The following is a 144,179-nucleotide window of genomic DNA, read 5'->3' as shown; positions in this document are numbered from 1 at the left end:
ATTCCCAAACCACAATTAAAATTCTTGAAAACAGCACAAGATAAAACTAAAGTATTATATGGTGCTAGCACATGCAGATATTTTAAACGTGTATGAGCAAAAGAAGGTGAAAGCAATGATTGTTCAGTATAAAAACTGATGCTTAGAATGGAGGAGCAAATATGCTAATCCAAAGAGGTCTACAACATATTTCACTTCCCATCTATCATATTCCTCTAAATTCAGAGTTATGAGGAAGATAGCCTCTACTCTAAAGCACTGCTTTCTGAGAACACTGGTCCAGGTAGCTTTTCTTTCTGCACTTTATCCTCTACCAGCACATCTCTGCATCTATTTGCAGTCTGCAGTGACCACAGAATATGGATAAGGAATTAGCAAATGGAGATATTGGTTTAGGTGGTAGATTTTGGAAGTTGTACACTTAATATTAAGACCAGGGTTGGGATAGGAATAGTCCTGGTAATGTTTCATAAAGGGGACCACAGTTACTCATATATTACATTACGTTAAATGATTAAATAAGCAGATGATGAAAGCATAACATATTTCTTAAACCTAGAAAGCTAAACTGAATGAATATTTGTAGGCAAATGTGTGAGAGTGATGTACTTTAGCCTGTACTTCAGTATTTTCTCTGAATGGAAACCTAGTATCACCCAAAGGACACCAAGTAGGGACAAATGTTATATTTTAAAATAAATAGCCAGTCTGAGGAATTTTGTTTTGATTGAGAATTATTTAAGTTAAAAAATCAAAAACAACAGTATAGGAACTATGAAAATAAATTCAAACATTATGGAAATGGATTATGGATCATCCCTATGATTAAGAGGAAAAGCATATCATTGACCTTCATTTTGAAAAGAAAAGCAGCCTTCATAATTACCACATTTTTACTTTACATACTTGAAAATGTGAAGTTTCAACTAAAAAATACTCTCAATCCTTTACTTCCCTGAAGAAATGTGGCAGATTCAACTATATATCCCAGATATTTAAAGTCGAACATCTTTCAAATATATATTACCAGTACTAATTTCAAAGAGCCGTTTTAAGGTTTGCTAACATGACCACAGGCTCACCTCTCCTGCTAAGTATGGGAAGATGTTATCTTTCCTATGGGAGAATCATGAGGTCATCCTTGCCTACTTTGGTGTCAATCAAAGAAATTCTTGGAATGGATGTAGGCTATACCAGTTTACAGAATAAATCTTGCCATTTTTATGAGTTAAGCTGGAATTTAATAAAGTAGGGATGGAATAAATTACAAGTCTAAGACTTGTTTGAATGCCTACAAAGTAGAAATAATTCTACAGAAACAAGAAGCATAGGTATGGAGAACATAATCTCCATAATATAAACGAAAAGACAATGAAATAAGGGATGTGACAAAAAAGATGGTGGATGTAGAGGACAGAAGATCTAAAGTTAAATGTCACAATTTGGTTTCTAGAAATGACAGATTAGTTTATATCAAACTAACCTTCCTACAGATAGTAATTTTTAAATATGGACAAATATTTTTCAAAGCAATTATCTGAAAGCACTGGAGAAACAAAGAGTATCAGGCCAAAACTAGAGAAGAGTCAACTCTTGAAAGAAGACATCTGTGCTGGGTGAAGTTGATGTTTCTGTAACTTTTCATTAGAATCACTCTCAATCCATTAGGTATAAAGTGGCTATAGCTCAAATAGGAACCCAAGCTCTACAGACTTGGGAAATCAGAGGATGAAGTGTAGCACTGCAGTATCTGAAATGCGGTGGTGGGGAGGGGACATCCGAAAAAGAAGGAGATACCAAAGAGGGAGTGCATAAAATCTCCATTTTTAACTGCCCAAATGCTTGGCTGGCCCCAGAAAAGGATGTATGCCAAGAACATGGCAAAATCAAAAGCAGGAGCTGAAAGAACCACAGGAGATACACGTTTGGAGTTTGAGTCCAGCTAAATTAACCATCTGTTTGAAGAGAAATTGATACTCTTCAGGAAGATAAATAAATCTAAATTCTCTACAACACATCAAATGTAATATCAAGCGTACAAGAACAGCATGGTAAAATTGCAGAAAATGAAAAAGAGTGAAAAACTTGGAAGTAGATAGAAAAAAATCAAAAGCATATTAAATGTGAGATCAACCATACACATGATGCTTGATTTCTGATCAGAACCAATAAAGGAGACAATAAGGAAATTACACCTTTAAAATGCCTAAATGCATTAAAACAAAAAAAGAAAACTCTATCAACCAAGATTTTGATATCTAAAAAAACAAAACAAAGCAAAACAAAACAAGATCCAAGGGCCAAGTAACAATTTCAGGTGAAGAAAAGTTGAAACAATTATTTTCAACAGGCTCTGCACTTTAAGAAATGTTAAAAATGATCTTTACACTTAGGGAAATGTCAACATGTGGAAACTACGATCCACAGGAAGAAAAGAAGAACATTAGGCATTATAAACATGTGGATAAACGTATGACTATATACCTTTTTATATAAGGCAAATGCAATATATATGACTATAGTAGAACTTAAGGCAGGAGGAAATAGAAATATAAAATTAAGCTCCTTGCATTGTACATGAGGTAGTATGTTAATAATTCCAAGTAGACCAATAAATTAAGGATGCATACTGTAATCCTCAGAGAAAAAAATGACAAATGTTTCAATGAAGTATAGTAAAATCCTATTACAAATTAGAATAGAATATTAATAAGAAATTGATAAACCCAAAAAGGAAGGAGTAAAAAATGCATAAAACTCATAGCATAGGAAAATTAGAGTTTCTATAATAATATCAGACAAAATTGACTTCCAAGACAATGAATATTTCCAAAGAATGGCAAATTCATTGAGGACATAACAATCAATAGAGAATAGAGAGTCTTTTTCAGAATTGGTGTTAGAACAACTGTATCCTGATATGAAAAAGAAAATCATCTTTATTTCCTACTTCATAGAATACACAAAATGAATTGATCCATCGTAGATTTATAATATGAAAGGTAAAATAATAAAACATATTAAAAATAGGAGAATATTGTCACACATTGGTGGTAGCCAAAATATCTCGATACAGAAAGCAGTAACAACAACAACAACAAACCCAAAAAGCAAATCCTAATAAATTAGACAACAAAAACATCTGCTTGACAGAAGACATCATTAAGAAAACAAAAAAGAAAGCCATAGACTGGAAAAATATTTGCAAAATTTTTTGAGAATTGTGTCCATAATACATGAAGATTCCTACAATTAATTATTTTTAAAATAAAAAAGCACAACAAAAATTGGACACAATTCTCAAATAAGCGTGTTGCAAAAGAAGGTATATGAATGGAAAGTGTATTTCAGAGCACTTTCCTTCTCTGGTCTTATTCAAAGCTAGAGCATTTTACATCACTTGATGTATGGGCAAAAGCAGTATCCCTTTTGCTGGAATATACTGTTTCCAGAAACAGAAGAGGATTATCAGGCAGTGTATTTCCTACGTCGTGGTAGGATGCACAAGATGCAGTAATTTCTGTTTTACTTTTGAGGGGATGTCTTAACTTTTCCCTGAGGCCTTAGATCCTAAAAATTGTACAAATATGATAACTCTCTGTATCTTATTGAGTATGACTCCCACCCTTTTGTAGGGTATAGTCTTACCAAGGTTTCTTTTTATCTGTTTCATTAAAATAACAGATCTTTGTGATGTTTTGTGGAATAATAGAGGACAAGAGAATTAACAGCCCTGGGACAAACTATAATATATATTCTTGTCTATTCTATCTGAATACGAATGATTATGATGCTTTTTTTGTTTTTGTTTTTCTGATGGGGATAGTTAGGAGTGAAGTCTCTGAATTAATAGCTGTGTATCATGTATATTATATATACTAATCTGCTTTTATATCTGGCATGGCACTGCAATTGAAGCTACTACTTGATTGAACTTGTGGTCATCTATAAGTAATCTGCCAGGAGCCATTCAGTTTCTGTAAGGGCATGACAAGCCAATTAAATGGAGCTATAGAAATGAGTACCACCTTATTCCTTCCAGTACTTCAGAGTGGCATTCATTCCCCTTCTGGCTGCCCACCATCATATTATTTTGAATTTCCTCTCATGGAGAGAAAAGAGTGCAATTTTAGAGACTTCACATGGCCTTTCCTAGTATTGTAATTCTTCACACACATACACACCAAGTTCCTAACATGGGGATTGATCCAATTGCTAAATATGCCAATCCCAATTAAACAGTAAGGTAATGGGGAAATAACCACCAGGTAGTTGACTGAATGTAGGAGACACACTATAAGCTGGACATTGTTCAGTACTTGAATTATTACCCACTTTACCCACTTTAGCAGGGGGGCTATGATGACTCTTCTCTTCCTTAGATAGCAATATCAGTGCTATGTCCAAAAAAGTCCTAAAATCATCTAGATGTTCCACTTTCTCCTGTACACAGATAACCAAGACATTAGGAAAATCTTTTTTATATATGACACCATATGCCATGGCATTGCAAGGTTCTTCCTTGTAGGAAACTGGCCACCTTTCCCATCAATAGGTTGTGGTTTGCAAACTGCCTCAGATCCAACAACTGGGTTCATCACTTGACTTCATCTTCATACGCATTCTTGCTTTTCTCTGCTCATACAATATGAGTAGTATCCTTATTGGCTGCCCATCCATTTTTTTCCCAAGAGGCACCATTGTCTATCAACTACCTGCAGTTTTCTGCAGTGGGGCATCTTTGGTTGTGACTTCAGTCTTGATGGTTACTTGCAGTGTTTGTGAACCCCTGACTTCTGATGATTAAACCCTTGAAACCCTATGGTTTCAAAATAAACTTTTCCATAAGAGAGCGAAGTTCTATAATAGCCTGATTGGACAGCCTTGGCATTAAGAAGAGACTCATTACTGCACATTTTAGTGACACTGGTGACACTTCCATCTGCACACTTCTATGGTCTTAGTAAATAATGCATGCTCTGAGTATTATGTGGAACATAATCACCCAGTAGGTGTTTCAGCCATACATCTTATCTCCACTTCACCAACATCTAATGTGGGAAATTCAACTATGAGCTGGCACTGTCTTGAGGTCCTTTATCTCATGAAAATATTCGTAAGTCAATAAACTCTCCTTATCCAGGTTAGGTTCCATACCCCTTGAATAGGCACCCTCAGAATCTCATACTGCCAGTTTCTTCCAGTAATGTTGCATAGGTCAAAACTTGGAGTATAGCCTCTTTCTTCCCTTAGAAATTCCAGCATATCTCCAGCAGGGTGATGCTGCAAATGAGTCCGAGTTTAGGATTAGCAGACAGAGGAGGAGATTGGACAGGTTTTAGGAGGGAGGATCACATATTGTTTTACAAAAGACAGGCCTTTGTTCTGTCTTCTAGCAAGGGTCAAAAGTGATGGCTCTTCATGAGTCAGTGCAGTGTCAGAAGTTTCAGAGGAGTCTAAGGAGTCAAAATCTTCATTCTGTCCACGCAGATGTCCTTGTCCCATGTGTCATGGAAATCGGGTCCCTCACTTGGCATTACAGCCTTGCCTGAGTTGGACAAGTTGGTCTTTGCTTTCCACCCACCAGCTGGAGAGTTTCTTTGTATGTAACTAAAGAGACTCTTTGAGTTTCACACTTGGCTTTTAATTGTCTATAATTTATTCTGAACTGTTCATTGTATTTCTACTGAGCATCAATGCTACTAAACAATAGCTTTATCCACATAGCTATTTTCTCCATACATCTCAGTCTGATACAATGAACCTGCTAATTCATTCCCTTGCAAGCTAATACTTTTCCATGTACCCTCCCAACTCTCCACCAGTGAATATTTTAACCTGCACCAGTGCCTTGTGCTACAGGTGGTTTGTGCTTCACCTATCATTAGTGACTGTGTATTAATAGCCAGGTTATGAATGATCTTGTTACCTGTTTTTTGGACCACTTCCAGGACCACCTGTAGTAGGTTAAGTTCCTTAGAAGCATATGTCAAAATACGCTTTAGAATATAAATTGTTTTTAGAAATCAAGATATGTGGAGGGAAGGGAAAGAAAACAGAATTGAGGAGAAGAAGCATTAGAACTCTGATGTATACCAAACAAAGTCTTAGTGAACATAGGGAGGACACTGCAGCAAGCACTGAACGTTAGAGTGTCCCTTACCAGGTTGAAAGACCTGGTCTTCTTTATTTTTTTTTCTTAAGATTTTTATTTATTTATTTGAGAAAGCAGGGGCAGAGGGAGAGGGAGAAAGAATTTTAAGCAGCCTCTGTGCTCAGGATTTCATGATCCTGAGATCACAACCTGAGTCATAACCAAGAGTCAGATGCTTTTAACTGGTTGCACCACCCAGACTCCCTTGAAAAGACCTGGTCTTTATATTCCTGCCTTATTCAGTTAGTGAAGGTGAGCTGCTCTGTTAAGGGAATTAATCAGGGTTCTCCAGAGAAATAGAGTGTGTGTAAGTTTGTGTACGTGGTGGGGGGGAAGGGAAAGAGGCTTATTATAAAAAGTTGGCTTATGATTCACTTATGATTCTAACTGGTCAGTTAAGGAATTTTGACAAGGATAAGTGGAACAAAGAGCAAAAGATCCCTGTGAGTTTCAAGTATGGGTGGTGGGACAATGAGTGAGGGCATTAAAAGTTAAGAGTTTATGATTACTATATGGGTAATTAAAAATATGGGTAATTAAAAGTGTAATTTTGTGGTGGAACACTCGAGATGGGTCAGGGGTATGTCAATGATAATGGGTATCTAAAGTAGAAGCTGAGAAAACAAGAAGCTTTTCTGTGGTTGTTTGAATAATCTCTAGGCCTTTTGAAGATATCTAAGATGATAGGAGGATTCGGAGTAGAAAGAACTATCATGAAAAAGATGACAAATCTTCAAAGCAGGAGGGATCGTAACCAGGTGGGCAGTAAGCTATCATGATAAAATGGGGTAGAAACTTGCATAAGCTTCAAAATAGGAAGCTTTACTTGTGAGGGCAAATATGGAAAGCTTTGAATGTAGCAGTGGTCACAAGGGAAAACATTAATCTTAGAAACCGAAGTATGGAGAAATGAGTAGAATCCATCTTTGAGGGCTTCTGAGGAAACAGAAGTATTAATCGCAGAGGAGAGTTTTGTTTTGTTTTTGTTTTGTTTTTTTTTTAGGCCAGAGAATGGGGGTTATAGAGGGTATAGTAGGAAGGATAAGAAGGGAAGAGAAAACTGGATTTTAGTATCAGAATGAGGATAGTAGGAAACATTGCTCAAAGAGCCACTCTTTCTGGGGCTGTATCTTGAGCGGTGGTGACCAAAGATAATAGGGCTATGAACTGTGGTTGATGCAGTTATGTTCAAGGGTCCATCACATGAACCCTATTGACTGGAGGGTTGCTGTTAAGGCGTGAAGGGTCAATGGCTTAGAATAGTGGTCCCTGCCAATGATGGTCTGGGCGCTGTGATATTGGAGCAGAGCCTTCTTTGCCTGTATAGTGGAGAGAATTTAGAAGAAACAAAGACGAAAGTTTGTGATAATGTCAGAGGATTTTGGAAGACTTCTCTGTGGACTTCACTGTTAGTTTAGGCACAGCAGACCCATAGATTTACCAGATCAACTCCAAAATACACGGGGACAATGTTATTATGATAGTAATGTGTCGCAATCTATTTTTTTTAGATCTAGAGAATATTTATTGTATCTAATACTTCCAATTTGTATTTTATATCTCTAGATAGAAACTATCTGTCATTCACAGTAAGCTTGTGACTCAGATTTTAGAATCTTCTCTATAAACAGAATTTAAAAGATTAAAAATAGATGGCATTTCTTTACACTTTTCTGACTTATTATTATTAATTCTTTAGTACATCTCAAGTGTAGGCTATTTGCTGTATGGATATCACAAAGTTGACCTACAAGTTCATTGTTAGTGGTTATTATTTTTCTTGGATCAGTGTCTCCATCAATTCATCTCTCATGCTCTTCCACACATCTCTTCATGCTGCTCCCCTCCCTTCTTTTCTCTTCCATCCCTTCCCCTCTTTTCCTTGCTTGTTTCTTCTTCATTTTTCCTTTTTTGTTTGTCCTATGATTTATTTTCCTCTGTTTTTCTTCATCATCTTTCTTTTTATCTGATTCTTTTTAATATGTTTAATACCTGTCTTTGGGCTGATGTGTTAAGTAGCTGATGTTTTGGGGTTTGTATGTCCTTTATGAGATAATTCAGAAACTTGTAAATAAGGTGAAAAAATAATTGTTCACTAAACTGGTGATAACAGTACAGAAAAGTAAAGTCAGAGCTAAAAAGCCAGAAAAGGAGAGAAAGACTGATAGAGAAGTTATCAACAAAAAAATCATTAAGAATAGAACATTTGCACTTAATTTACATGAAGATATATTGAGTGCTTTGTAAGAAACAGAAATTTGCTGCATGGAGTGAGGAGAAAATAATGGTGACTAAAATAGGAAGTTTGCCATAGAGCAATGCACAGTACAACCCAAAGCATTAGTATATTTAGTCATATCCCACTGCCCCTTCCGCATATGGTTTTATGAGTATTAATTCTTATCTAATTACCTGATTAACCATAGTTTATATCTCGATCTGTCCTATATACTCAAACCTTCTAAAGGTTTACTCTGTTTGGCAGAGACACAATAGCCTACCAGGGGAAAAATTATTCTTTCAGTGAAGTAGCAGTGACTGGAGAAAATATTCCCCATGGGACAAGAGAAATAAAGTTAAAGGCCAGTGGAGAATAAGCTTACTATACACAGTATACCAAAAGGAAAATTGTTTTGAAGCTGCCAATGCTGGAAATGATTGGTGGTCAGTTTATTGAAAGTTTAACCGTAGATAGATAGATAGGTAGGTAGGTAGATAGATAGATAGATAGATAGATAGATAGATAGATAGATAGATAGGAGAGGAATATCTGTATCTGATAAGGTAAACAGCTAATAGCTATCATGATTTTGAAAATTTTTGAAAATTGTTTTCTGTATATTAAATTTTAAATATATTTACACATTCATTTGAGAGTAGAGTTTGTTTGAAAAATATGTTTTTGTGTATCCCTATAATATTCAATATATAACATTATTTGCATTATCATATAATTATACAAACACAAATACCTTGATATTCAAAGGGGATAAACTGAGTAAGAATGATTTGTCCACAATTTCCTAGAAATTCCAATTAATAATTTCTAAATAGCATTTAATTAAATTATAATTTTTATTTAGAGATTTAATTGAAAATACAAAATATTTTATTGAAAGAATTTAAATATCTCTTTAATGTTCCACTTCCATAAACTGAATCCTCTGCCTACATTTTCTATTCTCAGATAAAGTCAATATGAAATTTCTAGTCCTAAAGCTAAAATGTTTAGAATCTTCTATGACTCCTTTCATTGATTAACCTCTCCTTTCAACAAGTTATTCAGTCTACCTCCTAAATATCTTTTAAATTCATCTCAGTTGAAAATCCAAGGACAATTTCTAGTGGCTTATATAATCAAGTCCATATCCTTAGTGATACTCTCATACTCTATTCTATTCTAACCTGTCACATCTACTTTAACCCCCACAGTGGACAAGTAATATCCCTATGCTCTATCCACTAGAAATATTTGTCATTTAATGAATGTGCACTTTCAAAATTTGGTGTCAGTGTTCATGCTTGTGCCTTTCCCTGTAATATCCATTTCCCACGGTTTTAACTGTCAAAATCTTAGGGCTTCCCCCCCCCCACTTTCTTTTTTTTTTTTTTAAGATTTTATTTATTTATTTGACAGAGATAGAGACAGCCAGCGAAAGAGGGAACACAAGCAGGGGGAGTGGGAGAGGAAGAAGCAGGCTCATAACAGAAGAGCCTGATGTGGGGCTCGATCCCGTAACGCCGGAATCATGCCCTGAGCCGAAGGCAGACGCTTAACCGCTGTGCCACCCAGGCGCCCCTTCCCCCCACTTTCAAATCTCATTTATAAAGCTTTTCAGGATGACAACCAATTCCTACATACACCACCACATCCTGTGATTAGGACATGTGCCTTATAGCAATATGGGATGTACAGGATGAATTAAAGCCGGTAAGGATAGGATAGGGAGTTTGTGACTTTGGGGGAAGGTAGAGAAATAAAGAGAAAATATGTAGAAGAAATATTGGGTTCTGGATGAAGCACAGCTCCCTGAAAGCAAAGAGTTTTGTCTATATCTTGAAATATTATATTGCATTCTTGAGAAAAAGCTCAAGGTCTAAATTATTTTTTAAATTAAAATTTTTTGTTGAGATCCTTGAAGATCCCCATGCAGTTGTAAAAAATATACAGAGATCCAGTTTACTCAGTTTCACTCAATAACAACTTACAAAACCTTAATACAATTTCAGGACAGGATATTGACATTGATACAAAGTACTGATTTTATTCACATTTCCCCAGTTTAATTTGTACTCATTTGTGTGTGTGTGTGTGTGTGTGTGTGTTTGTTTGTGTGTGTGTGTGTGTGTGTGTGTGTTCGTACTTAGTTCTATACAATTTTATCGCATGGGTAGGTTTCTGTATCTTCTACTACAGTTCAGATACAAAACAGTTCCATAACCCGAGATCCCTCAGGCAGCCCTTTATAACCACATCAACCTTCCACATAACCCATCCCCATTCCTAACCCTTACCAACCAGTAATTTGTTCTCCATTTTTTATATATTGTAATTTCTACATGTTACATAGAATCATAAAACATGAAATGTTTTGGAATTGGAGTACTCAGCATCATTCCTTAGCATTATTCCCTGGCTATTCATGTATCAATAACTTGTTTCTTTTTTTTGCTGTATGGTATTCTTTGGTATGTTTTTTTTTTCTTTTTTGTTGTCTTGTTTTTATTCCATGGTATGTTTTGACCATAGTTTAACCATTCACCTATGAAGAATATTTGTTACTGTTTTTTAAATTATTATTAAAATAAAGCTACTGTGAACAGTCATGTACATGTTTTTATGTCAACATATTTTCATTTCTCTGAAATAAATACCCAAGAGTGCTGAGTCTGAAGGTATGTGCATTTTAGTTACATAATAAACTACAAAATTGTTTCTGTAGGGGCTGTAACATTTTCCTTTCCCACTAGTAATGTATGAATCATCAGTATCCTCACCCCATTTGGTATTGTCACTATTACTTTTTTAATTATAACAGTCTAATAAATATGTAATGATTTCTAATTGTGATTTTAATTTGTATTTCCCTAATGGCTAATGATGTTGAATCTATGTTCTTGTGTTTATTTGCCATCCTCTTCAGTGAAATGTTTATTGTTGTCTTTTGCCCATTTCCATTTGGATAATTTTGGGTTTGTTCCTCCCTCCCTCCCGTCCTTCTTCCTTTTTTTCTTTTCTTTCACTCTTTTTGAAGTTCGAGAGTTCTTTTTATCTTTTTATATTGCTGTCTTTTGCCCATTTTCCAAATGGATTATTTGGGGTTTATTTCCCTCCCTCCTTTCCTCCCTCCCTCCCTCCCTCCCTCCCTTCCTTCCTTCCTTCCTTCCTTCCTTCCTTCTTTCCTTTCTTTTTCCTTTTTTTCTTTTCTTTCACTCTTTTCGAGGTTTGAAAGTTCTTTTTATATTCTAGATACCTGTCCTTTGTCAGATATGAGGCTTGCAAATATTTTCTTCCAGTCTGTGGTTTGTTCCTTCATCCACTTAGTAAGATTTAATAAGATCCGTCACAGAGAAAATGTTTTTGAATTTGGACAAACTTTAAATTTATTGATTTTCTTTGTTTGTTATACTTTAAGATCAACAACTATCTAGCTCTATATCTCAAATATTTTCTCTAATGTTTATTTCTAATAGTTTTGTGTTTTTACATTTCACATTTAAATCTTTGTTCTATTTTTAATTAATTTTTATATAAAGGTGTAAAGTTTATGTTGAGCTTTTTTTTTTTTTTTTTTTTTTTACTCATGGGTGTCCAATTGCTCCAACAGCATTTGTGAAATGTTGAATTGAAGTAAATTAAATCACTCTAACTGAATTATTTTTACATCGTCAATAATCACTTGAGATTATTTGTGTGGGGTCTAAATTCTAGGTTTTTGTATTCGGTTCCATTAATCTGTGCATTCTTCCTCTAATACCACACTGTATTAACTACGATAGCCATATAGTAAAACTTAATACCAAGTAGTCATTCCTTTCACTTAATGCTTCTCTGCCAAAATTATTTTATCTGCTAAGGGCTTTGCCTTTCCATATCATTTTTAGAACACACTTTTTTATATAAAAAACTCTTGCTATTGGGGCGCCTGGGTGGCACAGCGGTTAAGCGTCTGCCTTCGGCTCAGGGAGTGATCCTGGCGTTATGGGATCAAGCCCCACATCAGGCTCCTCCGCTATGAGCCTGCTTCTTCCCCTCCCACTCCCCCTGCTTGTGTTCCCTCTCTCGCTGGCTGTCTCTCTCTGTGTCGAATAAATAAATAAAATCTTTAAAAAAAAAAAAACTCTTGCTGTGACTTGACAGGAATTACATTAAACCCATAGATTGATTCAGGAAGAACTAATAGTTTTGCTATGATAATTGTTTATATCTGAACACAGTATATCTTTTAGTTAGTTCAGATAATCTTAGATTTAATCTGTGCTTTATACTTTTTAGCATATAGACACAGTATGTATTTTTTTAAGTGTATATCTGAGGATTTCCTTTTTAGGGGAGTCATTATAACTCGTATTTTGTTTTAAATTTCAGTTTCTGCATGTTAATTATTAGCATACAGAAGTATAAATGATTTTTGTGTGTTGATCTTATATCTTGAGACTTTATTAAACCCAGTTTTAGTTTTATGAGAGTTTATTCTTTTTTGGTGGCATTCTTGGAATCTTCCATGTAGTTATCATGTCATCTGCAAATAGGAACGTTTTTTCTTTTCTAGTTCGCATCTCTCTCTCTCTCCTTCTCCCACCCTCCCTCCTTACTTCCCTCCCTCCCTCCTTCCCTCCCTCTCTCTTTCTCTCTCTGTCTCTCTCTCTTTTTCCTTATTGCAGTGGCAAAATTTCCAGTACTGTAGTTGAATAAGGATGGACAAAGCAGACATCCTTGTCTTTTAAAATATTAGTCTTTCTCCGTTGTGTAAAATGTTAGCTATAGGTTTTTGTAGTTGTTCTTCATCAAGTAAGGAAAATTCCCCTCTGCCCCGAACTTGCAGAAGGGTAATTTTTTGTTTTGTTTTTTGTTTGTTTGTTTGTTTTCTGACTGTGTTTTGGATGTTGCCAAATGCTTTTTCTGCATCAATTGAAATGATGCTGTGATTTTTTTCCTTTTTAGCCCATTGATAACTGTGGGTTTACTGATTGATTTTTGAATGGTGAATCAGATATGCTTATCTAGAGAAAATCTCAATTGGCCATGGTGTGTAATTATTTTTTAAATTACTGGATTTGGTTTGCTTTTATTTTCTAAGTTCATGAGAGATACTGGGCTGTAGTTTCTTTTTCTCAGTACAATATTTTTCTGATTTTGGTATTAGTGTAATACTAATCTCATAAAGTTGAGATACGTTCTCTCTTCTACTTTCTAGAAAGGACTGCACAGAATTTTGTTAGTTTTGTTTTGTTTTTAATGTTTGGTAGAGTTCTGCAGTGAAATGATCTGAGCCCAGAGAAATTTTCTCTGGAGATTTTAATTATAAATTTAAATTTTTTAATGATTATAAAGCTATTTATTTTCTATTTCATCTTGATTGATTTTCAGTAGATTTTGGTTTTTGAATAATTAGTCCATGTCAAGGACATTGCCAAATTTATCATTGTAAAATTGCTTATAGTATTCTTTTAAGAGCCTCTTAATGACTGTAAGATCTGTAGTGGTATCCTATTTCATTCCCAATACCGCTGACATATTTCTTCTCTTTTTAAAGTTTTGTCAATTTTGCTGAATGTTTATCAATTGTATTGAGTGTTTTGAAGACGTAGATTTTTATTTTGACTTTCTGGTTTTTTTTTCTATTTTAATTCCATTTATTTCTGATCTTATCTTTATGTTTCTATTTGCTTTGGATTTATTTTTCTTCTCTTTATAGTTTCTTGAGGTACAGACAGTTTACTTATTTGAGATCTTACCTCATTTCGATTGTAATTTGAGGGTATAAATTTCCCTCTCATCACAATTTTATTTGATTTTTATTTAAAATTTTATTAATTTTTTATTTTAAAAAATTGTTCTCTGACTTTCCTTTGGACTCATGGATTATTTAGAGGTGTATTATTGAAGTTTCATGTGTTTAGAGATTTTCCTGTTGTCTTTCTGTTATTGATCTCTAATTTGTTTCTGCTGTCATCAGACATTGCACTCTGGTCTTTCTTGATAAATGTTCAATGAGAACTTGAATTTATATGCATTTTGCTGTTGTCAGGTGAAGTGTTCTATATATATGAATTAGATCCTATTGATTGATCTGGTTGTTCAGATCTTCTATCATTTTGCTGATTCTCCACTTAGTAATTTTATCTGTTGCTGAGAAAGGTGTGTGGAAATCGCCACATCCATTGTGGATTTTTTTCTCCTTTCACTTTTATCATTTTTTGCTTCGTATATTTTACGGTTCTTTTGTATGATGGCAACACACAAAAGATTATTTTGGGGGGGGCTCCTGGGTGGCTCAGTCATTAAGCATTTACCTTCGGCTCAGGTCATATTCCCAGGGTCCTGGGATCCAGCCCTGCATTGGGCTCCCCACTCAGTGAGGAGCCTGCTTCTCCTTCTCTCCCTGCCTGCCGCTCCCCCTACTTGTGCTCGCTTTCTCTGTCAAATAAATAAATAAATAAATAAATAAATAAATAAATAAAACTTTTAAAAAATGTTCATTTTGTCTTCCTGGGGGCTTGATTTTTTTATCATTATCCACTGTTGTTTGTATTTAGTAATTTTTTTTCTGCTGTGAAATCTAACATCAGATATTACTATACCTCTTCCTGCGTTTTTTCAGATTAATGTCTATGTCTTATATATTTTTTCTATGCTTTTACTTTCAGACTACTCATCAGTGAATTTGAAGTGAATTTGTTCTAAGCAGCATATAGTTTGGTAATTTAAAAAAAATCCACTGTCAATGTCTCATTTTGGATTAGAAAATTTAGACTATTTACATTTAAGTTAATTATGGACACGTTAGAGTTCAAGTCTGCCATTTTACTACTGTATTTTCTGTTTGTTTTCTCTGGTCCTCATTATGTCGTTTCTTCTCTCTTGTCTTTTGGTAGACTACTTGCACCTCTTGTAAGAATGCTATCTGATTTATTTAATGCTTGTGAGCATATCTTTTTGTGTAGTTTTTGTAGTATTTGTTCTGAGTATTTTGGTACACATAAATAGCTTATTGCCACCTATTAGTATCAATATTTTACCATTTTGAGTGAAATTTGGAAACTTTCCTCCATTTTGATCCTTTTTCTTTACTTGATTTAAATATCAATGTATTGTGTATCAGATAGCATGGTTTGCTTTTTTTTTTTTTTTTGTCTCAACCATCAAATATTTTTTGTGAATCTCATGAGGATAGGAATCATCTATGCTATGTACCAATATATCTTTTTTTTTTCTGTTGTTCTTTCTTCCTTCTGGGTACTCCAAGAATCTTTCCTTTTATCATTTCCTTTCTGCTTGAAGAACTTCTTTTTTGGAAATCTTTAAGGGTATGTCTGCTAGCAAAAAATTCTTTTAGTTTTACCTTATTTGAGAATGGCTTTATTTCTGTTCATTCCTGAAGGATAATTTTAATGAAAATGGAACTGGTGATTGACACTTATTCCCCACCCCAACACCTGAAAAATGTTATGCCACTTCCTCTGGCCTTTATGGTTTCAGATAAGAAATATAAATTAGTGTTTCTCTATGGGGACATTTTCTGATATTTCTTCTACAATTGTTTTAGATCTGCTTTCTTTTTCCTCTCCTGGAACTGAGCTTATGCATGTTGACTTTTTATTATTGTACCATAGTTCCCTGAGACTCTTACTTAATTTTTTTAAAGTATTTTTTCTCTGTTGTTTACATGGGGTCAATACTATATTCTGTCCTTAATTTTGCTGATTTTATCATCACCACTATAATCTCTATCCTCTGTCATCTCCACTTGACAATTGAGTCCATCCAGCAGGCTTTAATTTATCATTGTATCTTTTAATTCTGTAATTTTCATTTGGCTTGTTTAAAATGTCTGTTCTTTGTTGATTTTTTTCCTTTTTTCTTTTTCTTTTTCTTAAGATTTTATTTGTTTATTAGTGTGAGAGAGACAGAAAGAGAGAGAGAGAGTACACAACCAGGGGTAGTAGCAGGCTCTCTGCCGAGCAAGGAGCCCGATGTGGGACTCAATCTCAGGACTCTGGGATCATTACCTGAGCCTAAACAGATGCTTAACAGGCTGAGCCACCCAGGCGTTCCGTTTTTGCTTTTTGTTTTTTCTTCTTTCATGTATTTAAAAGGACTTTGTAATTGATGGTTGAAACATACTTAGGAAGGTTAATCATCTTTTCTCACTCAAATTGTGATTCTCCTGATTCCTGATGTTCCAGGTGGGTGTTTTTTTTTTTTTTTTTTTTTTTTTTTTTTGTATTCTGGATATTTTTCTCTATGTTGGGAGTCTCTGAGTCCTAGTTAATCTTTGACTTTAGTCGGTAGTCGTCCTGTTTAGGTTCAGCATATAGGCTCTAACTACCTTGGTGGGCTGTGCGTCTAAATGCAGCTTGTTTTCAGAGCCTTTGTGGTGTTATTTTGGTCAGCTTGGTTTATCTGGTCTCTGTGGGGCTCCATTAGTTCCTGCCATTGCTGCTTCCCATGTGGTCACTTCAATAAGCAGACTTTATGCTTTCGTGGCAGGAGCTTTGTTGTTGGGCTAGGGGTTTATTGTGGCAGAATGGCTCCTTTCAGTCCCTTTCACCACCTGGTTGGGGGCATCTGGATGGAGGCACCGAAGGAGAACCAAATGGCGTTCTTAGGCCCACAGGGACAAAGAGACTTTCAGGGCCAGGCTACTTATTATAGTGTGGTTCCTCTTGCTGGTACCACCTGGCTACTCTGGTATCTCTCAGTGCAAGAGGGGACTTTAGGCCCTCAGAAGATAAAGAACACTATTCCTGGCCACTTATTTTTAGAAGGATTTTTGTTAACAACCACAACGTTTTCATAGTTCTAGGTTTATCTGAGGTTGACATTCAATCCAGGAAGGAATGAGCCTACCTGGGCTTCCTTCTGTTGCTGGGTTTGGGTTTTAGAAACACCAGATTTGAATCACCTTCTTCTGTTGAAAAGGAGATGCAGGGCACTCTGATGCTGTGTTTTTTCTAGTCCTAGGGTTCTGAACCAATTTATCTTCCTCTGACCACCTTTCAGAGATCTTCTTTGATTGCCTTTTGCATTATCTTTAATGTTTTTAGTTGTATCTACCTGGGAGCTGCACAGGGAAATAAGTCTACACGATTGTGTCTAGGTCCCCATGTTATTTTAATTCTAGCTAAATATCTGCACTTCACTGAAATTTAATATATGTCAGTGGATCACAAGAAATTTATAGGAATTCAACATCAAAATACCAGTTTCTTATTTAGACTTAATAATGTACATGGCCTATTATATCAGCATGGAAAAAGAAATAACAGTCCGAGGATTTTATTATTTTATAATCACCCCTATTAACATTAGTAACTTGATCCAATAAACTAATGAGCAGACTACTGCTTCTGTGGATGTCTACATGGATTTTAGTTTTGAAGTTTAGGAAATCAAGAAAATGCACGATGATGCTTAAAGATTATTTGTAGCAGGGAGCTATAACAAGGGGAGGTATAATTTTGAAAGCACAGATGAAAGAAATATACAAGATTAAATTAATTTTTTCAATGTCATGAATAGTGAAATGACCATTTTGATTCAGTTTATCCTAAAAAATTATATTGATTTATTTTTTTAAAAATTTCGTGGTGGATAAAATTACCTCTGTGTTCATTTATTTAGGAAGACAAGTCCTTTAGCAATAATATAGAGAAAATTGAGGATGTAATTAAGATTTGAAAAATTAGTGTTTTCCTGATAGATGCCAATGTGGGGTATATAATTCAGAAAATTAAGATTGCTTTACTGCTAGATACAACATTTGAGAATTGAAATCATCCACACAGATCACTGTCTACATTATCATGGCTTTACTATTACACTGTTTTATCAATGTTATTATTGTCCCAGGAAGGTAAAAGTTGTGAATAAAGTTATTGTACATTTTAGGCACTTCCTGAAACACCCACGCTCTCTTCACTAGAAAGTATCAAATTACAGTTATTACCCAAAGACTCTGAAACCCTTACCTCAAAATTCACATCTTCACTGTGTCTATCAATCTTTAAATTATTATACCATGATTCCTTTTCAATCCTAACCAAGCACCATTCATTGAATGACCTGCCTTGAACTGCCCTTAGAAATCTTAATATATATCCTAGTTTTGTCCTTCTGTCTTTGGTTGCTACTAAGAATCTATTGCCATGGTGTTCTTCCTTTATGCAGTAGACGGTAAACCCAGCTTCATCTTTTCAACAAGTGTTATTGGTGATATTTGAGGGAGCAAGCACTTGATAATATTTAAGAATGGCTATAAACAGCCATTCAAAAGAATTAGTAACCGTATTTCCCTTTTGAAAGTGCTTCTTGAGCATGAGCTATACTCTAGAACCTTCCTTGGATAATAGGAATAGAACTTTTTCAGTGCTGACTGTTGTACCAGTCATCATGTTAAATGCTTTATAGACATTATGTCACTGATCCAAGGGAGTAAGTACTATTATTATCATCCCCATTTCCCAAATGAGTAAAGTGAAACTTAGAAGGACAAAACAATAAACCCACATTTATCAAAGACAGAATTTGGCCTGAGCGCATCAGGTTCCAGAGCCCATGTTTCCAACTTCTTTCTTATTTTAAACACTCTTCTAGGTTCTGTTATATTTTTAAATGCTGGATTTCATTGAATTTTCACTGCCATCTCCATTTTGCAGACAAGGTTACTTAAGTCTAGAAAGATTAAATTACATACCCAACATGTAGTTTCAAAAAGGCAGGATTTAAAATTTAGAAAAATTCACTACTTTCCCAAGGTTACAGAGAGCTAGGACTTAAAGGTACGAATTTGAATTCTGAAATGAGTAATCTTTCCACTAACACTGCTAAATGAATTTAGTTTATTAAATTCTGAAACATCCTAAATGGTTACTGAACAGGCACGTGCCCACTTTAGGAGTCTAAGAGTCAAGCTAATGCTTTGCTACTTAAAAATATAAAGGTGGTAATCTACACAGGCAAATACTCTTAAAACTATTATTACGAAAACTTCTAGGTCTTCTTAATTAATTTTTCCCTTGTTGTAGCCTTGTGTTCACAAACAAGTGCATGTCAAACACTGCTCTACCATTTCCTGATTTCTTAAACTTCAGAATAGAACATTAAATGCTATTTAGTCACTCACAGAAGCAATACCCTATTCATCAGCCTATTTATTAGGTGCAGGTAGTAATGCTAATGGGAATAATTATAAAATATCAAAAGCCCAGAGCTGATATTTCTCTCCTCACACAGGAAGGGCAAACTTAGTAATTACCTTGTATCCTTCATTTGGCAGACTGGCCAGAGGACAGAAAAAGATTTATTCAAGAGATTTTCACATAGTAAGGGTAGGGTGGTATCTACACTAAGGACCTTTTGTTTGATTTTTGTCTTTATATAGTTCCATGTATGCCAGTCCAGATTTTTTCAATAATTTGCACATATTAAGATAAGTAAGTTTTTTTCTAGACTTTTTTTAGTAACACAAATCCTATTCTATCAACTTCCTCTGATATACTCTTTTCTTTGAATTGGTCATGAGTCCACATGTCATCTTTTTCTTCAATTTGCTGCACTTAGAAAAATGGTGAGAATTGCTATACTCTGAATGTGATCTTCCAAATTTAAGCACATTCTAAGGTGTCCCAGATAGATGACTTCTCTTTGTTCAGGCTCAAAGTAAATGTGCACAGGCTTCGACAACTAGTTTTAGAAATTTTGAAGAAGGGTGCTTACGCACTTCAGGTATAGATGTTTCATAGTAAGAATAACTGAGAAATCACTATAATTCTTAATTTTGTTTGTTCTTATTTATCCTGTTTATGAGTGGAGATTATTCAACTCTAAAAGACAATTTTGATTTTGGCAAGGAGAAAATAAAGAGAGCCTAAACATCTTCTCTCCTTACTAAAATCAACTGTTACTTTTTAAATGTGACAAAGATTCTCTCCTTGATCAAAGTAGTCAGGCTCCTCTGAACTCTGTTCTCAAGTAGGCTGTGAATTTGAGCTTCCTTGTTTGTCCCACATTATTCGATTTTAACAAGATGCCTCTTCCATGGGTTTAGCCAGAATTCTCCATCCTCAATCTCCGATCACTCTTGCTGTCTGATGGGCTTCCTCACCTATCACCATCCCCCAGGTGATGCCCAGTCACCTCAGCTTGCCTACCAGCAAGAATCCTCTTAGTTCTATGTAACCAGATTCCTTCCTTACCCCTGATGTTTCCTTTAAGAAATTTTTCATCCACTGTCTCCCATCCTGTTCCTTGGCTATAAATTCTCCTTTCTCTGTTGTATTCAGAGTTGAGTGCAATCTCTCTCCCAGACTACAAAACCCCATTTCAGTGGTTTCTACACCTACAGCAATGTTTCTGAAAAAAGTCTATGTTACTGTTCTTTACCAAGTGTCACAAATAATATTTATGTAACAAATGAAGTCATAGAGTCCTCAGTGGCATAGAAAAAATATGATCCACTTTGCATTTTTTGCAAAAAGCATAAATTTTACTAAAACGGATATACAAAAAATGTCCCATGGTTGAGTGAAAATGTGTGGCTCTTATAAGCCATGTGACTAATCTTCTGAGGGACACTCAGCAATGTACTGCTTAACTCAATAGAAATGCATGTGTCATTGTTTTTCTTTTTCTTTTTTTTTTTTTTAAGATTTTATTTGTTTGTCAAAGAGACAGCCAGCGAGAGAGGGAACACAAGCAGGGGGGGTGGGAGAGGAAGAAGCAGGCTCCCAGCAGAGGAGCCTGATGTGGGGCTCGATCCCACAACACCCGGATCACGCCCTGAGCCGAAGGCAGACGCTTAATGACTGAGCCACCCCGGTGCCCGTTTTTCTTTTTTAACACAAAACAATAAGTCCTCCATAGTTGATATATTCATCTGGTTATATATCCATCTAATTTGAAGCAGAGCAACAATACTGTGCTTCTGAAATACAGCGCATGTTTGGTGACTTGTTTTCTGCTTGCATTGGCTGGAGATAAAAGATAATAGTCTTCCTCACCTTACTGCCACTTCTACTATTATCACTACCAGTGTATTCCATTCAAATCTCAATTATTTTTGTTTTTCTTTCTATATTTCCTTCTCTCTCTCTTTTATTTATTTTATTTTTTTACTTGCAAACAGAGAGTCATTTTTCCTTCTTAAGTCTATATCTTTGTGAAAGAAAATAACCGGTTTCAGGATGGACGTTAAGTGTCATTCTATAATAATTCTCCAGACATATCTGTTGGACTATTTTTCCCTCCCCAAAATGAGGTAGAATCAGGACTGGGGACAGGAGTGAGATGGTATAGCCTCAACTGATCTCTGATCACTGGAACTTAGCACTGTCCAAAGAGTATTTGACACTTGTTACATATCGAGGATAACTCAAATAGTAAAGGGAGCACATGGAGCAACCTCTTTCACAATCAAGTTAGAATGGAACCAAACCAATACGGCAAGGCAGCATCACTGATGACAAGATCTGTGACTGTCGGCAAGTTATTTGACCTCTCTCTGTCTCTATTTATCTATAAAATGAAGGTAATGACTTATGGAGTTACTGTAAGAATCAAACGTGTCAATATACTTGGAGATGTGTTGGTTAATGTTCCTCACACATTTCCTTTTTTACTCTCAGAAGAACTCCATGAGGGTCCCACGTTGCCCATTGAGACATAAACTTAAAGATGTGACTTAGTCAAGGTCATTCAGTTAACAATCAAGAGGACAGCCTTTGAAACTAGAGACATATTTAAAAGGGAAATATAGGAAAATAATATAGACAAATGTTGACTGTTGACTCCCCAAAAGCTCACCAAAAAAATCCACAAAATTATTGATTAAACAAAACTAATTTTATTAGACTTGTGCATTAAGGTAGAACTCCACTGTGAGGAGGTCTTAGTAGTGTTTTAGGGGAAGATATTAAAAGGACTTTAGTGCCCAGGCTGGATGATTTTAAGGTGGATCTTGACAAGTCAGGCAACTGGTTAGTATTGGATAGAGTATATAACCTAACATTTTTGGGTTGGTCGTCATGGTGAGGGCATGTCCTGAAACAGGTATTGATGAGCAAGCTGTTAGATAATTGAACTGTTGGTTGGTTAACAGTCTTCTAGGAACAGTAAGTTTCTTGGAGCATGCAGTTGGATTATTTTTATTTGGTCTCAGCATTCTTAACAGCAACAGGAATTATGTTGGCTTCAGCTCTGAGAAGGAAAAAGCAAAATAACAGGAGGAGACCAGCTGAAAAAGAGTCGCTAAAGGTCATCTGGAGAAATCTACTTTGATTTATAAATGTTCAGCAAGAAAATATACAAGTTTGGACATAGGAATAAAAATAATGTAGCATAGTTCCTTTTTTTTTTTTTGGTAAGACTTTTTCTAGAGGAATGGGATATAAAAATGATTTGAGTTCTACTTTGACATGAGAATCCAACTCAAATGGAACTTATAAAAATGAATGACATAGAAATCCTCAATAGCACAATTCTGAAAGCCAATTTAATGTTAACTTCTAAACTATTAGTATATAAATTTCCCTTTTTATTTTTATTTATTTTTAAAGATTTTATTTATTTATTTGACAGACAGAGAAAGCCAGTGAGAGAAGGAACACATGCAGAGGGAGTGGGAGAGGAAGAAGAAGGCTCCCAGCAGAGGAGACTGATGTGGGGCTTGATCCCAGAATGCTGGGATCACACCCTGAGCTGAAGGCAGATGCTTAATGATTGCGCCACCCAGGCACCCCAAATTTCCCTTTTTAAACCTATATTTCTTAATTTTCTTCTTTTATTTCTCATTATTGCCACTTCTTACCCTATTTCACAAACAACTTATCATCAGGAATAACATTGTTGAAGTTATTTAATTTTATATTTAAAATGCTGATAAAATACCTCTTAAAATTGTTGCCTTTTTGAAAAACTTAGAGAAATGAACTTACTTGAGAAATGAATAAACAATGTCCACTAATCTCTCATGTCACAAAACACACAATGGCTTGTCTTCATGAATACACAAACAGATTGAGCCTGGATTGTTATGGGCAATAGATAGGGGTGAAGGGAATGAGGTAGAAGAGGGAAGGCCATACACTTGATTTAACTGTGATATTAAAAATTCTCCAGAGAAATTTAAAATTGATAAAAGAGACTTGATATATTTAAAACAATCCAGGGGTTTCTTTTCCTTCTTTCTTTCTTTCTTTCTTTCTTTCTTTCTTTCTTTCTTTCTTTCTTTCTTCTTTCTTTTTTTTTTTTAATATAGTGAGTTTGTGTGTGTGTGTGTGTGTGTGTGTGTGTGTTTGTGTGTGTTATGTTCAAAATACTGTGTGTGAAATATGGGGTTGAGAGGTAAGCAGGAATGAAGATCTACAACAAACAGTGTTTGTTTTCTAGACATTTTTTTTTCTAGTGAGATCCTTTAAGTATATACACAAATAAAATCTAAATAAGGAAGTGTATGAAAAGCCCTGAATGAATTGCTCACATAGGGAATTTATTAGAAGCCCAAAGGCAGAAGGCATCTTCCAATCATAGGTAATATTGGAATGTTAGAAAATGTTGAGAAAGATTTCTGTAGATAATCCTTTCTTGTGTTTTGCAGCATTCAGAATTTAATGCTGTTCATTCAACAATCTATATATAGCAAATGTTATTAAATCTACTGCTGAAAGTCCTTGCGATGTAAGAGTAGAGTTATAAAGGAGAGTTCATGGACTTGACCATCTAACGGAAAAATGAGAAATTAATCAGAGAGCCACATTACATAAATATAAAATTGTCACTGTGGACTTGCTACCCAGAAGAGATACACACAGTGCCAGGAGGTATTGATCATGAACCTTACTTGGGAAATCAGGGAAGCACATCACAAAACAAATGAAGATGAATCTAGGATTTGGAAGAAGAATAGAAATTAACATGGTGGAGATGGGAGAGGGTAGAGAAGGAAAGATGATTTCAGGAAGGGGAAGGGAGTATGGTGAGTTTCATAGACATAAGAAGTCCAGTGAGGCCTGACCACAGAGAGCAAGAAAGAAGATAAGACACAGTGAGACAGGAAATGGTTGAGAGGAGAGTTGTTGGACTTAATTCTCATCCAAAAAGAAAATACTGTAAGTGGGGGATTATGTAATTAAATTTACATTTCTTATGATTATTCTGGTCATAGTTTGGATACTTGGTTGGTAAGTGCCATGAATGTAGGTTACTCCCTTAGAAAACTGTATCGGGGGAGCCTGGGTAGCGCAGTCATTAAGCGTCTGCCTTCGGCTCAGGGCACGATCCCGGCATTCGGGGATCGAGTCCCACATCGGGATCCTCCTCTGGGCGCCTGCTTCTTCCTCTCCCACTCCCCTGCTGTGTTCCCTCTCTCGCTGGCTGTCTCTCTGTCCCATAAATAAATAAAATCTTAAAAAAAAAAAAAAAGAAAAAAGAAAACTGTATCAGTCCAGACAACAGTAACTTGGACTGCAGTGATGGCAGTGGAGATTAAAGTAGGTGGACACTTCATGACATATTCAGGAGGGGTGGTGAGGAATTTGATATATTGGGCAACTGGAGGAAGGTGTCTAGGATGACTCTTGAATTTATGGTTTGTCTAGCAATGTAGTAGCACTAACTTCACGTTAGTAGAGGATAAGGTTTGGAGGGAGATCATGAATTTAGTTTGAAAATACTGATTTTCAGCTACATTAGAGATATTAATTAGATGTTTATTATAGGTGTACACCTTGCTTATCAAATTGGAAGATGGCAAAGGGGCCTTAAATGAGCATGGAATGCAAACTTTTAAAAAAAATAAGAATAAATACTGGTATCAGATACAGCAAGGTTAGTTTTTTTATTATTTTTTATTTTATTCCAGTGTAGTTAACATGTCATGTCATATTTGTTTCAGGTGTACAATATAGTGATTTGACAATTCTATACATTACTTAGTGCTCATCATGTGAGTGTACTCTTAATCCTCTCCAACTATTTCACCCCCTCCACCTCCCCTCTGGTAATGATCAGTTTGTTCTCTATAGTTAAGAGTGCATTCTTTGGTTTGTTTCTTTTTTTTTTTTAAGATTTTATTTATTTATTCGACAGAGATAGAGACAGCCAGCGAGAGAGGGAACACAAGCAGGGGGAGTGGGAGAGGAAGAAGCAGGCTCCTAGCGGAGGAGCCTGATGTGGGGCTCGATCCCATAACGCCAGGATCATGCCCTGAGCCGAAGGCAGACGCTTAACCGCTGTGCCACCCAGGCGCCCCATGGTTTGTTTCTTTTTTATTTTGTTTGTTCTGTTTCTTAAATTCCACACCTGAGTGAAAGCATATGTATTTGTCTTTCTCTGACTGACTTATTTAACCTAGCATTATACTCTATTGATCCACTCATGTTGTTGCAAATGGTAAGATTTCATTCTGTTTTATGGATGAGTAAAATTCCTTTATATATATAAATATATATACCACATCTTCTTTATCCATTCATCTAACATTGGACATTTGGGTTGCTTCCATAATTTGGCTATTATAAAAGATACTGCGATAAACATAGGGGTGTATATATCTTTTTGAATTAGTGTTTTGGTATTCCTTGGATAAATACCCAGTAGTGGAATTCCTGGATCAAGTGATAATTCTATTTTAAAATTTTGAGAACCTCCAACTGTTTTCCACAGAGGCTGCATCCTTTTGCATTATTCCTACCATCAGGGCACAGGGGTTCTTTTTTTTTCACAGCCTTGCCAACATGTGCTGCTTCTTGTGTTATTGATTTTAGCCATTCTGAAAGGCATGAGGTGATATCTCATTGTGGTTTTGATTTGCATTTCATAGATGATGAGAGATGTTGAGCATCTTTTAATGTGTCTGTTAGCCATCTGTATGCCTTATTTGGAGAAATGTTTGTTTATGTCTTTTGCCCATTTTCTAGTTGGATTATTTGGTTTTTGGGTGTTGAGTTGTATAAGTTCTTTATATATTTTGAATACTACCCTTTAACAAATATGTCACTTGCAAATAAATATCTTCTCCCATTCACTAGGTTGGCTTTAGGTTTGTTTATTGTTTCCTTTACTTTGCAGAAGCTTTATTTTGATGTAGTCCCAATAGTTTATCTTTGCTTTGTTACTTTTGTCTCAGTAGACATATATGGAAAAATGTTGCTATGACTGATGTCAGAGAAATTACCATTTATGTTTTCTTCTAGAATTTTTATAGTTTCAAGTCTCATATTTAGATTACTTTTTAAAGATTTTATTTATTTGTTTGAGACAGAGAAAGAAAGAGAGAGAGTGAACAAGCAGGGAGAAGAGGCAGGGAGAGGGAGAGAGAGAAGCAGACTCCCCGCTGAACAGGAAACCCAATGTGGGGCTCAATCCCAGCACCCTGAGATCATGACCTGAGCTGAAGGCAGATGCCTGACTGACTGAGCCACCCAGGGACCCCCACATTTAGGTTTTTAATCCATTTTGAGTTTATTTTTTTGTATGGTGAATGAAAGTGGTCCACTATCATTTTTGAGCAGATAGCTGTCCTGTTTTCCCAACACCAATTTTTGAAAAAAAACTATTTTTCCCATTGTACATTCTTGCTTTTTTGTCAAGGATTAATTGACCATATAGTTGTGAGTTTATTTCTGGTCTCTCTATTCTGTACCATTAATATATGTGTCTATTTTTGTGTTAGTACTATAGTCTTTTGATTACTATAACTTTGTAATATATCTTGAAATCTGGGATTGTGATACCTCCAGTTTTGTTCTTTTTTTTTCAAGAATGCTCTGGTTATTTGGTGTCTTTTGTGGTTCCATACAAATTTTAGGATTATTTGTTTTAGCTCTGTGAAAAACACTGTTGGTATTTTGATAGGGATTGCATTAAATCTGGTAGATCGCTTTGGGTGTACAGACATTTTAACAATATTTGTTCTCACAGTCCATGAGCAAGAAATACAAATTTCTGCTTGTTTGTCTCATCTTCAATTTCTTTTTTTTTTTTAAGATTTTATTTATTTATTTGACAGAGAGAGACACAGCCAGCGAGAGAGGGAACACAAGCAGGGGGAGTGGGAGAGGAAGAAGCAGGCTCCCAGTGGAGAAGCCTGATGCAGGGCTCGATCCCAGGACCCTGGGATCACCCCCTGGGCCAAAGGCAGATGCTTAATGACTGAGCCACCCAGGCACCCTTCATCTTCAATTCTTTATCAGTGCTTTATAGTTTTCAAAGTATAGATCTTTTACCTCCTTGGGTAAGTTTATCCCTAGGTACTTTATTATTTTTGATGAAATTGTAAATGAGACTGTTTTCTTAATTTCTCTTTCTGCTATTTTATAATTAGTTTATAGAAATGCCATATGCACCCCAATGTTCATAGCAGCATTTTCCACAATAGCTAAATCATGGAAGGAGCCAAGATGCCCTTCAACAGATGACTGGATTAAGAAGTTGTGGTCCATATATACAATGGAATATTACTCAGCTATCAGAAAGAACGAGTTCTCGGGGCGCCTGGGTGGCACAGCGGTTAAGCGTCTGCCTTCGGCTCAGGGCGTGATCCCGGCGTTCTGGGATCGAGCCCCACATCAGGCTCCTCCGCTAGGAGCCTGCTTCTTCCTCTCCCACTCCCCCTGCTTGTGTTCCCTCTCTCGCTGGCTGTCTCTCTCTCTCTGTCAAATAAATAAATAAAATCTTAAAAAAAAAAAAAGAAAGAACGAGTTCTCAACATTTGCTGCAACATGGACGGCACTGGAGGAGATAATGCTAAGTGAAATAAGCCAAGCAGAGAAAGACAATTATCATATGATTTCTCTCATCTATGGAACATAAGAACTAGGAAGATCAGTAGGGGAAGAAAGGGATAAAGAAAGGGGGAGTAATCAGAAGGGGGAATGAAGCATGAGAGACTATGGACTCTGAGAAACAAACTGAGGGCCTCAGAGGGGAGGGGGGTGGGGGAATGGGATAGGCTGGTGATGGGTAGTAAGGAGGGCACGTATTGCATGGTGCACTGGGTGTTATACGCAACTAATGAATCATCGAACTTTACATAAGAAACCAGGGATGTACTGTATGGTGACTAACATAATATAATAAAAAAACATTAAAATAAAAAAATGCAATGGATTTCTATATATTAACTTTGTATCACACAACCTGACTGAATTCATTTATTGGTTCTAGTATTTTCTTAGTGGAGTCTTTAGGGATTTCTGTATATGACATCATATCATCTGAAATAGTGAAAGTTTTACTTCTTCCTTACCAATTTGGATGTCTTTTATTTCTTTTTGATGTTTGATTGCAGTGGCTAGGATTTCCAGTACTATGTTGAATAAAAGTGGTGACAGTGGATATCTTTGTTTTGTTCCTGAAATTAGGGGTAAAGCTCTCAGTTTTTCACACCATTGAGTATGACTGTGGGTTTTCATATATGGCCTTTATTATGTTGAAGTGTGTTTCCTCTGAACCTATTTTTGTTGAGGATTTTTATCATGAATAGATGTTGTACTTTGTCAATGTTTTTCTTGCATCTATTGAAATGATCATAGTTTTTTTTTTATCCTTTCTCTTGTTGATGTGATTATCATGTTGACTGATTGGCAAATCTCAAATACATTTGCATCCCAGGAATAAATCCCACTTGATCATAGTGAATTATTTTTTTAACATATTGTTGGATTTGGTTTGCTAGTATTTTGTTGAAGATTTCTACATCTATGTGCATTAGAAATATTAGCCTGTAGTTCTCTCTCTCTCTCTCTCTCTCTTTTTTTTTTTTTTTTTTTGGTAGTGTTTTCATCTGATTTTGCTATCAGGGTAATTCTAGCCTCATAGAATGAATTTGGAAGCTGTCCTTCATCTGTTCCTTTCCCTTCTCTGCACCCACATCCTGCCCTCCAAACGCACAATCCCTTGGGTTAGTTTAGCTCTGGACCACTTCTCTGCCCTTCCTACCTTCTTCAATATGGCTTCTTCTCTACATTTCACTGTGGTGAATCTCTTTTGCCAGTCTTCAGGTCATTTTCGGGATTATTTACACTGAGGCAGTTGTTATCTAGGTGTATCCATGGGACAAGGCGAGCCTAGAATCCTTTTACCTTTCCATCTTCCTCATAGGACCAACCTACTTCTTGAGTCCAGTGGCCAAAGGTCAGATACTATTACTGGTTGTAGATCACCAAAAAAGCTACTGCTATGTCTATGTGGTAGCCATTAATTTAGTTTCAGCAAAGCGATATCATTTGCAACATTAAGTTGACATTGCTAATAGGAAGGTAGTTGGTTTAATAATTTTATTCATTAATATTTACAACCATTACTATTAAAGTTCTTAGAATAGGGACTGATTTATATAGTGAGTATGGAAGTTTCTGTTAAGTAAATATAAAATTCTATTTATAAATTAAGTTTAGTTTCTGAGGCAGACAGAAAATATAAACAGAGAGGGTTTAAACTTAGTTTCTATTTTTACACATTTAAAAAAAGTAAGAAAAATTTTTCTTATTTGAGAATCTGTCAGAATTTTCTGCATTTAAACAATCTGCACAACAAGAAATTTTAGACAGATGCTCCACACAACTTATTTGGAGTCACATTTAAGAACAGAAGTGATGGACTAGGAATCAGGAGATGTTACTTCAAGGCCCAGATGAACAAATAATTAACTATGTGACTTACGTCAAATTCACTTAACCACTGTATTCCACTTCCTCATTTGCAAATTGAGATTTGAACTAAATAATCTTTGAGGGAAGGGATCCTAAGATGTGGTCTATTGACCATCTGAATCAGCATAATTTGAGTTTCTTAGTAAAAAAATCAAGTTCCTTTTTTAAACATTCTGAATTAAAATTACAGGAGGCAAGGTTGGAAACTGCGTTTTTAACTAGTTCAATCTTATCCTGACTAATTTTTAAGAATTACTTCTCTGAAAACTATTGCAGATCCAAGTTTATGTTTCTCATTTAATAGTTTACTACCCAGACTCCAGTTCAAAGCTTTCAAGGAAGAACAATTTCCTACCTCAAGAGGCAACCAGTGAAATTTGGAGGCATTTCTAATTGTTCCATTTATTGAGCTAAACAATTGTGTTTCTATAATTTATGCCCTTTCAAAGCAGTTGAGAGTGGAAACTACAATAATGGTGGCAAATAGAATATTAACATAAGGATAGTGTGGCATTTTGAGCTCAGGGTTGTTTATTAAGACAATGTTTATTATCATTTTGGAATAGATATGTATAGACAGATATAGACTATAAAGCCACTGAAAGTCATTGGATTGTAAGAACAAAATTGTGAATCCCTTCTAAAAGTAGAGCAGAATTTAGAGTTATCCATATAGTGTGAGAGGAAAAGAACTTGAATACTAATGAAATGAGAGGAGCTAACATTCAGTGAATGCCGTTTGTTTGAATTCAGCTTTGTGATATAAGTTGTTTTTAACCTACACTAAATATAATACATCTTAAGACATTTATTCAAAATAATCAAGTAAGATATTTACTGCTTGATGTCAGCAAGAAATCTCCTGTATCTTAGATGAATTATGAATTATTCTTGAGATATATTTTATCTCATAGAATTTGAAACTAAGAAGGGACATGGAGAAGATCATTAATGTGTTATCAGTACACATGTTTTGAGTATCTTAGAAGTTTTTATTTATAAGTAAGAGTATATGCCATTACTATCACTATTGTTATTTTATTTTCATAACATTTCAGTGCTTGTTTATGTTCAAAATATAGAACTTGGTGAATTTAAACCATATTATATATACTGTTTCAGGAAAAAAAAGAATTCTCAAGATAATAATGTTATATGTCTACATATTGTTTACTTATATTTTCTATTTCACTCAACTTCATTTTAGCAATTATCATTCATCTCTCCAACAAGTTATTAATAACTGCTTCATTGTTGACCTTACAAAATCCAACATTGTCCCTAATGCATAAACTTATATTAGTCAATAAATGTATTAGCAAAACTGTCTATTAATGAAATCAGAAAAATATGCTTACCAGTAGTAGTCAGTTTAATGCGCTATCTATCCCTGAGCAATTCAGAATTATGTGCACTACGTGGAAACGCAACTCCAAATTGTGTGTCCTTTCAGCAGGGAAAATTTCCTAGTAAGAGTTCTCTCCTCTATCCACCTGTGTAATTTCTTTCATCCCAAGGGAGAATAATTTGAAAGAATGACCTCCATTATCTGAAATGTCAACCACTCTGAAAGTTGTGTGCTTCCCACCTATTATTGCTAGGACTCCTGACCCATTGCAGCTGTTAGAGGTCTTTAGACTATTTTGTAAACTCAGATTTGAATGTTTATAAACGAAATAGGATATAAAAATATTCGATGGCTGCATAATTTGTGGAAAAATAGTAGGATGGATCATCAATCCTAAAAGAGGGTTTTTTTTTCCCTTCCATTTGTTTCTTTCCTGAAAATGTTATCTGAGCCATGCCATTATGTACAGTGTTAGCTAATAAGATTTGTTTCTTACTATTGAAAATAGAACCCCTAAAGGTATTATCTAAATCAAATCCAAGGTTTTATTTATTCCTCTAAATTAAAACAAAACAAAACACAGGTAATTTGGGTCACATTTCAAGTAATGGTGTGATAACAGATTTTACCTTTCATTCTAATTGAATGTGTATGACTTGGTGATAAAATCATTAAAGGAGATGATTGCAAATACTAACCAAGATTATAAAACTAACCAGATTTTCTAAGGAATGTAAGCTTTCATGACTTTGTTATGGTCATTAAACTGGAAAGTACTGGGTTTTTGAATCCCTTACATAGCCCCTTCTCAAATACATCAAATCTAATGCTTTTTGGTATTCTCAACCACAATATAGTAAACTTTATGGATTATATGTATACTACTATCTCTATCTTCTAAAAAAATATATCTTTATTTGCAACCCAAACAAAGTAATATTCCACTGAAAAAGTTGGCACATAAATGCTCTCAGCAGGGTCTGAAGTAACATCTCATAACCAAACATAATTTCATTGTGTCAGCAAATTGCATGAAAAATTAGACTGTACAGGATTATTATAGGGTAAACATTACACCCCTTCCCATCAGTTCAGTTTATGTTTTGCCACCAACTGTGTTTGCCATATTTTACCAAAGTACTTTGAATTTTTCGGAATTTTTGTATTCTAATTCTGTGAATAATGGATTGTTGTGGTATTCCAATACTCTATAAATCTTGTTCATCCATGAATAATGAATATGCCTCCAGGGAGGAACTTTGGCACTGGGGAGTCTGGATGCTTCTTGAATTCTATAAATAGTTGTACTTATTGGACTGCACCTAAACACAAGGGAATTAATTCTCTTTATACAATGTCCTCTGTATAATTTTATAAGCAATTTATCTTTGTCCTAGGATTCTGGTTCTTTTTGTCAAAGTGAAAGTTATTTTTAACATAAGAAACATTTGACTTGCCCTTGCATCTCTAGCGACTGTAGCACAGAGAAGCAAAGTTCATTATTACAGTACAGAGTGAAAAGAAGCCTGGAAAGTTCAAATAAGTTAGACATGTTTCTATTGATTATAACACTACTGAAAGTATAAAGGGATAGATAAAAGCTAGAAAGTTGGAATTAGTTTGAAATTATCTCTCTAAGGACCGAGCCCTTTGGACAAAGGAGTGGGTAAATTACAAGTTGCATTTTAATAACCTTCAAGAACAAAACTATGAATGTGCTATGTATTTGTATGTGTTCTAAAAGAAAACACAATTGTAGTTTTATTTATGTCCTATACTTTAGAAATATTTAGTAAATATTCTAAGGAAAATCGCAAGAAATGCCTCACAGTTGTCATAGTGACGTAGTCAATATGTTTTGAAGACAGTGAACTAAACCTTGTTTTGAAAAAGAAAGAAAATATGTAGCCTTGGTATTCCTATGAAACAGCATTGTCCAGGAGAACTTTTTGTGATGATGAAAATATAGTAACCACTCACCACATGTTGGTATTGAGAATTTGAAATATGGCTCCTATGTCTGAAATACTGAGTAATTTAATTTGATTTCACTTAATTTAAATTTACATGTAAATAGAGATATGTAGTTAGTGGCTATCCTTTTTTTTTTTCAAGATTTTTATTTATTTATTCGACAGAGATAGAGACAGCCAGCAGGAGAGGGAACACAGCAGGGGGAGTGGGAGAGGAAGAAGCAGGCTCATAGCGGAGGAGCCTGATGTGGGGCTCGATCCCATAACGCCGGGATCATGCCCTGAGCCGAAGGCAGACGCTTTAACCGCTGTGCCACCCAGGCGCCCCGTTAGTGGCTATCCTATTTGATAGTGTAAATATGGAGTTTAAAAGGTATTAGATAGGTGAGCTTTTTCCTACAATGTTGGTATTATATGATCTGTTTGGATAGACTTATTTTTTTTTAAAGATTTACTTATTCATTTTTTAGACAGAGAGAGAGCGTGTGTGTGAACGAGAGCAAGCACAAACAGGGGGAGGGGCAGAGGGATAGGAGAGCAGTCTTCCCACTGAGCACTAAACGTGACCTGCGGTTTGATCCCAGGACCATAAGATCATGACCTGAGCTGAAATCAAGAGTCAGACACTTAACTGCCTAAGCCATGCAGGTATACCCCTCCTCTTTTTAAAGATTTATTTGTTAAGATAAACCTATTTTTAAAATAACAACAATTCTAATTAGCTAGCTGATACATGTTAGAACAGATTAGAATATGGGTCTGGTGTCCAATCACAGTATTTATGTCATATTAAATAGCAGGATTGGGGGTATGATGTGCTCCCGTGTAGACATAAATCTTAGTTACATAAGTCTAAACTACATCAGTGTTCCTCAAACTTGACAGTACATATACGAATGAGTTAGAGAACTTACTAAGGAAAAGAGATTCTTATTTGATAGGACTAGGTCAGGACCAAAACATTTGCATTTCTTCCAGCTCCAGGTGATGCAGCTAGTAGTCGTTCATGGACCACAGTTTGATTAACACTCAGTAGTTACTTCGTGCTGTGGTCCTCAAAGTGCGGAACTTAGATCAGCACCTTCACCATCAGAATTACCTGGGAACTTGTCAGAAACACAAATTCTCAGGATTTACCACAGACATGTTAAATCAGAAATTCTAGGGATGGCCGAAGAAGCTGGAAAGCATGTGACTGATTATATATTACTAATATAGTCAGGGCAGAAGAAGTTATATTTTTTACTTTGATTCTACTGAAAATCAATCCATTACCTTACATGTATTTAATAAACTTTAATTGACCAAATGCAGAAATACCCAAAATTTATAGAAAAAATCATGTTGTCATGATAAGATTTTGAGTTTTTTAATCTAATTGTTTCAATTTCATAAAATGCTTTTAAAAAACATTGATTTATTTATTTTAGACAGAGAGAGAAAAAGAGCAGAGGAGGGAGGAGCAGAAGGAGAGGGAGAGAGAGTCTTAAGCGGACTGTGCTTAGGGTGGTGCCTGATATGGGGCTCCATCTTACAAACTAAGATCACGATCTGATCCAAAATGAAGAGTTGGTCACTTAACCGACTACGCCACCTAGATGCCCCTCATAAAATGCTTTAAATATGAAATATGTACTATAAGCTACTGAATTTTAATGTGCACTACTTTACGTTGTGTTTACATAAAGATGGCAGTGTTCCCAGTGTTTTCCAGAAGACTTCAAAAGAATCTAGTTAACTCTCTCTTCCTTATGTGTTGTAGAAATTAAAACACTTGCATCTGGAGAATGCATAAATCTCAGAAAGATTTACTTAAGAGTGGTGACTGAATAGCTCTTCTACCCAATATTCTGCTTTGACAAAAATGTGGGGAATCATGTACTCTCAGACAAAACTTATAAATGTAAGTCAACAGGGACACTTTCAGGGTCAATTTGGCAGAATCTGTTAAACTGAAAATTTCTAGAAAATCACTCATACATATGCATGAGGAAGAGTGGCAAAAAGTTGCAAACAACCAAAATTTTTATCTTGAAGAAGCCAGCTAAATAAAATATGGCTGAACCTGCTTATGGAATACCTTGCAGTAATTAAGAAAAATAAATAAGACATATATTCACTGTCATGGAAAGACATCTAAGACATATAAAGTGTTGGGTGGGAATTTCAGAAACAGACAGTATACCATGATTCATGTAAAAAATAATTACAAAAGTAATGGATTGGTCTCTGTGTGTGTATTTGTTGTACATGGAATAATTTCTGAAATCAAACTGATAAGTACTTTTTTGGATTTTAATATATAAATAATATTTACATGAACAAAATTTAAAAGTAGAAGTCAATATAAAATCTGATTCTTGCGGATCTCCAATATAAGCAAAGCTCCTTGTAATATAATGTCTTTAAAATGTTAGTAACATGTAGGCATACAGAATTGTAATAATCCCAGAAGCATTTACATATCTATAGCCTATAGGCCAGATTGTTTTGAAAAGTCAGACCACAGGGTCAGATCATAATCAAGATCTAGATAAATACTTTAGGATAAAAAATTTATGTTTATCCTTTACCACATTTCACAGAATTATCCATTTATAATTTTTTGGTTAGTTTGCTCTACTTTCTCTTATATGATAAGCTTTCTCCAAATACATTTTCCAGTATCAGGTTTTTTGAAGTTTTATTTTAGTCTTTGTATAATAAATTCTTTTCTAAGACTTTCTACATTTTAAGGCAAATGTAATTATCTATTTAAAAATATATTAATTGTAAGAAAAACTTTCTTAGTAAGATAAGGGTACTCCTGACACATTTCATCTGGCATATTTTTGTTCACTTTACCTTTCTACCATACCTAGGCTGAATTATTCATTATTCTACCAGTTAGGTGTTCACAGACATCAAGTGTAGTTATCTTAGTGCAATATACACTGAATTTACACATAAAGGTTTGTGTAGCATAGAAATGGGCAAATGTATAAGATCCTCTTTGTTTTTTAAAACATTCTTCTTAGATACAATGAAAAAAATGTACTGCACCTGGAATTAATAGTGTTATTTTAATATTGAAATTAATTCTAGTGCCGCTTAACTGTGATGATCAGTTTTATGTGTCAGTTTAGCTAGGCTATAGGACCCAGTTATTCAAAGAAACACTAAGTGTTGCTCTGAAGCTATTTTGTAGATGTGTTTAACATCTGTAATCAGATAACTTCATGTAAAAGAGATGATCCTTGATAATCTGCCATGTGGCTGATCCAATCTGTAGAAGGGCCTTATGAGCAGTTCTGAGGTTTCCTTGGGGAGAAGTCCCTCACGTGGACTTCAGTATCAGCTCCTGCCTGAAAGTTTCCAGCCTGCCCTTATAAATACGCAGAAGTGGCTTTGGAATCAAAGACTGATAGGGAATGGAAGAAATTTGAGGCACAGAATAGAAAAAGCCTAGATGTCCTTGAACAGAATGTTAGCAGCATTATGAACATTGAAACTGCTTCTGGTGACCTCTCAGAAGTGAGGAGCACAGTAGAGAAAATCTCCATTGTTTTAGAGAATACCTGTGTTGTTATGAACAGAATGTTGGGAGAAACGTGGACATTAAAGGGCTCAGAAAGTAATGAGTAACATGTTATCTAAGCTGGAGGAAAGGTGATTGTTATTATAAAGTGCGAGAAAGCTTGTCTAAATTGAGTTCTAGAATTGTGTGGAAAGCAGAACTTATCTGTAATGAATTGGGATATTTAGCTGAGGAAATTGCCAAGGAAAGAGTTTTATATGATCTGATTTCTTATTGCTGCTTATAGGAACATGCAAGAAGAAGGGGATAAATAAAGGAAAGAATTTGTGGGTATAATAAGAAAGTTATTTGGTCTCTGTTCCAGTTCCTGGCACAGAACTCCTAAAGCCCTTGGAATTTCCTGAGCGGTAAGGATGACAGAAGTGTCTCTTGTTCTAATAAGGTGACTCGCGGATAGCTCCTAGCTAGCTTCAGGATGGGAGTTTCTTGCCAGAAAAACCAAGCCTTGATTAGAAGCTTGGAACTTTCAGCCTTGCCGGGAATGGCCAGCAATCCCTGTACCAACGGATGAAAGATTACTCCAAACTTTGCTGCGAAAAAAAGAAGGTAAGGGGGAACACCCAGAGATGAAGACCCTTTGCCCCTCTTTGCTCCCGCTTTTATTGGTCCTTTAGGATAATCATAAATCCTTACCACTGTTTCTCAAGCACGTGATGTGTGACAAGGGGTCTTACTGGAACTAGGAGGATGTGTTTACGGGAAAGATAAGCTAATTTGCGTGTTCAATGAGTTCTGCTAAACATAGCCTAGGGGACAATGCATACACTTCTTAGATCACAGGGCGCTGTTTGGGCTAAGAAAGCTTCAGGGAAGGCAACTGCCCATGGCATTCCAAGGGCAAAGTGGTCACGCAGGCCTGGGCATTCGAAAGGCCTATGCCCTTCTCCAAAATCTTCCCTGCCCTCAGCGGCCTCCATGTTATATTTTAGCAAGCCAGGTATTATGGCTGATTTCATGCTCTATATTAACCCCAACAGAGCCTCATGTCCTAACCTCTAGGGAAGTGTAGGGTCTGGCTAATGACTGAATTAGCAATAGCACAATCATGCTTATGGAAAGAAACTTCAATAAAAATCTTAAACAATGGGGTTCAAGAAACTTCTGGGTTGGCAGACACACCCATGTGGTGGCAGGGTGGTATACCCCAACATCACAGGGATAGAGACTCCTGCACTTGGAATGCTTCTGGACCCTGTCTTATGTATCTCTTCATCTGGCTTTTCATTTGTATCCTTTATAATAAACTTTAATAATAAGAATAGCATTTTCTTGAGTTCCAAGACTCCTTCTAGCAAATTATCCAAATGTGGGTGGTAGATTGTGGAAACCACCAAACTGGTAATGAAGTTGGGCAAGAAGTATGGATGACCTGGAGGCCTGATACTTGTCACTGGCATCTGAAGTGAGGGCCATCTTACGGACCTGAGCCGTTAAATCTTTGGTGTCTGACCCTGACTCCAGGTAGTTAGTATCAGAATTGAATTGAGCAGTAAGACACGTAGTTGGTATGGGAGAGTCAGAGAACTGTCTGGCATGAGGGGGGAAAAAACCAAAAACCAAACCAAACAAACCCTTAAAACTCTCAGAGCTGTTAAGGAAAAAAGAACTAGCGTTTGTTGATTTGGTAAATTCTCAGCCTATCAGAATTGCCAAAAAATGCAAAAATGCGGATAAAAGTAAAATAAATTACAAATAATGGGTTGAGTATTTGGGAAAGCTGGACCAGTGTGACTATATTTGGCATGTGCAAGCAACATGCATTTTGGGTGATAAGGCAGATTGTAGGGGGTTAAATGGTGGCTCCCCAAATGATATGCTTGCGTCCTAATCTCTGAAACCTATGATCATTATCTTGTTTGGAAAAAGGTGTTTGCATATGTGGTTAAGTTCAGGATCTTTAAAGGAAGAGCATATCCTGCATTGTATAGTTGGGCCCTAGATGCGATCACATGTGTCCTTACAACATAGAGGGAAATTAGACTAAGAAACACAAAGGAAGACATAAATAGAGAAAAGGAGGAGGCAATATGCCCATGGCCACTCTAGCTATTAGAGTGATGTGGCCACAAGTCAAGGGAAACCTGGAAACACCAGAAGCTGGAAAGGACAAGGAATGGATTTTTCTCCAAGGCATTTAAGGGTGCACAGCCCTACCCACACTTTGATGTTAGAATTCTCAGCTCCAGAAGTGTGAAAGAATAAATTTCTGTTGTTTTTAGCCACTACTGTAGCCAGAGGAAGCTAATACGTTAACTGAATCTAATTTAATTTGCAAAGAAAGTTGCTATTTGTAGGTACAGAAAGCTAAGTGAAAATGTCAAATAAATACCTTTCTTCTGTCTTTATTAGTGCTGTTCACACTCTATTTGCCTCTTATCAAGTGGTGCTAGAGGGTAGAAAAATGTGACGGAAGTGTAGAGGATCTTGTGTACCTACCTATGTATTTCCTGTGAAGTAGAGAACAACAATAGAAAGAATGACAGTATAATAGGATTTGACTGACACAGTCATGACTCTGAAAATTGAAACCTCTCATAATAAAAGCAAAAATAACTGCTATGATCCTAAGAAGGTGAAAAGTGCAGTCCTTTCTATTCGGCTCATAAAATTTTGAGTTATATATTTTCACCACTTTTGGAAAGCCAACTTTAATATTATAAGTATGATCACTTACAAAGAGGCTCTAACACTGAGTCTGTTGGCTGGTACTGAGATGACATAGCACATATTACTGTGCATATTTTCTAAGTTGAACATGTAAAAGAGATGAAATCTGGAGGCCCCAGACTATGATTCTCAACTTGGTATAAAGTTGTAGAGGGAATGACAGATTTACTTGTTTTTTTGTTTTTTGTTTTTCAAATTGCTCATGCACTTTAGGGATCTCATAGATCCCCCTTACAGGAACATCCTTCACTGTATCCAAGAAAATTACTGCCACTAAGCAGTAAACAATGAGCTTTTTATTGAACATATTATATATTTTTCTTCAGGTATGTTGCAATAAAAACAAGCATTAACTAGGGTTTAGTGTTCTGTTTATAAGTCATCATTGTGGATATGAAAATATGCTAAAATTATTCATCTTTATCCCTAATACATTTACTATTTTTTGTGTATACAGAGAAGATTTGTATAATATTTGCCACTCTTAGATTTTGCAAGACCAGTACTCAAAAGAATGATTATTTCCCCCTGGGCCATTTGTTTGCATTTCAGAAGACAATTACATCAGTAAAAAAGGCTATGGCTTCATAGTTTTAACAGTTAAGATTGCTGTGGTTGAAATACAGAATTCAGGGTTTTTCAAACACTACTTCACAGAATCCTAGAAATTCTCTCTTTGTAACTGAAAAATAAATGATTCTGAACTTAGTGTGATGTACAATGATAAGGTTCAGAGTGTTAGACAGCACCTTTATCAATTCCATTAGCAGTTTTTAAGCACCGTATGCATGCACAGTAGGACACCATATTCATTTGGTTGAGTGTTTTAAGTATTTTTAGGTTTTGTCACCATATTGGGAGCAAAAGTGGGATTTGGGGAGCATTGAAAACTAGTAAGTGATGAACTGAGAAAGAAGTCAGTAAGCTGATGATGGCAGCTTCTCAGTACTGAATTACCTCCTCCCTAAACCTTCTCTTAAGCACCACCTATTAAATGACAGGCGTAAACAAGTTCTACTGATATATTAGAAAAATCAGAAAAAAAAATGCTTCATTCTGGAGACGAAATTTTTATGCACCACAAATCAGGAGTCCTGCCACTTGACTGTTAATGTAAATATTGCAAAATGTGGGTACTGTAGGTTGAAAGAGTTGTAAAGTTTTCATATTTTTTGCGATGTTCTTTTTAAATTATCATCCTCTTAAAATATTTTATTAATGTTTCTGTTTGCAAACATGTTTGAGGATAAAATATGGTATTTTCTGAACATGAGTTGTAAGATGGAGGAGGATGATTCTAGGCTTGGGTCTATGATTACTTCTAATCAGTTTGGTGATAATGCAATGTCAAAGTCATTTCAAAGTAACTGAACCAAAGCAACAAAGGAAAAAACAAAACTATAGCAACAATAATAAAACAAGAACAGCAAACCCCATCTTTACCATGAAAACTAGTATCAATTATTTTCACACAAGCTGACAGTCGTGGTTATCTAATTCTGTTGCGCATAGCGGGTTGCAAACAATAAGTGAAGCAAGAGGAGCAAAAAGGCACAAATACAAACCGCAGTCACTTGACAAGGAAAGGTGACAGAAGTGGTTCTTGGAAACTTAAACTCAGTAAAGGTTTGTTAAAAAAAAATAGTTGTGCTCAATGAAGAGTTTCAAGAATCTAATTATTTAATGGTGGAAATTATTACCCCAGAAAGGAAAAGTCACATGGTCGGTGAAAACATAATGATGGAGACATGTAAAATTATAGCGATAAAATGTTAGGTTAAGATGCACTTAGATAAATTGAAGACTCCACTCTCTACTGGTATAGTAATTGGAAAAACTGAAGACATATCACCTGAAACTGAAGAGATCTGAGAGCAAATAAATAGAAAAACAACTCTTCATATTGATGAGTAAACAAATTTCATCATTAAATATCAAGCCTTAGTACTTGCAAAAATCGTCAATGTTAGTGAAATTCACAAATGATGTTTTCTTGTTTCAAGGTCCTGTCTGAAACAAACAAACAAACAAAAGCCAAGATACAGTTCATGTTTGTCTTCATATCTAGAAGGTCTGTCCAGGAGGAACTGTGTTGGCTCCTTTACTAATGTTATTCCATTAGTGGATGGTTCCACGAGAGGTTTTGCCTCTTGTTATAGAATAAAATCTCGACTGTGTTATAATATATGGCTTTGTTCCCAGATAAATACTGGTGTTAAAAATATTTGGAGAGGAAAATGTCTGGATGATGCTACAAAATGATTGACTTTATTAAAGGATGATCAGTTCCCTTAAGTATGTTAAAAACTATGAAGAACTAGGACAAAGAGCACATAAATCTTTTAATACGTACAGACATTTGCATTCATTGTAGAGAGAGTTCTCAGCAAAGTGTTTAAGCTGCAAGGTGAATTTCAGTAGCACATTTAAAGAAACATTAATCCAAATTTTGTTGAATGCTTTGAAAGTAATAAATGGCTGCCCAAAGTAACCAAATTAGCAGTCATTGTTTCTTCACTTGGAATAGTTGAACAAGTCTCTGCCAGGCTCTGGACTGACAAGATTCTTACACTTTAAAAGGAAACTGTATGTTTGAAAAATCATGTTGGAAATGGAAATCTTTAAATGTTTCCACTTTTGCTTGGGTTTGTCAGTGAGGAAAGATATCAGCAAATATCATCTCAATCTCACATTAATTAAAGGTGGTATTAATCATCTGCTAGCAGAAAATCTCTTCAGGAAAAACTTAATATCCAGGGCCTGGGCTAATGTTAAAAGCCTCTTAATACTATTGAGTCAGTTATATCAAGTAACGGAATAAAAATAACCAACAACCTAGAGAAAAAACATAAAAAATGGAACCAGACCATTGGGGTAATGGACAGTGCTTTTAAAATGTTAACTTATATGGTCAAAAATACAGAAAAGATGGAGAATTTTAGCAAACCTGAAATTTACAAAAAAAATCAAATGAATACTCTGAAATTGAAAAATAAAATAAGTGAAATTATAATTTGATAGGCTTTAATAGCACACTAGACAGAGCAGAAAAGAAAAGTAGTAAAGTAAAATGTAGTTCAGCAGAAAATAACAAATTGAAGTCTGGAAAGAAAAAAAAAATTGAAGAAAAGGCTATAAGAGTTATAAGGTATATGAAAGAAATATCTAATATTCAGATAGTTGGAATCCCATGCATGGAGACAGAATGGGAAAATTCATAAACAGAGGGGAAAATCATTAAAAAATTAAGAATTGAATGCAGGCATATTAAAAAAAAACCATCATGACAAAGTTGATTTATTCTACAAATTCAAGATAGGTTTAATATTTTAAAAATGAATCACTATAATTTTCCACATTAACAAGGTATGGAAGGAAAATCATGACTATAATGATAGATGCCAAAAAATATATTTAACAAAATTCACCAACTCTTCATGAATTTTAAAAATAATTACCAACCAGGAATACAAGGGCGCTTACTTAATACAATAGAGTATCTACCAAAAATCCTACAGTAAATGACCTATTTAATGGTGATATATTATAAAATTTCACTCTAAAACTAGGAATGATAGAGGTTTCTAACATCACTGTATTCAACATTTCATTGGAGGAACTTTCGTGATGAAGGAAAAAGAAAAGATAGGGATTGGAAAGGAAGGAGTAACACTGTTATTCACAGATAACATGATATAGTATATAGGAATCTATAAGTATATTATTTTTTAAAAAGATTTTTATTTATTATCAGAGAGAGAGAGCGAGAACAAGCACAAGCAGGGGAGTGGCAGGCAGAGCAGGCAGAGGGAGAAGCAGGCTCCGCTGAGCAAGGAGCCTGATGTGGGGCTCGATTCCAGGACCCTGGGATCATGACTTGAGTCAAAGGCAGACACTTAACCAACTGAGCCACCCAGGTGTCCCTCCACAAGTATATTGGAAAGAGAGTTAATGTGTGACTTTAAAAAAGTCACTGGATTAAATTTGACATATAAAAATAAGTTGTATTTTTTACTTACAAACAATTAAGAAATACAATTTTTGCATTAGTAAGATATTATTTATTTAAAAAATACACTAAGAATCTTGTGTAAGACTTCTACCCTAAGAAAAATATTGAGATAAAATAAAGATTAATCAATGGAGAGAAGTCTACCTCTATGTCAGTTTGTCACTTCTTCCTAAGTAAAACTATAGATTTAAATGCCTTCTCAATAAAAATCTCAGCATGTGAGTTGGTTTCTACTTGTGTAGAAATGAGATAGCCAAGAATAGTAAAGGTACTCTTGAAGAAATGAACTCTGTTGGAGGATATAATTGTTATTAAGATTTAATAGTAAGGTTGGGCGCCTGGGTGGATCAGTTGGTTAAGCACCTGACTCTTGGTTTTGGTTCAGGTTGTGACCTCAGGGTCCTGAGATGGAGCCCTGACTGAGCCTCTGCCTTCAGTGTGAGGTCTACTTAAGACTCTCTCTCCCTTTCCTTCTACCCCTCCCCATTCATTCTCTCTGTCTCTCAAAAAAAAAAAAAAAAAAAAAAACAACCAAAAAACCAAAAAAAACAAAAAAGAACTTACAGTTATTAGTATACATGGTGTACCATATCCATATACTTTACATAGTGCTATATTTACTCAAGGATAGACAAATAGCTAATTGAACGGAAAAAATCGTACAGAAACTGGCCTGATACAAGACAAAAATGCCTCTAAGGAAAGATATTCTTCTCAATAAGTGAAGCTGGGTTAATTATATACCTGCATAGGAAAATATAAACATATATAAACTTACCTACACCATACCATACAAAAGAAAATAATTCCAGATGGATTTAGACCTATTTGATTCATAGAGCTATATTTCTGTAGTAAAACATATAAAACATATACTTATGACTTTAGAGTAGGCAAAGAGTTTTTAAACTGGCTTAAAGAAGCAGTAATCCTAAAAAAATATTGATAATTAACTTCATTAAACTTAGAAAATTTTGTTCATGAAAAGAAACCATTAGGAGGGAGAGAAGGCAAGCCAAAGAGTCAGATATATTTATATCCGACAAAGGATTTGTGTCCAGAATAAACAAAGAATTCCTAAATATCAATAAGAAAAAAAAGACAATCTAAATTTTATAAAATGAATTTTGAACTTATTCTTTACAAAAAATAATATCCAAATGACCAAATAGTCTATGTAAAGAATTTTAATCAATAGTCATGAGGAAAATAAAGAATAAAGATAAAATTAAACACCACCATGCACCTACCACAACAGTGGGGAAAACAAAACAAAACAAAACAAATTTCAAAAAAGATAATTCAAGAGTTGGTGAGACTATGGAGCAAACGAAAAGCTCATTTACTAATGGTTGGAATGTATTTAGAATAAAACGTTTGCAATATTTATTAAATCTGAGCACTCTCTCCCTCTGATTCAGACATTCACGTCAGTTTTTCAGAAAACTTCAAACAACTCAAATGTCCACCAACAATAGAATAGTAAACTATAGCTATAAGCAACAACGTGATAAATTTCACACACTTCATGATGGCGAAAGAAGCTAGACACAAAATAAAATGTACTATTTGCTTTCATTTTTATAAAGCTCAACCACAGGCAAACCAAAGTAATGAATTGCTTTGGGAGGTGCTAACAAGTGGGAGAGAAGTGCAGACTTCTGGGATAATGGTGATATTCTGTATCTTCATTGGATTACAGCCCCATGTGCACTTAGTGGGGCATCACTGCATGGCACGATATTTAGTCCGTGTACTTCTCTCTGTGTGTGTTGTACTTCAATGAGCATTTTACAGAGTAAATTCAGGTTTCAATAAATTGCAAAAAGTTTTTGCCCGCTAAGTCATTTTTATAGCCATGCCTATCTTTGAATTCTGTCTTTTCTGTTTATTTGTGAGACATGTACAGATCCTAAATTATTTTATTCATTTTATTTTTAGAATAAATTTGCAATTAGCGTAATCATTTTCAGTAAGGTTAAAAAACTGGTATTTTACTGAGATTATATTTTTTGGTATAGACCTCATTGAATTAATATTGAGTTTTCCTAGCTAATGATAGAATATACAATACCATCTGTTCATATTTTTTGGTTTTATATTCTTAATTTTCTTTCTTAATATTTTATCTTTTTTTATTACATCAGTAGGTGGGTCCTTTACTTTACTTTTTTCATTTATTAAAGTTTTTTAATTTCAATATAGCTGATACACAATGTTACCTCACCTTCAGGTATACAACACAGAGATTCAACTTCTCTGTGTGGTATGTTATGCTCACCGCAAGCGTTGCTACCATCTATTATCATACAATGCTATTACATCACTGACTATATTTCCTATGCTGTGCCTTTTATTCCGGTGACTTACTCATTCTATAACTGGAAGGCCATATTTCTCACTCCCCTTCAACCATTTTGCTCATCCCCATGCTCCCTTCCCCTCTGGCAACCATCAGCTTGTGGTTCTTTAATTAATATTTCATAGTGTTTCTCATCTTGAAATATGGGAAAGCTACTTTTCATTAAAAAATTAATCTTGTTAGTAGCTTTGCAAGCACATTCTCTTATAACACGAAACTTTTGTAGTTTTCTTATGCATCTAAGTATCCAGTTTGATCATCTGGAAATGGTGGTGGTTTTCTTTCTCTGTATCCAAGCTTTCTACTTCCAATTTCTTGTTTGTTTCTTTTTTCATATTGTATTGTCCACTCTGCTTATAAAAAAATAATACATATTTTATAAACCCTTGATTAGGAATCCAGTGAGATTTGCTCAGAATCAATCTGAAAACAAGAATAGAGACTAGGATGGCGGACTGAAAATTAACAGGTCCATCTTCTATGGTCTTCTGACAAAGCGTTATGTGATGAAGAAGAGGGGAAAGAATTATTACCATTACAATAATTGTAGCATTTACTGTAAGGAGTGAAATGAATTATTTAAAAATTGGCTATTTTCTTTCTAGAAACACATATTAAAATTAGAGTAATCTGTATCAAAATTTCTGAGTTAGAGGGGCCCTATCGGGGGAAACTGAGGCCTGAAAAAAAAAGTTTGTTTCACAAGATCTCATGATTAATCACTGCAAGGGTCAGATTTCCTATCTCCCAAACTAGTACCTGGATAAAAGTGTATTAGCAAGTCATTTCATAATCTAAGAGCAATTAATTAAATATGAATTAAATACAGACATTTTGACAAAACATAGATTTAATTATCTTTAAAACAATGACTTTCTTTTGAAATAATTTTGACTGGTTCTTTTTTTGTCCAAAATAAAGTAGCGTCCAATGTGCACATAAAACAATCAGTCAAAACCAAATAGAATATTAGATATATAGAACTGTTTCATTTCCTTATCTTTGAATATCTATTGAAAAATATGAAAATTTATGACTATAAAAGTGTAGAGTTTTCCTTATTCCAAGCCCTACTTTTGAACATCTTTACAAAGAAAAAAACGCTAAAACTGCAAGTAAATGGGTAAACTGCTTTTCAGGATGTTGTTTGTTTGTTTATTTATTTATTTATTTATTTATTTGAGAGAGAGAGAGAGAAAGAGAGCTCGCATGAGCAGGGGCAGAGAGGGAGAGAGAGAGAAGAAAATTCCCTGCTGAGCTGACTCAGGGCTCCATCTCATGACCCTGAGATCATGACCAGAGCTGAAATCAAGAGTCAGGTGCTTAACCAACTGAGCCACTCAGGTGCAACTGGGATGCTGTATATTTAATTATAAATGCCTAATTTTGATGATTGCATTTTTGTTTTTCTCTCATCTCTATCACATTCTGCAAAGGATGTATTAGACTCACTAAAATGAGCATTAGGTCAAGAATAGTGATGATTAACATTTCTGAACTTGTTTTTCAAGAATAAGAGATTTATAGGAGAAATAACATCAGGCTTTACTAATTAGCAAAAATATATTTGCATTTGGACCACAAATTCTATAAAGTCAAACAATAAAAAACAAATTGCGGTAAAATTACCAACACCATGCATATTTGTTACTTTGAAAGTAAGTCAAGATTGTGGAGATTATGGGTAGAGATAATGGCTAAACTTACTTGTTGTTGGACATCTTATAAATTGAAGATTGAATCTTGTATTCATAAGGTAGTTAAATTGCTGACATTGTCTTTCCCCAATCAAAATATTCTTATGCTTCTGTGCTTGGGAAAGGTAAATAATCAATTTCAATTTCTCTAAGCAATTTCTCTCTTCCTTCATCCTTTAATTATTTTGACCTGGAAATTTACCATTAATTAAAAAATAATGTATCTACACTGACATTTGGCAAGTAATGGATCAATGCTACTGTGAGATGCATATTTAGTAGTTAGGCCATTTCCATTCATAAGTAGTTCAGTCATTTTGACTGAAAAGCTTTAGTTAATGGATGACTTAGTCGTCAAAATGGTAAATTAGTATGTGCTTGTTTTAATTGTCTTGATAGTTAAGGGCCACAGAGGTGAAATAAATGAGAGTAGGTGAATGAAATCAATAAATAATAGGGAGTGGTGGGGAGTGTGGCCAACCAAAGAACAAAGAATCTGCAGGAAGTGCCACTCACTGTTTGAGTACTGCAGATCGTCACTGATCCCAGAATGTGGCCAAATTGTAGCCAGGTCTTTTTGTTTCAAGAGAAGCTGATAATATGGGATTTTTGTCTGGATCCTCAAGATTTCATTGCCTTCTTAGTATAACAAAATACGAAGCTTAGAACTGGATCCCTTGGCTCTTCCTCTTCTATCTCCTCCCAGTTCAAAATGCTTTCATCTCTTAATAGCCAGCATTCTCCTAGATCTGAAGTTGGGCTCAATGCATTCAAGCCTCAGCACAATGTTATTTACTTTTAGCCATTTTCCAGAAGGTCGGCTTACTCTGCCCGCCATGGCCATTCTGCTTCCTGTCAAAACACTGCTTTCCCCGGGCATGAAGAGAATCTTTGTCTTTCTTGCACCGTGTCACTTTGTGGCATTGGTGCTTGCCACACTAGAAAGTCAGGCAGCTTTTAGGAACATTCCCCCGTTTGTGAGAGCGCTATTGGCTTGGGTGGAGTGGGTGGGTGGGGAGAACCCCAGATCTCTTTTTGCAAGAAAATGTGGTCGACAAAATAAAACATATCTATAAACCAGATCCAAACTCTTAGGATTCTAACTGCCCACCTCTCTTTTTGATAAATGAGAGCAATATTCAAATACGTACTCCAACCAGTGTATATTTGTAGTCTTAAGACATATAAGACATCTTTGCAAATTCATTGTGTGAGCTTACATTGTGGTCTGTGAGTGGGCAAGGGTTATTGCAAAAAATTAACCTTGGCTGTGGACTAGTTTTGTTATAAAAACAAAAGGCCTAAATACAATTGTGCAGTGCTAGCTTGCCAGGGAAGAAAATAAAGATTGTCATCCTAGTCCCTACCAGTGGGGGGATAACTTCTCCTACATATATTTTACCAAGGTATCCTCTGGGATTTTCAAACATTTGGTCTTAAGAAGCCCAAATTTAGTGTACTGATAATGGCAAAAGGGGGACTGAGGCATGGAATTGTAAGGGACTTTCTGTATATGTGAATTTTAAGTCTTTGAAGAAAATTTGGAGATATTCCCCTCATTTTCATGATATATCTGTGTTTGCATATGAAAAAATTTTAAACAATATTAAAATTACTGTCCCAAGAAGATGTGCCAGTTTCTTTTGTGGCTTCCTAGGGGAGAGGTCTTGCAATCAAAGAATTCCTTAGCTTGTGCGGTGGACTGAAATAGCCCATAATGTGACTCCTAAGCACTGGTCCAATAGAGTGGCCAAGGCCAGTACAAACCAAGCAATATCACTAATATTTTGTAGCTCACATCTACATTTCCATCTTTTTCAAGCTGTGAAGAGAGCCAGGCAACTAACCATCAAAAATATGTTACTTCCAGAAATCGGTTACAAACTGAACAGCACTAGTCTGCAACTTAATAAATGAAGCATAGTTTGATTTGTTCCATTGTCACATTTGTTACAGCCAGTGGTGGTATGTATGCTAGAATTATCTTGTATAAATAAATAAAAGGCTAAAAAGTATGCACTTTTAGAAGTCCTTGAACATTACATAGGATAAAGGAGAAATTAATATAAGCAATATTGGCTTTTAAGAAAAACAGACTCTAGCAACTATTTCAAAAGGCTAGCAACCTTACTTTTTATTTATTTCAAACCCCTTAGCTATTATAAATTATTTAAATTATATATATTTATACTGCATAAAACCCGATTGTGTGTTTATCTGGAAGCAAATTATAGGACAATGTATTTTGTGTAGAAGTCCACTTTTAATGTCTATTTTTCACACTAAAAATCTTGAAGCAGCATGGGTCAACAATCTAAAACTTGTGCCAGTCCTTTTTATTGCAACATAAAATTTGGAATCTTTCTCTGGAGTAGGCAGAAAGGAGTAATCTGTTAGAGTGTGCACAAAGACTTTTCTTTTTTCCTATATACTTGCATTCCTGTTTTTTGTATAGATATAATAAGAGTAATGACAAAATAACATCTAAGTATGTGTATGTTCACACTGTGTATGACATGACTGCTTAGAGAATATAAAATTACATATAATAGTAGATAAGAGAAATAGTTCTGGAGTTAAAGTGGGTAGTTTGTCCAAGTAACTCACTTTGAACACTTACTATTTGAGTGATTTTGAAAAAGTTATCTAACCCCTCCAAGCCGTACTTTCTTCAAATGTAAAATGATAAAAATGGAAATTTCTGTTCCATAAAGTTATTACCAGAATTGAGCCATGTGATCCATAGGAAGTACGATGCTTTTTCTCCTTGTTAACTCCTATTATTATAATTAGCATTTAGTATCGATGTGAATGAATATGGGCAGTTGGCTTTATTGAACCGTTTCGTTATAATATCCTTGTTAATCCTCAGCACTGAAATTTACTGTTACCTCAGGGAAGTTACTTCACCTCTCTGGGCTTCAGTTACTCACCTGTAGTGCTAATAATAGGGCTAATAATATTACCTCTCTTGTTCTGGTGTCTCGTGGATAAAGGAGATGAAACATGTCAAGTGTTTAGAACTGGGCAGCATATGGTAAACAGTAAGTATTTCTTAACATAATTCTTTGTTTTCCTACTGAAAGATTGTAAACCAATGAATTAGGATTTAATATTTTCATTTAATTTCTCTTCTTTCTTTTATGCACCTTTCCAATTTCAAATAAATTTCTTACATAAAAGTTAATCATCTTCTTACATTAAAGTTAATCATCATTATTTTCCCCTTATATCAGTAACTAAATTTTCTTTGATACTATTAAGGAAAAAACTGCATATTTGTCTTTGCTTTCTACCTCAAGGTAAACAGTGTTTTGTTTTTTTTGTTGTTGTTGTTGTTTGTCTGTTTTGTTTTTGTGTGTGGGGGGGGTTGCATTATAGGAGGATGGATGACTGGGTTGTTTCTTTATCTCTGGTGTTCTCCATCAGGGCCATACTGTAGAGACACATGAGTTGAAATTCACAGAAGACCATTGTTCTCAGCTAATAAAACCCATATGGAAAGCAGCCATTGTATTTGTCAAACCAAACAAGCTATTGCTTGAGTGGTATTGACTGGTGGAAACCCCTGGAAGTAAAAGCCAGCACTTGCTGGCTCTGTTGGACTCATGAGCCCTCTCATGGCACCAGCTCCACCACCTACACAAAGTGACTGCACAACACTGGCGAGCATCCCCCAGAGGCCCTAAGGATGACCTGAGTGTGGGGACAAGGAAATGAATGAGTCAGTGTCTAGTGATCTCTAGAGGTTGCTCTTAGTACATGACGAATCTATTCACCCCTACCTGTCTTAATACAAATGCATCTCCAAGTGATAGTACCAAAGCCCAGTTTGTAGGTGTTCTTTTAATCTCCAAATCTCAGCATTTTATCTTTTTATATGTTTTACTGGTCTTTCTCCACGATTATATTATACCTTTCATAAATAAGAACACGTATTTGGGACTCTATACAAATTAAATATTTACAGTAATGGAATTTTTATTGCCCTCCAAGCTATACTCAACATCTTTGAATATAACAGCAGTTAATGTTTAACTTGTGTGTGTGGGGGGGGGGGGCAAGTGGTAAAAGAAACTTGTAATTCTGTGAACTTAAATGTAACCTATCATGTTTTATTGCTTTTATCTTTATGTTATCCCTCAAAATAATCCCTTCCCAATATTTACATGAGTTGTTTATTGTTTCATAGTTATTGCATATTGCCATAACAAAGTACTTAAAAGGAAGCACTCATACTCCATGCAATGTACACTTTAATTCAAATTGCCATATATTTGCAGAAATTAAATTGTCAGCAGAATGTACCTGATCATGATGGTGCAGTTTATAATTTCAGTGATTTTTAGTCATGTCTATTTAGTTTATTAAATGTTAATATGATTCCTCTATCATTTATGTTCTATTTTTTTCAACAAATGTACATGGACAATTAGCACATGATCTGCAGAATGGGTTAATTTGCACAGTGGTTCCTTCAGTTTTCTTATGTAATCTTTTATGTGTCAGGCACTCACACATTGCTTGTGCAAATATTGATAAAATATTTAGAGACTATACGTGTGTGAATTAATAAAAGAAGTGGATCCCTGTTACCTCAAGTATAGTATCCTTGTTTCTTGGCAGTGGCAAACGGCCCTCCGCACCCTCTTTCTACCCTCCATATCCCCCTGCCTCTCTTTAGAACAGGGAATTAAAAAGGGCCTAAAATTTCATCAACTTTAGGAATTTAGGAAAATTTCTTGGTATGTATAAGTCTCACTTTCTTCATTTATTTAAAGGAAATGATCCTCCTTCCTTCTGAGGTTTGCTCTGAGTCTAAAACGAGAGGATGCATATAAAATACATAGCACAGAACAGACAAATTTAATTCTCCTCCTCCCTTCTCATTTTGTTGAACCCAGTAATTAACAGTCACAAGAGGATCCCTTAACTATAAATTTAATTTGAAATGCAATTACAAGGGTGTTTTGGCCTCTGAAAGAGAAATTGATGCTTGATGAAGGTGATTCTTACTGGAGTGAATAGAACCGCATGGAAGATGAGAGACTTCAAAGCCATGAGTGTAATGTCAGCACATTGATTCTTGCAGAGCCAAACTGCATGGCATTTAGGAATTATAATACCAAAAAATCATAGATTAATAGTAGATTTTAGAAATACTTTGAATCAAACTAATTACATTTTTTAAATGATAGATAAAAGGGAAAACAAATACTGCTTTTTGTTGTAAATTTAACTAACTGAAAGAATAGAGCTTACAACAGCATTGGCAAAGTTAAAGGTACATTGACTTTCTCAAAAGTTACATTGGATTTTGGGAGAGAAAATGGTAGTGTGAGGAAACTAAAAGAATGAAACCTATACCACCTAAGCTATGTCTGGCTAAGAGACACACCATCCATGATCAAGTTCAGTTAAATGGCCAGGGGATGGGGTAGTACATGGAATCATGATGTGTTCCAAAGGAAAATCCCAATTTTAAAACTATTATAATAGCTAAGGAGAATGGGGGGGGGATAAGTTAGGATGGCAGATGGATAATTTGGGGAAAAAATAGAATACAAAAATTCGAAACATAGGAAAAAGCATTACATTTTCTTTTATATTATCTCACTGAAATATATATAGAAAGAAATATATAGTATTAAATATGAGAGACTCATACACGAGTGTAAATGTGTTTGGTGAAAATAGTAAAATCCGTTTGGAAGAGGTCATCTTCCAAATTCGAAAAATGAATTGCTTTCTCAATCTTAGACACAACAAGGGGAGTACCCTTACCAGTGGCAGCCTGGTGATATGTGCCCTCCACATGCACCTACACATAGAAAATAGTGGGAATTTTGTTCCAAAATGACAGGCCAAGGCCAATCCTTGATAGAGGCAAAGAAGGAGGACCTCTCTGTTGATTAATCATTTTGAGCTGACCTAAATTGTCCTCCATGCTCCACTAATGCAGACATAGGACTACAGCATTTCTTTTCATTTAAAATAGTCTGAGTTTGGAAATACTGCCTGATTTGAGAAGGAGGGTGAAGATGTAGGGAAGGTAGCTTTTTATTCACTGCATAAATGCTGCCTGTTCAGCTGTAACAAGCCAGTAAAGCTGAAGGTTGCAAATAAGAAAGGAGAATCACAGGGGTCCCTATTAAATTCAGCTTCTGCTCTTCATTCAGTTTTATCACTGGCTAAACAAAGCTTGGTTTTCAGGGAGTTGGGTTTTATGAGTCCAGACCAAGTTCCTTCTACTCAATGAACGTGGTCAGTTTGTGACCAGTCTAACTTAAAATCAATGAGTCTGACTTGTTTAATCTGTTGAGTAGATTGAGAGTCACTGAGGATTCTAAATCCCCAATTGCCTTTCATTCTGTAATGCTCCGCTGTCTCCAGCATGAGCGGAGTTTGACTCACACACACTGGGAACCTCCAGATGGTTTTGCCTCTAAGATATATTCAGTGTATTTTGGTTCCTACATTCATCACTTCATACTGTCCTTGATTGAAACTGGACTTGAACAGAACTCTCCTGAGTTACCTCAGAGCTGAAAAGCTTAATCTAGTCACAGTTTATTAATGGCGACGGTAATACATAATGAAATGCCATTAATTCGCATTTGTAATATTGGTTTCTAATTTGAAGCATCACATCTAATTATCAGTAGATTACTTACTCAGATTCATAGCCTGGTGACAATGGGGAAAATGTGCCTCCTTCTACTACCTGAACTGTCAGAAAACAGAGTGATGTCTATTTCTTATGAGGGCAACTAGGAAATCTCTGAAGCCTTCACATCGTTATAGATTTATGGCTCAGTCCATAAAGAGCTCAGGAAAATCAGCTCTGCTGCTTGTTATTTCTCCACAGCTCTCATCCCAGACTGTGCTTGCAAAGAGCTTCATCTTAGAAAAAGCACTTTATTTCAGTGCAACAGTTAGAGGCCATTATCCTGCTGGATTTGGGAGTAAAAGGGCATCAAAACATGGCAGCCATATTTCTAAAAGCCCTGCCTTCTGAAAGTATAAAGGAGTTCAACATTTGATCAACCTTTTAGGGGGCATGCTTCTCATTCATGGCATGAATTCCTAACCTCTGACTCTGCGTTTGCTTAGCTAACATGGAGCGTTTGCACCCCAGAGCAAATCTTGCTTCCACTTACAACTATTGTGTAAGGCTAGTTTCAGAAAGTGCTTTTGAATTCTGGGAAACTACAGTCACAGACATATTGAAGTTACAACTACATATTCACAAAGACTGGCCTCTTTACAAAGGACTCTAAGTGTTTGTAGAAAACATTGTCTATCTTGGCTTCAAAGCACCCACAGCCAGTCAGCGGGGAAGTATGAGGATGTCAGGTAAACATAATCAAGCCATTTGAGGAAAATGTGAGAGAAGAAAGAGGAAGGGTAATGAAGCAGAGAAACAGCAAGGCTGTTTCCCAGTCTATTTAGCTAGATTGTCTGTCTCTAATTGTTTTTCTCCCTGGAGGTTAAAAAAAAACTGAGAAAGGAGAGAGAGAGAGAGAATTTCAATATGATAAAACTAAGCTTTATCATTGCCGCTTTCGATTCCTTCACAAAGAAATATGTGCGTCATTATAGTTGTACCCAATAGCAACTCCATAGCCAAGGATTTGTCAGCAGTTCCATTACAGACCCTTATTTTTGAAGATCTCTATTTCAAAGTAAAATATTTGCTTTAGGGTAAAATTGGAATGAACAGTCTCAACCCAGGAGCATTTCACTTTGCTCCCTATTTTAGGAAAATCTTCAAAAAGTGTTGCTATTTTTTTTCTGAGGACTTTATATCTTACATGACATGAAGATTCTCAAAATTAAGGTTCAATTTATTAATTATATAGAATATAATTATAAAAAGTGGTAATATCCTAAACTCAAGTTTTTCTTTCTGTCATGGTGAATGTAGCTGAATGTGAATCACCTATGAAAGTAGGAAATAAGGGTGGCATGGGTAAATAAAGCGCCTAATAAATTCCAAAACATCAGGTAAATAAGTCATTTTCTTCTTTCATTTTCAACAGCCCTCACCGGCTATCAATCAGACCAATAAACTTGACCAAAGATGGTACTCTATCAACTTTCAGAGGTTCATTTTACACTATTGAGCAGGAAAATGGGCATTATAAGCAATAAAAAAGAAGAATTCAACAATGATCTAAAATGAGGCCCATGGCTCAGGCTCATGGATTGGCTTTGAGAAAGTCTGTGAGTCCTGATATTTATTTAACAGGTTTTATGTATGTGCAGGCATGTATATAAATATGCCTACATAGGAATCTGACTACACACACACACACACACACACACACACACACACACACTCTGACTTTTTCTGACAAAATCAGATACTGAGTGCCAATGATCTAGAAATTCCATTAATTAGCTTGTGAACAAGTAGTATATGACTATATTCTAGTGGAACCAACCTAGTACTATTTAGTACCTAGTACTTCTAAAAAGTACCTTGTACCTCTACAAAAGCCTAATGTAATCTGAAATGGTTTTCAAATGTGTACTTCATAGCTAAGTATTCATCATTTTACACAAGAAAGAAAAATAGTGAGACTAAGAACTTGTAACTTAATGTATTGGACAAAGAAAGCACCAGTAAACAAGAACCTTGAAGATAAACATTTACAAAAATTGCAGTGAATGGAAAAAATGTGTAATAAGGAAAAAGATATCTATGCCCTAATCCCAATGATGTGACTTTGGGCAGTAACAGACTTTCTAGGTCTCATTGTCCTCATGTGTAAAAGAAGGTTGCTTATGGCTCTAAGAGTATATTATTGCACAATTTGATAAATCAATATGGTTATTCATTTTTTTCCTATCCCATTTTGTGTTAAAAAATTCAATGAAAAAGCTGATTTTAATTAAATTTGTTCAGAAATATTTAAGTAAATTTTCAATCATTTTGGTTGTAAATTCTGATGAAGGTTGGGATTGGTATCTTATTTTGCTTTTCTTTGTTTAATTATTGTTTTGTCCTTGCTTGTCCAAGACCACATGAAAGCAGAAAACAATACTTGTCCTCTTTTTCTCTATAAGGATTAAAGGCGATCTGTAACTGACCGTAAATATCACAGAAAGTCAGATAGAGGGGATACTAGAGCTAACAGACTTGTCTGCTAGTCTTTGAAAGGTTAAGGGACACATCAGAGGTGCAAGGATACATTGGAAACTCAGCGTGATGCTAGTGAATGAAATTAGAAGGACAAAATGGGGTGCTTGGGTGGCTCGGTCAGTTACTGCATTTGCCTTTGGCTCAGGTCATGATCCCAGGGTTCTGGATTCCCTGCTCAGCAGGGAGTCTGCTTCTCCCTCTCCCTCTGTTCCTCCAGCCTGCTTATTCTCTCTCTCAAATAAATAAATAAATAAATAAATAAATAAATAAATAAATAAATAAAATCATTTTAAAAAATAGAAGGAAAAAACAAGGATGAATGGATAGAAGCATTAAATAAATCTGTGTCCCCTTGGACAAGTTACTTAACTTCTCTGTTGCAATTTATACACCTGTAAAATGAAAATAACAGTACCTAAGTCATAATGTTATTATGAGGAGAAAACATTACAATTCCTTGTATAGTTAATCCAGAATAATTATATAATTATTGGATATCTTTTGCTATTTTGATTCTCATGGTCATAACTTTGTTCTGAAAGTTGTAAAATTATTTCTCAAGGAAAACCAATTCACAAATGATTATAGGTAGTACTGAAAGATATTGACAGCATAGTCTTTTAAAATATTAATGGAAGTAAACTAAAACAAAAGCAAAAATGAAAAAACTAAAAGACAAAACCCATTTGCTCTACTAGTAGCATCTTTGATTTAAGGGTAGTCTGTCTGCTCCTTCCTCCCTCACTTATCGCATGGACGTTTTAGGAAAATGCTTCAACTGGATGTTAGTTAATGCACATTTGCTTGTGTAGTCACATTTCAGGTGCTTTATATTACATGAGTATTACAAAACACACAACAAGATGATTGAAATAGTCTTTGTTCCCAGAGCAAAGTGTAATCTTTGCACTAATTTTAAAAAATCTTTGTATTTTATACATTAAAAATTTTGATATTCCGGGACACCTGGGTGGCTCAGTTGGTTAAATCTCTGCCTTCGGCTCAGGTCATGATCCCAGGATCCTGGGTTGAGTCCCTCATTGGGCTCCTGGCTCATCAGGGAGCCTGTTTTTCCCTCTGCCTGCTACTCCCTCCCCTTGCTGGTGTTCTCACTCTCTCTATGACAAATAAATAAATCTTAAAAAAAAAAAATCTTTAAAATTTTGATATTCCTTAGTTTGTAATTCTATTCCTGTCTAGATCTGAATTTTAAGGACTTCCAACATTTGTGAAGACACAGAGCGATGATTATAAACCATCAAATCAATAATCTTAGTATTCAGAGTTATTTCAACTCCACCCTCAACCCCCTATTCAGCTCTGTTCTATAAAGCTCTCACAGTAAGAATCATAAAAAGTACATTAAAATTTCATCTGATGTTGATTTTGCTTTTGAGTATATATATCTCAAGCAGTTTAGATGTTTATGGTTGCTTGTGCCTTATTATATTTAGTTAATGCACTTAGTCACTTGGCTGAAAACGCATATAATGCTCTAGGGTTTTCATGGGGAGTAGTCCTTATTGTTCCCATCATTATTCTACTCTTTTTGTTAAGAAACACATTCATTACCCTTTTCTTTGTATTAAGTTCAGAGAACACATAACTCTCACACAATGTTTATTTCATTTTTCTGAGTTTTATCTCCTTAATGCATTTTTCTCCTACAATCTCTCTTCTTCTCTTTTATTTAAATCTTTTTCTAAGAGGATATGTGTAAATATAATAATATAGGAAGTGTATATTTTAATTAAATATGTAAATATATTTGACATTTTGATATTATATATTTACATATTCAATAAAATATATATTTTATAAATAAAAAATAAAATATAACTTAATAAAATACAAGTATATATATACATATATGCACAGACATACCCATGACCCATCATCTCTGTGTCTAGAAGTTTGCCAAAGTATGTTATCTATTGCTGCATAACAAATTTGCTCAATATTTAGCAGCTTGAAACAACAAATTAACTCTCTCACACAGTTTTTGAGGTTCCACATAGTTCCGACTCAGGGTCCATCATGAGGTCACAATCAAGCTTAGCCTAGGCTGCATTTCTCTGATGGCTTGACTCATGCTGGAAGATCCACATCTCAGCCCATGCACATAGCTGTTGGAGGGGGTTTCAGTTCCTTACCATTCTGTCTCTTCATGCCATGCATGGCATGGCTGACTTTCCCAGAAAGATTGACACAAGGTTGAAAGTGACCAAGATGGAAGCCACAGTATCTTTATAATCTAATCGCGGAAGACACATATCATAATTTCTACTGTATTTTATTGGTCAAATAGACCAAATTGTATGGCAGTGAACTATATAAGGGTGTATGTAGGGAGAAGAGAATTCATGGTCATCTTGAAAGCTGGTTACTATAGCCAACATTAAAACCAAATATTCAGATAATAACTGGATTTTTCTTTAGCACTTTCTATCTTGTAGGGGGGGAAAACACTTTTTTTTTTTAAGATTTTATTTATTTAACAGAGAGAGACAGCCCACGAGAGAGGGGACACAAGCAGGGGGCGTGGGAGAGGAAGAAGCAGGTTCCTAGCAGAGAAGCCTGATGTCAGGCGATCCCAGAACGCCGGGATCACGCCCTGAGCCGAAGGCAGACGCTTAACGACTGCACCACCCAGGCACCCCGGGAAATACACTTTTGATTGTGTGTTTGTGTATTTTAGTGAGATATAATTCACATACTATAAAATTCACCCTTTTAAGTACACAATTCAGTGTGGGTTTTGTTGTTGTTGTTTGTTGTATATTCACAAAGTTGTGCAGCCATCACCACTGTGTAATTACGGGACATTTTCTTCATTCCAAAAGAAAATCTGTACCATTTAGCACTTAATGCATATCCCTTCCTTCCTCTAGTTCCTGGAAACTATTATTCTACTTTATTTATAGATAGAGTTTTTCCGTCATTTGATGTAAGTGGAACTACACAATATGTGGCTTTTGGGGTTAGTATCTTTCACTTAGCATGATGATTTCAAGGTTTATTGATGTTATAGCATGTATAAGCACTTCAGTTTTAGAATATACCACCTTTTCTTTGTCCATTCATCAGTTGTTGGGCTTTTGGATTATTTGCACATTTTTGATACTGTTAATAAAACTGCTAGAAATATCCATGTACAAGTTTATGGATGGGCATATGTTTTCAATTTATATGCCTAGGAGTGGAATTGTTGAATCATGTAGTAACTCTAAGTATACTACTTTGAGGAACTGCTAGATTATTTTCCAAAGTTGCTGCACCATTTTATACTCTCACAGGCAATGTATGACAGTTGCCCATTCTCTACACTCTCAACAACACGATAACAATTGCCTTTTTTATTTTAACTGCCCTCATGGGTATGAAGCAATATCTTACTGTAGTTTTGGTTTCCCTTTCTCCTCATGTGCATCTGTTTGTGGACATGTATAAACATCTCTGTTCAAATGTGCAGTTTTTCAATCAATAAAAGAAAGGAAGAGCGAATAAATGAATGAATGAGAAAAAGACTGAATTCAAGATACATGTGTTCACATGCTCATATAAATACATTATATTTATTCAATAAGAATCCTTCAAAAATTGAGGTGACTTATGTTAAGTTCCTAAGTAATCAACTTTCAACTGGAATTGATACTCAAGTCATATTCATTGTTTTAAATTAAATACATTAAATAGAAGACCAATGATATTACCGCCAATCCTGAGTTCTAAGCCCAAATCACACTTGAACTTGTTGGGCTCCAGTAGGAAGAAAAGCAGAGCACAGTGTCTGGATTAGGAACATACGGTCGAGATTTAGTTCTCCATACTGAACAAGAATCCCTACTGAACAGATAGAAACAAATGATGTTGCTACAAGACAGGGGTGGTAGTTTCAGACTCAAATCAGCCATGATGGAAATTAGAAGAAAGAGTATAGTCAGAAAGAGTCAGAAGATCATCTTAGGATCAAATAGAGGGAAGGGGTAATAAATCCGTGGACTAAGACTGTGGCTGCCGAATGTGTGAAAAAGGGACAACGTGAAAGTGCACTGCCTAGCTCTCCCGTCACAGAATGGGATGATCAGCTGTAAGTTCACTTTGCTGACACCCTCCACCTGCCTTCTGGACAGAACACAGCATTTGCCTGCGGACACGCTTTTCCCAGGCAGCCCCCAGCCAAAGGGTGAGCATGGTGGTGATATTAAGCCCAACCAATTCTGCCCTGTGCTGGACTCCTCTTCTAGCAGACTTTGTGCTTGAACTCCCACAGAGGCTTGCTGAGACTTTTCAGAGCCGCAACGCAGGCTGAAACTTTGCCTACCCAACATGTATCAGACCTGTAGAAGTGTCTGAAGGATTTCAGGAAGCTTACTCCTGTTACAGTCTTCTCCCCTTATCTCTCATCAGCACTCACTCCAATAAACTCCTTGCACTTCTAACTCTGTCTTTACATTCTTGATGTGCCAGCTGGAGGAACCAACAGGTACAAAGGCTGCCAGTTTTTTTCATCTGAAGCCCTCTAAAATTTGCCGTCTTCTGGGGTGGTGGTAAGGAGGAGGGCTTTGCAGATACTGGAAAACATGACCACACCGTAGATAGGGAGCTTAAGCTTGTGTGGAATCCTTATATTTCTAACACTGCCGTATATCTTTACACTATTTAATCACTTTTATGTTAATATTCTTAAATACAGTACACCCCCAGAATAAGAAAGTAGACTTCCCTTAAGCACTCTGAGTCTTTTAAAGTTTATATTATTGTACTGTGTACCAACAGGTTGCTGAGAACTGTGAAGTTCTTTTTTCATAGTATCAATGTTTATAGGCTGCTGTTTCAGTGATGTCACCTTTTACACTTCTTACTGATATGTGTTTCTATTCTGGTCCTACATGTCTAAATGGGTAAAACATGTGTGATTTGGAACTTCTGCAAGTCTGAACACCCAATAATTGAGTTTAGTTCCTATTGTTAAATCCATCCTCAAATCAGGGACTAGCCTTTACTCTTGATTTCATTCATATGAACTCTTTTGTTTGGGTTTATTAAGTCATGAGTCTTTGCTAAATCAGAGTAGATCCAGAGGCAGAGTGGTGAAATGGTAGTAAGAACATAGATTTTAGACTCGGATGAACCCTTAGTATTTATATATCTTTGGGTAAGGAATTTCACTACTCGAAACATTTCCTTTAACATTTATAACATTTATTTAATAACATCACATATGCTCTGGTGCTGTAAAGTTTAGATAATATAAATGCTTGCAACATTCATCAGCATGCTGCACAGTCCTTGGTACATATAATATTTGGTCCTCTTTAACTTCTCTATGGGAGTGATGAATCCCTTCGGAAGTTAATCAGGAACTTTATCAAATAGATATTTCTTAGCCAGCTATGTTAAAGCAGTTTGCCTGCAGGTTGTGTTTAACTAAATGTAATTTGTAAGACATAAATCTTAAATAATTAATATTTGCTATTAGAACCATGCATGTGATTATGCCATAATGATATCTAAGCCTTAGCATGTCTGATTTTGTGAATTTATTTCCCAATCAGTGTTTGCTGAGTGGAAGACACAGGAAAGTTGAAAACGTGTGGGTTTGGAAGATGGGTGGTATCAAGTAAAGGAACCCTACACTAGCACTTTTGAATTCCTACTTTGAAAAATCAGTGAATAATTTCAATAATATAAATACTTTCCTCATTAATACAGAACAGTTTGGGTGATCAAGTATATATTTAGAGCTATTAGGGGAGATTGAATGAACATACTCAAGACTCAGACTTTCAGGTGTTTTTTTACATGGTGAATATGAATTAGGTTATGAATAGTTATGAGTATCATAATTTTCAATTGTCTTTCTTGTTTCTTATATATTGTTTAATTATACTCATTAAGGACAAAAGATCAAAAAGGCTAAAACAGATAATCTGAAAATAATTAATGTTGAAGTACAAAAAGTTAATAGAGACATAAAATAACATTAATTCTGCAATCAAAATTTCATATAGCACAGGGAGTATATAAGTATTTGGTAATGCTTAAAAACTTTTAAGAGAAAATACAGTGATAATTATAGTCAACTGTGATGACATTCAACATTTAACATTGATTAAATTCGATGTGGACTTTTATTTCTTTGGAATGAAGGTATCAAAAGAAGTGATGTATTTTTGCAGAGAAACGTTGGCATAAAGCATGTTGAAGTACTCTAGCTTTTTTTGTCATTAAAAATAATGAAATTGGGCCCCTTTCTTACAAGATACACATAAATCAACTCAAAACGGATTAAAGATTTGAATGTAAGACCTGAAATCATTAAACTCCTGGAAAAAAACATGGGAGTTAAGCTCCTTGCTATTGGTCTTGGCAATAGTTTTTGTAGTTGTTGTTGTTTTCTTTGTTTTGTTTTTTGTTTTGGGTTTTTTTTTTTTATTTGACATAAAAGCAAAAATAAACAAGTGGGACCACATTAAACTAAAAACCTTCTGGACAGCAAAGGAAAGCATCAATAAAATGAAAAGACAACCTATGGAATGAGAGAAAATACTTATAAAATACGTATCTGATAGGGGTTAATATCCAAAATATATAAGAAACACAACTCAATAGCAATAACACAAACAATCCAATAAAAATATAGGTGGAGGAACTGAATAGACATTTTTTTTTTCCACAGGGAAGATATACAAATAGCCAAAAGATACACGGAAAGGTTCTCAGTATCACTAATCATCAGGGAAATGCAAATCAAAACCATAGTGAGACACCACCTCACACTTGTTAAAATGGCTATTATCAAAAAGATAAGAAATGTGTTGGTGAGGGTGTGAAAGGGACCCTCGTGCACTGTTGGTGGGAATGTAAATTGGTGCAGCCTCTATGGAAAACAGTATGGAGGTTCCTCAGAAAATTAAAAATAGAACTAATACATGATCTAGCAATCACACTTCTAGGTATATAACAAAAGGAAATTAATACACGCTATCGAAGGGATGTCTGTACTCCCATGTTCATCGTAGCATTATTAACAATAGCCAAGATACGGAAACAACATAAATGTCAATGAATGGATGGATGGATAATATATATATATATATATATATATATATATATATATATAACGCCATGGGTAAAAAGAAATTCTGCCATTTGTGACAATGTGAATAGATCTTGAGGACATTATGCTAAATGAAATAAGTCAGACAGAGATATACAAATACTTCATGATATCAGTTATATGCACAATCTTTAAAAAAAAAAAAAAGTCAAACTCATAGAAACAGAGTAGAAAAGTGGTTGCCCAAGGCTGGGAGGTGTGGGAAATAGGAAGAAGTTGGTAAAGGGGTGCAAACTTTCACTGTAAGATGAATAAGGTCTGAGGGTCTAATGTATTACATGGTGACTATAGTTGATAACACTGTCTTGTATAATTTAAATTTGCTAAGCAAGTAAAACTCAAATGTTCTCACCAAATAAATAAATAAATAAATAAATAAATAAGTGAGGTGATGGATGTATTAATTAAACAGATGGGGGAAATTCTTACACAATGTATACATATATCAAATCACCATGATATACACTTTAAACATCTCACAATTTTATTTTTCAGTAAAGCTAAAATAGAAAATAATAAAAATGAAACACACACAATAATCTGTTGGATACTTAGAGTAAAATGCACGAATTACAATAATTTAATTTTTAAGATACTTTTGCCTCTCCAATGTTGTAACGTAAATACATGAATTTACTAAATTTTATTGTATTTTAAATTGATTTTTTTGTTATGAAATAATTTAAACATACAAACCTAGGAGAACTTAATATAATGAATACCTGTGTAATGATTTTCTAGCTATATTAAACATATATATATATATATATATATATATATTTAAGCCAAGTTAAAACCAAAGATATAAGTAAAGCTACTTACAAAACACTTTTTAAATTATTCCTCACCTCTTAGAGATAACAGTTTTCATAATTTGCTGTCATTATTCTCATATATGCATTTGTACACATACCTGTGCATTCATAAATAATATACATATTTGTTGTTTTTTTCATTTTATATAAATAATACCATTTTGTCGTATATTTACAACTCCTTCATTTTCACTCCATGATAATACATTGGCTTATTATTTTTCAATTTATATATCCCTTGTCTTATTAATGGATATATAAAGTGTTTCTAAGTATTCTTAATTACAAACAGAACTGCAATCAATACTCATATATTTCTCCCCTTAAGCACATGCCTGAGAGTTCTTAGAATAAGCCTACTGGTAGAACCACTACATAGTATGGTACCTTTCAGTTTGTCAATTTATATTTCATCGGTACTGTATGAGAGTTGTCTGATTTTCACACCCTCACTGGGTGGTGCCAGTCTTTTATTTTTTCAATCCAATGTATATGAAGCATTATTTCAGTTTTTATTTCATTTGCCTGATTTTGAATTGTTCTAATAAGATAGATCACCTTCTCAGGTTTTCAGGTTTTCCTTTCTGTGAGCTGCCACCCTAATTCTTTGATATGTTTTCCTGTTGGATCTTGTCTTACATTGATTGACTTAACATAGTCTTTTGAAATACTAATTTTTTTTAAAAAGTCAGTATATATATATATATATATAGTATAATATAATATAAAAACATATGTTATGTCTTTTTTCCAGTCTGTGGATCTGTGGTTTATTTTCATTTTACATGTGGTCACTTTATTTATATAGAAGTTTTAGAGTATTATGTAATGAAATGTGTCTTTTATTATCTTTATAGATATTATTTTCTTATATTTTAACTAAGAAATATTTTCCTACTTCGAAGTCATAATGATATTCTATATTTTTCTTTTAAACCCTTAAAAATGATAATCACACTAAACATACGTGTGTATATGTGATTGATGTGTGCAGCAGAGCACTGACAATATTTGTTGAGTTCATACATGTTTTATTTTATTTTATTATTTTTTTAATGTTTTTTAAATTATATTATGTTAGTCACCATACAGTACATCCCTGGTTTTTGATGTAAAGTTCGATGATTCATTAGTTGTGTATAACACCCAGTGCACCATGCAATACATGCCCTCCTTACTACCCATCACCGGTCTATCCCATTCCCCCACCCCCCCTCCCCTCTGAAGCCCTCAGTTTGTTTCTCAGAGTCCATAGTCTTTCATGCTTCATTCCCCCTTTTGATTACCCCCTTTCTTTATCCCTTTCTTCCCCTACCGATCTTCCTAGTTCTTATGTTCCATAGATGAGAGAAATCATATGATAATTGTCTTTCTCTGCTTGACTTATTTCACTTAGCATTATTTCCTCTAGTGCCGTCCATATTGCAGCAAATGTTGAGAAATCGTTCTTTTTGATAGCTGAGTAATATTCCATTGTATACATGTTTTAGATACTATTAGAGCTCTTTGTGTATATTAACCTGTTTACTTACTTAAATATTGTATGATTCACATGATATTTTTACTCCCATAATATCCAACTAAGGAAATTGAAATGAAAGGTAAAACAACTTGCCTAACAGTAGCAAGTCTGTGATGGAGACACATGGCTGACTGGGATTCAAACCCAGGCATTCAGCCTCTTCCCAGTCAAAGCACAATCTGGATTTTTAGTGTTAACTCATGCCCTAAATCCATCTTGAGGGGATAATTTCACTTTTTATAATCAAGTTTTTTCCGCATAAAGCAATTAAATGCATTGTATACCATTTGTCCATAGGTAATAAATAATATCACACATTATATTAAAATGAATTTGGTATGACAATCTTTAGTACTATCATAATTAATTTAATTTGTGAAATGTATTGCATGCCATAAAATGCAACTGAATTATTTTTAAATGTCCTAAGGCGTTTCCAAAATTGTATATTAAAATGAAAGTTATTTATGACTCAAAGTTTTTTAGAAATGATTCTCTAAAATATTCCCCTATGGGAAAAAACACCTGCCTTCTCTTGTCTGCTCATCTCCACAACTTTTTCACTCCTATCAAAAAAATTGCTGAATTGCTATTTAAGTCTTGAGACATCCTCTTAAGTTTAGATAAATGGGTGATTATATCATGTTTATTTTTCTTTTCTGTAGTTTTCAAATGTTCTTTCATGTTGTGTTTTTACATCCTCTAATAACAGATTAAAATTTTTAAAAAGTACTGTCCAGTACCTTTTATGGCTTCTGTGACTTTCAAATGCTCGCTATCTAGATCCATCCTCTCTACACGCCTCACGCGCTGTACCCTGCTTGACTGATGGCCACACTGATTGAGAATCTTCCCTAGCCTGTTTCTAGTTATCAATTCTACGTACAGATAGACATAGTTTGGATAGTTCAGAAGTACAGCACTTTTTACAGGGTCAAAAATGGATGTGCTTAGTAGCAGGCTTCATTTTAATTATCAGATCATTAATATTAAAGACACAGTAGGCTATTTTTATGATTCTAAAGCTGCAGTTGGGTTTGCTATTAGTTTTATTGAACAATTGCAGGGTGATGCTACCAGTAAAGGAGGATGCAGAATTCAGAGCTGTTATAAAAACTGCTTTAAAAATACAAATAAAATAGTAAGTACGGTACATGCAATGGTTTGGGGTCTTAAGAGGATTGATAGTTAATACTTCAAATATTAACATCCTTCTTTTAAGCTTGAAACATATATCATGGGTAGTAGATTCAATACACTTCCTGGAAAATGAAGGTTTTCCATAAGCCATTAGGCCATACTCTCTGTCAACTTAAATAAGTAGCAATTTCAGTCATAGGGTAAATGTGTAAAGAAATATAAATGCATAAGGAAATATAAATCTTTAGGTATAATTTTTCCCTCAAGACAGGAAGTTAAATGTGATGCTCTCAATAAAGTGCCAAGATATGCAAAGTTAGCTAGGTCAAAATTCAGTGCTAGAACAACACAGAAATTTACATGGAAATATTACAAAATGGTTACATGATTCTGAAAACTCTCTCCCTACTGAGGGTATTTAGGAATGGGCATTTGAAGAAAGAGAATTTCTCTAGAGATAGCTGGGCTGGGCTTGTGCTCCCCTCCCCATCCCCAGGATCCAGGATGCTCTTTTCCTCAAACTTAAAGAGGAAGACTTCATGAGATCTTTCAGAGTTTAACATCTGTTCTGTGAAGTAGGGTGGGTATGGTGAATCTGGGTTGAGGGCAGAAATAAAAGAGAGAAGACCACTTTGGTTGGTAAGTCCTTTCAGGGTGTGTTGGATATAGGAGTATTTCCCTTGGACCTGATTTGTGCAGAGAGAGAGAAAGAGAGAAAGAGAGTTATAGGTGAAAAAAGCCTGGCCAAACAAAAGTTAAATAGGCAGGATGGTAATACATAAAATGTGGTTATGATTACATCCCACTCGTGGTGCTTTTTCACTACATTCATTGCACCAGTAAGTGTGCTTTCCTACTTCCCAGGTGTGTGTTTGTTTACTTCCCTACATACCTGTTCAGCTTTCTCTTCTTTTTCAGGATTTTTCTTGACTTTGGTGTTTTCTGCTTTGCACTAACATCATTATCTATTTGCAAATGTCTCCTTAAGCAATTCAGTTTCTAAATTCAGCATCTGCTTCCTTTATATTCGGTGATAAAACAAGCAAAGTTGCAGCATCTAAGAAAAATTACTAGTCAAAAGATTTGAGATTGTTTCCCCTTAAAACGAGGTGTAAAAAACCATGATTTTTTTTGGAAAACACCAGAGTATGAGCCCGCTTTGAAAAAGACACCTGTTTGCAATTTAGCCACTGCAGGTTCATGAGAGGTGTGCTTAGATAATATTACTCAGGACTTTTAGAGAACACAGGCTGGTAGCGCATCAGAATTTTAATTTTCTAGTTAAGCTTAAATCCCAAGGGAAAGTATCCTAAGAAAATGTCTAAAAGTGTGAGTATTTTTTATTCACAATAAAGTAGTGTGGTTTAAAGCATCAACTAAAATATTCCAAACTAAATAAGAATAGCAACAAATCTTTAATATGAAAAGCCGCCAAATGTATGCAAAACTTCATCTTTAGCCTGCTTATTTGATATAAATTCATAAATCCTGTGTGATTTCACTTCCAACTTTAGTGATTAGTTTATGGAGCTTAAATTGGTTCTTCCTTTCAATTAAATTATTTTGAGATAGAGTTTAATTATTGGCGAAGGCACAGAAAAATGTTAAGCGAAAGTGGAAAACAGCTTTGAGGGGTGCCTGGGTGGCTCAGTCGGTTAAGCGTCTGCCTTCAGCTCTGGTCATGATCCCAGGGTCCTGGGACTCCTTGCTCAGAGGGGAGCCTGCTTCTCCCTCTGCCTGCCACTCTCAATCTCTCTCTCTGTCAAATAAATTTTAAAAATCTTAAAAAAAAAAAAAAGAAGAAGAAAACAGCTTTGAGAAGAGGTTTGTGTTGGCTTTCTGTTCTCTCACTGCCCACCCTGCACAGCCCAGTCCTGCTCTGTGGGGCAGTAGTAATGGCAGAGAAATAATCTAAGCCTAGACTGCTACAGATGCTCTAATGTAAAGCCAACTTTAAAAGCTACCAGTAGAACAGGGTTCTCTGAGTCAGTAAGTGTCAGTGAACTGCCAGTGCTACCGCTGGGCAGAATGTTGAGTGTGCAGTGATGAACAGAGGAGAAAATCTATGGGATAAAAGGGAAAGTACCCATATTAAATAGTGGGTACAGAAAGAGTAAGTTCAAGAGAAAATCAATAGGACAGCAACAGTTGGAGAGAGAGACAGACAGAAAGATTAAAGAAAGAAGCAGGCAGAAACTGTAAACTATTCACACAAAATTGAATGGGGCTAATCCTGCAGAGTAAATTCATTGGAGAAGTGTTAAGTTTTCTGCAAAGACAGCACTGCCCATTCTTCGCTCCCGTTACCCTGGCAACATGACTCTTTTCTTAAAATAATGCCATTATAATAAGAAAAAAAAATGAACAAAAATGAAGTGAAAAGTGATTAGAGGGCAGGTCTCAAGCCACCTTGGAAAGGGCCCCAGGGAAAAATTTGAAAGCTATTTGTTCCATAAAGGAGTGAAATCATGAAGAAATTCACTGAATTAAGCAAGGACAAGTAGAATGTGTTGCCTTCAAATGTTTTCCCTGGGTGCTGCACAGTTCCACCCTTGGACTGAGGCAAATAGAAACCCTGCCTGCTTTGTCTTGCACTAGAAAGGGGCCGCACTCTTGTCTCCTTTCAACTTCCTCTGGCCAGGGGTTGGAGAGGGGTGGGAGAATCACTGGGGCTTCTGGGATGTGGGCACTCAGAACCCGTGCATCACTTTCACACCATGGTCTTAGTTCCCATACACGGAAAATCCATGCCCAAATGGCTTCAGTCTGTTTTCAGGATCTTCCTGAGTCCTGTATAGGACAGATTACCCACTATTGTGGGTGCCTCTACGCTCAGGTGTCGGCCAAGGGGAGATTATTTGTGGAGACTCTGGACAGATTTGGAGGTCCAGGCTGGGGTGTTTGGCCTCATAGTATAGGACTGAGGCAAGGCTGGAGGAGTAGAGGGGCATACTGCAGAGCCACATTTGGGCACTAAATTCTGTCTTCCACGTAATTTTGACGAGTGACTTTTTCAAAGTAAAAGATTAGAGCAATCTTAACTCTTTGTTATTTTCAGTTTAATGTAGTATATAAGTGTTAGACATATGGAATATGAGCCTTCATTTCCGTTCTTGTCCCGGTCTCAGAAATATCAAGGGCAGACCTTATGCTGCCTGTCATAGATCATTGCACTTAACATTTGTGTTGGCAATTCTTTTTTCTGTAAGTTCTTTAAAGGCAAAGATGAACAATAACCCACATACATTATGAAAACTCTTGGAATATGATTTGGAAAATCTGCAAATACAGATTTGAGATGATTCATCTTATTCTTATGCGTGCATGAAATTCCATAAGGCCTTCTATGCATACTCTCATCAAGGACCAGAAAAATGAGCAGACCAGGAGCCAAGGGAGATAGCATTTGCAGAGGTAGTCACAGGGATCTTTAAAAAATACATTAAAGAATGAAACACAAGAGTTATCATTATAAACATAATTCAAGCAAGGTACAAACTTTTAAAATATCATATTATTTTCATATTTTTAATCTTAAGAATCAATGATGCAGAAGTGTGACCTAATGCTTCTCAATAGACATCTTGGGTTGGTAACTTCCTTATTATTATTTTTTACCTGAGTGACAATATTGATATTTTTAAAATACTGTCCCCACCAGTTGATCAAAATAGGCAAAGAATGTGAAAACATTTTGAAACTATTTTATAAACTTAAATACTTTTATATGTGTTAAATTACATCAATAAACCATAATTAATGTGTATATGTTATGCAGTGAAACTGTATTTATAAATATAAACATTAACCTAATTATAGCAAACATTTATGAAAATGCCTTTGAGATAAATGTTGCATTATTAGCATTGATTTTGAATAGATTATAATGGCAAGTAATGATAAGAAATGTCTAAGGCACATAAGCTGGAACATCAAATCTATTTCTCCTTCACATTTAATTTTAGTCTTATAGTATACCCTTCTTTGTGCAAGCTATTTGTGTAATCTCTACCTTTTAGAATCAAGTTCCAAAGCATGGTGGCATTTACCAGAAATAATGTTGCAGACAGCTAAATGACACTGTCAGTGCAGGACTCTGGGGATACGTGATGAGCAAGCACAGAGGAGATTTCCTCTTCCCGCAGAGCTTGCAATCGAGTTGGGAAAAGGTAATGAAGAAGCCCTGTATATTAATAAACATGTATAATTTCACTTATTCAGATAAGTGCTTTGTGTGATAGGAAAGTGGTGTGTAAGATCATCTCACAAAGCAGTGGTTTTCAATCTTTAGTACACATCTTAATCCTGTGGAGGGCTTAAGTTACCGTACCAAAACCCCAGACCTTGACTTTGTACATCTATTTCCCAGGGAAAGCCGATGCTACAGGTATTAAAAACAAACAAACAAATCGTCGAAAAGCCAATCTGTCATTTAAAAAAAAAAAACAAAACACAGGGGCGCCTGGGAAGCGCAGTCCTTAAGCGTCTGCCTTCGGCTCAGGGCATGATCCCAACGTTCTGGGATTGAGCCCCACATCAGGCTCTTCCCCTGGGAGCCTGCTTCTTCCTCTCCCACTCCCCCTGCTGTGTTCCCTCTCTCGCTGGCTGTCTCTGTCAAATAAATAAATAAAATCTTAAAAACAAAAACAAAAACAAAAACAAACTTCACCTAGATTGGGAGATGACCACTCCTACATTTGTATCCAGTGTGCAAAACAATTTAAGCTCAGCAAGTGCCTAATAAATGTCTATCTACTGATTTCAGTTATGTGCTCTCTGTAACATATCCCACTTACCAGGGATTTCATTTTTCTTATGACCATTTCTTCAGAAATGATCCTGAATTTATTATGATGAGTACAATCAACTGGGCAGAAAACCAACTAGTAGTAGTTTTATGATCCAAACTACAAACTCTGTATCTTCTCCTTTCCTCTTTTATTGTTTTCTTTTATAAAATTATATTTTAAGGTAATCGGAAGTGCGGAAAATTTCCTACGAGAGAAAATGAAAGTGGTAATTGCTGTAATGGAAGCAATAAGAAATTGAAACAGAACAAAAGATATATAATACTACAAAAGTAAATTAAATAAATCCCATGCCAAGAAGCCATTGGTATATAACCTATCACTTAGTTTAAGCTGAGGAAATTGTACAATCATCAGAAATTACATGGATTTGAAATGTCAATATGTCAAAATATTGCAAGCCACACCAAAGTAGTTGAATGATAAATAATTAATATTTGTAATATTTCTTCTAAGCTACCCTATCTTTCTTATCTTTGAGTAGGGATTACCCTATTCAAACTGGAAAATGAAATACTAAATATTAAAACAAACTGAAAAATTAATCATTATACAAATATAATACCATAATAAGGCCTTATGGCTGCTCTTACTATAATTATATAGATAGGAATACAGAATTTAAATTTAATGTGATAATTTTATACTTGTATTTATAGACAATTTTATATTAATGAAATGAAAGATTATAACAAAAAAATTTAGAAATAAAGTTGTATATGTATCAATAAATTATTCACTATTTTCCCCTCTAGGCTACAACTGCACAATGCAACAACACTATAATTTTCAAGTAATGGAAGAAATGACCTTTGTATGCATTTAAAAGAAGCTATTCCTAAATGTTTCTTTCAGGCTATTAAGTTGAATCAAAATTCTTCAGCCTGACATTTTTTCAGATTCGACCTGCTTCAATAAAACTGAAGTTTGTTTATTTGTTTAATCCTAAATAATAACTCTGAAAAAGAGTGACCAATGCTTCTCAAGCATAATTTTGCTCAAAGGATTTTGGTTTTAAGAATATGTGTTAGCTGGCAATTAACAATAGATTGACTTATGATCACATGTCTCACCAAAAATAATATAATATATGTACCAAAATATAAACAAATCAGTATGGAATAGGCCATAATTAATGCCACTCACATCTATACTGGATAACTAAATAAAAGCAAAATTGGAAATAATTTATATGTTGTTGGTACAATTTCTTTTTTTTTTTTAAGATTTTATTTTTTAGTAATCTCCACACCCAATATGGGGTTCGAATTCACAACCCCAAGATCAAGAGTCACATGGACTACCAACTGAGCAGGCTAGGCACCCCTGTACAATTTCTGCTTCCTATTATTACAAAAATTTTCAGGAAAAGATGGCATAACTAATACATTAGACCATTAATTCTGATTTGATTAAGTTGTCTTTTCTATATAACCATGACCTGTGGTAGTTGGGGTGGAATGCAATTAGAAATCATGGGAGTTGAGTTATGATTAATTTTAGTATGAGTAAATGTCCTGAAAGAGGTAGCAGAAACTATCAAAATTATTAAAATGAGGGTTATGAGACTCAGCTATATTGCCATCTCCAGAAAATTGTTTCTTAATCCAAACTATTAGACACAGAGTGGATTACATGTCCTCTCTTCAGTAGCATCCAGGGCCTGACTCTCGTGTGGTCTACCTCTCTACATATTGTTGGTAATGCTTATTCATTTATCTGTCCATTCTATTGAACTGTGAACTCCTTGAAGACATTGAATGTCTCTCACTTTTTCCCCTCCCCTTTTTTTTTCACTTTATTTTAATTTTTAGTAAGGCTATGTTTTTAGAGTAGTTTTAGGTCCCATGCAAAATTGACGAGAAGATACAGGTATTTCCCATATACGCCCAATCCCAGACAAGCATAGCTTCCCTCATTATAAACATCATTCACCAGAATGTTGCATTTTTTTAACCAATGATGAACCTACATTGACACATCATAATTATCAAAGTCCATAGTTTACATTATGATTTACTAATGGTGTTCCGCATTCTGTGGGTTTGGACAAATGTATCATGACATATAACAAACATTATGGTATCCTATGGAGTATTTTCACTGCCTGATAATCCTCTGTGCTCTGCCTATTCATCTTCCTTCTTCCCACTGCCTTTGAAAACCACTGGTGTGCCTTCCCAAGCCTTTGGAAACCACTGATATTTTTATTGTCTCTGTAGTTGTCTTTTTAAAAAATATTTAATTTATTTAATTGACAGAGAGAGCTAAGAGAGAGAATGAGCCAGGGGGTGGGGGAGAGAGCGAGAGAGAAGCAGACTCCCCGCTGAGCAAGGACCCCCAATGCAGAACTCCATCCCAGGACCCTTGGATCATGACTTGAGCCAAAGGTAGATGCTTAACCAACTAAATCCCCCAGAGGCCCTCTATAGTTCTGTTTTCACCAGAATGTCATATAGTCAGAATCATACAGTATGCATTTCAGGCTGTTGTTGTTGTTGTTTTTCTTTTTTTTTTCTTCTTCAATTAGTAATATGCCTTTAAGTTTCCTCCATTTCTTTTCATGCCTTGATGGTTCATTTCTTTTTAGTGTTAGCATTCCACTATTTGAATATACCACAAATTATTAAGCTATTTGCCCAATGAAGGACATCTTCGTTGCTTTCAAGTTTGGGCATTTATAAATAAAGCTGCTATAAAATCCATGGGCAGGTTTTTGTGTAGATGTAAGTTTCCAGCTTCCTTAGGTAAATACATGCATTTGCATCCCCACCAGCAATGAATGAGGGTACTGCTGCTCCACATTCTCACCAGCATTTGCTGTTGTCAGTGTTCAGGATTTTGGTAATTCTAATAGCTGTGTAGTGATATCTAATTGTTATTTTAATTTGCATTTTCCTGATGACTTATGATGTAGAGTATCTTTTTATATGTTTATTTGCCATCTAGATCTCTTCTCTGGAGAGGTTTTTGTCCATTTGTATGTCAAGTTATTGGTTTTCTTGTTGTTGAGTTTTAAGAGCTTTTTGTATATTTCGGATAACAGACCTTTATCAGACATCTCTTTTTGCAAATATTTTCTCCTAGTTTGTGGATAGTCTTATTCTCTTGACAGTGTCTTTTTCAGAACAGATGTTTTTATTTTAATGAAGTCTAGTTTATCAACTGTATTTTTCATGGATCATGCCTTTGGTGGGGTAGCTAAAAAATCATCTCTGTGTACAAGGTCATCTATGTTTTCTAGGTTTTCTTTTATATTATCTTTGGGGCTTTATAGTTTTGCATTTTTTTTAAAGATTTTATTTATTCAACAGAGATAGAGACAGCCAGCGAGAGAGGGAACACAAGCAGGGGGAGTGGGAGAGGAGGAAGCAGGCTCACAGCGGAAGAGCCTGATGTGGGGCTCGATCCCGTAACGCCGAGATCACGCCCTGAGCCGAAGGCAGACGTCTAACCGCTGTGCCACACAGGAGCCCCTATAGTTTTGCATTTTAAATTTAGATCTGTGATCCATTTTGAGTTAGTTTTTTTGAAGGGTGTAAGTTCTATGTTTAAATTCATTTTTTCAATGTGCCTATCCCTTTGTTCCAACACCATTTATTGAAAAGATAATCTTTGACCTATTGTATTTCCTTTCTCCTTTGTCAAAGATGAGTTGGCTATGTTTATATGGGATCCTATTCATTTTTACAACTCAACACCCAACACTGTATCTGGCACAGGGTGAGTTTTCACCATATTTTTGTTCAATGAATGAATAAGTGAATTATGAGGAATCTTAGATTAATATTATATGGCTATGATGTTTTATTTATTCAATTTCTAAGTTTTTTTAAAGGCAGGTGACAAAAACGCTCACTAAGATAAAAAAGTAAATGAAAGTGAGCACTTTGAAAGAAAAATGATTAGAATAATATTAATAAGGAAACAAAATAATGAAAAATTTAAAAAATTGCTAATTCTAGGTTAATTTTTAGATCTTAGCATCTTATTGGCTACATTAAAAAAGGAAGGCTGTTACAACTATATAACATTCTGGAAAAGGCAAAACTATGGAGACAGTAAATGACCAGTGGTTGCCAGGTATTGGAGGGTAGAGAAGGTGTGAATAGAAAGAGCACAAAGAATTTTAAGGCTGTAAAAACACTCTGTATGATAATATAATGGTGTATAAGTCATTATACATTTGTCCAAACCCATAGAATACACACCACCAAAGGTGTATCAATGGAGGTTCTTCAATTCTAAGAAATGTAGAACTCTGATGAGAGATGTTAATAATGGGAGAGTCTATGCATGTATGGGGACAGAGGGGCATATGGGAAATCTTGGAACCTTCTCTTCAATTTTGTGGTGAATGTAAAACTGCTCTAAACAAACAATTTGTTAAAAAAACAAAAGTAGATTTAAAAAGTGAAGTCTATTCATAAGAATGAACTCTATGATAAATAACAAATAAATGTATGGATTTGAAAAGAAATATGTTTAAATTAAATTTAGTAACTAGATAAGATAACAGAAACTTGTTAATATGTTGTTAGTTATAGGTGAAAGTTGAGCTCAAAGATTCTCATAAACTGAAGCAAAGCGAGAAACATAATCTTAAGATTCAATATAATCATAAAAATAATTGTTTGGATTTTTTGAAATTAAGACACTGGAAAAAATTCCTTGATGCCTCTTGAGGGAATACAGTGTGCTATAGTAAGCAATATCCTTTAAAAACCCCAATAATGATTATAAAGGCAAATTTTATATAATGGTTCCTACAGCAACTTCAATCCAAGCTGAGCACATGATGCCACCGAAAAGTCCAATCAAAGAAGTTAAGATATCAAAGCATTGAAATCCAAATCCAGAGACCCTAAAATAGAGTACCTATATAATATAGTACCTGTGAAGGTACTATTCTCCACATCAAAGGTGATACATGATTCAACACATCCTCCAAGAATAACCCCATTAATAGCAATCATCGGTTCTTATTGGTTCTTTTTTTTTTTTTTTTTTTTGTATTGAGGAGCAAAGAGTATGAGATTACAGTCTGTGGAAATCTAGAGATCTGATAGTCATTCTATTAATCAAAGGCAGGCCTATAGGGTGCCTGAGTGGCTCAGTCAGGTAAATGTCTGACTCTTGGTTTTGGCTCAGGTCTTGATCTCATGGGTCCTGGGATGGAGCCCCAGGTTGGGCTCCATGCTCAGTGGGAGTCTGATTGAAGATTCTCTCCCTCTGCCCCTCCCCCTGCTCTCTCTCTCTCCCAAATAAATAAGTAAATAAATCTTTAAAATGAAAAAAAAATAGTTCATGGTTCATGAACCATGAGAGACAATGGACTCTGGGAAAAAACTGAGGGCTTCAGAGGGGAGGGGGGTGGGGGATTGGGATAGGCCAATGATGGGTATTAAGGAGGGCACATATTGCATGGTGTACTGGGTGTTATATGCAAATAATGAATCATGGAACATTGCATCAAAAACTAAGGATATACTGTATGGTGAACATAACATAATAAAAAATTATTTAAAAAATAAATAAAAAATAAATAAATACCATTCTCCACTAAAAATAAATAAATAAATAAATAAATAAATAAATAAATAAATAAAAATAAATGCAGGTTTATATGCTTTATACTTAGCTAAGGATAGTAAGGATGGTTGATATATAAAATGAAAATTAGATTTCAAAACAAAGAATTTTGTCTAAATAAGTGGTCCACCCCATCTTTGCATAGAGATAGCAAGAAGAAGTATACAGGGTCTGATATTTTCTTGGTAAATAAGTCTGCATTTATTCCAAAATAAAATAAATAAATGACTAAGGCTTTAAAGACTTATACCACACTAGATGGCCTCAATAATTTTATCCTGAACACTTTCCACAGCAAATATTATCAATCACTCACCAGGGCCTCTAAAAACATTGCATTTTAAGCAATTTGACTTCCCAGTGAACCATTAAAAGCTAAATTAGTTGTAAAATATACCCTGAGGTAACTAAACATGTTAGCACGCTGGATACAATTGTTGGATATAAGCCAATTAGACATTTTAGAACATAAGCCAAAAACAGATTTCAGTTTTAAAGTAGTTGATTCTAAGTCATTCCATCCGATAGCAATTGCCAGCTACTAGATCATGATAACGAAGTCATGTTACCAACATGTTGTGGAATACAGTATCTTTGTTGTTGTTATTATTGTTGTTGTTTTTTAAATAACTCTATCCCCAACGTGGGGCTTGAACTCATGACCCGAAGACCAAGAGTCACACTCTCTACCTACTGAGCCAGCCAGGTGCCCGCAGAACATGGTATCTTTTGGTTGTCTACTGTTGTGACAACCATACATTCAGTTTATCTAAGAGCTATATTAAGTCATTAATCCAAAGTTAAAGAGAAGGAATGTTAAAAACTCTGATTTTGAGAAAGTGGGCTTTGGTATATTTTTCAACATTATATCACCAGAAGATCTGTGGGTAATAAAATTATGCATCCAGGTATTATACTCATCTACATTGTATGCATTATATTAAACAGAAGTCAATGTACTGCTTGAAAATGAAAGTTATGAGTGCAAAGCTTTAATGGTTTAAATCACTTGAAATCTACAAATTCAGGCAAAAATTATCATAATCATAATATGTTATGCTATTTTTCAACCATCTACACTTTTAGTGGATGTTTATCTTTTGTCATGTTTAAACAGAAAAAAAGATGCCCTATGACTGAATCTGTGAAGAAATAAAAAAACAGTAAAATATTTAAATTGTATATTTATCATTGTAAAAAATAAATTTGTTTTTAAACTTGAAATTTTCTGAGACCAAGTCCATTTTTCTAGATAATACAAATTACTTTCTTTTTAAAAATTTTCAGATATGTTAATTCATTTATTCATCAATTTATCAATTATTTGTTAAGTGCCCATCAAATCAATACATTGTACACCTTAAATTTGCACAATGTTATATGTTGATTATATCTCAAAAAAGAAAAGGAAAGGAAAAGAAAAGAAAAAGAACATAGCCCAGTGATGGGCAAGGAAAAAACAAATCCCAAGCCTCAAGATCTCTGAGTTCACAGGTGATATAACAAGATTACCACATAGTTAAAACTTGGACTTCATTCACCAACCTGGTTCTCATCCCTTCCCCCTTGAACTACTTTTGTGACTTTTGGCAAATTCCTTAACAAAATCTTAGTGTTCTCACTTAAGATGAGAACCTTAGAGACAATAATTCTGCTTCACAGCATTGTCTTGAGAATTAAATAATGTGCTAAACCCGTCATTGGAGTATTGGCTCATGGTATCCCTTTACCAATATCTTCTAAATGTTGTGAAGGTGCATGAAGGGTCTGAATGATGCTTAGCCAGGCTTTGTGGTCCAGGATGTGTCAGATCTACAGCAGGGGATGAGGAGGAACAGTTATTCCGGGTGTAGTCCCAAAGAAGAAAGTGACAGTTTTTAAAAAAAAATTAAGGGCCTGTATGTGCTAAGACTTGAAGAGAAAAAGGAACTGAGGTCCCTCACTGTCATGGAGCTAATAGTCAATAATAAAGCAAACACCTCTCTCTCTCTCTGTGTGTTTGTGTGTAAAAATGTAATTTAGAAATGACTACAAAACTTAATAGGTATAATGGATATTAGGATGCAGAAGAGGGATGCTCTGAATAGAGGGAAATGTGTCAAAGGTATCACCTAAAATCTCGCAGATGCTGTGGCATTTAAACTGCAGTCTAAAATATAAAATTAGGAAATAACTACTTGAAGAAAATACTAAAATTTCTATGGAATTATGAAGATTAAATTAATTACATGATGCTTCTGAAGAATAAAAGTATAGAGGTCTTATAAAAGTAGGGTAATTAAGACTATAGTATTGGCACAGAGGGATCAGTGGATCAGAATGGAAACCCTAGAGGTAGACTCACACATGTTTGAAACATTCACTATATGAGAGAGGGAGCATTGCAGATCAAGGGGGGAAAAAAGGTTTCTTCAATAAATGGAGCTGAAAATAAAATGGTAATCTATGTGGAAAACAGATAAAATCAGATGCCTAACTCCTGTCATGAACCAAGATAAACTTTGGACACATTAATGTCAACAATAAAACTAAAACCTAGAGCTGAAAAAAATTTAGACATTCACAAGATACTGAATTAAGGAAAAATTCTAATTCCAAAACACTACACAAAAAAGAACACTGACCATGAAAGAAACTATTGATAATATTGACTATAGTATATTAAAATTGAGAAAGTTGATTCTTTCAAATATACCATAAGAAAGTAAAAAGAGGGTCGCCTGGGTGGCTCAGTCATTAAGCGTCTGCCTTCGGCTTAGGGCGTGATCCTGGAGTCCTGGGATCGAACCCTGCATCAGGCTTCTCCGCTGGGAGCCTGCTTCTTCCTCTCCCACTCCCCCCACCTGTGTTCCCTCTCTTGCTGGCCTTCTCTTTCTCTGTCAAATAATTAAATAAAATCTTTTAAAAAAAAGAAAGTAAAAGGAGAAGTTACAAACTAGATGTTCAAAAAGCATACAGTAGAGAGATTAGTGTCAAGTATATATAAATAACTCCTATTATAAATAAGAAAAGCACAACCCAAAAGGAAAAAATGGGCAACAGACATGAATAGACATTTCTTACAAAAGGAAACACATATAGCAAAATAACTTAAGAAGAATTATTTAATGTCAGTTTTGATCAGGGAAATGAAAACCAAAGTTTCAATGACATATTTATATTCATTCAACTGGCAAAAATTAAATAGACAGACAATATTAATTGTTAGAAGTAATGCATCTCCATGTTTTTTTTTTTATTGAGGTAAAACTGACACATAACATTTTATCAGTTGCAGATGTATCACATAGTAATTCAATATTTGTATGCACTGTGAAGTAAATGCCATAATAAGTCTAGTTGTCATCTGTGGCCATACAAAGTTACATTTTTTTCTTTATGATGATTTTTAAGTCAGTCTCGGCAACTTTCAAATAAGTTAGAAAGTATTTTTGACTATAGTTTTCATGTGGTAGATTTTATCTCTGATTTATTTTTTATCTAGATGTTTTCAACTCTTGACCCCATCACCCATTTCTCCTAACCCCTAACTCCCTTCCCCTCTGGCAACCATCAATCTATTCTCTGAATTTATGAATTTTGTTTTGTGAAAATCTTCCATATATAAGTAAAATCATATAGTATATGTCTTTATATCACTTATTTCACTTATTTAGCATAACACTCTCAAAGTCCATCCATGTTGTTGCAAATGGCCAAGACTTCCTTCTTTTTTATGACTGAGAAGCATTCCATTTGTGTGTGTGTATATATATATATGTCTCCTGATGATTGTGATGCTGAGCACTTTTCATGTGCTTAATGTTAAGCCCAAGTGTAAAGTTAGCTGTGGACTTTATTATATTGAGGAATGTTCCCTCTACATCTGCTTTGTTGAGAGTTTTAATCATAAATGAATTTTGAATTTGGTCAAATGCTTTTCTTGCATCTATTAAAATGATCACATGATTATTATATTTCATTTTGTTAATGTGCTGTATCAGTTTGATTGATTTGCAGATATTGAACCATCCTTGTATCCCTGGAATAAATCTCACTTGTTCATGGTGTATGATCCTTTTAATGTATTGTTGAATTTGGTTTGCTAATCTTTTTTTTTTTAAGATTGTATTTATTTATTTGTTAGAGAGAGAGAGAGAGAACACAAGCAAGGGGAGCAGAAGAGGGAGAAGCAGGCCCCCTGCTGAGCAAGGACTCTGAGGTGGGACTTGATCTCAGGACCCTGGCATCATGACCTCAGCCGAAGGCAGATGCTCAACCGACTGAGCCACCCAGGAGTCCTAGGTTTGCTAATCTTTTGTTGAGGATTTTTTGCATCTATGTTTATCAGGGATATTGGCCTGTAATTTTGTTGTTGTGGTGGTGGTGGTGTCTTTTTGTGGTTTGGGTTTCAGGGTAATGCTAACCTTGCATAATGAGTGTGGAGGTGTTCCTTCCCCTTTAATGTTTTGGAAGAGTCTGAGAAGGACAGGTATTAAATCTTTGATTATTTGGGGGCACCTGGGTGGCACAGCGGTTAAGCGTCTGGCTTCGGCTCAGGGCGTGATCCCGGCGTTATGGGATCGAGCCCCACGTCAGGCTTCTCCGCTATGAGCCTGCTTCTTCCTCTCCCACTCCCCCTGCTTGTGTTCCCTCTCTCACTGGCTGTCTATTTCTGTCAAATAAATAAATAAAATCTTAAAAACAAAATCTTTGATTATTTGGTAAAATTCATCAGTAAAGCTGTATCGTCCTGGAAATTTTTTTTATTGGGAGTTCTTTGGTTACTGATTCAATTTCCTTACTAGTAACTGGTCTAAGACCATCTATTTATTCATAATTCATTCCTGAAAGATTGTGTTTTCTAGGAATTTATTCATTTATTCTAGCTTGTTCAATTTGTTGGTGTACAATTTTACATAGTAGACTTTTGTCTAGTATTTCTGTGATATCAATTGTAACTTTTCCTCTTTCATTTCTGATTTTACTTATTTGAGCCCTTTTCCTTTTTCTTGGTGAGTCTAACAAAAGGTATAATTTTTGTTTATCTTTTCAAAGAACCAGCTCTTAGTTTTGTTGATCTTTTTTTTTTTTACTGTCTTTTAAATTTCTAGTTCATTTATTTCCTCTCTGATTTTCATAATTTCTTTCCTTCCATTAATATTGGGCTTCATTTGTTCTTTTTTGAGTTACTTTAGATGTAAACTTAGATTGTTTATTTGAGATTTTTCTTGTTTCTTGAAGTAAGTCTATTTCTCCATGAACTACTCTCTTAGAACTGCTTTTGCTGCTGCATTCAACGGATTTTGTTATAGTGCATCTTTATTTTCAAAGGTATTTTTAAAAATTTTTTCACTGACCCAGTGGTTGTTCAGTAGTATGTTGTTTAATTGCCACATATTTGTAATGTTTCCAGCTTTCTTCTCATAATTGATTTCTTTCATACCATTGTGGTCAGAAAAGATGCTTGACAGGATTTCAGTCTTCTTGAATTTATTGAGACTTTATTTTGTGGCCTAACATGTAATCTATCCTAGAGAATGTTCCATGTGTGCTTGAAAAGAATGTGAATTCTGCTACTTTTGGGTGGAATATTCTGTACATACCTATTAAGTCCATTTGATTTAATGTGTCATATAAGGCCAACGTATCTTTATTAATTTTTTGGTCTGTATGATCTATTCATTGATGTAAGTGGGGTGTTAACATTCCTTACTATTATGGCATTGCTTTCATATTATTAATATTTGTCTGTTAATGCTTGCTTTGTATATTTAGGTTTTCCTATGTTATGTGCATAAATATTTATAAATGCTATATCCTCTGTTGTATTACCCTTTTACCATTATGTAGTACTCTTCTTTGTCTTTCATTTCAATCTTTTTTTTTAAGTCTATTTTGTCTGGTAAAAGTATAGCTATACTTTTCATTCTTTTCATTCCCATTTGGATGGAATGTCTTTTTCTCATTCTTTATTTTCAGTCTGTGCACTTACATCTGAAGTGAGTCTCTTGTAAGCAGCATTTAGATAAATCTTTTTTTTTTTTAATCCATTAAGGCATTCTGTCTTTTGATTGGAGAATTTAGTTCATTTACATTTAAAATAATTATTGATATGTATGTACTTAATGCCATTTTTAAAATTGTTTTCTGGCTCTTTTTGTAGTTCCTTTATGTTTTTCTCTTCTCTTGATCTCTTCCCTTATAATTTGAGACTTTCTTTAGTGTTATGTTAGATTCCTTTATTATTTTTTTTTGTCTATCTACTCTAAGTTTTTGTTTTTTAATTATCATGAGGTTCACATATAAGAGACTATACATGCATAAAGAAATCTATTTTAAGTTGATAACAGCTTAAGTTTGAATGCATTGTAAAACTGTTTATTTTTACTCTCTGTTACCCTGTATTTTATGTTTTTGTTGTCGTATTTTACAACTTTTTATTTTTTATACCTTAAATAACTACTGTAGTTACAGTTAACTTTATGACTTTTGTATTTTAACCTTCATACTAGCTTTTTAAGGAATTAATTCTCTACCTTTACTATATATTTACCTTTACCAGTGAGATTTTTACTTTCATATACTTTGTTATTACTAATTAGTGTCTTTTCTTTTCAGTGTAAAGAAGTACCTCTAACATCTCTTGTAAAGCTGATTTAATGGTGATAAACTTATTTAGCTTTTGCTTGTCTCTATCTCTTCTTCAGTTCTGAATGATTATCTTGCTGGGTAGAGTATTCTTGGTTGGAAGTTTTTTCCTTTCAGGACTCTGAATATATCATACCCCTCTCTCCTGACCTACAAAGGTTCTGCTGAAAAATCTACTGAATATTATGGGGGTTCCTTTGTACACCACAAGAGTCTTTATCTTATTGCTTTAAAAATTCTGTTTATCTTTAAAATGTAATGCTTTAATTATAATGTGTCTTGGTGAGGATCTCTTTGGGTTCATCTTATTTGGAACTCTTTGTGCTTCCTGTATCTGGATGTATGTTTCCTGCCCCAGGGTAGGGAAACTTTTAACCATTTTTTAAAATACATTAGCTGCCCCCCCCTTTTTTTTTCTCTTTTCCTGCTGGGACCCCTGAAGTTAAAATGTTATTTTGCTTGATGTTATCCCGTAAGTCTCTTAAGCTGTCTTTACTTTTTAAAATTCTTTTTTTTTCAACTAAAAAAAAAAAATTGCTGCTCTGGATGAGTTCTAATACCCTGTGTTCTAGATCACTGATCCATTTTCTTCTTCATTTAGTTTGCTATTGAACCCCTCTAGTGAATTTTTCAGTTCAGGTATTGTATTCTTCAGCTCTGTGACTTCTGTTTAGTACTTGCTTATTTTCTATCTCTCTTCATTGAAGTTTTTATTGAGTTCATCCATTCTTTTCCCATGTTTGGTGAACATCTTTATGACCATTACTTTGAACTCTTTGTCATTACTTATCTCTGTTTCATTAATGTCTTTTTATGAGGTTTAATTTTGGGTTTTTTTTTTTTTTGGTTTGGAACATATTCTTTTTTTTTTTTCATTTTGTTTCGCTGTCTATGTTTGTTTTGTGTATTAGGCAAAATAAGTGCCTCTTCCAGTCTTGAAGGAGTGACCTTGTGTAGGAGATGAACCTTATCCTCAAATTTGCCTTTGCTCTTGGTTGTCTCTTGAACTTTTGTAATTGTCTAAGCAGCCTGATTTATTCTTGATAGGTCCCAGTTTTTGAGGATCTCCCAAGATATGTCAATGCTCCAAAGGGAGGAATCTCAGTCAGAACTTATCTTTAGGCTGCTTAGAAGCCAGATCTTTAGGTACCAGCTTTTAAGTTATTGAGATTTTATATAATCCTGTGGGAATGCAATCATAAACCCTGCTGGCCTCGAAATTAGGAGATCTGGAGGTGTTCTCTGGGAAACAGTTGCAAAAATTTGGACTTCAGGTAAGTGCATAAGCTCCTTTCTTGGAGGCACCCATGAGCTATAATATGGGCAAGGGAGAGCACAATGATGGTGTTCCTCTTCTACATTTCCTGACAGAACCTCTGTAGCTTTTAGATTTATGGGAAATCTGAAGCCTGTCCCACAGGCTGAAGCTCAAAGCCAAGTAAATAGGTCTTATTCACAGAAAGACTAGGGGTGTGTTTCAGCCTGCTGTCTATGCAATGCTCTGGGGGTGGTGGCCTGCTGAGAACTATCTCTCTGATTTACAGTGTTCTGTGCCCCAAGAGTGCAAGACCCCAGCCACTATGGTCAGGTGTCCTATGTAGACTTCATGCATCTACCAGCTTTAGGTAGGCCATGGAAGAATGTTGGGGACAGGGCATACCTATTGGCTTTAAAAAGGCAGTGGGAAAGTGCTTTGACTGTGTTTGCCCACCAATCCTAACAAGGCAGTGGGAGAATGCTGTGCCTGAGTACCTCATAAGCTTTAGCAGGGAAGCAGGAGAATGCCATGATTGTGCATACCCACCCACTGGCTTTAGTAAGGCAGTGGGACAATGCTGTGGCTGCACATTTCCCCCAGCTTTAGCAAGACGACAGGATAATACTGTGACCACTTGTGGCCTCATGATTTAGCAAAGCAGTAGAAGGGTGCTGTGTCTGCACATGGATGCCTGTATTAGCGAGGTAGAGGGAGAGAGCAAAAATGGCATCTGCCAGTGCCTCCATCCATGGAGAGAGTTCCAACTGGTCCCTGCCCCTCTGGCAAATGCTTTAAGATTAGCAAATAAGTCTACTTCATGTATAGTCTAGGCAAACTGTTGTTTTTGCACTGAGTCCCAGACAAGTGGGTCTGAACATGAGCCCTCAGTTCCTTACAGCACTTTGGGTCTCTTGGACATTAGACCATTGGTTTTCCAAGCCAGACGTTTTGGGGGGTTCCCTCTCTGGTCCAGGTCCCAAGGGTAGCAGCAGGATCTAATGTGGGGCACACACCCCTCACTTATCAGGGAGAAGCTGCAGACTTGGGAGATCCCTCCCTGTTGTGGGTCACCACATTGGGGGTGGGTTTTGGTGAGACCACATCTCTGCCTCTCCTACAATCTTGATGTCGCCCTTTTACGTTTTGTTCTGGAAGAGCTGTTCAGTTAGTTTTCAGTTCTTTTTCAGAAGGAACGCTTCCATATGTAGATGCAGATTTGGATGTCCATGGCAGGAAGTGAGTTCAAGATCTTTCTATGCCACTATCTTGGACTGCCACTAACAGTTACTTTCTTATGACTCTATTTGATAACTTAGAACACGTGACACTCAGAAAAAAGAATCAAGGAAATCTAGACTAGAATGATTTTCTGCCATTAACTTAACAAATCTTAACTACGTACTTGATATTATTTCACATGAAAGAATATTTGGAGAGCTGGAGTTGTATAATGCAGATATAGATTACTCATGTTAATGATGTAGAAAATACTTGAAATAGCTCATCATTTTCCAATCCCTTATACATTAATCCTGGACATCTATATATAGCCAGTGAGTTTAACTTAAGAAGATTGGTATCAAGACAGTCTGTCCTGAATAATATCCTGACTGGACCACATTCCGGACTTAGTAGGATGAAGGGAAATAGACAAATGGAAAGTAGCATCTGTTCTGTCTCCTAAATGAAGCTGGTATAACAGAGGTTTCCATAAGAATGATAACATCACGGAAGCATTTAAGCATAATTGGATTACTCTCAGTACAATTACCCCTATAAATGTGCTTTGAGTCTTCCTATGACCTTCTGTATCTAATTGGCAAAATTTAGTAGGAGGATAGGAAAGCAATAAATACAGGATGTTAATTTTAATGTTTCAGCAGCATAATTGCTACTTACTAATAAGTGTTTCTTATCTTTTTTGGACCTCACTGTTGAGTTTCAGCAATAGTCTTATAATATTCATAACATTTATGCATATATTTATACACACATATGAATAATATGTATTCTATTATATTTTATATCACTGGGTAAAAAGTTGAATTAATTAGTACTTAAAGAAATAAATACTATTTATATGTCTTTTCTCTCCGAAAATCTTGGTGTTTTTCATAAAATTGACATACGCAACTAATGAATCATCGAGCCCTACATCGGAAACCGGGGATGTACTGTATGGTGACTAACATAATATAATAAAAAATCATTAAAAAAAATTGACATGGAAATAATCAAAGAGCTAACAGTAGAGCATTGCAGGAGATAAACACATGAATATATGTGTTCAAATATATAAACACATATAAATATTTGTGTTGAAATAAGTCTATTTTATTTTGCCCTATGTTTTACCAGGATAGCGTTGCTGCCCATCTCACATACCTCTTACATGAAAATTCAGATTAGAAAGACTTGGTTGAATTATAATGTCAAATATTAGAGATTTGTGTGCAAACTCATCAAAGTAGTTGTCAAATTACAGTCCCTTGAATATTATGCTTAAAACTGAGAAGATAATTGATTTAACAAAATTTATCACTTTTTTTTAGATAAATTATGTAACTGTTCTATTTAGTCAAAATTACTCTGATGAATCAATGAGAAGTAATTATCTATGTAAAATGCCTGGTAGATACAGTTTTATTATTTGTTATTCTTCTCTGTACTGAAGCAAAATTTCTTACAGATTCATTCAACCATAGGTATGAGAATTATTACTATAGATCCATGCTAAAGCACCTCATTATTCTTTCCCTATGTTGATGCTTCTGGGAACTTTTTTTAACTTTTGAAGTCATCTGATAGTCTATAATTCTCTTAACGGATGTTCTAGGTCTTTTTTCTTCCCCAATTTCATTCTTTTAGTCAGTGCTTTCAGTGCTTATACAAGCCCAGTGCTTCTGCAAGATTGAATTTGTTGCCATTACAGCCATTAGAAAGTACTGAACTCAGACACAGTCACAATGTCAATTACAAGCGTGGTTAGAAATGAATATGGATGGAAAACTGAGGATGTGTATAAATAAATTGCCATCTATTCTTTGTATAATATTCTGCAGATAAACACTAAGAGACTCTACATGAAAGCTATCATACTGAACTATAGGTCCATTTCTTTTCTGCTAGTATGTGAAAACATCTGTATCTATCTATCTATCTATCTATCTATCTATCTATCTATCTATCATCTATCTATCTATCATCTATCTATCTATCTATCATCTATCTATCTATCTATCTATCATCTATCTATCTATTATCTATCTATCTATCTATCATCTATCTATCTATCATCTATCTATATCTATCTATTATCTATCTATCTATCTATCATCTATCTATCATTTATCTATATTTTAAATGATAGGCTTTGAAACAGTGACCACTGGGCAATTTGATATCTTCCCTGACAAACAATTAGCATAGAGGATCTTAATGTGTTGTAAGTAGAACAATATTGCATATTATATAATTTTGTGGCATTAACATTATGCATATACTATAAGATCCACTTGTTGAAAATAGAGATATAGTGATTTTTCGGTTATAGTGAAGTAGGAATTGCTGCAATGCATTGGAATATGCAAATTTGAATTCCACTTGTATGAGCTTTCATTAGAGTCAAGTTTTCTGCCAGAACACCAAAAAAGCATTTATAATCCAATGATTACCCAGTGTTTTAAAGAATGATCTGATACATTTTTTTTTTACTAAATGAAAGCTCAGTCTTTTCACTTGTTCAGGCATGGACAAGTTGAATGACTTTGAATTTTGTCATCTATGGACTACTATCTGCTGAGTCAATGATTTCTCTGAGCTTTACTTCTTTAACAAATAGCAACAGTGGTAACAAAGTGCTGTTATTATGAAAGCAATTAACATTAATACTGTGTCTAGGAAATATAGAAAAATCTTTTTTAGGCATAAATTTTTATCATGAATCCCTTAAATGCGACAGAAGATGACATGAAACAAAGACACATCAGGAAAAAACTACCTTTATTAAAAAAGATAAAAGTAAGTAAAAACTGGAGAGAAAAATAATGGACATTTCTAAACTGCATATTTCTATTTAACAAATCAATATGATATCAGTATTGCATTACAATATAAAATACAGAAGTAATAGAGAATGGAGATTTTATATTATCACAAAACCCTTGTAACAATTTATAAGAATAATTTGCTCCCTGCTTACAAGCAAATACTAAGTTTATATGTATGATTTTACATCACAAACCATATTCCATAAATCCTAAAATACTTATTTTGTTGGCACATAGGAAGTTATCAAAACAACATAATATATGTATTCTGAGGCAGCATGTTACCAAGGAAGTACCTTTGTAAAAGCAAATATTTTCTTTTGAGAATCCTGTATGTGTCTGCTTTAGCAATAGAGTATGTATCTGTCAGGATAACCTAGGTTATGCTGTGATAATAGACAATCCAAAAATCTCAACAAAAGTTTATTTCTTTTCCATTTTCCATGTCCATCAGTATTGATTAGAGTCTTGCTTCATGTTGTCCTAATCTTGGGCCCATGCAAACAGAGCATTCACCTACTGAAACTGTTAAATGTGGTAGAGACAAAGAGAATGTAGTGAATTATACTGGCTCATAAAACTCTTTCAGGGTGTGACACACTGAAAAAAGCAAGTCATATGGCCACACCTCACTTTAAGACCACAGGGATTGCCATTTTCCACGTGCCTGGGAATGGAATTAGAAATATTTAGTTTATAGTGTTAATGCTAACATAGGAGTATTAAAAATTATATTTGACCAGCAAAATCTGGTCAAATCTTGGTTATACAAGTCTGGTTACTAAAAGATGACAGGCTAAATTATATTACTATATACTGTCAGCTTAACCGAAACTAAACCAAAATATATCATCATCATTAAAAAGTAAGTAAAGCAGTATTTGAGAAAGATCACAGAAATAATTTACAATTTTCCTACTGAATGTAATAATGTTTTTCCTTTGGGAAAAGAGAAAAGGAGAAAAACAGGGAAAAAAAAAACATGATAACTATGGCTAGGTTCACCATTAAGTTCATTTCGTTTTAAACATGTATTACAAATGGCATTATTTTGGTAAGTATGACGAAATTAGGAAAAATTTTTGATTATTTTAATGATTGAGAGGTGATACAGGTAAGAGACTGTATTGCCTAGAGCTAGACTGCCCGTGTTTGAGTCCCAATTTTACCATTTTCTAGCTGTATAGCTTTGGGCCTGAACAGATTGTGCTTTTACTTCTGCATCCGCACACTGAGCATCATAATATAAGTCAAAGAGTTGTTAAGAGGATTAAGTGAGCTAATACACAAAAGGCCCTTAGATCAGTCCTGAGGACACTAGTGGGACTCAGGAGAGGTTAATCAAAATTATGTTACAATCTTCTCTCCCCCTCGATTTAAGATAACGCAGCTGAGCCAATAACAATTTTAAACTATGTGCCTCGTCCTTGCCATCTCACCATACCACTAAGGTGTTTAAGAAAGAAAGAAGGCAATGAGACAGAGACAAGTTCTAATGTGCAAGACTTGAGACTGATGAAACTACCAAGATGCTTCTGCAGAAGAGGTGTGCATGTGTGTGTGTGCGTGTGCGTGCATGTGTGTGTGTGTGTGTGTGTGTATGGGGTTGGGGGTTGATAGCCCCTTATCATGAATTGTATCCCTAGTGGATGGCCCAGTTAGTACACATCTGATCTGATTTTTCATATATTATTTTGAAGCATAATCTGTTTTTCCCATTCCCTGACTTCTCTCTGTAACATTTATATAAGTGCACACACACACACACACACACACACACACACAAGTCGTGGGGGATGTGAGTGTGTCAAAAAGTATACTAGGAACAGAAATAGAAAAAACTCCATTTTCTGATGAGTGGTAGCTCATTTATTTACAATTTTGTTAATAAATTCTGCACTTTTCTCAATATCAGTCTTTTCCTTTTGTACGTAATTAGTTTAAGTGTCCAATTTGGGTAAAATGTGTAGACTGCTTAGAAATAAATTTTACAAACTAACTGAAATATAATTCACAATAAGAACTGTATAAAATCTGTTTCTTATGTGAAAACTTATGTTTTTCCTTATCTTTATACTAACTTTAAAGATTTTTTTGACAATTTTATTACATGATATATATTCACAAATGTGTGTGCAAATGGCATATATGTATGGAGCTGTTTCACTACCACCCAGGTCAAAAACCACTATTCATCAGCACCCCAGGAGTCCACTTCAGCCTCCACTAATTCCAAAGCCTCTTCTGAAAGTGAAGTTTACTCCTTACTTTTATTTTATTTTATTTACCACCTATATAGGAATCTTTAACATTATCGTTCAGTTTTGCCTGCTTTAAATTTGTATACATGTAGCTCTACTTTGTTTTGTTTTGTGTCATTGCCGTGCAGTGAGCGTGAATATATCCATTCTATTATGTGGATCTGGAGGTATTCCTAAGCACCTTATTGCACACATATCAGTGATCCACGAGCACATAGCCATGTGTATATACTGAATATATATCTAGGGTTTGAACTGCTTAGTTATGTGTATTTCAAATGTACAAGGTAATGCCTGATGTTTTCTAAAATAGTTGTCTCAATTAAGAGAAGTATATGAAAATGTTCCACATTCTGGTAATACTTGATATTACCACACTTTTCATTTTCCCAGCCAATTGATGTGTTTTGAAATCTAACTGTGGTTTTAATTTACATTTGTCTGATAATTTACGAGCTGGAATTACATTTTATATGTCTCTTGGTCATCTTGATGTCCTGCTTTATGAAATAGACATTCAGATTGCTTGTTCATTGTTAACAATCTTGAATATTAGTGCAGTTAGTAGGATTTTTTTTTTTTTGGTCTTTTACAGCTTCTAAAGCAAAAGATTTAAACACTTCAGCACAAATGAATTGTTTATTATAGGAATTGTGTAGCTATAAATTATCAACCATAGGAAATTTTCCTGTATTTCTACTTGACTAAAATTTTACATAAATATTGAAATGAATGCATTTTGAAATTCGTTAAAAGCTTTTTTGTGAATCTATTGTGTTGCTCATTAAAATGCTCTTCGAATGTGTTATATTTCTCCTTTAATTTGTTAACATAATATATAATATGTAAATGTGATACATAATATGTTAAACTAACCTCCATGAATATTCTTTATGTATTGATAATTCAGTGTATTTATGTTCAGTTTAAAATATTTGTGACTATATTTATGAGTCAGATTATTTGTAATTTTCATTTTTGTACTGTCCTTGTAAGGTTTTAATATTAGGATTTCTCTAGATTCAGGAAACTAGTTTGGAAGAGTTGTATTAGTTTTGGGTTTTGTCTTTTTTGTTTGGTAAGTCTTACCAGTTATGCTCTCTAGACCTGATCTTTTCTATTGGGGCTATATTTTCACTAGTAATACAGTTTTTAAATGTTTAAATGGTTGTTCAGGTTTTCTATTATTGATTTGATTTTGTTAATTTATATTTTTTGAGGTATTGCTTCATCTGTCCTTAATTGTCAAATGTTAGGTCAATGTTTTCATTATTATATTATTTTCTTTTTAAAGTGATGTTCCCTTTTCATTCTTTTTTTTTCCTGCAATGTTTAGTTTTATTTTTTATTATGTTCAGTTAGCTAACATATAGTACATTAGTTTTTGATATAGTGTTCAGTGATTCATTAATTGCATATAACACCCAGTGCTCATAGTCATATCATACCAATGGGTCTGCTTTTTTATCCAATTTGATACCCTGTGTCTTTTGGTTGGAGCATTTAGCCCCTTTATAATTTTTCTGATCTGCTTTTTATTTTTCCGTTCTTCCTTTTTTTTTTTTTGGTTCCTAAGAATATCGTTTAAGAAATATTCATTTTCTGGGGTGCCTGGGTGGCACAGCGGTTAAGCGTCTGCCTTCGGCTCAGGGCGTGATCCCAGCATTATGGGATCGAGCCCCACATCAGGCTCCTCCGCTATGAGCCTGCTTCTTCCTCTCCCACTCCCCCTGCTTGTGTTCCCTCTCTCGCTGACTGTCTCTATCTCTGTATATCTCTGTCAAATAAATAAATAAAATCTTTAAAAAAAGAAAAAAGAAATATTCATTTTCTTTACTCCTTTGGAAGTTACATACCTTGTTTGTATTCTATTGATGAGTATTATATAATGAGTTGTGTCCTCTCCCACAAAAAGATATATTGAAGAGCTAACCCTCAGAAACTCAAAATGTGGTCTTATTTGGAAATAGGCTTGTTGCATATGCAATTAGCTAAGATGAGGTCATACTGGAGGAGGTGGATTCCTACTCTAATACGATTATGTTTTTATAAGACGTTGGCCCTATGAGGTTGGAGACACACAGGGAGACCATAAGTGATAATGAATGCAGAGACAGAACTGATGCGGCTCTAAACCAAGGATCATGAAAGATTGTCCACAAAATACCAGAAGCCAGAAAAAGTTAAGGAAAAATTTTCTTACAAGTTTCAGATGAAGTATGGTCTGCTGACACCTTGATTTTGGACCTTTACTCTTTTCCAAGGTAACAGACAGGTTTAGAGAACTTTAACCTCATTTACTTTCCTCATGACTTCTATAGTACTCTTGTATGGTATATTAAATAACATTATTTTAGGGGTGCCTGGGTGGCTTAGTCAGTTAAGTGCCTACCCTGGGCTCAGGTCATGACCCCGGCATCCTGGGATCCAGCCCTGAGTAGGGGTCCCTCCTCAGTGGAGTCTGTTCCTCCCTCTCCCTCTGCCCCACCGCACCACCCCCCATGCTCTCTCTCTCTGTCTCACTCTCTCAAATAAATGAACAAAATCTTTAAAAAAATATTTTATTTCTCCATCTCCATCTGTTTTATACCATCAACATGATGTTTTATTTACATTTGCCCTTCTATTAATCAATTTTTTTGCTCTTTATTCCTTTTTGCCTCTCAGAACACCTATCAACTAGCAAATCCCTCTGACTAAAGTACACCCTTTATAGGTTCCTTTCACAAGGGTCTCCTGTTGATGAAGTCTCTGTTTCTGAGTGTATGTAAGTATCTTTATTTCACCTTTAATTTTTTTTGTCTTTTGTTTTAATTTTTATTTATTTATTTGAGAGAGAGAGCACGAGCAGGGAGAAGGAGCAAAGGGAGAAACAGACTCCCCGCTGGGCAAGGAACCCATTGTGGGGCTTGATCCTGGGACTCCAGGATCATGACCTGAGCTGAAGGCAGATGCTTAACTGTCTGAGCCACCCAGGGGCCCCCCACTTTTAATTTTGAAAAAAAGAATACTTCACCAGTTATAGAAGAATAACTAGGTTGGCCATTATTATTATTATTATTATTATTATTATTATTATTATTAAGTATATTGCAAATATCTTAACATTTTATTTTCTGTTGTTGATTTTGAAAGTCTTGTAAGTCAAGTGTGTGTCAACTGTTGCTTATTTGAGATCTTTGTCTTTCAGATCATTTTTTTAAAATTCTCTATTATCTTTGGTGTTTTTTAAATATTGTGTCTAGGAGAAGATTCATTTTAGTTTATCTGCTTGGGATTAACTGATCATTTTGAATCTGAGGATTGATATCTTTTGTTAGTTCTGGAAAATCCCAAGCAATTATATCTTCACATATGTCATATGCCTCTCTCATCTCTCCGGGACTCTGCTCAAAATACCTAAGACCTCTAATTATATTCTCTATACCTATTATGCTCATATCATTTTCCTTCTTTTTCTCTTTATGGGGTATGTTTTAGATAATTTCTTCTGATGCATTTTTCAGTTCAATAACTTTTTGTTATGTCTAACCTGTTGCCAAATGTGTACAATATGCTTTTAATTTTAACTATTTATTTTGCAGCCTTACATGTTTATTTAGTCTGTTTTCAAATTAATTAAATCACTTAAAAAATTCTAATCATTACAGATTTCCCAATCTTTATTTTGTTAAATATTTTAAGAATGGTTATTTCCCAGGGGCGCCTGGGTGGCACAGCGGTTAAGCATCTGCCTTCGGCTCAGGGCGTGATCCCAGCGTTATGGGATCGAGCCCCACATCAGGCTCCTCCGCTATGAGCCTGCTTCTTCCTCTCCCACTCCCCCTGCTTGTGTTCCCTCTCTCGCTGGCTGTCTCTATCTCTGTCGATTAAATAAATAAAATCTTTAAAAAAAAAAAAAAGAATGGTTATATCCTAGGTATCTATCTATTTCTTTTATTTCTATTGAATTTTATTCATTTGTCTCCTTTTCTTTATAATTATCTTTGACTGCTTTCTGGTCATTGCCACTGAAAATTTTAATAGAGAGTAGGGTTTCCAAGGCTAGAACTGACATGGCCCCTTCTAGGGAGGTGATGCATTCTGTTCTGCAGAACACTGAGAGCTCTATCATTCAGAACCATTTCAAATGAAGTTCCTAATTTGAGAGTCCTTAGTCCATCCAAGCTCAGAAAAACACTGGATGCAAACTCTTATCAAGTTTTACATTAGGACTCTTACCTCTCAGGGATTGTTTTCTTTCTTTTCATTTTTCCTTCCTTTGTTTGAACAGAGCTAATGAGGTTTGTTTGTCCTTAGTGAATATGGTGGTGCTGGGGGAGCAGAGGTTCATATGTAGATCTTCCTATTCATATTAAATAAGTCACACTTTGGGATAGATCATATTTTAATGTTGGGAAAGAGAACTCACTGAATCTTTACTTCAAATAAGCCCAAGGTCTAACTTCTGCCCTAGCCCTGTTAAAGTCTCAGAACCAGAGCCCCGGACAATGTGGTATCAAATGTTCTCAAGGTGTAGCGATTTGGTCCTTCTGTACCACAATTTTATCTTTAGTTATAGGCTTTCATCCCAAAGTTGGCCTTGGGATTCTATACTATATTTAAATGTTTTCTGGTTGTTTGTTTTTTAAATCAAGTAGGGTTTTGTTTTGTTTCTAGTAAAAACATTATCAAAATAACCTAGTCTGTCAATAATATAAACTAAATATTTTACCTTCTTTATTATTTTTTATTCCAATCTTTTTTTTTTTTTTACTGCACACAAATGTAATTGAGTGGGATGATGAGAAACTGTTAGTATGTTTTTCTTAGTCATGATATTAAACACATTTCATATTTACCATAAGGTGTTTCTTATCACAACTTGTTCTTAAAGAATATTGTTTATAGAAACTTTTAACTCTCGGTTTATTTACTCAATGAGTATGTGCATTTCATTGAATGATAGAAGTCTCAGGTTAGACGATGAACAAAAAATCTGAGTAGCTATGCGCACTTATTATTAAAAAGAGAATAGTGGAGAGGAGCACCTGGGCGGCTCAGTCAGTTAAGTGTCCTCTGTCTGCTTGGGTCGTGATCTCAGGGTCCTGGGATCAAGCCCCGCATTGGGCTCCCTCCTCAGCAGGGAGTCTACTTGTCCTTCTCCCTCTGCCTCTCACCCCTTATTGTGCTCTCTCACTCTGCTTTCTCTCTCAAACAAATAAAATCTAAAAAATGAATAAATAAAAAGAATTATGGGTGGTCATTCAGGAAAAAAATACCATATATTGATAGCAAGAAGAAATAAATATTGATAGTAATTCATTGGTAGACTTTCAGGTAATTACATACCTGGGAAAATTTTGCATGGAAGAATTAGCACCTTCTGGTTGACATAGACCTTATCCCTACCCCTATAGAATATAGAATCCATTCCAGTGTCACTCACTGTCATTGACTGACCTTCCACCTACTTTCTGTTCTTATGTATATTAAATATAATTTTGCACCTGCTTGAAAGACAAGCAGATAAAATATTTGCAGATAATTATATTGATTTACAGTCACTTGAATCTTGCATGTTTCAACTCATTTCCTGTAAAGATATTTTTGTATGATTTTAATTCATAAGTTTTCTCCAGCCTATGTAGCTGTTTTTCAGTATGTTTAAAATATGACATATTGTCATGGGGACGCCTGGGTGGCTCAGCTGATTAAGCATCTGCCTTCAGCTTAGGTCATGATCTCAGGGTTCAGGGATCAAGCCCCATGTTGGGCTCCCTGCTCAGCAGGGAGTCTGCTCCTCCCCCATGCTTGTGCTCTCTCTCTCTCAAATGAATAAGTAAGTAAATAAATAAGTAAATAAATAAATAAATAAGTAAATAAATATGACATATCACCTTAGTGCACAATACAACAGATGTGATGTCATGTGAGCACTGTGGAAAAGAGTAGCCTGATAACCTCTAATCTTACCAGATTTTAACTGGTGTAATCTAAAGTCCATTAGCTGTTTGGGAGCATTTTCACAATTTGTACTCCTGGTATGATCACAGTCAAGTTAAAAATCCAAGATCTTTTGCGCATGAACTGCTGCTAAATTAGATATCTTTGATCCAGTTAAATTTTGTTTGAAATATAAGCCTTTATATTGATTTGTGGTTAATTGCCCTCTGCTCATTTCAGCCCATTTTTCTGAACAATTGAAACTTTTCTCTATCTGAATTCTGTTGCCTTACTTATGTGTTATATATTTCTGTAATCATTTCTGCTGCTGCTGTGAAAATTTCCCATAATTTAATGGCTTAAAACTACAAAAAAAAATTATCTTATTCTTCTGTAGGTCAGAAGTTGGGCATGGGTCTCAGCAGGGTAAAATCAAAGTGCTTGCAGAACTGTGTTCTTTTCTGGAGACTCTAGAAGAGAATACGTTTTCTTGCATTTTCTAGCCTCCACAGGTCACCCACATTTCTTTGTTCATGACTCTTATTAAAGCAATTACATAGAGAGACCATTAGACTGGGGTGTGTCTACTGTCTTGGTAGCCTGTGTAAGTCACCCAAAATCCAAGCAGAGTCAATGTACTTGAATTCAAGAAAATGAAATTTAGAAATAACAAATAACAGTCAACTAAGCTTTCCAAGATAGAATGACTACCTAAGTTATAGGCAATCGAATAATTTTCTTGTTTTGTTTCTGTGTCTTTTCTTTAAAAACTTCTATCCTAGCTCCTGCGGGTGGAGCATGCCTAACCACTTTCCAGTTGGTACTGCCCAATTTAAATCGATGTAGACTTAAATAAACTCTTGAAAAATTTAATATGCCTCAGTTTATTTTTTAACACCTCCTTCCATTTTGAAACCCAGAACAGTGCATCTCTCTGATTCTTCTGTTGTCTCAATACTCTGGCCACAGCCAGGAAAGGGTTTCTGTTGTTAGGGAATCAGGTGATTAGAACAAATCCACCAAGATAATCCAAATAATCTCCCTGACCTTAAGGTCTTTAAACATTATCCTTTTCTCATGTAACATAACATATTCGCCGGCTCCAGAGATTAAGATATTAAGACATGTATATCTTCCGGGAGCAATTATTCTGCTTAATACAATTCTTTATTAATGATCACTTATTTGTTTGTTTATTAGTACTTGATATTTACTGAAAAGAATGCAAATGCTTTTTCCAGGTAGTATTGAGGAGCAGGCTGAGTGCCTATTTTTCTTTGTTTTGTTTTTAATATTTTTTGTCCAAATGCACAATTTTTGTGAGACTACTACAATTGTGAAAGAAAAACAATAGTTGTACAAAACCAGTGCATAGGAGAAAAGAAATTTCAACAATTTGGCCACGAGGCACTCTAGGCTCCTATAGCAATCTGGTGGAGCAAGGGAAGACTCTGGGAGTAGGTTGGGCACTAACCAGATTGAAATATTGGGGGTTGGTAAACTGTCCGAAATCAATGTCGGAGTAGGTGAAGTCAACTCAGGCATCTTCCAGGTTGGTCTTTATTTCCAAATGGTGTGGCTCTTTGCTGGAATGTGGTGAGTGGTGCTGAAGTGGAATAATCACTTATTTAACCCAGATAATAACTAATTTCTGAGTGGGTATCAAATACCTATGTAAGTACTAGATGCATTTCAAAAATTATAATAATCAGTTGAAATCAGCTCCGCATTTGGACTTAACAGTGAATGCTGGAACACCAGTAAATAAATTGTTATAGTGACCAAAGAAAAGTGTATGATAAGTATTTCTTGCTCATAGTTTGACAAACAGCATAGATGTAGTCCTTCCCTTTTGGACTTTATCATCCATGAGAGAGAGAAATATTAAACAAATAGACTCACAAAAAATAATTACAGATATTTGAAAGTGCTCTGATGAAAAAATACACAGAAGTGAATGACAGGAGGGGACTCAACTGGCTGGTTTGAAATACTTCTCTGAGAAAGTAGCATTCAAATGGAAACCAAAGTGTGAAGAACTCATTAGGTAAGGGAAGGCAAGTATACTGAGGAGTATTCGAAGTAAACAGAACCGGCTGAAGTAGAGCACGGAGCTGGGAATGGGCTCAGGACTTGTGGAACTACAAAAGACCTGGGCTGGGTCTTGTGAATGAAAAGGGCAAGGACTGTGATCACAAAGACAGCATGGTACTGGCACAAAAACAGACACATAGACCAATGGAACAGAATAGAGAGCCCAGAAATGGACCCTCGGCTCTTTGGGCAACTAATCTTTGATAAAGCAGGAAAAAATATCCGGTGGGAAAAAGACAGTCTCTTCAATAAATGGTGCTGGGAAAATTGGACAGCTACATGCAAAAGAATGAAACTTGACCACTATCTCACACCATACACAAAAATAAACTCCAAATGGATGAAAGACCTCAATGTGAGACAGGAATCCATCAAAATTCTAGAGGAGAACATAGGCAACAACCTCTATGACATCGGCCAAAGCAACCTTTTTCATGACACATCCCCAAAGGCAAGAGAAACAAAAGATAAAATGAATTTATGGGACTTCATCAAGATTAAAAGTTTCTGCACATCCAAGGAAACAGTCAGAAAAACTAAGAGGCAGCCCACGGAATGGGAGAATATATTTGCAAATGACACTACAGATAAAGGACTGGTATCCAAGATCTACAAAGAACTTCTCAAATTCAATACACGAGAAACAAATAAACAAATCAAAAAATGGGCAGAAGATATGAACAGACACTTTTCCAATGAAGACATACAAATGGCTAACAGACACATGAAAAAATGTTCAAAATCATTAGCCATCAAGGAAATTCAAATCAAAACCACACTAAGATACCACCTTACGCCAGTTAGAATGGCAAAAATAGACAAGGCAAGAAACAACAATTGTTGGAGAGGATGTGGAGAAAAGGGATCCCTCCTACATTGTTGGTGGGAATGCAAGTTGGTACAGCCACTCTGGAAAACAGTGTGGAGGTCCCTTAAAAAGTTAAAAATTGAGCTACCCTATAATCCAGCCATTGCACTACTGGGTATTTACCCCAAAGATACAGACGTAGTGAAGAGAAGGGCCATATGCACCCCAATGTTCATAGCAGCAATGTCCACAATAGCTAAATCGTGGAAGGAGCCGAGATGCCCTTCAACAGATGACTGGATTAAGAAGTTGTGGTCCATATATACAATGGAATATTACTCAGCTATCAGAAAGAACGAGTTCTCAACATTTGCTACAACATGGACAGCACTGGAGGAGATAATGCTAAGTGAAATAAGTCAAGCAGAGAAAGACAACTATCATATGATTTCTCTCATCTATGGAACATAAGAACTAGGATGATCAGTAGGGGAAGAAAGGGATAAAGAAAGGGGGGGGTAATCAGAAGGGGGAATGAAACATGAGAGACTATGGACTATGAGAAACAAACTGAGGACTTCAGAGGGGAGGGGGGTGGGGGAATGGGATAGACCGGTGATGGGTAGTAAGGAGGGCACGTATTGCATGGTGCACTGGGTGTTATACACAACTAATGAATCATCGAGCCTTACATCGGAAACCGGGGATGTACTGTATGGTGACTAACATAATATAATAAAAAATCATTAAAAAAAAAAAAAGGGCAAGGAGGAATGCATGAGCCTGGGAAATCATTAGAGTTTAGGGGCCTTGGAGACCAGGTTAATCATAGGTACAGTAGTTACAAATGGGAAAGTGGGATTTTTTTTTCTTTTGATTATTAGTGAACTCAAAGCCAATGGGGATGGTCGTTCATAAGAATTGACTTTAGAGGTGGATATTGAATAATGAGTAAGTATTTATCAGCCATACAAGGGAAAGAATGACATTCTAGACAGAATGAATAGCACGCACAGAAGCGAGGAGGCAAGAAACAGCAATATTGTGCCATGTAAAAATTTTATGAGCATGCTTTCTCAGCTGTAATTCATCTCTTCAATAAAGAGAAATGGAATATCAAAAGGATGGGAGCAGAAGCTGCATTATTTTACTTGAGAAGCCTATCTAAATTGACATTAATCCATTAATCTGCCCTTTTTGTGTAAATTTATTCAGCGATCATATATCTACTCAACCGAGCAGGAAGTTTCAGCAAATAGGCCTGAGTTTAAATTCTTATTTTGCTAACATTTTTAATCAACATATTTAACCTCTTTGGACCCAATTCCACATAGTAATTTTTATAGTCGTGGATAATCTTACACTTCCTGTGGTAATGATAATATATGTTAGGTGTTACTGATAGACAGTCCATGTTCACCTGTTTTGTTTTTATCCCCTCCCTATATAGCAATTACATATAAAGCACTGTGCATCTGAAGATACAAAAATAATATTCAGTTCTTAATTTTGCAGTGTCCGTAAGGGGGATAAGCCATAGATACAAGAAACTGGAAGATAGATAAGGATATTCCGTAACTGGCACAGGTAATCCATTATCCAAATTTAGAATAAGAAAATGTTGATTATTATGAAAATTTTAACAGAGGCATTGGCCCTGGATGATGGGAAGAATTTGGGGTTGTTCAGGGAAGGTTTCCTTTTAAGAGAGAAGAGCCAAAGTAAAGGCCTAAAAATGTAAAAGGAAGGTAGTGAGTCAACCACCTTGGCAGCAACACCAGGGGGTTCTCACATTTAGACAAACCAGGAGGACAGCCGCCTTCTAAGTTTGCAGTCTCTGAGCAATACTGAAGTCTGCTGTGGTAGTGTTCCTTTCTTGTCACCCAGTTTTCTCTCATTTATCTACCTAGTTTATAGCTTTGATTTATGGGTGTCTGGTTGTGGTTAGATACCTTCATCTGGTTCCTCCTCTTGTTCAAGATCATTTATTATTGCTTATCACTGGGGACTCAAACCTTACCGGTGGTTATAACTGTCATTTAATAGTTCATGATTTAATTTCCTCACGTGTATATTTATAAGCAGAAGTTTCAGATTGTTAAGATATTTTCCTCCTTGGGAAAAGAAGGATTGAAATCTATTTTATTATTGGCAATACTTAGTTTAGGCATCTAATTTTTAATGAAGAAAGTGGATAATCTTTGCTTAATGGGCATATGTATTTCTCCTTCTAAATTATGATTCTTTTTTTCACTAAGAGAAATAATACAATTTAGTTATCACATTTAAATAGAAACAATTATAAAAATGTATATTCATGTTCGTAGATTGGGTGTACTAAGTTCTGTTTGTGTATGTATATGCGAAAATGTATGTGTGTGCAGGGGGCGGTATTTGTGTGGTTGTGTGTGTTTTTAATCACTTCTTGAGATCTGACTCTACTCGTCAAATTTCTTCAGAACAAGAACCTCTGCAATTTTTCATTCACTGGGGAAAAGTTAAATTTAGATCATATGCCTGACACCATAAGCACAATTGAATCCTAGAAGGTTTAATAAGCTAAATGCACAAAAACCATATAAGTAACAGAAGAAACTATATTTTTAATGTTTTATAATCTTAGGGTGGGGAAGAGCATGGATCCTGAAGCTATAATAGAACAGGTCCAAGTGATTTGATGATCAATTAACATTTTTAACCTTATATATAACAAGTATACCAATAAAAATTCCCTTTATTGTCATTATCATATGATTTCACTCATACATGGAATTTTTTAAAGATTTTATTTATTTATTTGAGAGAGAGAGAGAGAGCGCTAGAGAAAGGACATGAGCAGGGGGGAGAGGCAGAGGGAGGCTCCCTGCTGAGATGCAGGGCTCAATCCCAGGACCCTGGGACCATGGCCTAGTTGAAGGCAGATGCCCAACCAACTGAGCCACCCAGTTCTTAAATTCCCTCATACAAGGAATTTAAGAAAAAACAAATGAACAAGGAGAAAAAAGAAAAAAGAGGAAAGAAAGAAAGAAAAGAAAACAAACAACTATTGTGAACAAACTGATGGTCATCAGAGAGGAGGTGGGTAGGGGGATGGGTGAAATAAGTAAGTGAAGGGGATTAAGAGAACACTTACGATGAGCCCTGAATTATGTATGGAAGTGTTGAATCACTGTATTGTACACCTGAAAATAATATAACACTGTATGTTAACTACACTGGAATTAAAATAAAATTAAAAAAAAAAACTCAAAATTTCAGGAATGGGTCAGGAAAACGCAAATCAGATTTAAAGAGGTTTCTGCTATCATAAAGCACCGGATATTTACTGAGCTTTTTATTGATTTCAAAACATTCTATAAAGTTTGCTTTAAATAATTCATTTAAAATGTATTATAACCCTAGGATTCGGTGCTATTATTTCCTTTGTATGGTTGAGAAAACTGAGGCAATGAAGGCCACAGCGAGGTGCTCAAGCTCACATGGTTATTTAATGGAGAACCAGAAGGCAACTCTAAAGACTTGTGTCCAGAGCCTTAACAACATTATACTGCTCATTCTCCCCAATGTATGATGAAAAGAACTTGAGAGTATCAAATTATGGAACCAAGCATAGGAAAAAGGGGGTGGGGAGCATGCATCATTTTCTTCTTTGCTATAACGTCATGGCTTGAATAATTTGTCCTCATGGGTAAATTTTTGGGTATTGTGGGTGTTGAGTAGGTATTTTTGCAGTAAAAATAATTAGATATTTATGTAAACTTAGGGTAAACTAAAGCTACGGATCTTACCAAAAGTCATTAATGACCTAAAGTCTTAAACGACTAACTAAAATAATTCACAAAACATGTATCCAGTGACTCAAGTTATGTCACAGCTCAAATCTAGAGGCTTGGTCCTAGGACAGGTTTAAGTCTTGGAAAGGACAGCATATTTTTTTCTCTCCTGGAAGGAGATCTAAATCACCTAGAATTTTGTTGAACTCTGTATGTTTTGAAAAAGAAGTCCTCTTTTCTCTTTCTTCTTGAAAATTTGGTATAATTTAGAACATTAATTTACAGCAATGACTCCTAGCATAATTCTCTGCCCAAATACATACCCTCTCCAATTTCAGGACCGCAATTGGCTTTAAGTCCTTAAACAGTGCTTAATTTCACTTTGTTGCTCAGTCATTTTAAAGTGTTTATCATAAGCCATTTATTGGAGCTACAAATTCATCCCAGCTATCTGGGGAACATATTTCTGGGGAAATCTTTGCCCACTGCTTCTTTGGAATGAACAAGAAATTAACACCCTCAGCCACAGATGACCAGACCAGAAGTTGACCCTGGAATGTGGGAGAAACAAACCATAAGCTGTTTTGTGATTTATGACATGTAGATCAATTGATTCAAATCTGAAAAACTAAGAAACCGTGCTATTTGGTGATAGAAACAAGCCCCTCAAAATCATTTTATGAAAGTGCGATCTAGGACATGGGAGCACATTGAAGTTAAGACCAGGTCTGTCAAGGGAAAGAGCATGCAAAAAGATGTGGCTGTAGAAGGGACCATACAGCTCTGAGAGGTAGAGGTGAGAAGTTCCTTATCTCCCAGAATCTGGTGCCCATTTAGCTGAGGAATGTTTATCTACTGCTTCAAAAACCAAAAAGTCCTTGAGATTTTTCTGTTTTTCCATCCCATCTAGTTTTATTTGAGATTAATGGAATGGATTACAAGCAAACAAAAGCCTTGAGTAGAGCAACAAAATGGCAAAAGTTTTTCACATTTGTTTTGTGGTAAAATTGTTATGAGACTATTATAAGATACAAATGTAAATGGACAAAGTTAATAATCTACATGTGTATATTCAAAAGGTAATCAAGATTTTCAAAAGTTATTCAAAAGGTATTCATCAACAGCCTTCTTTTTTCTCAGCATTCTTCACTTGCTTTTGTCATTTAATTATACATTATGGACATATACATTGGCGTACACACACACACACACACACACATATATATCAACAATTACACATTTAATTCAGTATCTTTAAAAGCAGCATATTCCATTTGTTCAGCATTTGTCCCATTGCAATTAATCAAAAGAAAACTAATAAAAGATAAATAATTAAAAATAGATATAAAATACTGTTTTTTGAGAACTACAATAAAAGAAACTCTTGGCTGCCTTGACTAAAATCAAAAGACACAATAAAAGTATAATTGGTAATGGGACAGAAAATAGAATCGAAGTTGAAAGTGATTATAAAAATATTATTAGAAGAAACTTCAAAATCACAAGGAAATTTGTAACATTTTATAGGACTAGTCTATCAAAATTGACCCACAAAGAAGTAGAACACATCAAAAACTGCAAAAGGATCAAGAATCAAATTAAAGACCCACTATTTAAAATTGCAAGAATTCCAGGTGGTTTTAGAATTCAGTTCTAATTAACCTTTAACAAAGTGAGAATTCAGTTGTTATTTAAATTAGTCCCAAACATAAAAGTATGACAATTTATAATACATCTTGTAATGCTAATATAATCTGAATACCATCACCTGACACAGCAGGAAAAACTACTGACAATATACAGTAAATATTAAAATAATGTGTGTAAACTTTGGAATACTGTATTTTATAATTAGCTTTCAAAGATTCTCTGAAGAAAAATACACTGAAAGGAGTAAACCAATATGAAAAAGTACCAATATTGTTAGTTATGATGTCTTCACAGAGTGCCACAGTTTTAACACTCTAACATAAATTTCAAACGTAACCCTATTTGCCGAAGCCACACACTAAATATACAGCATCAATTACTTCTGCACAAAGGGATTATTTCAAGTAGCACAAAAAGTAAGGTTTTCTCCCTTTCTTATTATTATTCTCCAGTTGATGAAAACTCTTAATGTCTGATGCAATTGCAAACTCAGGCAGTTGGGATTTAATGTCAAATTTTATGTAAAAAATGTGCATAAATTTCCTTGTATGAGAAAAGTGACTGCTAAATTTGATAAAGAATGAGTCTCAGACACAAATCAGCATATGATAAAAAACTAAGGTGACACAATTTGAAACTGCAGAAGGACCAGGACAGAAGTAGGTCCCTATCAGACGCTAAAGTTTTAACTCCACTCTGTTAAACAGGGACAGCTTTAACCCTGGAGCCACCCTGATTATTATTCATTTGTGGTAATTATTTTTTAATTGGTAGCTTAAAGAGCTCTATACTCTTACTCAGAAATTTTATCGTAATATCCTATAGAACCGAATGTGAGTTAAATATTTCTAAAGCATAGGGTTAATGAAGCTAATGCCTTTGGCTTTTTCTGTCAGTTCATATAAACTGTTACATCATCCATCCTTCTGAGTTTTTCTTATGGTTCTCTTTTTTTTACGTTAACATTTTATTTTAGATTTCATATATGCGCTTTATTTCATTTAATGTATTTAGTTGATGTTAATGCTGAAAACCAGGATTTTCTTTTGTTGTTTTGACACATTTTAATATTTAGAAGAGTTAGAAGAAATTACTGTCATTATTCACCATTTAGAGAGGTGCCTGGGTGGTTCAATTGGTTAAGCGTCATTATTCACCATTTATTATTTTTGTTTGTGGCTTATGGAATTTTATATTGGAAAATATCTTTAAATTATAAAATTAATAGCTATTATTTTCCATATCCTATATCCATTTGCATAATATAAATAGGTAAATAAGTTGTGAAATCAAGTTAAGAATGATACCTTTAATATGGTTTAAATGCCTGGAATAAAATCTGTTTTTACCTTAAGATAAAACGTATAATCTACCAGTAAATATGGTTTAAATGAAATTCATAATCTTGATTCTTTCAGAGACATTGACTATTAAGACTCTAGAGCTAGTAAAGACACTGAAGTCATATTGATTATGGCTAATGAGCCTCTTAAATTAATGGGTCACCTGCTGATTCAGGAGCTAGTGTAGATCTCCAAGTGGGTGAAAATGAGTATTGTTAAGTTGATTTATTGCTCCTGAAATCAATGTTGAAAACGAAATGGTAACGGAGCTTTCCACCAAATGATTTAACAAATATAATCAAACATTCAAATTATGAATATATCTATTAAGAATATAGTGTTTGGTACTTGGGTTCATTAAGAACTACTTCATTAATAGCATCCATAAAAATCTTACTTTTTCTTACATTTCTTTTTCATTTTGTAATGTATAAAATGTCAATATGCTGACATTGAAATATAAGATAACACAAATGACTCAAAAGTATGTGCATAACTGATCATTTGTTTTTATCTAGTACTAATAACAACTCCAACAACAACAATAGAAATACTACCCACAGATTTCTCTCGTTTGTCGAATCCATACTCAGTGCAAGTCACTGTTAAAAGCAATTGGATAGCTGTGAACCAGACAAACAGGGTGGAGAAAAATGTAATTCAAAAATACATGGACCAGATACTTTCAGATAGTTATAGATGCTATAAAAATTCCATTGGATAGCTATACACAGTTTTCAAATATTTTTCTTATATATTAATTATATTGATATTCACAACAATGCTGAGTGAGGAATATTATTGTAAATTTACACCTGGGAGTGTGAGCTTCAAAGGGGGGGATGGAGAGCTGACCTAAGACAGAGAAAGAGAGAACAGTGAGAGAGAAGGGGGGCAGTGTGGGGGTGGGAGACTACAACTTTAAACTTAACTATAGAAACAAAACAAAAAACAAAACAAAACCCCCCCGCAAAACTTAACTGTAGAATGGAAAATTAATTGGACCATACAAAAAATAAACCTGCTTTCTAAATGCCATTCTTCTCATGTTCCATATAAATGGAGTAGAAGCTCTTATAATAGGAAAAATTAATATTATCTATATCAGTAACTTTTTCTTCTATCCCTTACACTTCACACCACAAATACAGAAACCATTATTTTTGTTAGTTTTCATTTAAATACTTCTTCAAACCTCACTAAAATATATTGATATTTTTATTTTTAACACATTTTCTTAGAGTTTTATCCCAAGAGTTTGGCTTTCTACCAGAAAGCATGATAATTTGTAATGTTCTTATTCTCAGCATTTGAGTTAAAGAATTTCCTGAATCATGTACATTGCATTAATTACTCAAATCTATATAAATATGATCCTGAGTTAAATGACTTCTGGATATTTTGAAGGAAAAGTAAAACAACTTTATTTAATTGAAAGTGTCAGTTATTGTTATTGTTCTTTCAAATTCCAGTAAGTATCCATTTATTTTATGCACTCAAATATGAGAACATTTACAATACTTCATTAAAACACATGATTATGTAAGGTCTCCCAATATGTTCTCTTCTATTTGGGAGTACTGTGAACTAGAGTAAGGTTGTCAGGGATATATATGGTAAATGACAAATGTCTCATTCTATAAAATGCAATTTTCTGAAATTCCTAAGTATTCTTTAAAAGAACAAAGCAGCATTGTATAGTATAACACTATATATAAGTATTTTTTACACACACAAGCTATGTATGTATGTGTATATACTATATACACTATAAACTACAAAATATAAACTATAGATGTATCCATATATGAATACATGAATATACATATATGTATAGTTACACCTTGAATGTCAAAAACTATCATGCATTCCCTATATTATGGTAGTTGAGCTCTTAAAAACACTCAGGATCCAGACCTTAAATGGTAGATACATGGATTCAGAGATGTCGCAATAATTCAAAGTGTACTGTGGCCACCCCCAGCTCCAGAATCCAGAGTCCAGGAGCTTCTAATGGAAAGACTTTGGGGCCAGACAGTTCAGGCTTGAAAATATGTCTTTATCAATTATGAGACTTGACTTTATATTTAATTCTTTTAGTCCCCATGTGCTCATATATAAAAGTGGAATGTATCTAGGCAGGGTGCCATGACAATTCAATGGGGAAAGATAGTCTTTTTTTTTTTTTTTTTTCTGATTGACCTCTATCCCCAACGTGGGGCTTGAACTCCTGACCTGACATCAAGAGTCACATGCTTTTACCTACCGCCTAAGCCATCCAGGCGCCCTGGAAGAATAGTATTTCCTACAAATGATGGCAGGACAACTGTATATCCACATGTAAGAGCACTGTGTTGGACCTCTAACTCATGACCATATATAAAAGTCAATTCAAAGTATTTAGAGATTTAAATGTAAAAGTTAAACTATAATACTCTTAGAAAAAAAACATAGGAGGGAATCTTCTTTGCTTTGGATTAGGCAATGGTTTCTTAGATATGGCAGCAAAAGCACAAGCAAAAAAAGAAGAAATAAATAAATTGAACTTTATTAAAATGAATTGGGGTTTCAAAGAATATCTTCAATAAATAAAAATGCAACCCACAAATAGAGAAGAATTTTTTTGCAGAGTACACATATAAGGAACTTGTATCCTGAATATATAAAAATATATAACTCAATAACAAAAAGACAATTCAATTTAAATAATCGCCAAAGAAGTTGAATAGACTTTTCTCCAAATAAAATGTGTAAATGGCCAATAAGCATATGAAAATATGTTAATTTCTGAAATGCAGCTCAAATGACAATGAGATACTGATTCATTTCTATTAGGATGGCTATAATCAAGAGGACAGACATTAACAAGTATTGAGGAGGTTGTGGAGACATTGGAACACTCATACATTACTGTTGGGAATATTAATTGGTGCTGCCAACATGGAGAGCAGTTTGGCCATTCCTCAAAAAATTAAATAAAGTGTTACCAAATCATCTAGCAATTCCATTCATAGGTGTATATGAAGAAAATTAGGAACATATGTTGATACAAAAATTTAAACACAAATGCTCATATCAGCATCGGTAAAGATAACTGAAAAGTGGAACCAGTGCAAATGTCCATCACTGATGACTATCAACAAATGCTATAGCCATAAAATGGAGTATATTATTCATATAATGGATAGGGAGTTTCTTTTGGGTGTGATGATAATGGTTTAAAACTATTGATGATGGTTGCACAACTTTGTCATAGCACTAAAAAGTGCTGAATTGCACATTTTGAAGGATGGATATATTATGTGTGTGTGTTTATATATGTATATAAGCTGTTAAAAAAGCCTAAAATGTGACATTTAACCCTGGAATGTTCATACACATTAAAGAACATACATATGTAAAAACCTATTATGTCATGCCTGGTAGCCAGAAAGTACTCAGTGTATGGTTGGAATTATTAATATCGTTACGTAAATAATATTTGAGGGCTTTAAGTATCTTGACACTAACAAATGCATCTGTCTTTTGGAAGAGGATGCATATTAGCTGAAAGGGAAAGACTGTGCCTATTTGTAATTTTCTTTACTTATGGTATGGCCTGAAGAAAATAAAATTAGGCAGATGCCTATTGGTATGCTGGTACCACATTATGTAAAGCTTTGTTTCTCACCAATCATTCTAATTCTAGAGATTCATGAAAGCATAGTAACTAAAACTTCAAAAATAACGATTTCAGATAGTACTATATAAAATCCTTGTTCAGATTCTATTTTAAATTTAGTCTTTTGGGGAAAAGTTTTCTCTTTACAACCTGTAAAGATATTAAAACATGACATACGCTTGTCCATTATACAGAAAATACAAATGGCCTGTGTGAAAGCTCATTAACAACTAGGACTAAAGTATGTTTTTAAAAGACTTTTGAGATAAGATATAAGTTCTATTCTCTTCCATATTTCTACTTTAATTAAAATTTGTATAAAGCCAAGGTGACATTACAGGTAATGTTCATTTAAATCTCAGTTACTGAGTGTACTTATCCCAAATGTGCTGATGTTAAGTACATAGATGGAAACTTTGTTCCTCCTGGTCTTTCTTTTCTTCTTTTGCTTATCAAAGTCTCTTCTTATTGAAAGGAAAATTAATGTATTACAGAGGTATATATTAGTTTGGTTAACCTTTAACTCCAATTTTTTCCTGGGCACGTGACAGGATTACATATCCCTATATGGACATTAAAAGTGTCCTCACTTCTTGCTTTTACAAGTGAAATATACTGCAAATAACATGTGCAACTTTCAGGTAGAGGCCATTAAGAGACACTGTGTAGTATATAGTATTCCTGCGCCATGGTGACCAGGCGTATTCCAGGTGGAGGAAGTTCTGTTTACCTGGGTCTCACTGTGAGGAAAACCTGAGATGAATTGATAGCCTTAGGAATATGCCTTTACTTTTTTTTTCCCCCCATATGTTTTAAGCAATTGAGATTCATGGTTTGTTGTCACCACAAGATATCTTCGACTGTCCTGGCTAACACAATGACATAACGGTGTTTTGAAAACCCTAAGGTATTGATATTCTATTTAACACTTAAACATTAGGTGGAATGAAACATTCAGCACCAACATATGCACTCCCTATACGTGTCTGTACAATAGAGTCACATAAATGATGCATTATTCAGAAAGTTTAGAGATAGTTTTGAGTTAAAGCTTTATCTTGAATAAGCATATTGATCAGTTTCATGGTGTGAAATGATGTTTTTAAGTACAATGTGTTTATGATGAAATGTGTTATCCAATATGTTCATTGCTTGTAATACAGATTTCTTCACACATTTGTTTCATGACACCTAAATGTAGTTTACAAAACTGGAAAGAAAGTGGCTATTTTAAATTAAGTAAAACTCACTATAAATACACATTATTTTCTCTATCAGATGAAATGATCGACATCAGTAATTTTTCAATCTAGATAACAAGAAGAGTCTCTTGGTTGTGTTTCCTTTACACAAGTCATATCTGCTTTCTCTCTAGTACTATGATCACCTGTTTAGTTCAGGTTCTGCCCATCTTCCTCTGGGACTCAGGAGATTTGCTGATTGGTCTATGTGTGTTTTTTATAATTTAATGTTTACATGTTTTTAGAGCAAATTTTGTTAAATAAAAACCTCCTCTTAAAGAATTTCGGTGGCTTCTTTTTGTCCCTAGAATGAAATCCACCATCTTCTGCACAACTATGGGATCTTGCTACTATGACCATAGTAGGTATGTTCTCCCCGAGTGTAGGTTTCTTCTTTCCTACACTCTACATCCAATCATACTGAGGTAGTCACAATTCTCATAGGAAACCAAGATTTTTTAGTCTTCTGAAACTTTGTTCACCACATTTCCTGTGTTAAAAATATCACTTTCGAAAAGTAAAACTAAACAAAACTAAATAAAATATAAATATCACTTTTAAGGACAGCATGGCAATAAATACAGCAGCATCACCCTAAACGTTCAGCCATTATTTCTACCATAATACGACTAAATTATCACTTCACTATGTGCTTCCTCTTCTTGCACTTTTTCTCCAGTTGTTTTCCCTAAAATTGGACTTTTATTATTCCAGCCCTATCTCCCCTATGTCAATTTCAACATAAATCTCTGTTGACTACAAGATCAACTGAAACTCTTGTACCTGTGTCATCTGACATTCCTCCATAATGAGTTGCCAGCTACTTTTCCACAGCTATCTCCCACACCTTCACTATATGTTCCCTGCAAGGCTGTCAGTCTGAACTACTCACCATCTCCAAATATGGCTTACCCTTTTGGAGCTGCTCATACTTGGTTTCTCCTTCATTCCCATTTTCCTGAATGTTACCAAGTTTAGGCTTCATTATTTGTATGGTAAATTATATATATATATATATATATTTTTCAAGCATATTAAATGAAATTAATATTTCTCATTTCTCCCTTTCCACTCTTCATCCATTTCCCAAGAAATTTTCCCAGTTTACTATATCTATTTTTAGTCTGGTGATTATGACCAGTATAACATTTTTAATAGAATGTTAAATTGAATAGGTAATTCTACTGTAGGGCTTAATGCAACTTAAAGTATTAGTTATTGTTTTTCCATTTTTTTGGTGACATGTTTTCATCCAATTTTTTTTTTCATTTATTTCTTTTCATTTTGTTTGAAATAAAAAGAGCACGTGTTCTTATTGTAGTAAGCGGAACAGTACACAAATGTTGTAAAAACTTAACAATCTCTTCTAACCTCCGTTCCCATGCCTGGGGTGTAATCAATCTTAGCGGATTGCTGTATTTCTTTGCCCATTTATCTCCAATCATACAGTCCTATGAAACATATGTGCTCATCTGTAGGCGTGGCAGACATTGTTAGTCACTCATCCAATATTCATTTTTTTCTACCTTGCAAATAGAAACCAATTTTTTAGGTGGGGGGTGGGGACGGTCGCCAGTGCACCCTGTTAAAATACTTACTACGATTACTTTCCTTTCAGATAGGAGCACAATGTGATACACTTCTAGGCAGTAGAAAGAATGTAGATGTCAACTGAGTGGGCTTTTGGAAAAGTGTTTAAAGGACAAGAGGCTCAACTGTCCCCTAAGCTGGTCATTTAGACTTTACTGTTAGCAGTTAGTTTTGATAATTTCTAATCTTTGGAAATCGGTTGTAAAACGTTTCTCAAGTGGGTGGACTATTTAGATAATGAGAAAATATTTGGGAAATCATTAATAGCTGTAAGACAAGGACGTTACTCATCCTATCTTTATCACAGGGTTCGATATCTGCCTGTTCCAGCAAAATAGAACATAGCACGATTTGTTTGTTAAATCTATCAGCTGTATTCACAAGCTGTGCATTGTAGAAAAAGGAATCACAGATTACTAAATAGAATCTTAGATGATATTCACTTATGATTTCTTTGATTTAAAGTTATAAGTCTTGGCATCTTTAGCAATTTCTTATTTCAATCATTTATTTAATGAGAAAAATTATGTCTTTGCTTTGTGAAATTCAGAAAGGGATGTTATTGTATGGTGGAACATTTAATGTTACTGTCCTGTTCAGTGCTCAGTACTTTAGTTAAGTGTATAGTTCTCTTTATTCTAATGACAACTTTAATAAATAAGTACAGGAGTGAATACTTAGTTGTGTTTCATAATTATAATTTATTAAACTATCTCTATTCATTTCTACTTGCCTCTAATTTCTCAACCCTTTTCCTATGAATAGTTTTATGTGTTCCATGTAAAGAATAAGGTAAATTATACATTTTCCATTATGATAATTATTACATTATTAAGATGTTTTCCTTGATACTAAAGAGAGTATAATTCAGTCTGTATGATATATTTCAGTGTAAAATAATATAACTCAGCCTTTGTAATTAAATGCTTTTTTTTTTTTAAATGAAGGTTTTAAAAAACGTAGTGGTGAAGGGTAAATGTGAGCTAACAATAGTCTCAGAACTTCAGGCAAGGAAGGGAGCATTTCTTCGCATAATTTATAACTTTAAAAATGTGGCTTCCAGTATTTATAATTCACAGCCAGCAAATTTCAAGTTGATATAATCTTGAAATGAAGTCAGCATTTTTTTTCTAAATTTAAGTAAAACTTTTTTCCTTCTCCCTCTTTTCTTGCTGACATTTGTTTCTAGCATAGTTTTCTTACCTATTTAACTTTTATATCTTGACTTTTGGCTTCTGCTCAGCTGCTACTTTTTCTTGTAAATCATATAATCTCTATTTTATACCGTTCCTCAAATCTTCTTCTTCTTTTTTTTTTGTTTAAGTCAGATGCGTGGGTGTAAACTCTCACAGTTCTCACAAGTCCAAGAACTACATTTATTTTGCCTTTTGCACTTGACAAATCAAATCAAAATGAGAAATAACTGAGCTCATGACCCGAGTAAACAAAAGAACTCACGGAGGCCAACGTCTGGTCATTCTAACTTGAGAGTAGTCCAAAAATTATCAGGTCAAAATCACAAGGTTTCAATCAAAGTTGCACAAAATAGGGCAGATAGACAGCTTAGCTACTGAGCAAAGTATCTTTATTTATGAACTGATACCACTAACACTTCACTCAATTCTTGGATTAAGTAAAATAATTACATATAAGTACTTTATAAATTATAAATACTCCACATAGTTTGGACATTATTTTTTGGATTAAGAAGACTAGTTAATTAGGGGGAAAAAAATTCAACTAATGACATTTAGAAAGTCTACATATGCTGACCAGATCCTTAGTTCTGGTAAGACAGTGGTAGGAGAGTGGTTAGAGAATCAGCTTATGACTCCGGCATGGGGGAGTACTCAGCAGTTAGCCTGATAGGTCCCAGGGCAGTTAAATGCAGTCATATTATTGTCTAGTGTGGTAGGCACAATGCTGAAATGACCTTCAATCAATCATGCACGCTCTTTTATAATCTGGTCCCCTTTCAGTGCAATAAAAGCTGACACTTGCTTCTAACCAATAGAATATGACAAAAACAGTGAGATAGTTCCCCCACCCCCCAACCTCGCTCCAAGAAGATTATATAAGATCCCATCTGTATCGACTGGAGTAAGAGCTTCTCCTACTGATTGAAGAGGCAGGTGGGCATGTGGCGAATGGGTGGACCTCAAAGTAAGTGGGCCTGTAGGAGCTGAGAGCAGTTCCTAGCTAACAGCCAACAACGTAACAGAAAGGAACGGAATTCTGTCAATAGCCACGTGTGTTTGGAAAAGGATGTGAAGTTCCAGAAAGGAAAGCAGCCTGGCTGACACCTAGATTGCCATCTTGTGAATCCATGAGCGGAGGACCTGAACCCCTGACTTGAAAACCAAGATAACAGATATGTTTTCAGCTGCTAAATTTTTGGCAGTTTGTTAGGCAACATAAAGACTAATACATCTAGTAGTGAAAAGGGTTTAAATGTTCACCTCATATTTTAAGACCGGGGAAGCATTTTTATCCAGGGAGAAACATGACGACAGGGCTCAGGGCTAGCTTGTGAAAAAAAAAAAAAAATCAAACACACACACACACACACACACACAGAACTATCAGGATAACTTAGCAAATGGATTACCATGTTTTTTTCCTTGACATTGTTTATATAGTTGAGTATTAAGGAATCTATTAAGGAGTTACTTCGTAACTACTACAGCAAAGATGGCATGCTTTTCTGTTAAAGAGCCCACTATTTAACACAGGAAACACTGCACATAGAAAGCTAAGGAAACCAAGTATGGATAGCTACTCTACCAAATCCTTTCATTAAACTTAGACCATGTTTTATTTTGGAAGGCAAAATTACTATTATGTTTTAAAATGTTGCTTTAAAACTGTGAAATAAAACTCCACACATTTCTTTAGAATCATTCCAGGATATTGAGTGTGTGTGGCTGTAAAGGGTGTAGGACTGTTAGCTAATTTTCTTCAAACCAAACCCTCTAACTAATAATTCCACAACTAAGAATCTATCCTAAGAAGACATCTGAAGTTTGCTGAATTTTATTCTAAATACCGTTCATTGCTCTATCATAGCAAAAAAAGTGTTTCCTTCAATCTTAACCTTTAAATGTAAGGAAATTATTAACTCTACCAGGCTTCGAGACAATTTTACAAGTAGTTTGCAACTGGTGGATTTCGGCCATCTTTAAATCCAGTTCTCTCACATTCTCAGATGAAGTTCTAGGGAAGAGGTCTGCAAACCCGTGGACTTTCCATTCGGCCCTTCCCATTTCCATGGCCTGCTTGTCCTTGTCTTGCAGAGCTAACTCTCTGTAATAAAAAGTGAGATTTAATGATTGTGAACATTTCTGAGTAATATAGTTTTTTGTTTGTTTGTTTTGTTTGTGAGTGCATGCATGTGTAAGGAAGGAAGGAAGAAGGAAGGAAGGAAGGAGGAAGGAAGGAAAGGAGAGAGGAAGAGAGAGAAGAAAGAAGGAAAAAAAGAAGGAAGGAAGGAAGCTGCAGGTGGTGGCAGGTGAAAAGGAAACAGATGAATAAATCAATCCCTGGTTTCAGAAAATAGAAGTGAGCAGTATGACTTAGGTTTTAGACTGCGAACTGCAAAGTGTGCTACATGGTTACATAGGAAGAATGTCTAGGAGAATCTCATTTCTTTCTTCATTCCAAAGTGACCACTTCTACCCCAAAGCTCAAATGAATTTCTTTTTGTTGGATTCTCTCTCAATCCTCTTCCCCGGTTCCAAGCCCTAAGACATATGAGTAGTGAATTGAAAATGAGAGAATCCTTTTTCTCCCCTTTTCTGAATGAGAAAAAAATGATAACAATTATTCTACCATTCCATGTCTATTTCTCCTATTAGGTTGTTTAAGCAGTTGAGCTCTCCAAGAAGGTCCAAACAATGAATAATTAAATCTAGTAGACTTCTACCTGCCACTTATTGCCCAAATCAAACTATACATTTCTTCCAAAACATGGAACAGACTCTAACTGGTAAAAGGCATCTGAAGCAAAATTAATATATATATATATATATATATAAAATGTACTATTTCCTTGAAAAGGAAATCATATTTTCATATAAGTGGCAAGTTAGAAGCATGGCTCTTTAAATTTTCTGTCATTATGAATCTCAAATTCAATGATAGCTTTTGCTCTACAACATTCTTTTGATTTTGCAAAATAAAAATATAAGCATTATAAATTATTTATTAGGAATATAAATTTATACCAAATAATGGGAGAATGCCATTAGTGGTCACATCCAATATTTATGCATCACATATAAATTTTTTTATATAGCTTTAATCAAACACATGCAATTTTTGTGCAAATTCAAAGCTGGGCAGTGTTGTTATAGGGAAAGTTTACAATTTTTAAAAGAGTGTATGTGCACTCATTGGTATTTATACCTGGGGAAAATTGGATAGACATAATTTATTACATTGTGTGTAAGTATATACCTCAAGTAAAACTAAATATCACAACTCATAACCACTTTGAACTCACAGTGTTCAAGTACTGTTCCTTTTAAATGTGCTGTGAGGATGACGAATAAGTATACAACTGCTGGTTTCAGTGAAATATGGGGCTTGTTCAAGTATTCGTTCTAGATAGGAAAACTCTCTTCATCATGTACAATTTAAAGACATAAACCCAACTGGCATTGGTTGATTTATTCTTTCAGAGACGGGAATCAACATCACCTATTAAATGTTTTCTAAATTCATTGGTTTAATCTATTTAAGTATTTATTAATACCGCCTTACATGAAAGGATCAGCTTCAAAAACTTCTTGGTATTTTGAAAGAAATAAAATCTCTAGTTATTCTCTATTTGACTGTCAACTTATTTAACTTTTTTTTTTTTTTTTTTTTTAATTAATAGCTGTGCAGCACACTGAATAGCCAATGATGTGTTCTGGATTAAGCACTTAAAGAACATTTATTAATACTAGAGTCTATTTAAGAAAGAAAGAAAAAAGAGAGGGGTCTTGTTTGTCTAGAATATAATCTTGAAAGATTCTAGCCCGGAACCTTCATCAAAAAGTCAGCACTTAACATAATTTGCATTTATCATTTTACTTGTTTATTGTATGTCTTTCCACTAGAGGGCAGGGCTTTCTTAGTTTTGTTAACCGCTATGTCCTCAGGGCAATTAGTAGGTGCTCAAAAAACAAAACAGCAGAAAAGCAACAAAAAAACCAAAAACAAATGAATTGATGAACTCATTGGATTTATGCAAGCCAGTTTTTCCGATCCTACAGGAAATGATCGTGCTTTAACCTGGCCCACGTCTCCACTGAACCACACTGCTTATGCCACGTCCAGCAGAGAATCCCTGTTTGGCTTCTGAGTTTTTTATTTGGATATGTATAAGTTATCAGGCTTCTGCGAAGTCCAAACATCAGAAAAATGCAAAGATCTCAACTAAGCCAGCAAAACAAAACCTTTATAAAGGCTTTCTGCATAGAACGTCTGGGTTTACAATCAACTATGTTTTATCTACACTGTGGTATGAGTAGCAGGTGTACTGAAGCATCCATTGTCCAGTCAGGCCCCTGTGAAGATGACATGCTGTTGGCTCATTACACAAAAAGTTAAAGCAAAGATGGTGTTAAAAGCACAGTGAGTCTGTTAACAAAATCTCTTCCATTACCAATATATTTTGTAAATAATACTATATTTTAGAATATGCTAACATTTTAGCTTCAAAGTACTCTCTCCATTAAAATTTCCCCTGAAAGCACTGAAAGGACCCTAAGGAATTTCATATACAGTCGTGAATTATACATATTCTCTTCCACACATAAGCTTACCGGAAAACAGCTGAGAAAAGAAATGTACTCATTTTACAATTTTAACTCACCTTATACACGTAGCCATGTAATTCTTTGCATCATTCTCTGTATTTTGCCAATATGATAAAACTGGGTCTGGAGCACTAAAAAACATCATTGTCAGAAATGAACAAAGGTCAAACACTCACAAAATTGATGGAGAATCTAGTCTTTATGATGCCTAAATCATAAATAGTAGCAAAATTACCAGATAGTTGTATTGCGACATAAATTTCAAGATCATTGCTATTAAAGCATCTTTTTAGATCTTACTCCAAAGTCAATGGGAAAAAAAGCAAAATAATCAAATGGGACTCCGTTGAGCTGAAAAGCTTCTGCACTCTGGAGGAAACTGCCAACAAAGTAAAAAGGAAGCCTACCGAATGGGATTTACAAATCATAAATCTGCTTAGAGGTGAATATCCAAAATACATCAAGAACTAAGAGGCGCCTGGGTGGCTCAGTCAGTCAAGCATCTGCTTTCGACTCAGGTCATGATCCCAGGGTCCTGGGATCAAGTCCTGCATCAGGCTCCCTGCTTCCTTCCTTCTGCTACTCTCTCCCTCCCTCTCTCTCTCTCTGTCAAAAATAAATAAAATCTTTAAAAAAAAGAACTCATACAACTCAATAACAACAATAAAAAAACCGAACAGTCCAATGAAAAAATGGGCATAGGCTCTTAACAGACATTTTTCCGAAGAAGACATACAGGTGATCAGCAGGCACGTGAAAAGATGCTCAATATCATGGATCATCAGGGAAATGCAAACCAAAATTACAAACAGACACCACCTCACACCTGCCAGGATGCCTGTTATCAAAAGGACAAGAAATAGCAAGTGTTGGCAAGGGTGTGGAGAGAAGGGAACACTTGTGTAGTCTTGGTGGGAATATAAATTAGTGCAGCCACTACTGAAAATAGTGTACAGAGGACACCTGGGTGGCTCAGCTGGTTAAGCATCTGACTCTTGATTTCAGCTTAGGTCATGACCTCAGGGATGTGAGATCGAGCCCCATGTTGGGCTCTGCGCTCAGAGCAGAGTCTGCTTGTCCCTCTCCCTCTTCTCCATCCCCTGCTTGCTCGCTCTCTCTCTCAAATAAATAAATATTTTAAAAATAGTGTGAAGGTTCTTCAAAGAATTAAAAATAGAATTACCAGCAATTCCATTCTGGGTACTTTTCTGAAGAAAATCGAAATACTAGGCATCCCTGTGTTCATTGCAGCATCATGTATAATAGCCAAGATACAGAAACAACCTTGGGGGGCACCTGGGTGGTTCAGGCAGTTAACATCCGCCTTCAGTTCGGGTCGTGATCTCAGGGCGCTGGGATGGAGCCCCACATCAGACTCCCTGCTCAGCAGGGGTGGGGGCTGGGCAAAATGGGTGAAGGGGATCAAGAGGCACAAACTCCTGTCATAAAATAAAGAAATAGTAGGGATATAATGTCGAGCATGATGACTAGAGTCAATAATATTTTTTTTGCAAATGTGAAAGTTGCTAAGAAATTAAATCTTAAATGTTCTCATCACAAGAAGAAAAAAAAGTTGTACCTTTCTATGGTAGCAGATGATAACTAGACTTATTGTGGTGATCGTTTAACAATGTATACAAATCATTATGTTGTACACCTGACACTAATATAATGGTATATCTCTTATACCTCATAAAAAAACCCAAAATATTATTTACCTTCATTAATTATATTCTCACATATACAATTTTTGCTTTGATGTTAATGTGTTTTGAAATCTTACACATATATTACATACAGAAGCATAAATATATTTGTTTATGCATATTTAAATTGTATAACATCCTTTCAGGAAAAAATATATCATCCATTTCTAAATGTAAATATCATCACTATTAAGTTACGCTTTTGTTTGGTTGATTTTCTTATCTCTGTATATCAAGGCCACTGAAAAACTAGAGATGTCAGTTTTATATGCAAACATCAAGTATATTACAAGTAGTGCTTCAAAAGAAAACCTCAGGAAAGTAAGAGAAAATACTCTCCCAAGTTAATTAGGCTGCCACATCAATGCCCCTAAAATAGTCTAAACCAACTTCCTATTTCAAATAAACTTTCTACCAAAGACTGAGCTAAAATCAATTTCTTAAATTCACTTTACTTTTTAAATTAATATGCATTGCTGAGACAGCAACAATTATTTAGGAGGGTTTTTCGTTTAGCACACTCAGTAAGAGTGTACAGAACTTAAAAGAGGTGTGGCTGTAGCTGCTCTGGATTCTGAGAGCAGCTTTTTCATGCAGACTGAATAAGTATAGGGGCCCTGATGTTGGGCCCAACATGTTTGAGGTACAGCCAGGAACCCAGTGAGCAGGAGCTGATTAGCAAGGACAGGGGAATGCACAGAAGAAAGAGGGATGGCATCATAGATTTCTATAGGGTGTATACTCAGAATGAGACCAGGTGACAACGGAGAGTTTTGGCAAAAGAGAGAAGGGATCTGCCTCTGTTAAGAATAAGCCAAAGGCCAGTGGGGTGGAAGTAAGGAGACCGGTTAGGAGGTATTGTTGTAATCCAGGGAGGAGAACTATTTTTCAGATGGCTAACCAGTGACCCAACTGCTTTGGTTGAAAAAAAAAAAAAGAATCCACCTGTATTCTATAGATTAATATCAATGCTTTCTTTCCTTTCACGGGGTAGAATTACTATAATAGTTAAGACAGCTGACACAGACCTATGGACAGAAACCAGAAATAGATCTAACGCTTATCAAATACAAAAAATAAAGTATGCTAAGATTTCAATTATAATTATATTGAATTAAGGGTTTAGTGAAAATGGGCAGCTTTATAATATTGAGGCTTATCATCCAAGAACAAATCATAATCATCATTTTGTTTTTGCGAAGAACCACCACAACGATAAAACTAACTTTTGTTTAAAGCTTACTATATGTCAAAGGAATATGCCTTAATTCATTTAGCCTCCGGCACAATGTAAGATAGCTACTTTTACCATTATTCCCATTTTACAAATGGGAAACTGAGGCTGAGTAAGGTTAACTGCTTTGCCCAAGACTATGTAAGGAAAGGCAGGTCAGAGCCATCTGCCTTTCATAGAGCGTCTGTTCCGTCTTATTTCTGTCACCTTATCAGGCATTTTGTTGATACGTCCTTATTTTCTTTCCCCTTTTTCCTGTTTTTTTGTTTTGTTTTGGTTTGGTTTTTTGTTTTTGTTTTTGTTTTTGTTTTTGTTTTTGCTATATGGTCTTGTTTGTTGCCTCATAGACATTAGGAACCATTTCTATTTTCTCAGAAATAATTTTTTTCCTGATTGAAATCATAACGTATCTGCCTTTCCTATTTTATTAATTTCAGGGGTGGGGGGAAGGCAGCTACTAATTCCCTGATGTAGAAGCTGCTAAAATTGATAAATTAATGAATACTTTCTTCAACCTCTCTTCTCTCATTCTTAATGTAACTAAAATATTCAGGGATTTTCATCACCATCACTGAAGATAGCTAATAGCACTTACTATATTTTATATTAATTAGCTTGTCTTTTCAGAAAATAAACCATATTATCCATTTCTCAGTTCAATCATCACAATTTAGTTAAGTCTATATTATAGTGAATTTCTTTGTCTCTATCAGTCCGTTCACAGCATATGATACCAGGTAAGATGATTTTGCCTTAAAAATTTAGGAAATATGTCTTCCATGGTTAGAAGCCTACAGATGGCACAGAATCTAAGAATACTGCAATGGACATCAGTCTCAGTAATGTTATCAAAAACTAGTGCTGCCTTTAACCTCAGACGAGAGAAGGTAGCTGGAGAAATTACAGATGCCTCAGTTACATCCAAGACAATGAGCTGAAAAAGAGAAGAAAATAGCTAAGTGAGAAAGAGGGAGTTTCTCTTGGTTCTCTCTAGGTATATAGAAACTTTTCATAGATTCCATTAGCATACCTTCCCTCCAGTATTCCTACTTTTGAGATTTTACTGGGAGGAAAACTGGAATGAGCATGTTTGGCTCATATTGATTATCTGGGCTTTTGAATGTTGGGAACTGCATCAACCCCCCCCCCCAATATTGTTCTCTGCATAGACGAGCTATTTCGTTTGATTCATCTTGTGAATATCTGTAATATTAATGAAGAGCTGTATTTCCTGAATTACTCCATACTGAATAGATATTCCTGATGTCTATTTATATGAAGCACAGCATCCTGGGTATGCAATTTAGAATTCACGATATTTTCCATCATACTCTGTAAACATAACTCCACTAACTTCTGGCACTAAAATATCCTTTTCTATCTGTAAGCTGTGCTACATTTTCCTACAGGCCGTATCACTGTTGTATCCTGTCGTAGCTTCTGATTTTTCAATAGCTGTATATTTTCTTTTCTTTTTTCTTTTCTTTTCTTTTCTATTTTCTTTTCTTTCCTTTTCTTCTTTTCTTTTCTTTCCTTTTCTTTCTCTTCCTTTTCTTTCTTTTTTCTTTTCCTTCTTCTTCTTGGTAGCTGTGTATCTTCTATGCAAGTTTTTTTCTTTAATCAAATGTTTTGTCAGTTCATTTTTGTTTTAATCAAATGTTTTGTTAGTTCATTCTACGCTCTTAATACTTGACTTTTTTTTTTTTAAGATTTTATTTATTCATTTGACAGAGAGAGACAGCCAGCGAGAGAAGGAACACAAGCAGGGGGAGTGGGAGAGGAAGAAGCAGGCTCATAGCGGAGGAGCCTGATGTGGGACTCGATCCCAGAACGCCGGGACCACGCCCTGAGCCGAAGGCAGACACTTAACCACTGTGCCACCCAGGCGCCCCTTTAATACTTGGCTTTTTATCACTTGTTTTGTCAATTGCATGTTATCTTTAATTTCCAAGAGATAATAAATGATTACTTTCTAGAAAATGTCTTCTATCTTTTAAGATATGTTTTCTTCCAGAATGGAATTTTTTTCAGCTTTTTTGCATACTGCATGTGTTCTACCCTTTATTCCTTTTTTTCTCTCCTTTCTATCACTTCTGTAGCTGCCCACAAGGCCTTTATCTACTGTTCACTTTTTGTAGAACCTGTGTCTTTTTTTCTCTGTTTATTTTGCTATGTGGATAGTTACTTCCGTCAGATGCCCCCCCAAAACAATTTTTTTTTTTTTTTTTTGCACCAGAATTGACTGTAAGGTTTTCCTTTGAATCTCCTCCCTTTTTCTTGAGGCATTGCTTGACTCATCCCACAAAATCATTAATGTCAGGACTAGAATATGATAGAATTTTGTTGTATTTTTTTCTTTGGCAGCTCTTTAGATTACTGAAGATCCTATGACATTATTTAAGAAATTTGTTGCACTCTTTAACTGATTTGTAAGCTCTAATCAAAAGGCATTCTAGAAAATTGACAAACCATAGTCTATGTAGTGTGAAGGGCTTTGTAGCCTTAATAATTAGGTTCGAAGTGGACAAACGCTTTGATGGAACAGAGCATACACAATTAGATTTGCATGACCCTTGTTGCAGAGGTTTAACTGCAAAAACAACTTTCCCCAGACTTCCCTTCTATAAGGCATATACGTTTTTGTTTTGTTTTGTTTTTTTTAGATTTTCTTATTTATTCATTTGACAGAGAGAGAGAGCACAAGCAGGGGGAGCGGCAGGCAGAGGGAGAGGGAGAAGCAGCCTCCCCACTGAGCAAGGAGTTCAATGTGAGGCTTGATCCCAGGACCCCGAGATCATGACCTGAGACAAAGGCAGATGCTTTACTGACTGAGCCACCCAGGTGCCCCCAAGGAATATATACTTTTAGTAGACTGTATATTTTAGAGCCCTTTTTGGTTCTCAGCAAAGTTGAGCACATACGTATACAGCCTCTCCCATTTCAACAGCCCTCACCAGTGTGGTCTATTTTTACAATTCATGAAACTGCACTGATACACCACTATCACCCAGGTATATAGTTTACATTAGAGTTCACCTTTAATGTTGTGCATTCTATGTATTTTGACAAGTGTATAAAGATATGTGTCTACCATTACAGCATAATTCAGAATATTTTCACTGCTCTAAAAATCCTTAAGTCATCTAGGTTTTTGTCTTTTTGTTATATTCTAGGAGTTTTATAGTTTTACATTTTACATTTAGGTCTGTGTTCCATTTTGGGGTAATTTTTGTGAAGGGTATAAGGTCTATGTTTAGATTTTTTTTTTTTTTTGCATGTGAATGTCCAATTGTTCCAGTCCCATTTGTTGAAAAGACTGTCTTTACTCTACTATGCTGACTTAGCTTCTGTGAAAAAGATTAGTTGACTCTATTTATGTGGGTCTATTTCTGGGGTTCAGGGCACATATTTTTAAAAAGCAAATTTGAGAGTGTTTTCATAATCTAGATGAAGCTACATGTGTTTTTCTGGTTTAAGGGGACAGGTGAAGCCCCACCTCCTGAATCCTTTCCTTCACCCCAGTGGCTGCTCAACTAAAACAGGTGGTATTCTAAGAAAACCATTGCAATAACCTATTTAAGTTAAAATACAGATACACAGACACAAACACACACACACGCTCACAGCCACAGAACTTTAAGCCTGTGGATCTCCATTCTGTCTCAATAGCAAAGTAAGAGTCTAATCAACCACGTAAAAGTTTCAAGTATTTATAATGTAATTTGCATGGTAGTCCTTCTTCACCCTTTAAAGGTGGAGTTCTGATTAATGTTGTGATTATCTCTGAAAGTATTTTTTCTCAAAGCTTGAATATTCTTAAATGTTTAATTGTTTAACATAACAATTCAATGAAAAAGAGAGTATCCTCTCCATAATCCTTTAGAAAGTATGAACTCATTTTCCAATGTACCATTATCATCACTGTAACAGTTTTGGTGGATCTCAGTGTATCATGATTAATTTAGATTAAATGGACATCAGAATTGGCAACCTAATGTAAACTTTTGGATTGAATTATATTTTTGAGATTGAATCATGTAGCCTTAGTAATTTGAATTCTAATTAGTAAGAAATTTTATAAATCAAGTTGAAATCATTTGTCTGAAAATCAGTGGCAACTTAAACTCTCAATAATTTGGCTCATCATTGTTGTGATGAGAATTATAGTAAAGATAGACACTACTGTAAACTTTTTGAATACCAGGTCTATAAGAGAGAGGACCCGAAGTATAGATTAATCAGTAAAGAAGAAAGCCTACTTTCTAGTGGCTCAGTCTAGGTAGGGCTAGGGAGGCAATTATTTTAAGCAATTTGTCTTCTCCATATTTTATTCAGAGAGACACAGTTATTGGGTACAGCATTTAAGGGGGAGCCCCAGGGGCCTTCTGATCGAAACCATCACTGTATGATTGATCTTACTGTGGGTGGCTGAGAGACAGTAAACAACGTCAGAGGAAATATGCGAGCCTGCCACTTTCTAAGGATCTTAAGACATGAGTCAAAAGACTGTTGGATACAGAGGGAAGAAACACTAATCCCTATGTCTTCTGAAATTTGCTAAGCTATGAAAGTATAACTGCTAAAACAGAATTCTGTAGTAATCAATAGCTGTGTCTTTTCAAATAAAACACGGAGAAGATTTAACAAATTGATTAAACGAATTGCCTCTCTTGTCTTATCTATATTGAGCCACATAGAAAGTAGTCTTCCGTTTTGACTTTATAACCGATACTCTTGGTCATCCTGTCTCTTGTAGATCTGGTATTTAGGAAGCCCACTGCAGTTTCAGTCCTTATTCCGTTTCTAGTAATAACCATTACAAGCCATGGTAACTGCACTTTATCAGGAGCTCTCATTTCAAAAAAATAAAAAATTAAGTTTTAGAAATCCCTATTTTCCTTCTAATTCTATGATTTCCCAGTTACTTCAGATGACCACATATCCTAAAAGCCCATCAATGCAAATTGCCTGTTCTTATACCCTTCTTTATCTGGGGTGACATCCAGGTTCTGAGGTTGGTTAGCAGCTGCAGTCAGTCGTGGCATCTGAACGTCTCACTTGTGGCCGTGTCTCGTACTGCTCAATGCATCTGGGCCGGTTGACATGTTCTGAATGTGTGCCCCTAAAATTTGTGGGTTCAATCCTAACCCTGAAAGATGATGGTAATAGGACACATGGTCTTTGGGAGGCTCTGCCCTTATGAATGGGGTTAGTACTCTTATAAAAGAGGCTCCACAGCGATTCCTCACCCCTCCAACCATGTGACAACACAGACAGAAGGTGCTATTTATGACCCAGGGAGAGGGCTCTCCCTAGAACACAACCGTGCTGGTGACTTGATCTCGAACTTCCAGCTTACAAAATTGTAAGAAATAAATTTCTGTTGTTTATAAGCCACTGTGTGGTGTTTTCTTATAGCAGCCTAAATGGACTAAGACACGGCACTGTGGCCCAACTATTGTACGCAATTGCATAAATATCCAAAATAACCGTTTACAGGCAACTGTACAAGAGGATAATGGTAGTACTTACCTGCATCATGCTGTAAGTATTAAATGAGTTAAAATATGAAAAGTATTTAAAATGACTGTCACGTACAAAGTCTTCTAATTTATAATTAGCAACACTTTCATCACCATTATCTTTTTTGTTTCCACTCTGATTAAGTACATGTGATTGCTGTTACTAATATTTGTTTCTACCACACTTCTCGAAAAGAAACTCAATAAATCTGTATGTGCTTGTGGCAGGAGCAAGAGGTAGCAGTTGGTGGAGTAAATAAGAGGGAGCAAGAAAGCAAAAAGTATGATTTAGTCTAGATAGATTTAGAAACACAGTACCTAAATGTACTTACACACACACACACACACACACACACACACACACACACACACATCTAGAGAGGGCTGTCAGGAGCTGGTAAGGCTGTGAGATTTTATCCCACTTGCAAGCTAATGAGTTATCATGTCACGTTTCATGTGTGCCAGCAGACTCCTGGGTCAGAGATAAAGGATCTTATGGTATAGCAGGAAGCAGGGGCTTCACGTCCTCATTGGTTGCCCTTGCTCTCCAAGCCCCCCACAGGTAAGAAGGACGTGGGCCCTTTTGGATATTACACATAAGCAGCTTGTTCCCCACCTGTGGAAGTCCAGAATTAGGCCATCTCTAATCTTACAAAGGAACTACCAACTCATTGCCTCAGATAGGGACAGTATTTTTATGACCCTGGACAGCAAACCAATTTTTTCTCAGCCCTAGAGAAAGACCGTGTATCTTCTAAGGCTGTTTAATATGTAAATATTCTTGAAAAAAGGAGCTCATAACAAAATCTGATACTACAAATCCATGGAGAATGGCTTCCCAAAGAGGACATCAGTTGGAATGACATCTAGTTGAGTTCTTTCCCTTAAGATACATGAGGACTTTAACAGTACAGGGAACTTATTAAAACACATTATGATTTATTTTACTTTTATTATATTACCTTCATTAAAGTAACGCTGTGATGACAAATAAGCTTCCAAATCCATAGCCTATCATGGAAATTACATAAAATATATCTGCTGGTAGGACAAAGTTTAAAATGGTAGCTCCTGATAAATGAGTAATTCTTCAAGTAGAGACATAGGAATTCTGGCTTATTCTACATTATGACTCTAATACTTCAATACAGGTTTGCCATAGGGGTGGTCTTCTAGCCATCTTAAAAAGGAAACAATTTCAGTGCTCATATGTGGAGGGGTTTTATGGGCCAAGGTATAGGTGACACACATCATTCCACCCACGTTCTCTTGTCTACCATATGGTCACATGGTCACATCTGAGTGCAAAAGAAGGTGGGAAACGTAGTCTAGCTCTGTGTATAAGAAGAGAAACTGGTTTTTTAGTAGCCAGTTTGACAGTCTCTCACACATTCAACTTAGATAAGTGAGTTCTAAATTTAGGCTTTTTAAAACATCTATCTAGCAAAGAATATTTAAAATATATATTTAAGTTCATCTTGAGTGTCTCTGTGTGCTTTGAGTAGATGCACTAACTCAGGTACAGAATTGATTTCAAGTTACTTTTCCACAACTGAAAGTCCTTTTGACGTGACATAAATACATTATTAGTTAATCCTTCAGATCAGATGTAGAGATTGATGGGATTAAAAAGATTGACGTAAAGCCAACTCAGAAGAATGTTTATGCATGAATGACTAAAACATTGCCATAAAGTAACGAAAATTTAAAAATCAGAGTATTGAAATGTGTGTACCAAAAGAGATCAAAATAATTTCAGGGAGCTGGGGGTCTGCCTAAAATATTGTCTAATATTCAGAGACTAGCAGGAGACCTTGGTTGGTTGTAATAGTCTTTGGCTCAGCTGACTCACCCATGCTGCATGCAGAGTAGAAATGGGAAGGTAAAATAATGCTCGGCAAGGTCAACTTCTTGGAGCCCTGGTCACATGGAGAGAAATAAAGAGGGTAGATCAGCTTCTTAGTAGTAAAATATGACTTGGTGGGTGGCTTAGATCTCTAAACAATTTTACCAGAAATTCCTCCTACCTTCTGAGGGACTAAAACACTTACTAGTATTTGGGGTGGACAACAGTAGTTTTTCCTGTACCTATATCTTTTACTCTGAATTAAATTTAATCTGTCTTTTAATCACTTCATTTTAGTCTCTCATGTTCATAGCCTTGCTCTGACGATGGCATTGTGTAAGTGTTCTTTATGCATGATCTTTGCTTTCATCTCTCTATATTTTTCAGCATTGTTCAGTCACCATTTTCCCTTGTTGCTATGTGCAGTTTCTATGGTATCCTTTGCCATTAATTTTGTTTCTCAAAATAACCTCCACTCTTTCTCTTCAAGAAGAAGTATCACAGAGCGAATAAACATCCCTAATCCAAGATAATATCAGAAGATTTTAAACATTGAAGAGGTGTCATGATACCTAAGTTATTTTGTTTAATGATCATGCTGTAGATACTCACTTTACATACATGGTTTAAATGAACCTATAAAATTTGGAAATTTGGAAAAACATAAAAATTATATGTATTATCTTCATTTTACTCTTCCTGTTCAAAACCTGTTACAGTATGTTGCTCCCACAACAAAAATAGCTACCATTTAATTAGAGCTTACTATTTGGGATTCAAGGCCAAGCACTGCTTTCTCTTCCACACCAGGGTTCTGGCTGAAGGAATATACACATGAAGATTTCTAGCCAAATGAAAATCGAGTAGCGATTTTATCAATTTGTGCAAGTAATTTGAAATGCCAAATGTAAGGCTCTCTTTCACAAGCTGTATTGAAGAACAAGAGAAGGACTTAGATCAGGGCCTGAAATGGCATCTCCGCCATCATAAGCCAACCTTCACCTTTGTATCTTCTTTACTCAGGTGTGCCTCAGGGAGAGCTGGGTCTAAAGAGGTCCATGTTGCCACAAGCAAGAGAATTGCAAGATTGAACCTCACTCAGGTATGTGTATAATAGGGGAGGAAGAATTCCAGGATGCTTTTTATGTATTTTTGATATAAGTAATACAAAATGAAGATGTTTCAGACAGAGCAGTGCACTTACATGTAACGTTCAGTCCAAAGAATGTCAAATTCAGACTAATCAGATGACTGCATCTGCTGTCTTGGGGATGAACAAATAAGTAGATTGCAAAAAGGTTATGGAAGTAGCTTCCTCCCTTTCTGGCCAAGGTAGAAAGGAGGAAAGAGAAGAAAAAGCATTTTTCCCTAAACTCACAATATGCTAGGTATTTTGCTAAGCAATTTATATTTTTCTGATGTCTATCAGGTGGTGTTATACATTTTGGCAACTATTATTACAGACGTGAAATACTCAAATGTGACGTACTAGGTGAACCAATCATTTGCCTGTTTCTTCTCAAATCCATCTTTAACATTTCTCTGCCCTTTCTGTATCACCGAGAACTAACCGATACAAATTATATTTTTAAGGCTGCCTTGAAACAGGCTGACAGGAAGCACTCACAGGATGTGGGAGAACTAGAGAAGCGATCTTTTGTATTTACCCTACTTTTGGCTTTGAGTGCAGAATAATGCAATATGGTGGTAGCTGCACCTTCTTCATGGTTCAGTTCCATTTCCCTCAGGAAGCCCCTTCCTCTTTGGTGTCTGCTTCTGATGGGAAGCTGCCTGGATGGCTCCCTCTCCTAACAAGTGAACCCCTCTCTAAGAGTCTAAGCAGGCAACCTGGATCCTGGATGTACTATCACCTCCGTCTTTTATCCCATCAGCCTTAAGTGTAAAGAGGGCTTTTCTTAGTTCATAATACCTCTGCTTTACCTCTCCTTCTTAATCTGTTTGCTCATTCAGTTCTTTTATTCAAGTTTGATTAGTTCCAAACCTCGTGGGCTGTAATTTCTGCTGAACTGTTTGGTATAGGTTCTAAACTCCTCAAATGAATACCAGGAAGTTAAGCATAAATACCCAATACTTAATTGTGAGAAACATTTTTTTTCTGAGCCTAATTACATAGTTTAGGCATTTATCAAATGGTCTATTACATCAGAGATTCCTACAGACTGGTGTATATATTACTTTTTTATTTGTTTTTTTTTTTTTTTAAAGATTTTATTTATTTATTTGACAGAGATAGAGACAGCCAGCGAGAGAGGGAACACAAGCAGGGGGAGTGGGAGAGGAAGAAGCAGGCTCATAGTGGAGGAGCCTGATGTGGGACTCGATCCCATAACGCCGGGATCACGCCCTGAGCTGAAGGCAGGCGCTTAACCGCTGTGCCACCCAGGCGCCCCTACTTTTTTATTTGTTACAGAGTATGTATGAAACATTAATAGGAAATTAGCCTAATGGTAGGGGAAAGTGAACTTACATATTTATTCAGTCAACAAATATTCTTTATGTTTTTGTGAGTACCACCTACATGTCAGATATCAGTGAGAAGGACAGATATGGTCCCTGCCTTTGTGAAGTTTATAGGCTATGGATTTCATCTTTGTTTCGGTTTTTTGTAATCCTTGGGTAAGGAGTGAGGGGTTCTGAGTAGGTTTTTTTCCACCACCATTAGATTATAAAAATTTCAAATATATATAAAAATTGAAAGAATTTTACAGTGAATACCTGTATACCCATCACCTAGATTCTGACTTCAGTAACATTCACTATTCTTATTTTGTCATGTGTTTGTCCTTCTATTTCTGGCTCTATTCATGCAGAATAGAATCTTTTTTTTTTTTGGATGTACTTTAAAATAAATTATAAACATCTCTACAGCTCTTCCTAAACAATTTATGAATATCATTGACTGATTAAATATTTTTATAGATATTTTCCTTGCATATAAAATATACACGTGATGAAATGCACACATCTCTTACACATTAGCTGAGTTTTCACAAACGTGTATACTTCAAAATTTTATGATATAGAACATTTTGATCACTATAGAAAATTCCTTGATATCACTTCACAGTCAATTTCTATCTACTCTCTTCTGAGGACTTCACTGTTCTGATTTTATTTATTATAGTTAAGATTTGACTCTTCTAAGAATTTCTTATAAATAGAATTATACAATATGTACTCATCTCGTAAGGCCCCTTTCATTCAGCATTATGGTTTTGAGAATCATTCATGTCATTGTGTGCTTCGTTAATTCATTCATTTTTATTGCTCAGTAGTATTTTTGTGTGAATACTCCTTAGTTTGTTTATCCATTCACCATTTGAGACACATGGATTCTTTCAAGTTTTTGGCTACTATGAATAATGCTCCTATTCAAAGTACAAGTTATTCAACATCAACAAATAGAACAATAGAAAAGAATGATAGCATTCCCTACCTTGTTTCCAATCTTAGGAGAAATATATTCAATTAAGTATGATGTTAACTGTAGATTTTTCATTGAATCCCTTTAGTGGATTGAAGAGTTACCTCCTATTTTTAGTTTTGCTGAGTGTTTTATTTGTGAGTAGGAATCGTATGTTGTCAAAATTTATCCTGTTTCTATTAAAATGACTGTAGAGTTTTTCTTCTTTATTTTGTTATGGTGAATTTCATTATTGGGTGCTTATATGTTAAAGCAATCTTGCATTCCACAGATAAACCCTATTTGGTCATAGTATACTATTTTTTGTATGTAATAATGGATCTAATTTGCTAAAGTTTTATACAGATCTTTGCTTCTATGTTCATAAGTGATATTGTCTGTATTTTCCTTTTGTGTGCTATAATTAATAGGAGTTAGTGTGAAAGCTGTGCTGGTTTTATAAACTAACTGGGAAGTGTTCTTTCCTCTATTTTGTGAAAGTTTTTTAAATATAAAATTGATTTTTTTTTAATAATTCACAACAGAATCTTCTGGGCATGGGTTTTTCTTTGTGGGGTGATTTTTGAAAATAAAAATCAATTTATTTAGTAGTCATAGATCTGTTTCATCTTTTGTTAATTGTATTAAGTTTTATAGTTTCATTTAACATGTTAGTAGTACAATATGCTGGTGATTATTTCTCTTAGTTACTTTTATCTAAAAAAAATATTCTTGAAGAATATTTTCAATGGATTAAGAATTTTAGTTAATATTTTTTTCCATTTGGCATTTAAAATTGTTATGAATTTCTCTTTTGGTTTCTATGTTTTCTGCTGAGAAGGCAGCTACCATTGTAATAATTTTCCCTTAGATGTAATGCACGATTTGTCTCTGGATGCTATGAAGATTTTTATCTATTGTTTTATTAAATTGTTTTACTATGATGTGTCTAGGCTTGTTATTCTTAATCTTTATCCAGTTTGGGGATTTTTGATCTTATCTTTTCAAATGTATAATTTTCACCCAAATGTGAAAAATTTCATCCATCATTTCTTCAAACTGTTTTTCCTGCCTCATTGTATTTCTTCTTTCTCTTTTTGGTTTCCAATTACATATATATATATATATATATATATATATACACACACACACATACACACACACACACGTTAGTGTTTCTTTACATTATTCAAACAATCTTAAGCTTAGCTTCATTTCCCCCATCTTTTTATTCTCTATAGTCTTCAAATAAAATAATTTTTATTAATCTGTTTTCAAGCTCACTCTTTTCTTATTTAATTTAAAGTCCCTTTGATTTTTTTTCAAATATTATATTTTTCAGTTCTTTCATCTCTGTCTAGTTTTTTTTATAGTTTTAATTCACTAGTGAAGTTTTCATTATTTATTTCATCAAGTTCACATTCTTTACCTCATTTATTATAGTTAGATTGGCTGCTGTTAGGTCATCATTTTTATTTTTAATATCTTGGGACTAGAACCTATTGATTATCTTTGTTTTCCTCTAAAGAATGTCTCAATTTTCCCCATTCTTCATATATCAAGTAGTTTTTATTTTGGGCCGGATGTTATGAATGTTATGTTAAAGAGGCTATGCATTCTGTTATATTCCTATGAAGAATTTTGATGTTTTTATTTTAGCAGGCAACTAACTTGGCTGGACTCAAAGGAAAACTCCTTCTCTTAGTCAACAACTCAAAACTCAGTTCATACCCTTTATTGTCCCTTAGGAGGGCTCGTTTCAGTCTGTAACAGACAGGAATGCATGCTTCAGTGAGAAACTAGAGATTTGAGAAAAATTTATACATAGAATACGTGGTTCCCAACTGTGGATCTTTCTTTTCTAGGACCCCACAACCAATTTTCAGTGTGTGTGTTTGCCGTATGCTGTGTTCAATGGCTATTCAGGCCCAGAAAGATATAGATGTTTTCTACTGGAGTTTTAGATGCCCTAAGTAATGCTGACCATGGTCTACTCTCAGGCTAAAGACCCTAAATGTTGGAAACTCATTTCATGCTGTTCCATTCTTCCATATCAAAATTCCCTCCATAGTATAACTGCCTTTTTTTTTTTCACTGTACCAGAGATTATTGCCCAAAGTTTATAGTTTTTATTTGTGCTGTCATCAGCCTCTTAGGTGCTTACTTGGCCATCCCAGAGGGAGAACTTCTACTATAGAATATTTTCTTTCTTTGGAGTTATATGCTATTCTTTGTTGTGTATGTCTGGTAATTATGATTACATATTTAGTAAGCCTTTACTTTGTGTTTAAACTATACTCTAGACGCCAAGCTCCCAGCAGTGTATAATATATATAATGTTTTCCCCTTTATTCAAGATACATAAGAAAGAAATAAAAACTGTAATTATAAACCATGGAAAATGCTATGTTCTACAGAAAGATGTATGGTGTTAAGATAGCAAATAGTGAGGCGCACCTGTGTGGCTCAGTTGGTTCAGTATCTTACTTTTGATTTCAGCTCAGGTCATGATCTCAGGGTCCTCAGATTGCCCTGTGCTGCATTCAGCAGGGAGTCTGCTTGGGATTCTATCTCTCCCTCTCCATCTACCTTCTCCTCCCCCCCACCTCAAATAAATAAAATCTTAAAAGAAAATAGGGAATATTGAGAGGGTGGCAACTCCTGACTCTAGAATTTGTTTGAATATGCTAATAAGGGACCTTTCCACCAATAAACCTAGTAAGCAATAATGGAAACTATAGCCAGGATATTAAATTCATGAGCTAATATTTTGGCTGCCCAGAGAAGTAAGGGCTGGAAATGGAACTTGATAACAAAGTAGAGCTAATGCCCGCAGGATGACAAGCAGTGTGGTTACGGGCTCATGTGGAGTGGTGAGCTAGAAGAGAAACTTGAGTTTTGTACTTCATGTTGGAACTCTACTAAATCAGCCCTTTCTGCAGAAAGGAGACTGGAAAATCTATCCACTGACTCAAGGAAGTAGCAAGAAAACTTGTTTGTTTGTGGCCCTGTGTATGGAAAAAAGATTTCCCATGAAAAATTCAGAACCTAAGCTCTGATTTCAGGTGGAAAGCAAATTTGCACTCTGTCATATGGTGACTCTGAAGTAAATACAAAGCTTCTCTATAGGATATTTCTATAGCTAACAGTACCCAATGCTCCCAGTGTAGGGCTCAAACAAGATGCAACTTGTTAATAAACTCACAATCCAAACACTGGAACCAAAGCTTTGAAACAACGTAAAACATGAGTGAGTCAGCAGATACCAAAAATGAGATTCCCATCTAAAGTAGTTTAGATAATAGACTATACAGAAATGAATTGTAAAATATGTATGTAATTATTAAAAAGTAAAAGAAAACTAAAAATCATAATGACAGAACAGACTACCACAAATATGGATACTTGGAAAGAAATAGAAATTCTAGAAATTAAAAGTTATTAAAATTTTAAAAATTCAATGGAAACATAAAGAACAGATTAGATACAACTTATCAATAATGGAACTAGGAAAATTACCCCAAATTCCTAGAGACATAAATGGAAAATATAGTATGGATGATAAGACAAAAATATCTTCCACAGTCGCAGCAGAAAAGAATTAAAGAAAAAAAATATGGGAAACACAATATTTAAAGATAATATCTCTGAGAATGTTCCAGAATTTGTGAAAATAATGTCTGTGGTTTGGGGGATCATCAGAAGTGCAGTTAGAGACTTTAATGAATGAAGGAAATCTATCCTAATGGAAGCTGGAGAAAGAACGTCCCAGGCAAAAAGAACAGCAAATGCAGATGGGTTGAAGTGAGAGAGTTTAATATTGTCTTGGAATAGCCCAAAGTCTAGTTTGGTTGAAACTTAATGAGCGATATGAGAATTGCATTAGATGAGATTGGAAATATAAGCAGAAGACAAATCAAACAGATGCCCTGCAGTTTTTTTTAAGGTGATTAGATTTAATATTAAGCATAATGGGAATCTATTGAAGAATTTTTAGCAGGGAGTGCCACATCTTGAAAAATCGATATCTTCCAGGGTCTAAATCAGCCCTCCTCAAGACCAAACCTGTTTGAACTCTCATATATGATGTTTAAAATGCACATAAAATCTACCTGCTACTCCGTAGCATGTTTCTGTAGGCCCAAGTCAGAAATAACTATGTGAAGGGGCGCCTGGGTGGCTCAGTTGATGAAGCGTCTGTCTTCCGCCTACGTCATAATCCGTAATGGGTCCTGGGATCAAACCTGCTTCTCCCTCTGCTCCTCCCCCCCACCCATGCTTCTCTCACTCTCTCTCTCTCTCTCTCTCTCACAAGTAAATAAATAAAATCTTAAAAATCAAAAAGAAATAACTATGTAAACTGGGATTATGCTAACAGAGAAATGTTAACTTGTTAATAAAAGTTATTGTAAAATATTTAGCTACAAAGAAGTTAAAAATTTAAGTCAGTTAAAACTGGATCTTAAAATCTTTAAATATCAGTAAATCTCTTTGCTTTATGAAGCCTTTTTCTCCTACTACATTCCATTGTAATTACTATTTTTCTGAAATTCCAAAATCTGCATACATGCACCAAAACTTGCAATTTAAATGTATTAGCTGCCATTGTGCATAGGATATAGTTTTAGCTCTTTACCACTACTGAAGATTCCTTGGGGATAAGTATCATGTTGTCACACTCTGTTTTTAGGCATACAATGTATGCACAAGAAATTATCATTAATTAATTCATCTAAATTGAGTAGCCAACACATAGCAGACCATTTTGTCAAATTTTGTAAACCAATACCTTATTCTGATGAATATAATCATCATATCCCATTTCTCAGGGATTCTGATTTACTTATCTAGGAAGGTTACCCACAATTCCCTTAAAAGTCCTTTTCACTAGCAAAAGTATTTTATCAAGCTTTTTTTCCCTTTTATATTTTATATTTATAAAAATGTGTTCTTCATTAAAATTTATTATGTGTATCAAATGATAAGTCAGACACCATGAAGGATCTGAGCTTTTACTCTACTTGTAAGCCAACAAGTTAGCTTGATTTTACACACACACACCCCCCCAAGAGAAGAAATAAGAAAACATAAGATCTATGGATCAGAGGCAACAAACATAAATTTATTACTCATAGTAAAAATAAGACCTAGAACAGTATTTTAACCCTGGTTATTCAAACCTCTATCTTCCCAAGCTGTCACAATGTGGAGCTTATATTACCTGCACATACAGATTATAGGACAGAAACTTAAAAATTAAGAAACTGTGAATTTATTAGGTCAGTTGGTGACCTGACTCTCCTACCTTCCAGCGAAAGAGTGACCTTATTCTTATTCTGGAATGTAAACAAGGATAGTGAGGATAGGAAATTTTAGCTAAATTTTTATTGCCTTGAAATATCTCTAGAGAGACAGAGATCTTCAAGTTTACTACCATGAACTATTTTCTTATAGAAACATTCTTAACTTTGCTATAAATGCCTTTGCTAAGAGAATCAGCAATATGCAGAAAAATCAGTTATTCATGGAGAATTGTTCTCTAGCCATAATTACCTCGTCTTTGTAACTAAGTGCCACCATTTGGCCCCTGCCATCCATTTTCCTTGTGAATTTAGGGACCCCAGTTTGTTGGCAGCATCCCCCCACTGTGATTTCTGACCTGCATAGAAAAATGACCATCAAACTCTTCAAATTCTTCAGGGCTGCTGGAGGTCCTCCCACAAATTTATTCATCATATTTGTCATGAAAGGTATGTCCTATGGACACTCCTGGCATGACTGACCAGGTCTTAACCTGATAAATATAGTCTAACATTATAATCTCTCTAAGCCTTTGGGCACCTTATTCTATAGTATACAAGACAATTCTGAAACTTCATCTTCATGTAGGATAAACACATTAAGATCCATGTTTCAGGGGCAGCTGAGTGGCTCGGTTGTTAAGCGTCTGCCTTCGGCTCAGGGCGTGATCCGGGCGTTATGGGATCGAGCCCCACATCAGGCTCCTCTGCTGGGAGCCTGCTTCTTCCTCTCCCACTCCCCCTGCTTGTGTTCCCTCTTTCGCTGGCTGTCTCTCTGTCAGATAAATAAATAAAATCTTTTTAAAAAAAAAAATCCATGTTTCAGACAATCAAGCAAAACAATTGTCTGAGCCCTTTCTAACACCTTCAGTCAAACACTGAATCCAGAATCTCTGCTTAGTGAGACCGCGTCAATACATTTGCCCTGATCTAACTTAATGTCCTTTCCACCATTACCCCACATCTTTAAAATCCACTCCTATACATATTCCCCAGATTTCTGTAGAATCTTATATTAAAAATAATCATGCAGTTCTTTTCATGGGTCATTCTTTGTACCTTACCCTTTGGGGCCTTCTAATGATTGAGTCTAGTTATAGGCACAGTCTAGACTAGTCCAGTCTAGTTATAGATCTAGGATCAAGGAGAAATGGCAGAACCATTCATCTTCTTAGAGTTTTTCCTTGTCTTCAAATGAGCTGACCCTGCCACTTCCCATTCATGCTTTCGGGGCCATTATACAAGTGTAGCAAATCAGAGTTTAGTAACCCTATGCTATAGTAACTGATACAGGGAAGGGAAGAAGGCTCATTTACTCAACAAATATTTGTGACAAAATTATACCAGAGTTTGTCCAGGGACATTGTCTCATTGCAGTGGAATGTCCCATTCACACTGGCACTGATAAGTTATTAGGATGTGAGTGTGGTCCTGCCAGCAGGCTTTTCATCAACCATATGGGTGGAATATTTGAACATGAAAGAAACATGGCTTTGACATCATCAATTTCATGAATCCGGTAGTGCCCAAAGCCATAAGCTATAGATTTCCTGATTATAGAAGCCAATTTTTTGTTATGTTTAAATTTAGTTTGCATTACTTGAATCTGAAAGATTTTTCAATAATATATTGGGTATATTTGAAGACTTCTAGAACTTAAAACAACAGAGAGACTAAAATAAGATTGTGCCTTTGCTAAAAACTACGGGACAAAGATTTTTTTTTTAATTTTATTTATTTATTTGACAGAGTGAGAGAGAGCACAAACAGGGGGAGCAGCAGAGGGAGAAGCAGGCTCCCCACTGAGCAAGGAGCCCGATGCAGGGCTCAATGCAGGGCTCCATCTCAGGACCCTGGGATCATGACCTGAGCTAAAGGCAGACGCTTAACCGACTGAGCCACCCAGGTGCCCCTATGGGACAAAGATTTTATGTGATTTGGGAGAATAGTGTTGGATGAAAGTTTGAGAAAATATCTTCATATTGTAGCATATAAATATGTTTGTAAAATTGTGTTTTATTCTGTCAGACTGATGTCTGTCTTACTATTCTACATGAACACACTGAGGTGACTTACCAAAGGTTACCGAGTGTCAGCACCTGTTCTATGCCTCGATAAATAAATAACAGTAACTCTCAGAAAAGAACACAGACCCAACCAGTTTCACTGTATAGTTCAATCTATCCAGAGAACTAGCCACTGAAGCTTCAAATTAGTCTTTTCTTGCTCACCTTAAAAAATACTTACTAATTAACACTTTAAAGTGAATATTATACTAGGATTATATATATACACATATATACATATATATACACATATATACATATATATACACATATATACACACACGTATATATAAATGTCTGAACATTTATTTAAAAACCTTTAAAAAGAGGTCATCTCAAAATCGCTAACTAGTATAAAAAGGTAAAATATTTTAAGTTTGTACTAAAATTAGATTCTCTCATTCATTTTATTTATGATAGCCTATTCACTTGCATTATTCAACAGAAGTAGTGTATTTGGAATTTCAAATACTGGCATTGTAAATAATAAGATTTGTTTCTAAAAGGAAGCCAAAAGGACTTGCAGTTTGTAAAAGTATTTCTTTAAATCTGCAGAATTCTTCTTTTGCATGTCAAACTAGCTATAACCCAGAGGTAAAATAATAAATAAATATTGATAAAGCATTTATTAATTTATTAATAAAACTGTGGTAATTCCAGAAGGCATGCTTTTGTAAGCACTCTGATACATGGACAGTTTCCAAGAAGTGTTCTGAAGTCTAATAATTATCATCCCAGATGCCTGATTGTGCCTGCATGGGCCGAGCTGAATGTGCTGTCACATCCGACAGAGTTGCCAATCTTAAACCAGCTATGACTACCCTCTATACACTTCTCTCTCTGGGGCATTAAAAAACTCTTAATTAGCTTTTATTTCCAAGCGGGGCTTCATTTTTCATGATGTTATTTCACTTTGCTGGGATTATTAGATTCAAATTGACCTTGACATTTCATCTATTACAATAAATGCATATATTTATACAATATTTAAATTCAAGTTGTTAGCCTCACTAAGATAAAATCAGAGGCTCATTAAAAACATAAATGTCCCTTTCATACTGAAACAGGAATTTGTTATATACAGTTCAGAGTCATGTGGAGATATGATAAATTTATCCAAAAAAAGCAAACCTATTCTTATGGAGACTTTTGATGACTTAAAAATATAAAAATTATATACATATAAAAGGTGGCTATGATATGATGAAACTTTAGCAGTGGTACAATCTTGCACAAATCTATACTTCCATGATTGCGAAAAATAAATAAAAATACCCAAATTAAGAATATATTCTACTTATCCTAGAGAAAATTTAGAAAAATTGCCATACGATGTATTACTCCAAAGTGCTTCAAGTTCCCAAGGGGGAAAATATTATACCAAATATACAAAATATTCAGGTATTGTTGAGAGCCTCGTATTTTTGAATAATTTAGCCTACGTGTATTTTTATTTTACGGTGTCAGTTTCAACTCACTTGAAATTTGTCACACAATAAATTTTGATTTGGGTATGTAGTTTCACTTGGAGTTCAGCATCAGTTAAAATATGCAACTGCTTAGGAAAGTAAAGAACCAATTGTCATTTACCTTTACAGATATTAATAGTGTGTTTAACAAGTAACAATATGCGTCCTCCTTTTAGCAGAAAAGCCGCTTACTAATGACATCTCATTGCTTCACACAGCATGGGCTCTCATTCTATTTGGGCATAATGACTGAGCTAACATCAGTTTTTAAGAATGTATGTTATCATTATTCATTACAGTACGGCACTGAAGCTTCTCTGGGAGGCAATAAAGAAAAATGTATATTTTAAAGACCCCCATTTTCCCCCTAAATGCTTGAATTAAGCTACAGTCTGCGGTGTTCAGAGAATTGAGTTATGTCCTAAAGCAATGCCTCTCTTGGAGTACATCACGCCTGGAGCTTGGGCTCTGATTAGCCTCTGAGTTTTCTAATACAGTCTATTGATTTTCTGCTACTGTAGCTGCCATTGGATTTTGTGTGCTGGCACAGGGGTTCTATCTTTTGCATGAGAGAATGATGAATGGTTGTCTGCGAGGCTCCAAGCACATACTTATTTCCTCTTCAATAAGGACAACCGTCAATATCATTTAAGCGAAGAAAAATGCTGAGCAGCCCAGCATGCTTATGGAAAGATTTGCGTTTTCTTCATATTCATTGTTGATTCTATCTACTAGGGTGGGAAAAGAATAAACCTTGTTTTAAAGGTAAAAATACAACTTTTGTGAAAGTATATTATGAAAGCAATTTCATTTTACTTAACAATTGGCAACAACCTTGATTTTAAATGCAAACAGACTAGGGCTAAAAAATAAACCAATCCTCCGAAAACAGTTTTTAAAAATTCTCATTTTAAATGAATGCACAAAATTAGAATCATCTGGAACTTCCTCAATATACACTTAAAAAGCATCATTTCAGGGGCGCCTGGGTAGCGCAGTCGTTAAAGCGTCTGCCTTCGGCTCAGGGCATGATCCTGGCGATCCGGGATCGAGTCCCACATCGGGCTCCTCCGCTGGGAGCCTGCTTCTTCCTCTCCCACTCCCCCTGCTGTGTTCCCTCTCTCGCTGGCTGTCTCTCTGTCACATAAATAAATAAAATCTTTAAAAAAAAAAAAAAAAAAAAAAAAAAAAGCATCATTTCAGTGTCAACTGACACTGATTTGTGGTTGTTGTTTTGTTTTCCAGTAAGGATACCAGATTGTCTTATATCCAATTCACTACAAGCCTAATTTGAGAAACAGCTTCTTGTGTAAGTCATATTTGGGAGAAGCGCTCTTGATGACACCTGTAGAGCGTGAGGAGAGCAGACCAGGCCAGGGCAAAGCTAGATGCCAATGTTAGGGCAGGTGAGGTCTGGCCTCAAGTTCACTTCACAGGGAGTCCTGGAGTGGGAATTCTATCAATCAGTAGTTACACCTCGAAGCAGGGTCTCAGCCAGTTTTTGACCCTTATGAGTAAGTCATTGGTCACAGGCTGCCTGGGAGGTAGAAGGAGGGCAAAATTTCCTATTTTGTGCCAAGCAGTTCTCATTAGTGGAGGGCAAAATTCAGGGGAAGAGACAGCTGTGAGCTACTAGCAGCCAACACTCACGGCAACAGAGATTGGGTGCATTGGCTCCCAAAGGGGATCTAAGCAGGGCAACAGCAGTGCCAG

At 35.1% G+C, this 144,179-nt stretch overlaps 1 pseudogene; it reads right to left on the bottom strand.

The window, feature by feature from the left end:
* Positions 1-48,326: 48,326 nt before the first annotated feature.
* LOC113263068 (60S ribosomal protein L36a-like) lies at positions 48,327-127,884 on the bottom strand (annotated as a pseudogene).
* Between the last annotated feature and the right edge of the window lie 16,295 nt (positions 127,885-144,179).

The sequence above is a fragment of the Ursus arctos genome, unplaced genomic scaffold (genome assembly GCF_023065955.2).
Source record: "Ursus arctos isolate Adak ecotype North America unplaced genomic scaffold, UrsArc2.0 scaffold_9, whole genome shotgun sequence".
NCBI classification, from domain to species: Eukaryota; Metazoa; Chordata; class Mammalia; order Carnivora; family Ursidae; genus Ursus; species Ursus arctos.
Note: the sequence above shows the minus strand (reverse complement) of the source record. Positions and strands in the feature narration are given on the sequence as shown.